This window comes from Petromyzon marinus, chromosome 46, assembly GCF_048934315.1.
Source record: "Petromyzon marinus isolate PM22_M1 ecotype Great Lakes invasive population chromosome 46, UKy_Petmar_22M1.pri1.0, whole genome shotgun sequence".
Lineage (NCBI taxonomy): Eukaryota > Metazoa > Chordata > Hyperoartia > Petromyzontiformes > Petromyzontidae > Petromyzon > Petromyzon marinus.
This window is the reverse complement of record NC_133712.1, coordinates 14,518,118-14,662,296: the sequence shown is the minus strand read 5'-3', so window position 1 is coordinate 14,662,296 and position 144,179 is coordinate 14,518,118. Positions and strand designations below refer to the sequence as shown.

Here is a 144,179-nt window from a genome sequence, read left to right as displayed (position 1 = left end):
GAGATTGTACAGAGTGAGTCTCTAGTGAGACTGTACAGAGTGAGTCTCTAGTGAGACTGTACAGAGTGAGTCTCTAGTGAGGTTGTACAGAGTGAGTCTCTAGTGAGACTGTACAGAGTGAGTCTCTAGTGAGACTGTACAGAGTGAGTCTCTAGTGAGGTTGTACAGAGTGAGTCTCTAGTGAGACTGTACAGAGTGAGTCTCTAGTGAGACTGTACAGAGTGAGTCTCTAGTGAGGTTGTACAGAGTGAGTCTCTAGTGAGGTTGTACAGAGTGAGTCTCTAGTGAGGTTGTACAGAGTGAGTCTCTAGTGAGGTTGTACAGAGTGAGTCTCTAGTGAGACTGTACAGAGTGAGTCTCTAGTGAGGTTGTACAGAGTGAGTCTCTAGTGAGACTGTACAGAGTGAGTCTCTAGTGAGGTTGTACAGAGTGAGTCTCTAGTGAGGTTGTACAGAGTGAGTCTCTAGTGAGACTGTACAGGGTGAGTCTCTAGTGAGACTGTACAGAGTGAGTCTCTAGTGAGGTTGTACAGAGTGAGTATCTAGTGAGACTGTACAGAGTGAGTCTCTAGTGAGACTGTACAGGGTGAGTCTCTAGTGAGACTGTACAGAGTGAGTCTCTAGTGAGGTTGTACAGAGTGAGTATCTAGTGAGACTGTACAGAGTGAGTCTCTAGTGAGACTGTACAGAGTGAGTCTCTAGTGAGCTTGTACAGAGTGAGTCTCTAGTGAGGTTGTACAGAGTGAGTCTCTAGTGAGGTTGTACAGAGTGAGTCTCTAGTGAGGTTGTACAGAGTGGGTCTTTAGTGAGGCTGTACAGAGTGAGTCTCTAGTGAGACTGTACAGAGTGAGTCTCTAGTGAGACTGTACAGAGTGAGTCTCTAGTGAGACTGTACAGAGTGAGTCTCTAGTGAGGTTGTACAGAGTGAGTCTCTAGTGAGACTGTACAGAGTGAGTCTCTAGTGAGGCTGTACAGAGTGAGTCTCTAGTGAGACTGTACAGAGTGAGTCTCTAGTGAGGTTGTACAGAGTGAGTCTCTAGTGAGACTGTACAGAGTGAGTCTCTAGTGAGACTGTACAGAGTGAGTCTCTAGTGAGGTTGTACAGAGTGAGTCTCTAGTGAGATTGTACAGAGTGAGACTCTAGTGAGACTGTACAGAGTGAGTCTCTAGTGAGACTGTACAGAGTGAGTCTCTAGTGAGGTTGTACAGAGTGAGTCTCTAGTGAGACTGTACAGAGTGAGTCTCTAGTGAGACTGTACAGAGTGAGTCTCTAGTGAGGTTGTACAGAGTGAGTCTCTAGTGAGACTGTACAGAGTGAGTCTCTAGTGAGACTGTACAGAGTGAGTCTCTAGTGAGGTTGTACAGAGTGAGTCTCTAGTGAGGTTGTACAGAGTGAGTCTCTAGTGAGGTTGTACAGAGTGAGTCTCTAGTGAGGTTGTACAGAGTGAGTCTCTAGTGAGACTGTACAGAGTGAGTCTCTAGTGAGGTTGTACAGAGTGAGTCTCTAGTGAGACTGTACAGAGTGAGTCTCTAGTGAGGTTGTACAGAGTGAGTCTCTAGTGAGGTTGTACAGAGTGAGTCTCTAGTGAGACTGTACAGGGTGAGTCTCTAGTGAGACTGTACAGAGTGAGTCTCTAGTGAGGTTGTACAGAGTGAGTATCTAGTGAGACTGTACAGAGTGAGTCTCTAGTGAGACTGTACAGGGTGAGTCTCTAGTGAGACTGTACAGAGTGAGTCTCTAGTGAGGTTGTACAGAGTGAGTATCTAGTGAGACTGTACAGAGTGAGTCTCTAGTGAGACTGTACAGAGTGAGTCTCTAGTGAGCTTGTACAGAGTGAGTCTCTAGTGAGGTTGTACAGAGTGAGTCTCTAGTGAGGTTGTACAGAGTGAGTCTCTAGTGAGGTTGTACAGAGTGGGTCTTTAGTGAGGCTGTACAGAGTGAGTCTCTAGTGAGACTGTACAGAGTGAGTCTCTAGTGAGACTGTACAGAGTGAGTCTCTAGTGAGACTGTACAGAGTGAGTCTCTAGTGAGGTTGTACAGAGTGAGTCTCTAGTGAGACTGTACAGAGTGAGTCTCTAGTGAGGTTGTACAGAGTGAGTCTCTAGTGAGGTTGTACAGAGTGAGTCTCTAGTGAGGATGTACAGAGTGAGTCTCTAGTGAGACTGTACAGAGTGGGTCTTTAGTGAGGCTGTACAGAGTGGGTCTTTAGTGAGGCTGTACAGAGTGAGTCTCTAGTGAGGTTGTACAGAGTGGGTCTTTAGTGAGGCTGTACAGAGTGAGTCTCTAGTGAGGTTGTACAGAGTGGGTCTTTAGTGAGGCTGTACAGAGTGAGTCTCTAGTGAGACTGTACAGAGAGAGTCTCTAGTGAGACTGTACAAAGTGAGTCTCTAGTGAGACTGTACAGAGTGAGTCTCTAGTGGGACTGTACAGGGTGAGTCTCTAGTGAGGTTGTACAGAGTGAGTCTCTAGTGAGGTTTTACAGAGTGAGTCTCTAGTGAGTCTGTACAGAGTGAGTCTCTTGTGAGACTGTACAGAGTGAGTCTCTAGTGAGACTGTACAAAGTGAGTCTCTAGTGAGACTGTACAGAGTGAGTCTCTAGTGAGACTGTACAGAGTGAGTCTCTAGTGAGCTTGTACAGAGTGAGTCTCTAGTGAGGTTGTACAGAGTGGGTCTTTAGTGAGGTTGTACAGAGTGAGTCTCTAGTGAGGTTGTACAGAGTGAGTCTCTAGTGAGGTTGTACAGAGTGAGTCTCTAGTGAGGTTGTACAGAGTGAGTCTCTAGTGAGACTGTACAGAGTGAGTCTCTAGTGAGGTTGTACAGAGTGAGTCTCTAGTGAGACTGTACAGAGTGAGTCTCTAGTGAGGTTGTACAGAGTGAGTCTCTAGTGAGGTTGTACAGAGTGAGTCTCTAGTGAGACTGTACAGAGTGAGTCTCTAGTGAGACTGTACAGAGTGAGTCTCTAGTGAGGTTGTACAGAGTGAGTATCTAGTGAGACTGTACAGAGTGAGTCTCTAGTGAGACTGTACAGAGTGAGTCTCTAGTGAGGTTGTACAGAGTGAGTCTCTAGTGAGGTTGTACAGAGTGAGTCTCTAGTGAGGTTGTACAGAGTGAGTCTCTAGTGAGGTTGTACAGAGTGAGTCTCTAGTGAGGTTGTACAGAGTGGGTCTTTAGTGAGGCTGTACAGAGTGAGTCTCTAGTGAGACTGTACAGAGTGAGTCTCTAGTGAGACTGTACAGAGTGAGTCTCTAGTGGGACTGTACAGAGTGAGTCTCTAGTGAGGTTGTACAGAGTGAGTCTCTAGTGAGGTTGTACAGAGTGAGTCTCTAGTGAGACTGTACAGAGTGAGTCTCTAGTGAGGTTGTACAGAGTGAGTCTCTAGTGAGGTTGTACAGAGTGAGTCTCTAGTGAGGTTGTACAGAGTGAGTCTCTAGTGAGGCTGTACAGAGTGAGTCTCTAGTGAGACTGTACAGAGTGGGTCTTTAGTGAGGCTGTACAGAGTGGGTCTTTAGTGAGGCTGTACAGAGTGAGTCTCTAGTGAGGTTGTACAGAGTGGGTCTTTAGTGAGGCTGTACAGAGTGAGTCTCTAGTGAGGTTGCACAGAGTGGGTCTTTAGTGAGGCTGTACAGAGTGAGTCTCTAGTGAGACTGTACAGAGTGAGTCTCTAGTGAGATTGTACAAAGTGAGTCTCTAGTGAGACTGTACAGAGTGAGTCTCTAGTGGGACTGTACAGGGTGAGTCTCTAGTGAGGTTGTACAGAGTGAGTCTCTAGTGAGGTTTTACAGAGTGAGTCTCTAGTGAGTCTGTACAGAGTGAGTCTCTAGTGAGCCTGTACAGAGTGAGTCTCTAGTGAGACTGTACAAAGTGAGTCTCTAGTGAGACTGTACAGAGTGAGTCTCTAATGAGACTGTACAGAGTGAGTCTCTAGTGAGCTTGTACAGAGTGAGTCTCTAGTGAGGTTGTACAGAGTGGGTCTTTAGTGAGGCTGTACAGAGTGAGTCTCTAGTGAGACTGTACAGAGTGAGTCTCTAGTGAGACTGTACAGAGTGAGTCTCTAGTGGGACTGTACAGAGTGAGTCTCTAGTGAGGTTGTACAGAGTGAGTCTCTAGTGAGACTGTACAGAGTGAGTCTCTAGTGAGGTTGTACAGAGTGAGTCTCTAGTGAGGTTGTACAGAGTGAGTCTCTAGTGAGGCTGTACAGAGTGAGTCTCTAGTGAGACTGTACAGAGTGGGTCTTTAGTGAGGCTGTACAGAGTGGGTCTTTAGTGAGGCTGTACAGAGTGAGTCTCTAGTGAGGTTGTACAGAGTGGGTCTTTAGTGAGGCTGTACAGAGTGAGTCTCTAGTGAGGTTGTACAGAGTGGGTCTTTAGTGAGGCTGTACAGAGTGAGTCTCTAGTGAGACTGTACAGAGTGAGTCTCTAGTGAGACTGTACAAAGTGAGTCTCTAGTGAGACTGTACAGAGTGAGTCTCTAGTGGGACTGTACAGGGTGAGTCTCTAGTGAGGTTGTACAGAGTGAGTCTCTAGTGAGGTTTTACAGAGTGAGTCTCTAGTGAGTCTGTACAGAGTGAGTCTCTAGTGAGACTGTACAGAATGAGTCTCTAGTTAGACTGTACAAAGTGAGTCTCTAGTGAGACTGTACAGAGTGAGTCTCTAGTGAGACTGTACAGAGTGAGTCTCTAGTGAGCTTGTACAGAGTGAGTCTCTAGTGAGGTTGTACAGAGTGGGTCTTTAGTGAGGCTGTACAGAGTGAGTCTCTAGTGAGACTGTACAGAGTGAGTCTCTAGTGAGCTTGTACAGAGTGAGTCTCTAGTGAGGTTGTACAGAGTGAGTCTCTAGTGAGGTTGTACAGAGTGAGTCTCTAGTGAGACTGTACAGAGTGAGTCTCTAGTGAGGTTGTACAGAGTGAGTCTCTAGTGAGGTTTTACAGAGTGAGTCTCTAGTGAGGTTGTACAGAGTGAGTCTCTAGTGAGACTGTACAGAGTGAGTCTCTAGTGAGGTTGTACAGAGTGAGTCTCTAGTGAGACTGTACAGAGTGAGTCTCTAGTGAGGTTGTACAGAGTGAGTCTCTAGTGAGACTGTACAGAGTGAGTCTCTAGTGAGACTGTACAGAGTGAGTCTCTAGTGAGACTGTACAGAGTGAGTCTCTAGTGAGGTTGTACAGAGTGAGTTTCTAGTGAGGTTGTACAGAGTAAGTCTCTAGTGAGGTTGTACAGAGTGAGTCTCTAGTGAGGTTGTACAGAGTGAGTCTCTAGTGAAACTGTACAGAGTGAGTCTCTAGTGAGGTTGTACAGAGTGAGTCTCTAGTGAGGTTGTACAGAGTGAGTCTCTAGTGAGGTTGTACAGAGTGAGTCTCTAGTGAGGTTGTACAGAGTAAGTCTCTAGTGAGACTGTACAGAGTGAGTCTCTAGTGAGACTGTACAGAGTGAGTCTCTAGTGAGGTTGTACAGAGTGAGTCTCTAGTGAGTCTGCACAGAGTGAGTCTCTAGTGAGGTTGTACAGAGTGAGTCTCTAGTGAGACTGTACAGAGTGAGTCTCTAGTGAGACTGTACAAAGTGAGTCTCTAGTGAGGTTGTACAGAGTGAGTCTCTAGTGAGACTGTACAGAGTGAGTCTCTAGTGAGGTTGTACAGAGTGAGTCTCTAGTGAGGTTTTACAGAGTGAGTCTCTAGTGAGACTGTACAGAGTGAGTCTCTAGTGAGGTTGTACAGAGTGAATCTCTAGTGAGGTTGTACAGAGTGAGTCTCTAGTGAGGTTGTACAGAGTGAGTCTCTAGTGAGACTGTACAGAGTGTGTCTCTAGTGAGGTTGTACAGAGTGAGTCTCCAGTGAGGTTTTACAGAGTGGGTCTTTAGTGAGGCTGTACAGAGTGAGTCTCTAGTGAGGTTTTACAGAGTGGGTCTTTAGTGAGGCTGTACAGAGTGAGTCTCTAGTGAGGTTTTACAGAGTGATACTCTAGTGAGACTGTACAGAGTGAGTCTCTAGTGAGGTTGTACAGAGTGAGTCTCTAGTGAGGTTGTACAGAGTGAGTCTCTAGTGAGGTTGTACAGAGTGAGTCTCTAGTGAGACTGTACAGAGTGAGTCTCTAGTTAGGTTGTACAGAGTGAGTCTCTAGTGAGGTTGTACAGAGTGAGTCTCTAGTGAGGTTGTACAGAGTGAGTCTCTAGTGAGGTTGTACAGAGTAAGTCTCTAGTGAGACTGTACAGAGTGAGTCTCTAGTGAGACTGTACAGAGTGAGTCTCTAGTGAGGTTGTACAGAGTGAGTCTCTAGTGAGACTGTACAGAGTGAGTCTCTAGTGAGGTTGTACAGAGTGAGTCTCTAGTGAGACTGTACAGAGTGAGTCTCTAGTGAGACTGTACAAAGTGAGTCTCTAGTGAGGTTGTACAGAGTGAGTCTCTAGTGAGACTGTACAGAGTGAGTCTCTAGTGAGCTTATACAGAGTGAGTCTCTAGTGAGGTTTTACAGAGTGAGTCTCTAGTGAGACTGTACAGAGTGAGTTTCTAGTGAGGTTGTACAGAGTGAGTCTCTAGTGAGGTTGTACAGAGTGAGTCTCTAGTGAGGTTGTACAGAGTGAGTCTCTAGTGAGACTGTACAGAGTGAGTCTCTAGTGAGGTTGTACAGAGTGAGTCTCTAGTGAGACTGTACAGAGTGAGTCTCTAGTGAGGTTGTACAGAGTGAGTCTCTAGTGAGGTTGTACAGAGTGAGTCTCTAGTGAGACTGTACAGAGTGAGTCTCTAGTGAGACTGTACAGAGTGAGTCTCTAGTGAGGTTGTACAGAGTGAGTATCTAGTGAGACTGTACAGAGTGAGTCTCTAGTGAGACTGTACAGAGTGAGTCTCTAGTGAGGTTGTACAGAGTGAGTCTCTAGTGAGACTGTACAGAGTGAGTCTCTAGTGAGGTTGTACAGAGTGAGTCTCTAGTGAGGTTGTACAGAGTGAGTCTCTAGTGAGGTTGTACAGAGTGAGTCTCTAGTGAGGTTGTACAGAGTGAGTCTCTAGTGAGGTTGTACAGAGTGAGTCTCTAGTGAGGTTGTACAGAGTGAGTCTCTAGTGAGGTTGTACAGAGTGGGTCTTTAGTGAGGCTGTACAGAGTGAGTCTCTAGTGAGACTGTACAGAGTGAGTCTCTAGTGAGACTGTACAGAGTGAGTCTCTAGTGGGACTGTACAGAGTGAGTCTCTAGTGAGGTTGTACAGAGTGAGTCTCTAGTGAGACTGTACAGAGTGAGTCTCTAGTGAGGTTGTACAGAGTGAGTCTCTAGTGAGGTTGTACAGAGTGAGTCTCTAGTGAGGCTGTACAGAGTGAGTCTCTAGTGAGACTGTACAGAGTGGGTCTTTAGTGAGGCTGTACAGAGTGGGTCTTTAGTGAGGCTGTACAGAGTGAGTCTCTAGTGAGGTTGTACAGAGTGGGTCTTTAGTGAGGCTGTACAGAGTGAGTCTCTAGTGAGGTTGTACAGAGTGGGTCTTTAGTGAGGCTGTACAGAGTGAGTCTCTAGTGAGACTGTACAGAGTGAGTCTCTAGTGAGACTGTACAAAGTGAGTCTCTAGTGAGACTGTACAGAGTGAGTCTCTAGTGGGACTGTACAGGGTGAGTCTCTAGTGAGGTTGTACAGAGTGAGTCTCTAGTGAGGTTTTACAGAGTGAGTCTCTAGTGAGTCTGTACAGAGTGAGTCTCTAGTGAGACTGTACAGAGTGAGTCTCTAGTGAGACTGTACAAAGTGAGTCTCTAGTGAGACTGTACAGAGTGAGTCTCTAGTGAGACTGTACAGAGTGAGTCTCTAGTGAGCTTGTACAGAGTGAGTCTCTAGTGAGGTTGTACAGAGTGGGTCTTTAGTGAGGCTGTACAGAGTGAGTCTCTAGTGAGACTGTACAGAGTGAGTCTCTAGTGAGACTGTACAGAGTGAGTCTCTAGTGGGACTGTACAGAGTGAGTCTCTAGTGAGGTTGTACAGAGTGAGTCTCTAGTGAGGTTGTACAGAGTGAGTCTCTAGTGAGGCTGTACAGAGTGAGTCTCTAGTGAGACTGTACAGAGTGGGTCTTTAGTGAGGCTGTACAGAGTGGGTCTTTAGTGAGGCTGTACAGAGTGAGTCTCTAGTGAGGTTGTACAGAGTGGGTCTTTAGTGAGGCTGTACAGAGTGAGTCTCTAGTGAGGTTGTACAGAGTGGGTCTTTAGTGAGGCTGTACAGAGTGAGTCTCTAGTGAGACTGTACAGAGTGAGTCTCTAGTGAGACTGTACAAAGTGAGTCTCTAGTGAAACTGTACAGAGTGAGTCTCTAGTGGGACTGTACAGAGTGAGTCTCTAGTGAGGTTTTACAGAGTGAGTCTCTAGTGAGTCTGTACAGAGTGAGTCTCTAGTGAGACTGTACAGAGTGAGTCTCTAGTGAGACTGTACAAAGTGAGTCTCTAGTGAGACTGTACAGAGTGAGTCTCTAGTGAGACTGTACAGAGTGAGTCTCTAGTGAGCTTGTACAGAGTGAGTCTCTAGTGAGGTTGTACAGAGTGGGTCTTTAGTGAGGCTGTACAGAGTGAGTCTCTAGTGAGCCTGTACAGAGTGAGTCTCTAGTGAGCTTGTACAGAGTGAGTCTCTAGTGAGGTTGTACAGAGTGAGTCTCTAGTGAGGTTGTACAGAGTGAGCCTCTAGTGAGACTGTACAGAGTGAGTCTCTAGTGAGGTTGTACAGAGTGAGTCTCTAGTGAGGTTTTACAGAGTGAGTCTCTAGTGAGGTTGTACAGAGTGAGTCTCTAGTGAGACTGTACAGAGTGAGTCTCTAGTGAGGTTGTACAGAGTGAGTCTCTAGTGAGACTGTACAGAGTGAGTCTCTAGTGAGGTTGTACAGAGTGAGTCTCTAGTGAGACTGTACAGAGTGAGTCTCTAGTGAGACTGTACAGAGTGAGTCTCTAGTGAGGTTGTACAGAGTGAGTCTCTAGTGAGGTTGTACAGAGTGAGTCTCTAGTGAGGTTGTACAGAGTGAGTCTCTAGTGAGGTTGTACAGAGTGAGTCTCTAGTGAGACTGTACAGAGTGAGTCTCTAGTGAGGTTGTACAGAGTGAGTCTCTAGTGAGGTTGTACAGAGTGAGTCTCTAGTGAGGTTGTACAGAGTGAGTCTCTAGTGAGGTTGTACAGAGTGAGTCTCTAGTGAGGTTGTACAGAGTGAGTCTCTAGTGAGACTGTACAGAGTGAGTCTCTAGTGAGGTTGTACAGAGTGAGTCTCTAGTGAGACTGTACAGAGTGAGTCTCTAGTGAGGTTGTACAGAGTGAGTCTCTAGTGAGACTGTACAGAGTGAGTCTCTAGTGAGACTGTACAGAGTGAGTCTCTAGTGAGGTTGTACAGAGTGAGTCTCTAGTGAGGTTGTACAGAGTGAGTCTCTAGTGAGGTTGTACAGAGTGAGTCTCTAGTGAGGTTGTACAGAGTGAGTCTCTAGTGAGACTGTACAGAGTGAGTCTCTAGTGAGGTTGTACAGAGTGAGTCTCTAGTGAGGTTGTACAGAGTGAGTCTCTAGTGAGGTTGTACAGAGTGAGTCTCTAGTGAGGTTGTACAGAGTAAGTCTCTAGTGAGACTGTACAGAGTGAGTCTCTAGTGAGCCTGTACAGAGTGAGTCTCTAGTGAGGTTGTACAGAGTGAGTCTCTAGTGAGACTGCACAGAGTGAGTCTCTAGTGAGGTTGTACAGAGTGAGTCTCTAGTGAGACTGTACAGAGTGAGTCTCTAGTGAGACTGTACAAAGTGAGTCTCTAGTGAGGTTGTACAGAGTGAGTCTCTAGTGAGACTGTACAGAGTGAGTCTCTAGTGAGGTTGTACAGAGTGAGTCTCCAGTGAGGTTTTACAGAGTGGGTCTTTAGTGAGGCTGTACAGAGTGAGTCTCTAGTGAGGTTTTACAGAGTGGGTCTTTAGTGAGGCTGTACAGAGTGAGTCTCTAGTGAGGTTTTACAGAGTGAGTCTCTAGTGAGACTGTACAGAGTGAGTCTCTAGTGAGGTTGTACAGAGTGAGTCTCTAGTGAGGTTGTACAGAGTGAGTCTCTAGTGAGGTTGTACAGAGTGAGTCTCTAGTGAGACTGTACAGAGTGAGTCTCTAGTGAGGTTGTACAGAGTGAGTCTCTAGTGAGGTTGTACAGAGTGAGTCTCTAGTGAGATTGTACAGAGTGAGTCTCTAGTGAGGTTGTACAGAGTAAGTCTCTAATGAGACTGTACAGAGTGAGTCTCTAGTGAGACTGTACAGAGTGAGTCTCTAGTGAGGTTGTACAGAGTGAGTCTCTAGTGAGACTGTACAGAGTGAGTCTCTAGTGAGGTTGTACAGAGTGAGTCTCTAGTGAGACTGTACAGAGTGAGTCTCTAGTGAGACTGTACAAAGTGAGTCTCTAGTGAGGTTGTACAGAGTGAGTCTCTAGTGAGACTGTACAGAGTGAGTCTCTAGTGAGCTTATACAGAGTGAGTCTCTAGTGAGGTTTTACAGAGTGAGTCTCTAGTGAGACTGTACAGAGTGAGGCTCTAGTGAGGTTGTACAGAGTGAGTCTCTAGTGAGGTTGTACAGAGTGAGTCTCTAGTGAGGTTGTACAGAGTGAGTCTCTAGTGAGACTGTACAGAGTGAGTCTCTAGTGAGGTTGTACAGAGTGAGTCTCTAGTGAGGTTTTACAGAGTGGGTCTTTAGTGAGGCTGTACAGAGTGAGTCTCTAGTGAGGTTTTACAGAGTGGGTCTTTAGTGAGGCTGTACAGAGTGAGTCTCTAGTGAGGTTTTACAGAGTGAGTCTCTAGTGAGACTGTACAGAGTGAGTCTCTAGTGAGGTTGCACAGAGTGAGTCTCTAGTGAGGTTGTACAGAGTGAGTCTCTAGTGAGGTTGTACAGAGTGAGTCTCTAGTGAGACTGTACAGAGTGAGTCTCTAGTGAGGTTGTACAGAGTGAGTCTCTAGTGAGGTTGTACAGAGTGAGTCTCTAGTGAGGTTGTACAGAGTGAGTCTCTAGTGAGGTTGTACAGAGTAAGTCTCTAGTGAGACTGTACAGAGTGAGTCTCTAGTGAGACTGTACAGAGTGAGTCTCTAGTGAGGTTGTACAGAGTGAGTCTCTAGTGAGACGGTACAGAGTGAGTCTCTAGTGAGGTTGTACAGAGTGAGTCTCTAGTGAGACTGTACAGAGTGAGTCTCTAGTGAGGTTGTACAGAGTGAGTCTCTAGTGAGGTTGTACAGAGTGAGTCTCTAGTGAGGTTGTACAGAGTGAGTCTCTAGTGAGGTTGTACAGAGTGAGTCTCTAGTGAGACTGTACAGAGTGAGTCTCTAGTGAGACTGTACAGAGTGAGTCTCTAGTGAGGTTGTACAGAGTGAGTCTCTAGTGAGGTTGTACAGAGTGAGTCTCTAGTGAGGCTCTTAGCCCCCATGGGAGCGAGGCTGAGACCTTCTAGAAGTCCCCCGAATGGACCGTGTCTATTCCACCACGAAGGCATCCGAGGATTTTCTTCCAGTAAGATCGAGATATTCGTTTTTTTGTGAACGCTGTGCCATTCTCGAGGCTGTCTCTGTTCATTATAACCTCAGCGTGCTGATTTTTGGGTTCTGTCCAGAAGACTGTGGTCAGGTGGAGGGGACTTGAAAAGTCTCCTATGGATGGATGCCATTGGCATTTAACCTCAAAAAAAGTCTTGCTCAGAGAGACGTTTTAAGTCATCCCCAACGAACGCTCACTTGTCCAAGGATCCTGCCTGTCTTGTCCTGGGATTGATTGATCCATCCGCTCGCTGGTCCGGCTGTGGTTTCACCGAGGGTGCCTCGTGTGTGGTGGTTGGTGGTGGGTGGTGGTGGGTGGTGGTGTCGATGGTTGGTGGTGATGGGTGGTGGGGTGTGGTGGTGGGTGGTGGTGTGTGGTTTTGGGTGGTGGTGGTGGTGGTAGTTGGGGTGTTGTCTGGCAAAACAACCCCCTATCTCGCGGTGCTGGACGGGCAACTCTGTCGTGGACAATGCTGTGGGGGGAAGGCCAATTCCGATTGACCCCTCCCCTCATGGCGTCTGTGACCACCACAGTGGCTAAACGGGGGCTCTGGACGGGTGCGAGGGGCTGGTAACCCCTACAACTTCAGAATTTTACCACGAAACCACGAATTAAAAATGTAACTAATAAGCTTGTGCCGGAGGCCCCGGGGGGACAGGCGTCTATGACGTCTCCTGGCCAAACCCCAATTGGCGGAGCCAGGAGATTGAATCCCTACTCTCGGGGCTCCTCCAGAAACAACAAAAAGCCACTTCGTGTGGCCACGTGGAATGTTCGAACGCTCACTGCGGAGGAGAGGCTGCCACTCCTCTGTCGGGAGCTGGACCGGTACCACCTGGATCTCTGTGGCATTCAGGAGGTCTGGTGGACCGGTTCTGGCTCCTGCCACCATGAGGGGTGGACAGTCCTCTACTCGGGGCAGCAGACTGCCAAACAACAGGGTGTGGCTCTTCTTTTGAACAAGAGAATGAAGGGGGCATGGGAGCATGGCGGTGAGGTGTGGGAAGCTGTAAGCCCCAGGCTACTTTGGGCACACCTTCCCATCAACCGGAGGCGAAGTGTGGTGGTCGTGGTTACTTATGCCCCCACCGAAGACGAACATCCGTGGAGGGATGCAGGCAAAGCCGATGAGTCAGATACCTTCCATGACCTCCTGTCACAGGTGCTGGCTAAAGTGGCCCCTCGGGATAGAGTCATCTTGTTGGGTAACTTCAATGCCCGAGTTGGTCATGATGCTGGCACCTGGTCTGAAGTGATTGGAGGGCATGGGCCAGATCAGCTCAATAATAACGGTAGGAGGCTGCTAGATTTTTGTGCAGCCCATGGGCTTGTAATTACCAACACGCTGTTCCGGCATCGGCGCATCCACACAACATCATGGATGCATGCCGGGTCCAAGCAAGAACATCTGCTAGACTACATAGTGACAGACCAGTGGATGTGAGCCCATGTCCTTGACACCAGGACCTACCGTGGAGCTGATCTGCCCTCTGACCGTCGACTAGTCATCTGTAAGTTGCGCCTGCGATTCTTCCACTCCGGTGGTGGGTGTACACCCAGGACCCCATTCGAACCTAAAGTGGCCTGGTCTCAGTTATCTGATGAAAGTTGCAAGCGAGAATTTCATCATCGCTTGCGGCTGGGGTTGGCATCGTTCCCCCACTCCTCCTGATGTCGAGGGTAAATGGGTGAGGTTTAGGACTGTGATTTATACAGCTGCAATGGCTGCTTTGGGTACGCGGTCCAGACCTTCCCAGAGACCCTGGCTGACAGAGGTGTTCAGGATAGTTGAGAAAAAGCGACAGGTCCACTGTCATCGGCTACAGAATCCCACGTCAGAGAATGAGGAGGCTTACCGCAGCCTTCGTTCGGAGGTTTGGAGAGCCGTGAGGCGCTGCAAGGATGGGTGGTGGTCGCGGGTTGCTGAGGAGATGGAGTCTGCCTCAGTGGCCCGCGATCACAAATCTCTATTTAACTCCATCAAAAAAGTAACCTGCAGCGCCACACCTATTACCATCATTAGGGGAAAAAACGGTGATCCAATCTCCGACCCCCAGGAACAGGTTTGCAGATTTGCTGAGCATTTCTGTGAGGTCCTGGGGGAGGGGAAATCCCTCAGCCAGGAAAACACCGTGGCACAAAGTGGGGATGACCCTGCTGAGGCTGCGGTGCCTCAAATATTGGAAGAAGTCACCCCCAGTGAGTGGCTGCTGGAGGTGCCATCTGTTGAGGAAGTACTGAAGGCGATCCTGAGTCTGAGACCAGGAAAGGCACCAGGCAGAGATGATCTCGCAAGCGAAATGCTGAGGGAGGGTGGCGTTTGTGCACAGACTGCCCTCTATGACATCATAACATCAGTCTGGACCACTGGATGGGTTCCACAGGATTGGAAGGATGCCCTGGTGGTCCCCCTCTTTAAGAAGGGGGACCGCACAGACTGTAACAACTACAAGGGCATCTCACTCCTCAGTGTGCCGGAAAAGGTCCTGGCAAGGATTATTCAACATCGCCTTGCCAGGCACACTGAGGAGAGGCTTGCGGAGCCCCAATGCGGTTACAGGAAAGGGTGGTCCTGCACAGATGCCATCTTTTCTGTCCGTCTGCTACAGCAGAAGTGTAGGGAATTCCAGCAAGACCTACATCTCTGCTTTATTGACCTGGTCAAGGCCTATGATACCATCAGTAGGCCTGGGCTCTGGGTTGTTCTTCGTGCTTTTGGAGTCCCTGACCCTCTGTTCACGATCATAAAGGACCTTCATGATGGTGAGCGGGCCCGGGTAAAACAACGTGGCCAGGAGTCAGAGCCATTCCCTGTACACCTTGAGGTGCGACAGGGATGTCCTCTGGCTCCAACATTATTTAACATCTATTTTGACCACGTAGTTCGTGAAGCCTTCAATAGCTTTACCGGGGGAATCGCCAATTGGTACAGATATAATGGGAGGCTGATCGATGCCTGGGTGCGGTCAAGGGATGGCTCCCTATTGCTCAACCACGTTATGTATGTCGATGATTTGGTAATAGCTGCTCATTCAGAGGAGGAGTTGGAGACGCTGCTGCTGAGACTGGAGCGTGCCACTAAGAGATGGGGCCTTACCATCAGCCCCACCAAAACTAAGCACCTGCCTGGGTATTTTGTACCATTGGACACTCCACCCCCACAACTCCCAATCGGTGATGGGGCAGTTGTGGAGAGAGTGGAGAGTTTCCCATACCTGGGCAGTGTGCTTATGACCGGCTCCAGTTTAACAGCAGAGGTTTCACGCCGAATCAGTCGAGCGACAATATCTTTTCATCAGTTGCGTAACGCTGTGTGGAAGCTACCTGGTCTGTCGCTCCGCACTAAGCTTCAGGTCTTCTCGGCCACGGTCATTCCCTCCCTTCTCTACACTTGCAAAACGTGGAGCCCCCTAATGGAACATCTTCGCCAGTTAGAAACATTTAGGCTAGCCTGCCTATGATCCATCCTGGGTTTAACCAGGCTGGATTGTGTGAGGAGCTCACAAATCCTTGAAAGATCTGGGCAAGGTCCCATCGGTGAGCTCCTCCGGCAGGCAAGGCTGCGTTGGCTGGGTCATGGAGCCCGCATGCCCAGCCACCGCATGCCGAAACAGCTTTTATTCGGCCGGATCGAGGGGGTTAAACGGGGGCGGCACAGGCTAGACAAGATATGGAGTGATGTGGTACAGGAGGACGTGGAGCTGAGTGGACTTGCCGATGACTGGTGCCAGCGGTGTCAAGATCTGCCTCTGTGGAGGAGGCTCGTGAAGGACGCTACTGGGAAGTTGGAGGCAGTCGCCCTCCAACAACAACGGAGGGGGGAGGAGCGACGCTCACAACAATGAGCGCAGCACCGGGTGGTTAAAGCACAGCAGGTTGGCACAGTAGGGGGCACAGGTGGTGCATCAGCCAGTCATCTCTGTCATCTTAGTCAGTCGACCCGTGGCACTTGGGTCTGCCCCGTGACCTCCTGCCAGCGGGCGTTCGACACTTCACGTGGCCTCAAGGTGCACATGGCCTGGCACAAGCGTTGTGGTGACGTCACCGCCACTTAGTGGCGAATGGCGGTTGTTGTTGTTGGTGTTTATGGGTGGTGGTGGTGATGTGTGGTAGTAGTGGGTGGTGTGTGGTGGTGGTGGGTGGTGGTGTGTGGTTTTGGGTGGTGGTGTTGGTGGGTGGTGGTGATGTGTGGTAGTGGTGGGTGGTGGTTGTGGTGGTTGTGGTGGTGGTGGTACGTGGCCTCTCGCTCAGGAAGTTGTCCATGCTCGTCGCTTTGTTTGACCGTCGTGTTTTGTTTTTTGCTTGCGTCAAGTTCCGTCCCACCCGCTGAGAGTCGTGACCTGTTGTTGTTGTTGTTGGTCACGTGAGGCTAGGTGATTTTACCGGGCACCCATTCCCCAGCCAGGCCGCTTCTGAAAACGGTCTAAAGAGCCTTCCCTGGTAAAATAAATAAAAAATATAGTTCATTTTAATCTTGATTTGAAGCTTTCGTGACTGCAGGGATCCATACCCTTTGGTTCTTTCGGTAAAGTCACGTGGGTATTTTATTTAACTTTATACCTACGTGACTTTACCGAAAGAATCAAAGAGTATAGTCAATTTTGTTTTAGGTGACTCCACTGCCACCTCTCCTTAATAATTATCGACTCTTCTCGTCAAGGAGCGTAAAGCATCACGCAAATCCCGGTCATCCTCGCGGCGGCTTTTAGCTAACCATCGAACAAAGGCTGGTCACTGGATCGCGTGCTTCTGCGGCCGTCTGGAACGCTCTTCCTTCCGATATTAGGAAGACACTGGGTAGATTGAAAACTCACTTCTCTTTAGAACCGCTTTTTGCGTATTGTTTGTTGTCCTTTCTCCCCGCACCTCCCGATTAGCACGTTTGGCTATGCCCGGGCGCGAAAGAAGTTCAACGTACGTACATCCACTCGGGGTTACTGCGCAGCTGCTTTGCTCAGATGTGGACAAAGTGGTTGCGGTCGATTGAGTTACGCGGCTTGGCGAGCGATCGTTACACCTGCCGGTAGCTCAGGGCGTGGGACTCGTCGGTGCTTCTCGGGCAACAATACCAAACAATTAACACAAAATCCATGATGTATTGGTTTTTGTGGGTTAGGTCGCGTAAATATAAATGTGTCGTTAAACCCGCCACCACCCGACACAGCCAATTAGTAAGGCTTGTCACGTAAACAGAACGTGCCAATTCGTTATTAGTACAGCACACCAGAGCAAATCCACAACATTTACAATCTGAGTTGAACGGCACATTTGTATTTACTCGATCTAACCCAAAAAAAAACGACATTATTGACGATATTGGTCACGGAAGCTTACGTGTTAAATTAACACAAAAGTTTGAGATTTTAAAAAAGAACTTTTATTTTAATATAATCAAAAGGAGTATTTTTAACAACTTGAAATGGGTGTTTTTTTGCGTACATACAAACAGTGACGGTCGTGACGGTGATGATAACAATGATAACATAGAGACCGTGATAGTGATGGTGGTGTGCTGATGTCCGTTGACTGTGGTGGCAATGATATTGAGATTGTGATCAATGATTGTCATGATGATGGAAATATGACGGTGGTGGTTCGACGATTATGAAAGTGGCAGTGATGATAATGAAGATGATGGCATGGCTGTTGACGACGGTGACGATGTTTGGTTACGGCAGTGGCAATGATTGTCCAAAATATGAATCTTGTTTCGATTGCAGTGGCAATAACGCGTGACTGTGGCAGTGTTGTCGATCAGGCGGCGTGGCCCTTACGGCTGCGGTGGTGACGGCGTTGCGACGGTGCTCAATGGTTGGCGGTTCCATACGGCTGCGGTGGCAATGGTGACGCAGTGATCGCTGTGACAAGTGCCGATAATAGTTTCAATTGCTACGCGAGAGCTCTTCTCTACAGTATTGGTATATAGATTCCCACGGCTCTCTGTCCATTTACCTATCTGAGCATCAGTCTTTCTCTTTGTCTGTATTGCTATATTTTCCTCTCTCTGTATCGTCTGTCTGTCTGCCCATCTGATCTGTCTGTCGATCCATTAGTCCATTTGTAAATCGGTCCATTCATGCATCTGTCAATCCACCTGCTTGTCCAACAATTTGTCCATATGCCTGTCTGACCATCGATTCATCCGTCCTTCTGTCTGTCCATCAGGCTGTCCACCTGTCCAACCCTGTATGTTTGTTTTTCTTTCCCACTGTACGTAGCCAACCGTGCTAATCGGAGGTGCATGCAATGAACCATCTGACCATCCATCCACGTTGTCTTTGTCAATCGATCTATCCTATTGTCTATCCAGATGTCTACTAGCCAGTAGCTGTGTCCATCCTTCTGTCCATTTCGCCATTGCAGTCTGCCTGTCTCATTGGCTCTCTGTCTCTCCTTCTCAATCTGTCTATCTGTCTATCACTGGTAATCCACATACGTGTCCCTTAATTCATTTCTCTGTGTGTTATTCCATCCACCAGTTTACCCATCTACCCCTCCATCCATCGTCTACCCATCCACCCATCTACCCCTCCACCCGTCCACCCATCCCTCCACCCATCTACCCGTCCACCCGTCCACCCATCCCTCCGCCCATCTACCCGTCCACCCGTCCACCCATCCCTCCGCCCATCTACCCCTCCACCCGTCCACCCATCCCTCCACCAGTCACTACCAGAGTCCGAGTCCCAACCCCAACCTGAAGAACCAAACGGCCGGGTCCTGGTCCATCCCGAAGTCCCCCTCCTCGTATTCCTCCTCCTCCTGCCGCACCTCATCCTCGTACCCGGAGTGCGACTCGTAGTCATCGTAATCCGGCTCAGGTTTCGCCCGGGGTCTTCCAGGCCTCCCCCTCCTCGACGACGACGACGACGACGACGACGGTGGCGTGCGCCCCGGGGGCTTCTGCGGGCGCAGCACCACACTGGAGAGCGAGCGCACGCAGGAGAAGGCGGTGCGAGGCACGGCGCGACGCTCGATGTGGTTCTGGTCGAGCCGCAGCGTGACGAGCGCGGAGTCGTCCGGGTTCGAGTCGACGCAGAACGCCTGGGGGGGCACCGTGCTGGGAGGGAAGGGGCGGGGGGGGGGGGTGGATGAGTGGGTGGGTGGGTCAGTGAGTGGGTAGGTGGGTGGGTAGGTGGGTGGGTTGGTTAGTGAGTGGGTGTGCGCAGGGGCGGAGCCAGGGGGGTGACACGGTAGACAATTGTCACCCCCGAAAAAAAAGAAAAAATCGAAAATCTGAAACATTCTGCGTGTAAGTGTACGACACTCGGTCTGGCGGACTCCGTGCAACTGCGTTGTCAGAGTGTGTCGCCAACCGATGGCGTCTAGTTCAACAGCCTGACTCTCTCTAAATCATTCTTGAAATTAACATTTGTTGAATGTCACCCCGGGCTGGAAATCCTGGCTCCGCCCCTGGGTGTGCGGATATGTGGTTGTGTGGGTGTGCGGATATGTGGTTGTGTGGGTGTGCGGATATGTGGTTGTGTGGGTGTCCGGGCGGATATGTGGTTGTGTGGTTGTGCGGATATGTGGTTGTGTGGGTGTGCGGATATGTGGTTGTGTGGGTGTGCGGATATGTGGTTGTGTGGGTGTGCGGGCGGATATGTGGTTGTGTGGGTGTGCGGATATGTGGTTGTGTGGGTGTGCGGATATGTGGTTGTGTTGGTGTGCGGATATGTGGTTGTGTGGGTGTGCGGATATGTGGTTGTGTGGGTGTGCGGATATGTGGTTGTGTGGGTGTGCGGATATGTGGTTGTGTGGGTGTGCGGATATGTGGTTGTGTGGGTGTGCGGATATGTGGTTGTGTGGGTGTGCGGATATGTGGTTGTGTGGGTGTGCGGATATGTGGTTGTGTGGGTGTGCGGATATGTGGTTGTGTGGGTGTGCGGATATGTGGTTGTGTGGGTGTGCGGGCGGATATGTGGTTGTGTGGGTGTGCGGATATGTGGTTGTGTGGGTGTGCGGATATGTGGTTGTGTTGGTGTGCGGATATGTGGTTGTGTGGGTGTGCGGATATGTGGTTGTGTGGGTGTGCGGATATGTGGTTGTGTGGGTGTGCGGATATGTGGTTGTGTGGGTGTGCGGACATGTGGTTGTGTGGGTGTGCGGACATGTGGTTGTGTGGGTGTGCGGATATGTGGTTGTGTGGGTGTGCGGATATGTGGTTGTGTGGGTGTGCGGATATGTGGTTGTGTGGGTGTGCGGATATGTGGTTGTGTGGGTGTGCGGATATGTGGTTGTGTGGGTGTGCGGGCGGATATGTGGTTGTGTGGTTGTGCGGATATGTGGTTGTGTGGGTGTGCGGATATGTGGTTGTGTGGGTGTGCGGATATGTGGTTGTGTGGGTGTGCAGATATGTGGTTGTGCGGATATGTGGTTGTGTGGGTGTGCGGATATGTGGTTGTGTGCGGACATGTGGTTGTGTGGGTGTGCGGATATGTGGTTGTGTGCGGACATGTGGTTGTGTGGGTGTGCGCATATGTGGTTGTGTGGGTGTGCGGATATGTGGTTGTGTGGGTGTGCGGATATGTGGTTGTGTGGGTGTGCAGATATGTGGTTGTGCGGATATGTGGTTGTGTGGGTGTGCGGATATGTGGTTGTGTGCGGACATGTGGTTGTGTGGGTGTGCGGATATGTGGTTGTGTGCGGACATGTGGTTGTGTGGGTGTGCGCATATGTGGTTGTGTGGGTGTGCGGATATGTGGTTGTGTGGGTGTGCGGATATGTGGTTGTGTGGGTGTGCAGATATGTGGTTGTGTGGGTGTGCGGATATGTGGTTGTGTGAATGTGCGGATACGTGGTTGTGTGGGTGTGTGGATATGTGGTTGTGTGGGTGTGCGGATAGGTGGTTGTGCGGGTGTGCGGATATGTGGTTGTGCGGGTGTGCGGATATGTGGTTGTGTTGGTGTGCGGATATGCGGTTCTGTGGGTGTGCGGATATGTGGTTGTGTGGATGTGCGGATATGTGGTTGTGTGGGTGTGCGGGCGGATATGTGGTTGTGTGGTTGTGCGGATATGTGGTTGTGTGGGTGTGCGGATATGTGGTTGTGTGGGTGTGCGGATATGTGGTTGTGTGGGTGTGCAGATATGTGGTTGTGCGGATATGTGGTTGTGTGGGTGTGCGGATATGTGGTTGTGTGCGGACATGTGGTTGTGTGGGTGTGCGGATATGTGGTTGTGTGCGGACATGTGGTTGTGTGGGTGTGCGCATATGTGGTTGTGTGGGTGTGCGGATATGTTTTTGTGTGGGTGTGCGGATATGTGGTTGTGTGGGTGTGCAGATATGTGGTTGTGTGGGTGTGCGGATATGTGGTTGTGTGAATGTGCGGATACGTGGTTGTGTGGGTGTGTGGATATGTGGTTGTGTGGGTGTGCGGATAGGTGGTTGTGCGGGTGTGCGGATATGTGGTTGTGCGGGTGTGCGGATATGTGGTTGTGTTGGTGTGCGGATATGCGGTTCTGTGGGTGTGCGGATATGTGGTTGTGTGGATGTGCGGATATGTGGTGGTGTGGGTGTGCGGATATGTGGTTGTGTGGGTGTGCGGATATGTGGTTGTGTGGGTGTGCGGATATGTGGTTGTGTGGGTGTGCGGATATGTGGTTGTGTGGGTGTGCGGATATGTGGTTGTGTGGGTGTGCGGATATGTGGTTGTGTGGGTGTGCGGGCGGATATGTGGTTGTGTGGGTGTGCGGATATGTGGTTGTGTGGGTGTGCGGATATGTGGTTGTGTTGGTGTGCGGATATGTGGTTGTGTGGGTGTGCGGATATGTGGTTGTGTGGGTGTGCGGATATGTGGTTGTGTGGGTGTGCGGATATGTGGTTGTGTGGGTGTGCGGATATGTGGTTGTGTGGGTGTGCGGATATGTGGTTGTGTGGGTGTGCGGATATGTGGTTGTGTGGGTGTGCGGGCGGATATGTGGTTGTGTGGGTGTGCGGATATGTGGTTGTGTGGGTGTGCGGATATGTGGTTGTGTTGGTGTGCGGATATGTGGTTGTGTGGGTGTGCGGATATGTGGTTGTGTGGGTGTGCGGATATGTGGTTGTGTGGGTGTGCGGATATGTGGTTGTGTGGGTGTGCGGACATGTGGTTGTGTGGGTGTGCGAATATGTGGTTGTGTGGGTGTGCGGATATGTGGTTGTGTGGGTGTGTGGATATGTGGTTGTGTGGGTGTGCGGATATGTGGTTGTGTGGGTGTGCGGATATGTGGTTGTGTGGGTGTGCGGATATGTGGTTGTGTGGGTGTGCGGATATGTGGTTGTGTGGGTGTGCGGGCGGATATGTGGTTGTGTGGTTGTGCGGATATGTGGTTGTGTGGGTGTGCGGATATGTGGTTGTGTGGGTGTGCGGATATGTGGTTGTGTGGGTGTGCAGATATGTGGTTGTGTGGGTGTGCGGATATGTGGTTGTGTGGGTGTGCGGATATGTGGTTGTGTGCGGACATGTGGTTGTGTGGGTGTGCGCATATGTGGTTGTGTGGGTGTGCGGATATGTGGTTGTGTGGGTGTGCGGATATGTGGTTGTGTGGGTGTGCAGATATGTGGTTGTGTGGGTGTGCGGATATGTGGTTGTGTGAATGTGCGGATATGTGGTTGTGTGGGTGTGTGGATATGTGGTTGTGTGGGTGTGCGGATAGGTGGTTGTGCGGGTGTGCAGATATGTGGTTGTGCGGGTGTGCGGATATGTGGTTGTGTTGGTGTGCGGATATGCGGTTCTGTGGGTGTGCGGATATGTGGTTGTGTGGATGTGCGGATATGTGGTGGTGTGGGTGTGCGGATATGTGGTTGTGTGGGTGTGCGGATATGTGGTTGTGTGGGTGTGCGGATATGTGGTTGTGTGGGTGTGCAGATATGTGGTTGTGTGGGTGTGCGGATATGTGGTTGTGTGGGTGTGCGGATATGTGGTTGTGTGGGTGTGCGGGCGGGCGGATATGTGGTTGTGTGGTTGTGCGGATATGTGGTTGTGTGGGTGTGCGGATATGTGGTTGTGTGGGTGTGCGGATATGTGGTTGTGTGGGTGTGCGGATATGTGGTTGTGTGGGTGTGCGGATATGTGGTTGTGTGCGGACATGTGGTTGTGTGGGTGTGCGGATATGTGGTTGTGTGGGTGTGCGAATATGTGGTTGTGTGGGTGTGCGCATATGTGGTTGTGTGGGTGTGCGGATATGTGGTTGTGTGGGTGTGCGGATATGTGGTTGTGTGGGTGTGCAGATATGTGGTTGTGTGGGTGTGCGGATATGTGGTTGTGTGAATGTGCGGATATGTGGTTGTGTGGGTGTGTGGATATGTGGTTGTTTGGGTGTGCGGATAGGTGGTTGTGCGGGTGTGCGGATATGTGGTTGTGCGGATATGTGGTTGTGTTGGTGTGCGGATATGCGGTTCTGTGGGTGTGCGGATATGTGGTTGTGTGGATGTGCGGATATGTGGTGGTGTGGGTGTGCGGATATGTGGTTGTGTGGGTGTGCGGATATGTGGTTGTGTGGGTGTGCGGATATGTGGTTGTGTGGGTGTGCGGATATGTGGTTGTGTGGGTGTGCGGATATGTGGTTGTGTGGGTGTGCGGGCGGATATGTGGTTGTGTGGATGTGCGGATATGTGGTTGTGTGGGTGTGTGGATATGTGGTTGTGTTGGTGTGCGGATATGTGGTTGTGTGGGTGTGCGGATATGTGGTTGTGTGGGTGTGCGGATATGTGGTTGTGTGGGTGTGCGGATATGTGGTTGTGTGGGTGTGCGGATATGTGGTTGTGTGGGTGTGCGGATATGTGGTTGTGTGGGTGTGCGGATATGTGGTTGTGTGGGTGTGCGGATATGTGGTTGTGTGCGGACATGTGGTTGTGTGGGTGTGCGGATATGTGGTTGTGTGGGTGTGCGAATATGTGGTTGTGTGGGTGTGCGCATATGTGGTTGTGTGGGTGTGCGGATATGTGGTTGTGTGGGTTTGCGGATATGTGGTTGTGTGGGTGTGCGGATATGTGGTTGTGTGGGTGTGCGGATATGTGGTTGTGTGGGTGTGCGGATATGTGGTTGTGTGGGTGTGCGGATATGTGGTTGTGTGGGTGTGCGGATATGTGGTTGTGTGGGTGTGCGGATATGTGGTTGTGTGGGTGTGCGGATATGTGGTTGTGTTGGTGTGCGGATATGTGGTTGTGTGGGTGTGCGGATATGTGGTTGTGTGGGTGTGCGGATATGTGGTTGTGTGGGTGTGCGGATATGTGGTTGTGTGGGTGTGCGGATATGTGGTTGTGTGGATGTGCGGATATGTGGTGTGTGGGTGTGCGGATATGTGGTTATGTCGGTGTGCGGATATGTGGTTGTGTGGGTGTGCGGATATGTGGTTGTGTGGGTGTGCGGATATGTGGTTGTGTGGGTGTGCGGATATGTGGTTGTGTGGCTGTGCGGATATGTGGTTGTTTTGGTGTGCGGATATGTGGTTGTGTGGGTGTGCGGATTTGGTTGTGTGGGTGGGCAATTCTCTACTCGGGGCAGGGAACTGCCAAACAACAGGGAGTGGCTCTGCCTCTGAACGGAGAGCGCGAGACTGAGGTTAGGGGCCGTCCATAAATGACGTCACGCGATTTTGGACGATTTTTGACCCCCCCCCCCCCTCGTCACACGGCGTCACAAAAAGTCAGACCCCCCCCCCTCAAATATGACGTCACAAAGTTCTGCCTCCCCCCTCCCCCCCCCAAAACCATATTTCCATTTTGAAAATCGCTTTAAACTATTGTCATTGTAGTGCGTATTTAATGCGGCGCTGCACTCTGATGCCGTAGGAGTGTTGTTATAACAATTCTATATTTATTTAAAGTTGCGCATTTTGATGTGACGTCACATTTCTCACCCCCCCCCCCCCCTCGTCACACATCGTCACACATCGTCACAAATGTCTGACCCCCCCCCCCAGGTGCGTGACGTCATTTATGGACGGCCCCTTAAGAGATTTATAGATGGAGGGAAGGAGGGGGAAGGAGTAGAGAGTAGGAGGAGGGAGGGAGGGAGAAGGTGGACCGCATGGTGGCACCGGATGTCGTTGTCGTTGAGCAGCAGCGTGCGGAGCACCGCGAGGTCGGCGAGGCCCAGCGGCACAGTGCGCAGGAGGTTGTGGTCCAGGTAGAGCTCCAGGAGGGACGTCTGCATGCCGTGGAACGACACCGGGTCGATCCCGTCGCTCGTGATGCGGTTAAACGACAGGTAGAGGTACTCGAGTCCCGGGCTCATGTGCGCAAACACGTATCTGGGGGGGGGGGGGGGTAAGTGGGAGGGGTGAGTGAGTGGGGGGGTGGGGGGTGAGTGAGTGGGAGGAGTGAGTGAGTGAGTGGGTAGGGTGAGTGAGTGGGGGGGGTGAGTGAGTGGGGGGGTGGGGGGTGAGTGAGTGGGGGGGTGGGGGGTGAGTGAGTGGGAGGGGTGAGTGGGGGGGGTGGGGGGTGAGTGAGTGGGAGGGGTGAGTGGGGGGGAGGGGTGAGTGGGGGGGTGAGTGAGTGAGTGGTGAGTGAGTGAGTGGGAGGGGTGAGTGAGTGGGGGGTGGGGGGTGAGTGAGTGGGGGAGGGGTTAGTGAGTGAGTGGGAGGGGTGAGTGAGTGGGGGGGGGGTGGGGGTGAGTGAGTGGGAGGGGTGAGTGGGAGGGGTGAGTGAGTGGGGGGTGAGTGAATGGGGGGGGTGGGGGTGAGTGAGTGGGAGGGGTGAGTGAGTGGGGGAGGGGTTAGTAAGTGAGTGGGAGGGGTGAGTGGGAGGGGTGAGTGGGGGGGGGGTGAGTGGGAGGGGTGAGTGAGTGGGGGGTGAGTGAGTGAGTGGGGGGGTGGGGGTGAGTGAGTGAGTGAGTGGTGAGTGAGTGAGTGGGAGGGGTGAGTGGGAGGGAAGGGTGAGTGGGGGGGGTGAGTGAGTGGGAGGGGTGAGTGAGTGGGAGGGAGGGGTGAGTGGGGGGGGTGAGTGAGTGGGAGGGGTGAGTGAGTGGGGGGGGGTGAGTGAGTGAGTGGTGAGTGAGTGAGTGGTGAGTGAGTGGGTAAGTAATGTAGTGGGTAGTGAGTGGAGCGAGCGATGCAGTTAAACAACTTCCACGGTACACAAATCGTCACATAGGGTGCATCGAATAACACGCAGAGAGGCTCGCACAGAGACCACCCACAGACTCACACAGATGCAGAGACTCGCCCCGAGACCACCGTATGTATGTCGAACTTCTCTCGCATCCTACGCAGCCGACCTGCCATTCACGATAGCAGAGAAGGTGAAAAACCCAACACGTTTCCGGAATAACTTGGGACGGAGGCCAGAGGGTGGGGGCTCCAACCGAGACGGCGCCCGCCCGCCCGCCGTGGACACGGCAGCGAGAGGCGTCAGCAGCCCGTGCACAAGAAGCCCGGTGGCTCGTCGCATCGCGAGACAGGGGGGGACAGAGAGAGGAGAAAACCTTCATCCAGCAGCGGAGAGATCTTGACCCACGATGATCGACGGCGGCCTGGCGTTTTTCGGCCCCCCGAACGCACGAGACGTCGAGAGGGCCGGCAAAACAAAGCGGGGGGCGGGTGGAGGTTGGCGGGGTTTGGGGGCTCACCCGGGAACGCGCTGCAGCAGGTTGTAGGTGAGCACGAGGTGACGCAGCGACGTGGGCAGGAAAGAGGGCACGTGGACGAATCGGTTGTGAGAGAAGTCGATGGACTCCAGGTTCCTGGGGGAGTGGAGGGGGGGGAGGGGACTAGACTCATCGCCCGATCCGGTAACGTGGCGTCTACGTGGCCACCGACCGGCTCGTTACCTCTGACCGTTGTCCGTCCAGGTCGCGCTCGTTACACGCAAGGCGCTTGCCACTGATGAATACCTCGGTGACCTCGTCAGGGGGCATAAACCATCACACGCACTCCGGTCATCCTCGCAGCAGAGGCAATGATGGTGACCGCATCGCGCGCTTTCGGATGCGTTTTTACGGCCGTCTGGAACGCTCCTCCTTCCGATATTAGGAAGCCACTGGGGAGCTGTACAGCTCTGGTCGGTCCTTCCCAACCTGTCCCCTGCGCGGCCTGCGAGTCTTAGACCAGCAGGGCCCTGCTCAGCCTCGTGTCTCTGACCTGCGAGTCTAAGACCAACAGGGCCCTGCTCAGCCTCGTGTCTCTGACCTGCGAGTCTGAGACCAACAGGGCCCTGCTCAGCCTCGTGTCTCTGACCTGCGAGTCTTAGACCAGCAGGGCCCTGCTCAGCCTCGTGTCTCTGACTTGCGAGTCTGAGACCAACAGGGCCCTGCTCAGCCTCGTGTCTCTGACCTGCGAGTCTGAGACCAGCAGGGCCCTGCTCAGCCTCGTGTCTCTGACCTATGAGTGCAGCCCGGTTTGGGCCTCTCTTCCGAGGACCTGTCAGCTGACGCTCACACCTCTGCTTCCGTGAATGACCACCGGAATCTGCTATGAGGCCTGTGGTCGATCTCAAGAACCTGACCAAATACTTATTTTGCCACTAATGTTGATCTTGTGTTTGTGACTTTCTTCATCACGATGCTCTGTGCCCCCTGGAAATCATTGCACATATCCCGAGTGTAGTTCTTTACAAACCCCCAGTGACTGTTTTCTCTTTGCCTTGACACTTGCCAAGGGATATGGTTATCTCGATAGCGCTGTGGTTCGAGACAAAAGCAACCGGGACCGAATTTCTAAAAAAATTTGTACCGTGGCTTATTTTGAATTTTGGACTCGAAACAAATTCTGGAGGTGAGGTTGAGAATACATCCTCTAGAATACATCCTCTAGAATACATCCTCTAGAAAGCATCCTCTAGAATACATCCTCTAGAATACATCCTCTAGAAAGCATCCTCTAGAATACATCCTCTAGAATACATCCTCTAGAATACATCCTCTAGAATACATTCTCTAGAATACATCCTCTAGAATACATCCTCTAGAAAGCATCCTCTAGAATGCATCCTCTAGAAAGCATCCTCTAGAAAGCATCCTCTAGAATACATCCTCTAGAATACATCCTCTAGAATACATCCTCTAGAATACATCCTCTAGAATGCATCCTCTAGAATGCATCCTCTAGAATACATCCTCTAGAATACATCCTCTAGAATGCATCCTCTAGAATACATCCTCTAGAATACATCCTCTAGAATACATCCTCTAGAATGCATCCTCTAGAATACATCCTCTAGAATGCATCCTCTAGAATACATCCTCTATAATACATCCTCTAGAATACATCCTCTAGAATGCATCCTCTAGAATACATCCTCTAGAATACATCCTCTAGAATGCATCCTCTAGAATACATCCTCTAGAATACATCCTCTAGAAAGAAAAACAACCTTCAAATGGAGTCGTGTCTCGTGTTCATCGGTGGCTGTGTGCGTTGTCTGCACCCGTGGATCCCCCCCCCTCCACTTTTAGAGGATGTTTTGGTTTGGGCATTTCAGAGATTCTCCAAATGACGCCTTTTAAATACTATGAGCCCCAAAACCTGACCTTCACACACTCAAGACACCCAGGAGCTCAGCAGTGTCAGCTGAGTGTCTAGGTCATGGCCATTATGAAGCTCCCCCCCCGCCCCCCCCCGCCCCCATCCCCCGCTCCCCCCCCCACCCGCCCCCCCGCCCCCCGTGATGCTGAGAGCCTGGAGGAACGGGCACCCCCCCCCCCTCACTTGAGGGAGATGAGGGCCCGCGGGTGGATCCGCGTCTCCTGTAGGCGGTTGTTCTGGAGGTGGAGGATGGAGAGGGACGATGATTTGTTGAAGACTCCGTTCGAGATCTCCTCGATCTGGTTGTCGCTCAAGTAGAGCTCCTGCGAAAACAAAGGTAGAGGCCCACGCACCGCGTGTACCGGTGGGTACACGTGGTGTGTGTACCGGTGGGTACACGCACCATTGTGTACCGGTGGGTACACGTGCCGCATGTACCGGTGGGTACACGCACCACGTTTACCGGTGGGTACACGCGGCGCGTGTACCGGTGGGTACATTCGTTCAAGATCTCCTCGATCTGGTTGTCGCTCAAGTAGAGCTCCTGCGAAAACAAAGGTAGAGGCCCACGCACCGCGTGTACCGGTGGGTACACGTGGTGTGTGTACCGGTGGGTACACGCACCATTGTGTACCGGTGGGTACACGTGCCGCATGTACTGGTGGGTACACGCACCACGTTTACCGGTGGGTACACGCGGGCTTGGTTGTGTCGGGCGGTGGGAAGGTCTTACGGCACAAGATGTGACCAGATATATTTACGTGGCCTAACACACAAACATCGAACATGAATCTTAACACCGAGTAAGACTACGTACGTTTCAAGATGGTGATGATGACGGCGGTGCTGGCGATGATTGAGATTATGTTGGCGGTGATGGCGATGATTGTGGTAAAGCCATTGCGAGCACGGGAATTGGCATCTTTTTTACAGGTGGAAGGAATTTATTTCACCCAATTTATTACACTCACCCACTCACTCGCTTATCCACTTACCCACCCACTCACTCACCCACTCACTGACCCACTCACCAACCCACTCACCCACTCATCCACTCACTCGCCCACTCACCAACTAACACCTACCCACTCATTCACTCACCAACTAACTCACCCACACCTACCCAATCATTTACCCGCTCACTTACCCATTCGCCCGCTGTCCCACCCACTGACTCACTCATTCACCCAGTCCTACAGATATTCCAGGACGGCAGCTGCCTCCTCTACAAGATGATGACCCTGGCAGAACCGGGATGGGCGTCCGCCGCGATGGCGACGTTCGCAAAGCGCACCGACCGAACACGAATCCACCCAACCCGGATCGCAACGGCGCGCGCCGACTCGTCTACACCATTTCGGCGAGGCGCTGCCAGCCGATAGGTGGACCGCCGTTGTCGTACGTCGAGCGATGGCGGGAGGCCCGAGGGGATGAGGCGGAACTTGTTGCGGTCGAGGCGCAGGTAGTGGAGCCCCGCGAGCGACGCGAACGCCAGCGGGTCCACCGTGCTCTCGCTCAGTGCGTTTCCCTCCAGCTCCAGCGTCAGAAGGCTCGACAGCGCTGCCAGGCCACACGCACAGGGGGCGGCAGTGCGGCGGCGGTCAGCGCGCTGCGCCACGGGCGTGCGAGGGAGCTTCCCACAACAACAAAAATGTCCTTGATGGATCTGGACACAGTCCCAACGGTGAGCTCCTCTGGCAGGCGAGGCCGGGTTGGCTGCGTCATGCGGCCCGCATGCCCAGCCAACGCGTGCCCAAGCAGCTTCCGTTTGGCCAGATAGAGGGGGCTAAATGGGGCGCGGCACGGGGCTGGAGAAGAGATGGACCGATGCAGTACAAGAGGATGTGGAGCTGACTGGACTTGCAGATGACTGGCACCTGTGATGTCAAGATTGGCCTCTGAGTTAGTGAAATGATAACACATGGGTTCTGTCCCGTGGGCGGCCAGTTATCGACACTTGACCTCAAAGTGCACTTAGCCTGGCACAAGCGCCGTGGTAATGTCACCACCACTCAGGGTAGAGTGGCGGCTGTTGTTGTTGTTGTTGTCTCCTCACAGGCGAAGGTGCTGCGGTCGATGACCTTGAGTTTGTTGTCGTTGATTTTGAGCTCCTCGAGTGATGGCGGCAGTGGGGATGGGATGGTCGTGAGCGCATTGCCATCGAGGAACAGCCGCTTCAGCGTCGTCACGTTCTACCGGGGTTAGAGGTCATAGCACAATCACACAACACATCGATCACGTGACACATCGATCACGTGACACATCGATCACACAACACATTGATCACAGGACACATCGATCACACGACACATCGATCACACGACACATCGATCACGTGACACTTCAATCACACGACACATTGATCACAGGACACATCGATCACACGACACATCGATCACGTGACACATCGATCACGTGACACATTAATCACACGACACATTGATCACAGGACACATCGATCACATGACACATCAATCACACGACGCATTGATCACGTGACACATCAATCACATGACACATTGATCACAGAACACATCGATCACACGCCACATTGTTCACGTGACACATCAATCACACGACACATTGATCACGTGACACATCAATCACACGACACATTGATCACAGGACACATCGATCACACGACACATCACGTGACACATCGATTACGTGACACATTAATCACACGACACATTGATCACAGGACACATCGATCACATGACACATCAATCACACGACGCATTGATCACGTGACACATCAATCACATGACACATTGATCACGTGACACATCAATCACACGACACATTGATCACAGAACACATCGATCACACGCCACATTGATCACGTGACATATCAATCACACGACGCATTGATCACGTGACACATCAATCACACGACACATTGATCACGTGACACATCAATCACACGACACATTGATCACGTGACACATCAATCACACGACACATTGATCACAGGACACATCGATCACACGACACATCACGTGACACATCGATCACGTGACACATTAATCACACGACACATTGATCACAGGACACATCGATCACATGACACATCAATCACACGACGCATTGATCACGTGACACATCAATCACATGACACATTGATCACAGAACACATCGATCACATGCCACATTGATCACGTGACAAATCAATCACACGACGCATTGATCACGTGACACATCAATCACACGACACATTGATCACGTGACACATCAATCACACGACACATTGATCACAGAACACATCGATCACACGCCACATCGATCACGTGACATATCAATCACACGACATTTGATCACGTGACACATCAATCACATGACACATTGATCACAGAACACATCGATCACACACCACATCGAACACACGACACATCGATCACGTGACACATCAATCACACGACGCATTGATCACGTGACACATCAATCACACGACACATCGATCACATGACACATCGATCACGTGACACATCGATCACGTGACACATTGAACACGCAACACATCGATCACACAACACATCGATCACACAACACATAGATCACGTGACATCAATCACACAACATTTGATCACATGACACATCAATCACACGACGCATTGATCACGTGACACATCAATCACATGACACAATGATCACAGAACACATCGATCACATGCCACATTGATCACGTGACAAATCAATCACACGACGCATTGATCACGTGACACATCAATCACACGACACATTGATCACGTGACACATCAATCACACGACACATTGATCACAGAACACATCGATCACACGCCACATCGATCACGTGACATATCAATCACACGACATTTGATCACGTGACACATCAATCACATGACACATTGATCACAGAACACATCGATCACACACCACATCGAACACACGACACATCGATCACGTGACACATCAATCACACGACGCATTGATCACGTGACACATCAATCACACGACACATCGATCACATGACACATCGATCACGTGACACATCGATCACGTGACACATTGAACACGCAACACATCGATCACACAACACATCGATCACACAACACATAGATCACGTGACATCAATCACACAACATTTGATCACATGACACATCGATCACGTGACACATCGATCACACGACACATCGATCACGTGACACATCGATCACATGACACATCGATCACAGAACACATGGATCACACGACACATCGATCACGTGACACATTAATCACGTGACACATCGATCACGTGACACATCGATCACGTGACACATCGATCACATGACACATCGATCACAGAACACATCGATCACACGACACATCGATCACGTGACACATCGATCACGTGACACATCAATCACACGACACATCGATCACAGAACACATCGATCACACGACACATCGATCACGTGACACATCGATCACGTGACACATCGATCACACGACACATCGAACACGCGACACATCGATCACAGAACACATCGATCACGTGACATCAATCACACGACACATTGGTCACGTGACACATCGATCACAGAACACATGGCTCACACGGCACATCGATCACGTGACACATCAATCACACGACACATCGATCGCACGACACATCGATCACGTGACACATCAATCACAGAACACATCGATCGCACGACACATTGATCACGTGACACATCAATCACAGAACACATCGATCGCACGACACATTGATCACGTGACACATCGAACACGCGACACATCGATCACACGACACATTGATCACGTGACACATCAATCACAGAACACATCGATCGCACGACACATCGATCACGTGACACATCAATCACAGAACACATCGATCGCACGACACATCGATCACGTGACACATCAATCACAGAACACATCGATCACACGACACATCGATCACGTAACACATCGATCACAAGACACATCGATCACGTGACACATCGATCACGTGACACATCGATCACACGACACATCGAACACGCGACACATCGATCACACTACACATCGATCACGTGACACATCGAACACAGAACACATCGATCACGTGATATCAATCACACGACACATTGATCACGTGACACATCGATCACAGAACACATGGCTCACACGGCACATCGATCACGTGACACATCGATCACGTGACACATCGATCACACGACACGTCGAACACGCGACACATCGATCACAGAACACATCGATCACGTGACATCAATCACACGACACATTGGTCACGTGACACATCGATCACAGAACACATGGCTCACACGGCACATCGATCACGTGACACATCAATCACACGACACATCGATCGCACGACACATCGATCACGTGACACATCAATCACAGAACACATCGATCGCACGACACATTGATCACGTGACACATCAATCACAGAACACATCGATCGCACGACACATTGATCACGTGACACATCGAACACGCGACACATCGATCACACGACACATTGATCACGTGACACATCAATCACAGAACACATCGATCGCACGACACATCGATCACGTGACACATCAATCACAGAACACATCGATCGCACGACACATCGATCACGTGACACATCAATCACAGAACACATCGATCACACGACACATCGATCACGTAACACATCGATCACAAGACACATCGATCACGTGACACATCGATCACGTGACACATCGATCACACGACACATCGAACACGCGACACATCGATCACACTACACATCGATCACGTGACACATCGAACACAGAACACATCGATCACGTGATATCAATCACACGACACATTGATCACGTGACACATCGATCACAGAACACATGGCTCACACGGCACATCGATCACGTAACACATCAATCACACGACACATCGATCGCATGACACATCGATCACGTGACACATCAATCACAGAACACATCGATCACACGACACATTGATCACACGACACATCGATCACGTGACACATCGATCGCACGACGCATCGATCGCACGACACATCAATCACGTGACGCATCGATCGCACGTCACGTCGACGTGGCAGATCGCCGTGCGGTGCGACACCTCGAAGGTGCCGTCTCTGATGCCGTGGCTCGTGAGTTGGTTCCTGCTCAGGTCGATCCACTCGACGCGTGGGAGCCCGCGGAATGTTCCGGCCTCAATCACCGCAATCGCGTTCCCTGCCCACGGGACGACGGGAACATGTCAGCGCGCGTGGCGTCGGTCGCACGGTTTTCGCGGAGCGGACACCGTGCGGGGTCAGCATGCCGTGAATGCACGTCGAGCAGCTGCCCCTAGCAGCAGCAGCAGCGCCCGGTGCCGCCACGGCGCCCCCGCGGTGCCACGCGGCGCCGCTGCGGTGAGCTGTGCGGTGCCGCTGCGGTGCAGTTACGGTGCTGCGATCTGCCACTACGGTATTGGCACATTGCAGCTCTGGTGCCACTACGGTACGGCTACGGTGCCACTACGGTGCGACTACGGTGCGGCCACGGTGCAGCTATGGTGCCGCGCGGTGACCGCAACAAGTGGCCATGAGTCTGCGGACAGTGGGCGCTGATTGCTTTGTGGACTCCGCAAGCCACGTGAATCTGGCACGGAGCGTGGCTTACTCCTAAAAATTACGCCAGGGGACCTCGAGCGTCCACCCGTGAAGCAGACGACGCGTAGCATCTTCACAGTTTGCACACGCACACGCGCACAGCAGTATTATCAATAATGATCATAATTTACGTTCATAAAGGGCTGCCCAGCCAGCCGGGCCGCGTGGCCGAGCGACTTCCCGCCGCTCGAAACCGAGCGGCTGAGAGCGGCCGTGGGTGCGCCCCACTCCCGTGTACAGCCCCCAGGCCACTGGTGGAAATGGCACAGCTCCTATGGTAGCCGACTTGGCTTCCCCACAGAGCGGCGCCCGCCCCCAGAGGGGTGACTGAGCACGCAACCGCCGCCGCCGCCGCCACCGCCGCCGCCGCAGTCGCCACCTGTGAGGTAGAGCTGCAGCAGGTGCGCGTCGGTCAGGGGCGGCACGTACACCAGCTTGGCCGAGTCGCACGTCAGCGTCGTGTCCTCCGACTTGCACCCCCTCGGCAGCTCCGGCGCGGCCGGCGCGGCCGGCGCCAACGTCGCCCCGTCCCCGGGGGGGTCCTCGCCGGGCGGCACGAAACCCCGCGGCAGCGCGGGGGCCGCCGGCGGCCGCGGACGCGGCCTCGCCGGCGGCCGCGGCGGCGGCCTCGCCGGCGCCGCGGCCGCCGGCGGCGGGGCCGGCGGCGCCGGCGGCGGCCGCTCGCTCGGCGCGTCGTCCGGCACGTCGCCGCGCACCCCCGCTCGCTCGGTCGCTCCGGTGGGACCGGCGGGCGCGGGCGTCGCCGGCGCCGCGGCCGCCCGTGCCGACACCTCCTCCTGCTCCTGCAAGCGCAGCTCCTCCTCCAGGTAGCGCTGCCGCTTCTCCTCTTCCTCCCGGCGCTTCTGCTCCCACCGCCGCGCTCGCTCCGCCGCGTCCGGCTTCGCTGGCGGCGCCGCCGCCGCGGCCGCAGGAGGGAGCGGCGGCGGCGTCCCGTCCGGCGATGCTCCACGCTGGATTTCCGGCGCGGGGCTTTCAAATCGGCCGTCGGGATTCGGCGGGGCAGGTGCCAGCGCCGCCTTCTCCTCCTGCTCCTTCTCTCGCTCCCGCTGCTGATGCTCCCGCTGTTGCTCCTGCTGCTGCTGCTGCTCCTTCTCTCGCTGCTGTTGCTGTTGCTCCCGCTGCTGCTGCTGCTGCTCCCGCTGCTGCTCCCGCTGCTGCTGCTCCTTCTCTCGCTCCCGCTGCTGCTGCTGCTGCTGCTGCTCCTTTTCTCGCTCCCGCTGCTGCTGCTCCCGCTGCTCCTGCTCCCGCTGCTCCTGCTCCTGCTGCTGCTCCTGCTGCTCTTTAATGCCACCGACCTCATCGTCGGGTTTCTTGCGACCTTTCTTGCTTCCCCGAGTGCGCTTCTTCTGATTCTCCGCCTCCGCTGCTTCTCCGGTCTGCGCCGTCCCCTCCTGCGGCTCTGCAATGGCGGGGGGCACGGCCGCGGGTGGTTACTTTGGGGCGCGGTTATCGGCTCTCGCTTTGCGGCGGTGGCCGGTGGTGGCGATGTGCCGGTATGCGCCGGGCACGCCACACCGTGACCCCTCACATCACCACTCGTGCATTGCCACTGTTCAGAACACTTCACAGCACGCCTCTTGGCGTCCTCTGGTCTAACAACGTTTGAGACGAGGCTCAAAAAGAAAGCTGTCTCTGGTGTGGACCAATCAGTTCCAAAGACAATGCATCATATATTATCAGAGTATGTATTTTTTTGTTTGCATTCTGACCACAAGTATGACATGATGACATGATTCCTTGTAAATGGTTTTAGTTTGGTGTTTTAACATCTTAACACAGCTGTTTTGTTGCCAGAAAAAAGGGGAAACCCTATTCTCACTTCATAGTCATGTTGAGTATGGTGAGGGTTAGAGGGTGTGTGGGTGTGCGGGGAGCGGTAGTGCAACGGTTAGCGAGCTGCGCTACGAACCCGGCGACCCGAGTTAAATTCCCGCTCATGGGCAACACCCAGTGGCGATTATCTGAACCGGTCCTGGGCCTCCTCCCCCAGGTCGACTCGGCCTCAAATGAGTACCTGGTGCGGCGTGTAAACATCGCCACTGGGAAGACAAAGGCGGCCGGGCGCGGTGCTGGCCACCCACCCCCTTCGTGCGCCGTGCCGGCCTTCACAGGCGCTGCTCGCTAACAGCGCTTGCCCCGACAGTCTGTTACAGGCTACACGGGGAGACCTTTGTCTTTGTTTTGCTGGCGGCGGTGGCGACCACGTCACGATCACACTCTGCTGCGGCTCGTGGCGTTGGTGTCACCGGCTGTGCGTGTTGCGCGTTGCCGGCGTGCGACCGCTGCCGCTATCGCCGCGGTTACCGGTGTTCTGGCACACGGGGCAGCACGTGGCGGCGGTGCGTGCCGTCCTCTGGCAGTGCGGACGAGGGCAGTCCACCTCGTCGCAGGCGACGGCGCCGCGCTTGCACACGCACGTCACGCACGGCTTGGGGGACCACACGGACCCATCGAACATCTGCATCCCGCTAAACGCGCAGTGGCCCGTGCGGCCTAGCGGAGGGGTAAAGGCGGCGACATCATCGCCATCGTCAGTTTCATCATCGGTGTTATCATCATCATCACTGTCGTCGTCAGTGCCATCATCATCATCAACATCACCGTCATCATCAGTGTCATCATCAGCGTCATCATCAGTGTTATTATCATCAGTGTCATCGTCACCGTTATCATCAATGTCATCATCATCAGTGCCATCAGCAGTGTCATCATCATCAATGTTATCATCAATATCATCAGTGCAATCATCAGTGTTATCATCATCAGTGTTATCATCATTGCTGTCATCATGAATGTCATCATCATGAATGTCATCATCATGAATGTCATCATCAGTGTTATCATCATCAGTGTTATCAATGTCATCATCAATATTATCATCAATATCATCATCATCCGTGTCATCATCATCATCATCAATGTCATCATCATCATCATCAGTGTCATCATCAAAGTACTCCTTTGTGTGTTTGTGTCGCCGCATGGCAGTCATTCGTCTCGTATCACTTTGTCTGGGGAGTAGTGGCGCAGCGGTTAGCGCATTAGAGATGCCATTAGCATGATTTTGCGTTTCTTAAATGACTAGTTGCATTGCATTACATTCGTGCGCTGAACTACAAACCCGGCGTCCCGAGTTCGATTCCCGCTCACGGCCAACACCAGTAACGATTACCTGCTCTGGTCATGGGCCTCCCCTAAGTCGACTCAGCCTCAAAAGAGTACCTGGTGTGCTGTGTAAACATCGCCACTGGGCAGACAAAGGCGGCCAGGTATGGTGCTGGCCACCCACCCCCTCGCAGCACTTAACCCCAATAGTCTGCCCAAGCTACACGAGATATCTTTGTCTTTGTTAATGTGGCAGTCCTCCTCTTTCACCGCCTTCCGTTCCGCTCTTAAAGCTCACCTCTTACCCACTGTCCACCATCTTCCCTCCCCGCGCCCCTCCACTCTGTCCCATCCCTCCCCTTACCCCTTTCATGATCTTTAAGTGTCCCCTATCGCGGTCACTCATTCCTCTTGCACGCCCTGCCACCTAAATCATTCTGTTTTAGCACCGTTTTTTTTTTAAACTATGTCGAGCGCCTTGAGTGAAAGCGCCCTAAATATACACAATAATATAAGACAAGATCGTGCCCAGTCACCGTGTGCCCAAGCAGCTTCTGTTGGGCCGGATTAGAGGGGCTAAACGGGCTGTAGAAGAGATGGACTGGAACGGTACGGGGAGGATGTGGGGTTGGACTTGCCGACGACTGGTACCAGCGGTGTCATGGTCGGCCTCCGTGAAGGAGGCTCATTGAGGACACTACCGGGGAGTGGCAGGCTAGGTGCACTTTGAGGGTACTGGGCAGTTGGAGGCAGTGGCCCTCCAGCAACGATGGAGGGAGCGACGCTCACAACAACGAGAGGAGCACCGGGTGGCTAAAACGCTGAAAGTTGGCGCAGTGGTGAGTACGGTTGGTGCATCTGCCAGTCACCTCAGCCAACCCATGGCACCTGGGTCTGTTCCGTGACCTCCTGCCAGCGGGCCTTCGACACTTCACGTGGGCCTCAAAGTGCACCTGGCCTGGCACAAGCGTCGTGGTGACGACGCCGCCACTTAGCGGCGAACGGCGGTTGCCGTTGTTGCCACCGCGTGGCAGTCGTGAATCGTCGCACCTGGCAGGACGTCGTAGCTGGAGCCGGTGCCGCCCTCGTCAGGGCCCGGAACGACGAGGGCCGAGATGACGCCCGCGTCGCCTCCGTGGCGACCGCGTGGAGCAGCGGAGAGAGCGGAGGGCGACCTGGGACGGGGGAATGAAGCAAACCGACACTGCACGGCGAGAACGGGGAGAAGATTGGCGATGATGATGATGAGTAATTGATTGAATGTATTATGAAGACCACGACTGTTATGACGATCACGGTGGACGCTGATGAGTGGTGATGTTGATGAAGGTGGTGATGGTAACAGAGATGATGAGTCAAGATGGTGACGATGATGGAGCACGGTGCCAACGATGGCAATCATTGATGCTCAATTGTGGTAACGATGGTGATTACAGAAGCGATGATGATGATGATGACGATAGCATTGACGCTCGTGACAATGTTGATGATGCTGCTGATGCTGCCAATGCCCACGGACGGCTCTGACGCCGCTGTCGCGTTAGCGGTGCTGCCTGACCTCTGTTGACCCCAAGGGTTCGGACGCCTCCGAGCGGAACTCTGGGGGGCTGCGCTCGCAGGGAGCGGGCCCCAAGCGACCACCGCCACCACCGTTACCGCCACCGTTACCGCCGCCAGCCGAGTGTCCCACATCGCCACGGGAGTCCGGCACTCCACGTGCTGCCTGCGGTGACCACAACGAAGCCTGCTCCCTTAGACTGCGCTGCGGAACGTCGCAGGATAAGGAATGCACTCGGAAATCTCGCAGACCGCGCTTGTACGTCCACCCTTCGTTTATATTTGTTTCTAGCCACTTGCTTACCGTTTCTCGATCTTGCTCTTACATCGGTTTTTTTTTGTATTGTTTGTTGACGTAACTCGCTGACCCCCTCCCCCTCCTCCTCCTTCCCTCCCGCCCCTACTGGGCGTCTGTGAAAAATAGTTTAATAGCTAATCAGATTCCTCCGCCAGAAAAAATAAAATATTAAGATTCTAATTCTGAATTTAGATTCGTTCGCCCGCGGCGAGAGAGCGAGGACGATTCCAGAGGCGCGTGAAACCGCGGACACGCGGGAAGGCAGCCACAACCGACGCCGACAAATGCCCGAGTTCTGTGGTCCTTTTGGCGTCATCTGGTCGAGCACCAATTGGGTCGAGGCTCAAAAGAAAGCCGTCCCTTGGTGTGGACCAATCAGTTTCAAGGACAATGCCAATATATTATCATAGTGTGTGTTTTTTGTTGCATTTTGGCTGCAGGTATTGTGGTTAATCCAGACATGAATCCTCGTAAAAAGGTTTCAGTTTTGTTGCCAGAAAAAAGGGGAAAAACCCCTATTATTATTACTGAACGAGTTGTTTATACACGCGGGAGGAAACCGGGAGCACCGGGAGGAATTCCCGCGCGCGCAAGCGAGCAGCACCCCCTATCCCGTGCAGACGGAACAGACGGAGATTAGTCCACACTCGCCGTAAGCACCTTCTCCCGGCAAGCCAGGGCTATGGCACCTCGACGCCCACGGGGAAGGGAGTTTCGCGTCGTGTGCGCGATGCGCCAACCCTCGCTGTTGCCTCCACCGTGGTGGGACGCAGCGCTGCCTCGCGCAGCGCTGCCTCGGCTGCCCGCCCGCCCGGTGGCACGTTGCAAAGGCGGGACCACAAGAGGTGGCTGCGGGCCCGCTTGGGGAGGCCGTCATCCAGCAGTGGATTGACCATGGCTGCTGCTGCCGCTGCTGATGATGACGACGGCGGCGGTGGCGGCGGCGGTGGTGGTGAACGGAGCACGAGCAACGGCGGTCGTGAATTTTTGTGACTTTCGGGCAGCGTTCTCAGAGGCTACGGGAACACATTTTTTAAAACTTCTTTTTTTTTTAGCGAGAGAGTACAGTACGGGCAGTGGCCAAAAGTGGGTCGATAAAATCTCGAGAGGTGGTGGTGGTGGGGTGGCTCCTTTTCATGTTGGCAAGAAAAAAAAAGCCCATACTTCACCGCTTGACTTCTCGAAAGTGCCCTCCAACAGCCCTGTAAAAGGTGCCAGTGTGCTCAGAGCAAACACGTGGGGGGGTGGTGGGGGGGGGGCATTCTACCACCCCCGCGCCCACTCGCCCACAGCAATATTCACAGATTTTTTTTTAGGTCTTTCGGTAAAGTCACGCAGATAGGTTCAAAGAAAATAACAAAAAACGACGACGTCTCGATCGCAACGCAAGCTTGTGTTGCGATCGAAACGTCGTCGTTTTTGGTTCTTTTTTGTTTGTTATTTTCTTTGAATCTATCTACGTGACTTTACCGAAAGACCCAAAGAATATGAATTCCTGCGGTCACGAAAGCTTTAAGTCAATATTCACAGACCCGGCCCAAAAGCTGCGATAGACAGAGCCCTCGCTTTGTGACCGGGCCCAACGTATTTTGGCAGCCTCCATCCACCACGCTCACAATTTCCAAGCCCCCACCAGCCGTGGGCTTTTTCTCTCTCTCTGCATTTTTATATTTTCACCACACTGGCACCTCGCAGCAAAGACAACGCCTGGCTTCGATTTACAACACTGGTGCCTCTGTTTGTACGTTCCCTCTCTCCTCTCTCTCTATCTCTCCACCACCGATCTGCATGGGGTTTACTCCGTGTTTTCCAGTTTCCTCTCAAAGCTGACAAGATATATATTTACAAGTTACTCAATTGGGAGTAGGCCTAGCAATATTGACCCCCCCCCCCCTCCAATGCGAAAAAATGTAACTTGGCAGGATCCTCCTGAAAAAAATGAGTCGTGACACTCATCTAGGCTTTCACAGGTGAACAAGCATACAACATTTACAAATATACAAAGCATTGGGAGTGCCTACGTTAAGACCAGAGGTGGATCTACAAACTTCACAGGGAGGGGGGTGGGAGACTAGGGGGGGGGTGGTGGTGGATGGGCACGGTCCCGAATTGTGGACATTTTTAAATAAGGGCCCTACATTTAAAATAGCAGCAACGTATTCTCTCTCTAGTAATTATTAGCACAGTACCAATGTCCTTGGGTCTCAAGGGGGAGGTGGTGGGGTGGGAATCGTGAGGGGGATCGCCCCCCCCCCCACCTTGGATGCAACCTCTTGAACTCGCCCGCTAGCCCGCCCGCGAGATCACCGCACGTGAGAGTCTGGTGGTCATTCCGCTTGGCCGGCTCCAACCTTGGATTCAAACCCAGGAACCCCTCAGTCGTTGCCAGCTCAATTCAGCACTCCACAACATCTGACCTGTACGCCACCCAGCAACCCAGCCACCTCTCTGGACTGTGCCAAGTTTCGCAGTTTGGTTAATTCCAAATGAGTGTACGCGCTTCTAGAACGTGTGCTCAAACATGTGGCTTGACCACGAGACGCGGTCATTAACACACTTTGGCGCGTTAAAGATTATCGTTGAATATTTTGTATTTATTTAAGCGATCTATACAAACGAAGTTAGTTTTTTTACGCAAGTAAAACAATCACACGAAGCGTGCGCTATATTTTATTACGGGGGAGAGGGGGGGGGGGAAATCGTTTTAAGAAAAGTTTGTATACGCAAGAGACATCCTTGTTGGCGTGTCCTTATTGAACACCCTGTGGGTACGTTGGTACAATGGTTACGATCGCATATCGAGACGGTTCGGCGCACACGAGGCCAAGTGATAATTTATTCGCGGTCCTTGTGGAGAATACAGAGTGAGAGGCTCCTTGCCGATGAACATCTTCTGGAAGTTCATCAGCATTGGTTCAAGCAGCCTCCTGATGGGGCAATGAACGTGGCAACCGGCCCAGAATTTGCTTGCGTTGGACCATTGCAGCTGGAATTATGGCCTCCTTCCAAGGCTCTATGGCTGATGGGATGTGGACAAAATATGTTTTATTTTTAATGTGGAGGGGTAGATGTGGAAAGGAGGCAAATCGTCCGTTTAATGAACACTGCCACCTGAGTTTGATTTCCGAACCACGGTTAACATTAAATTATCTCAGCGTCTCGCATCGTACCTAACACACATCTCTCAGCACTTGCTCTGCATTCTCAACGGACTGTCTTCACGGCAGCTTCACAGCCCCTGAACGCATCTCTCTTGACTCACCCCCCTCCCCCCCAAAAAAACCACCAAGCTCACAACACCGATGGCCCACCAAACTCGCAACGTCTCGTCGCTCCACGCGCATCCCAGTACACGCAGCACGTCGTCCTTACCTTTGTTGGACAGCAGCCTTCCCTTCCTTTCGTGGCCTCGAATCTTAGTTCGAAGATGTGTACACGCCTCGATGTTTGGTAAGTGCGCGTGCTGGCGGTGTTGGGAGGGAGGGGGGAGGATTCAGCGTCGTGCTTGGCAAGATGCTGTCGGTGAGATCGTGAACTGAGTTCACAGTGTCTGGATTTCTCTCTACATCAACATGCCCTTCCCTGCCACATGGCCCAATACACGCACGCAGGCTGCCAGACGACTTAGCATGCACCCAGATTTCCCTCCCTCCCCAAAACTTTGCCACGCGTTTTTTTATTTTTCCCTCCATAGGACTTTAATTTCCGCAGTGGGAACACCGCATCGAGTTTACCTCTCGCAATGACCAACTTCTATTGGCACGACGCCTGTTCCAAATGTGTTTCTCTTTGGGTGTATCTAGTGACATGCAGACTCTTAGTGAGGTTCGTTTGCTGACCTCATTTTCACATCAAGGAATTTCGTCTCTTGCCCATATCTGCACCCCCCCCCCCACTTAAGCAGGAAACGTACAGTATTTTAAACATCCCATCAGCCACATGACCCTCTGGGAGCGCAACGTTTCAGCAGCATTGGTTGAACGCACAGAGCAGACTCTGGGCCGGTTTCAACATTCAGTGTCTCGTCAGCAGTCTGGCTTTCTTGAACCAGTGCTGGTGAACCCGGTAAACATGCAACGTTGTCCATGCGGTTAGAACCGTTGAACCAACGTTACTGCAACGTTCCATGTTCACTGGGGAACTGCCAGTTGCTCGTGGACAAGGACTAGACTCTTGAGTTGTTTTGCTTACGTTGAACAAATGCGACTAAATTACGTATTCCCAGAAGGCCGTGCGCCCGGCTGGTGGGATGTGTACAACGCAAAAAAAATACGTTGTCCGTTTATGTGGAGAGGCTGATGTGGGAAGGAGGGCGGATTTGTCATCCTGATGCATTTTGCTGCTTAAATCCTCCACAAGGGGGAGAGGGGGGGCGAGTACAAATCGAGGCGTGTATGTCTGTTCTCCCACACACGCTGGGAGAGAGAGGCTGCCGAGGATGGGAGCGAGTTGTGAGGACCGGGGAAGTGATGCGGATTGTTGCAGGAAATGATGTGGTCGCTTCAAATCTACAGAGGGCAACAGCACCCAGCCCCACACTCGCCCCGCTCCCCAATCCCAAAGTCCGCTTTTCACAAAAAGCGCCCACAAACACAACCTGGAATTTGTTAGCAAATAAGCCTGGAATTTGTTAAAACGTGCGCACAGCCACGCGGAATGCGAGCCCCACACGGCATGCACGCACACACGTGGCAGGCGCCTTTTATGTTTTTTGAGGCCGTTCGCAAACTGGACTCGTAAATCCAGAGGTGCGCCCGTTCGGTGCGTCACGGTGGCAAGAATGTTAACTCCCTCGCCTGGTGTGCAGGAGGTTTTAGGTTCGATCCCAACCCTGGCGACGCCGCGTTTGCGAGTATTTTTTGGCCTGCTATGAATGTCCGCACGAAAAGCCACCACTTCGTTGAGCTATCATTTGTGATGGCCTGGTCGCTACTGAAAAAAAGAGACAGACGTCTCAGTTGACCTTACCTGGTAACATAAAGATAATCTTGATCTTCTTTGATTCTTTCGGTAAAGTCACGTAGAATGAGAATAAAATAATAAAATAAGACCATAAAATTCTCACGACGTTTCGGCCACGTCGTGAGAATTTTATTGTCTTATTTTATTATTTTATTCTCACTCTACGTGACTTTACCGAAAGAACCAAAGAAGATGAATCCTTGTAGTCGCGAAAGCTTTAAATCGATCATCTTGATTTGAAGCTTTCGTGTCTGCAGGAATCCGTACTCCTTGGTTCTTTCGGTAAAGTCATCACGTAGGTAGAAAACATAATGGATCACGACGTTTCGATCGCAAAACAAACAATCGTCATCAGGTGGGACAACCACAGCATACTTCGACAGTTTTCTCTTGCTGTGGTTGTCCCACCTGACGACGATCGCTTGTGTTGCCATCGAAACGCCGTCATCTATTATTTTTCTACCTACGTGACTTTACCAACATGGAGATAGTTAATACAGATTCAATCTCTCACGGCGCGCAAGTCGAAAGAATGATGCACGTGGTCTTAATCACCCTCCCCAACATCCCTCCCATCCTCGCTGTTGAGCCGGCAGTCTGACGGCGTGCGCAACGGTCGATCGGTCGATGGCGTGGTGGTGGTGGTGATGGTGGTGGGCTAAAGTGTGGGTAAACCCAACCCCTTCCAAGACACACGCTGGATTAAGGCCTTCGTCCAGCAGCAAGATGATCATGATGGATGGATGATGAAGTTGATCACATCAGTCGCACGGCCTTCTGAGAGTGGATAGACTCAACAGCAATCGCTTGAACGCAGGCAAAACTCTCTGGGGGCCGGCGATTGCACTACCAGGTCACGTGGTGGCTGATGGGATGTGTAAAAAAAATATATATAAAGATTATATACGTGGAATGGAGGCGAATTGTGAGCTTATTTATTTTGCTATACTGAGATTATACTCAACGACGCGACTGAGCATCGTTCTGCTGCAGAGTATTGTTTGTTGTGAGTATTATTTGCCGTGAGTATTGTTGTGAGTATTGCTTGTTGTGAGTATTGTTTGTCGTGGGTATTGTTCGTCGTGAGTATTGTTTATTGTGAGTATTCTTTGTTGTGAGTATTATTGTGAGTATTTGTTGTATTGTTCGTTGTGAACATTGTTCGCTGTGAGTATTCTTTGTTGTGAGCATTGTTCGTTGTGAGCATTGTTCGTTGTAAGTATTGTTCGTTGTGAGCATTGTTCGTTGTGAGTATTGTTTATTGTGACTATTGTTCGTATTGTTCGTTGTGAGTAGTGTTCACTGTGAGTATTGTTCTGCTCTGCGTTACACAATTCCCCGTCGACCCAGGGCCCGTGTCCAGCAGCGAGGCTCCACGCCGGCGAGCACGTGGCCGCCTCAGCAGCAGCACGTGGTCACCTCAGCAGCAGCACGTGGCCGCCTCAGCAGCAGCACGTGGCCGCCGCAGCAGCAGCACGTGGTCACCTCAGCAGCAGCACGTGACCGCCTCAGCAGCAGCACGTGGCCGCCTCAGCAGCAGCACGTGGCCGCCTCAGCAGCAGCACGTGACCGCCTCAGCAGCAGCACGTGGCTGCAGCAGCCCGGCCGCCCGGTCGAGTTGGGGAGTCGCTCCCGCTGAGCCCTCCGCTCGCACACCGCGTGCTCTTCGGCACGGCGTCCGACGTTTCGCGCTCCGCGAGCCTTTTCGGGGGATTCAATCGACGGAAGACGCTCCCAGAGAGCCACGTGGCGCGACATCTCGGGGACGCCGTCGATGACCATTTCTTACTCCGCACGTCGCGTTCGCGTGACCCTTTCCGGCCACTAGGGGCCGCTACATCCACGACGATGTTCACCACGTGGCTCGAGCAGCTCCCGAGTCAGGGATGCTGCGCCCGGGGTGCATTGTCCTGACGTCCACCCAAGTTATAAACAAGCACCACACATCGGTGCAGTGGCACCCAGAGATCACTCTCGCAGTAACCCCTCCCTCCTCCCCTCAACACCTCCCCGCAGCATCATCTCAAACGACGTTGCATCACAGTTTCTGGTTCGTCAATTACAGTCGACAAGATTTCGTTTTGAAGCTTTCACAACTGCAGGGATTCATATTCTCGGTTCTTTCGGTAAAGTCACCACGTAGAAGGGAAATAATAAAAAAAATTCTCATGACGTTTCGATTGCAACACGAGCAATCATCATCAGGTGTGAAAACCACAGCAAGAAAAAGTGTCGAGATCATCATTCTTGCTGTGGTTTTCACACCTGATGATGATTGCTCGTGTTGCAATCGAAACGTCGTGATAATTTAATTGTTTTATTTTTAGTATTTTATTATATCCCTTCTACGTGACTTTACCGAAAGAACCAAGAATATCGTTGTTAATTACCTGCCCAGTTAAATATTATCCTGATTTATACGTGCAAAAAATAATTTTTGTTGAAAAGTGTCATTCAATTTGAGTGGGTTTTGAGGTCAGAAAATATTTTTCTCCGAGGAAGGCATCTCGGGTTATATAGTAGGACCTTTATATGGGGAAAATTGTTTTCGATATACGTAAAGAATGTTCACTCCACGTTCAGGTATTTCAATAACGCAAACCCGAAACGTAATATGGAGGAGGTGGCACGCCCGTACATCATTAAAATAAACTTACAAAATCCTACACTCCGTACAATAAGCCAATCAGACCCAGAACTAACCCGAAATCCAACCCGACCCCCCCCTTAAGGGGCATCCAATTTAAACGTCTGCATGTCACTTACATTACGAATCAGAAACGAGCTGTTTGTATATATACATCTCACAACATTGTCCCAGATGTCCGTGAATCACAACCCAAAACGCATGAGCCACAGGCATCCCGATCCTGCCGAGACATCGAGGAGTTCCACACAGCTATCACTAAATATTTCACGCGTCACTCCCGTCAACAGGGAGAGAAAGTCCCCTCCTCGGTATTGAAACCCCAGGGGCATCTACAAACGCAGAAGGCCCTGCTTTGACGCCTCTATTTTTAGAACCTGTGCGTTCTCCCCGTGGCCACTTGGGGGTTTTTGTGCTGAGTTCCTCCAGATTTTGCCCTGCACGTGTTGGGATGCACGCGCCGTGCGCGTTTATTTGACCGCTGCTATAAATTCCCACGTGCGATGATGATGATCTCGCCACCGCGACGAGTTCTCGTGTGTGGCCAGGTCGTCTCTGGAAGAATAGGCTAATAACTGTGGCCTTTACTTGGTATGAAAAAAAAGTTTTAGCTTCATATCAGTTAGCCTCTCGATCATCTTGAAATCGATGCTTAAAGGTAAGGAGGGATACTTTTAACAGAACATTGGACCCAGCAGCAGTTCCCTCTTTTCCTACCCTCTTGCGTGTTTATTTTGATATTCTTTGGGTCTTTCGGTAAAGTCCCCGGAGATAGGTTTAAAGAAAATAACAAACAAAAAACTACGACGTTTCGGTCACAACGCAAGCGGTCGTCATCAGGTCATCATCATGCAGCCAATCCCATACAATGTCAACAATGATCTCCGTATATAAAGACCCGCACGACCTGTCATGCCGGAACACACATGCTTATTGTTGGAATGTACCACACATCGAAAATGTGAACAAAAATAAAATCTGAAAGATAAAAAAAAAGATATATAATTTAACACGTAGGCTTTCGCGACCAATATCCATAATAGGGTTTTTTTTGGTGAGATAGCTCAAAAACTCACCCAAAAATTTACCCAAAACTTCTATCATGGAGAAAAGATAGTGGTGGAGATGATGATGATGAGACTGTAAGAATGGACGGAACCCCTGGTTCAGTTGAACGGCCTTTGAAAATCCATCAGCAGCAGGCGACCCACTGCTGGATGAAGTCCACAAAACGTTGCGACCATGTAATGCAAAAATAATCCGCATCCTTGTGGAGAAATTAAGTAAGAAATAAATAATTGCCCTTCCGCATAAGAAATAGACGTGTCTCTGACACCTCCCATCAGCCACGCGGCCTTGTGGGAGTTCATCATTTCAGAGCAAACTCTGCACCAGTTTCGACATTCGGTGCCTCATCAGCGGAATCGGTTTAAATCTTTGTTCTGCCGACTTGGTGGCAGATGCCGGGGGCTTCGATTTGCGACACCGGCACAAATGAATAATGTGACGGGCAGAATCTCGAATGCATTGGTTTTTTTTAACATCCTCTTGCGAAATATGTCACAGACTCTTTAGCGAAGACATCTCTGAGCCGTGAGGTCAAGACATCTTAAACCCACTGAAGCTCCCCATCCACGTGGCACACCCCACATATCAAGACAGCTGCACGACCCTATACCCCCAGACAGCTGTTGCTATGCTGCACACCTATACCCCCAGAGAGCTGTTGCTATGCTGCACGACCCTATACCCCCCAGACAGCTGTTGCTATGCTGCACACCTATACCCCCAGACAGCTGTTGCTATGCTGCACGACCCTATACCCCCAGACAGCTGTTGCTATGCTGCACACCTATACCCCCAGACAGCTGTTGCTATGCTGCACACCTATACCCCCAGACAGCTGTTGCTATGCTGCACACCTATACCCCCCAGACAGCTGTTGCTATGCTGCACGACCCTATACCCCCAGACAGCTGTTGCTATGCTGCACACCTATACCCCCAGACAGCTGTTGCTATGCTGCATACCTATACACCCAGACAGCTGTTGCTATGCTGCACACCTATACCCCCAGACAGCTGTTGCTATGCTGCACGACTCTATACCCCCAGACAGCTGTTGCTATGCTGCACGACCCTATACCCCCAGACAGCTGTTGCTATGCTGCACACCTATACCCCCAGACAGGTGTTGCTATGCTGCACACCCCCCCAGACAGCTGTTGCTATGCTGCACGACCCTATACCCCCACACAGCTGTTGCTATGCTGCACACCTATACCCCCAGACAGCTGTTGCTATGCTGCACACCTATACCCCCAGACAGCTGTTGCTATGCTGCACACCTATACCCCCAGACAGCTGTTGCTATGCTGCACGACCCTATACCCCCAGACAGCTGTTGCTATGCTGCACCCCTATACCCCGAGACAGCTGTTGCTATGCTGCACACCTATACCCCGAGACAGCTGTTGCTATGCTGCACACCTATACCCCCAGACAGCTGTTGCTATGCTGCACGACCCTATACCCCCAGACAGCTGTTGCTATGCTTCGCCCCTATACCCCCAGACAGCTGTTGCTATGCTGCACACCTATACCCCCAGACAGCTGTTGCTATGCTGCACACCTATACCCCCAGACAGCCGTTGCTATGCTGCACCCCTATACCCCCACACAGCTGTTGCTATGCTGCACACCTATACCCCCAGACAGCTGTTGCTCTGCTGCACACCTATACCCCCCAGACAGCTGTTGCTCTGCTGCACACCTATACCCCCAGACAGCTGTTGCTATGCTGCACACCTATACCCCCCAGACAGCTGTTGCTATGCTGCACGACCCTATACCCCCAGACAGCTGTTGCTATGCTGCACACCTATACCCCCAGACAGCTGTTGCTATGCTGCACACCTATACACCCAGACAGCTGTTGCTATGCTGCACACCTATACCCCCAGACAGCTGTTGCTATGCTGCACGACTCTATACCCCCAGACAGCTGTTGCTATGCTGCACGACCCTATACCCCCAGACAGCTGTTGCTATGCTGCACACCTATACCCCCAGACAGGTGTTGCTATGCTGCACACCCCCCCAGACAGCTGTTGCTATGCTGCACGACCCTATACCTCCACACAGCTGTTGCTATGCTGCACACCTATACCCCCAGACAGCTGTTGCTATGCTGTACACCTATACCCCCAGACAGCTGTTGCTATGCTGCACACCTATACCCCCAGACAGCTGTTGCTATGCTGCACGACCCTATACCCCCAGACAGCTGTTGCTATGCTGCACCCCTATACCCCGAGACAGCTGTTGCTATGCTGCACACCTATACCCCGAGACAGCTGTTGCTATGCTGCACCCCTATACCCCCAGACAGCTGTTGCTATGCTGCACGACCCTATACCCCCAGACAGCTGTTGCTATGCTTCGCCCCTATACCCCCAGACAGCTGTTGCTATGCTGCACACCTATACCCCCAGACAGCTGTTGCTATGCTGCACACCTATACCCCCAGACAGCCGTTGCTATGCTGCACCCCTATACCCCCACACAGCTGTTGCTATGCTGCACACCTATACCCCCAGACAGCTGTTGCTCTGCTGCACACCTATACCCCCCAGACAGCTGTTGCTCTGCTGCACACCTATACCCCCAGACAGCTGTTGCTCTGCTGCACACCTATACCCCCAGACAGCTGTTGCTCTGCTGCACACCTATACCCCCCAGACAGCTGTTGCTATGCTGCACGACCCTATACCCCCAGACAGCTGTTCCTATGCTGCACAACTATACCCCCAGACATCTGTTGCTATGCTGCACACCTATACCCCCCAGACAGCTGTTGCTATGCTGCACGACCCTATACCCCCAGACAGCTGTTGCTATGCTGCACACCTATACCCCCAGACATCTGTTGCTATGCTGCACACCTATACCCCCAGACAGCTGTTGCTATGCTGTTTACAGGTGTGACAGATTGGCTATGGAGCATACCATTCTGTAAAATGGAGGTGGGGGTTGAGGAAAAATATTCGCTTACATTTATCTCTAAACTTTCCTCAGCTTTACACCCACTTCACACGAGTTTGTATATCAGCAATTACAAGGGAATATTTTTTGTATATTTCTTAAAAGCATTTGGACTCTTTGTTGATATGCTGGTGATGTTCCACAGCGCATCCTGTTTTGCAATGGTATGGTCCATCATGCCTGTGGGCTGGTTGCTATGCTGAAGTTAGGCCCCGGCAACTGTATTCCCATTGGCTGGCGGCGTGGGACCAATCAGTGGCCACGGTGAAGGTTGGTGTACTCTTGTCAGAAATCCTTTTGTGTTGAATTAAGCAACAATTGTGGATAAATTGTGTTTATAACCACAGTTCCACAGTAATGTGAGGGAAATCTTTTTTTTCAATAATTTTCCACAATGTCCCACCACAAATAAAACTTTTAAAAAATCGTGTGGCAATTATAACTGTAATTGAGTACAGTATTGGAATATAATGATTTCTTACCACTGACCATTGTTGCGAAGTATGATGGTAAGATCACTTCTGTGACTGACAGAACATTGGGAAGGCCTTCAGTGGATTGATAAAGGGCTGTGCATCACGTTAACAATGATGACAATGAAGATGTTCATGATAGAACTACAACTGCATTAATAATGAAAATGTGATGACCACAAAAAGCCTAAACATTGCATGTAAAACAAAATGTATATAACATTTCAGCAACATTACCGATCCTGCATCACGAACACAAAACGTTATAAAGTGCACAAAGGAAGCACGGAAGAGATAAACGCTTGAAAGTTTGGAGAGCAGACGCCACAAGTCTGACGAGACGCGTCAGTGGCCCGGGGCAGGACAACGTCGAGATGGCTGATGGACGAGACGAGCGGCCGACGGAATGACAGCCAAAGGAGGGAAAGCCTCGCACGGGAAGACGACGAGAATCGGCTGGCGAGGTGGCAGCACTTGACCGACGGCCACTTGACCGACGGCGTGGTCGAAGCCTGGATCGACAACGACTCGCCGGTGACAATGACGGATTGACCCGCCAGTTCTGTTGTGACGAGCGCGCAGAATGAACGAAGAGGCCCCTTCATCCCACTCCGAGGGGATGACGACACGGACACGTGATGACACGGACACGTGATGACACGCTGCGTTCCCACGTTGTGTATGTCCCCCCCACCCCTCCACCCCCTCCTGATGGCCAGAGTTGGCCATTGTGAACTTCAGATGTGGTGTTGGTGACTTATTTGCCTCTCCCGCACACCCGAGCACAATTCCCAGGGCGAACGGCGAGCCTCGTGGGCCTCGAGAGCTGGCACGCGAAAGGCCCCGTGCGTAGGTAAAATTAACGCCCCGCATTTAAATGAGCGCCTCGGTTTTGGCTTCAAACATCCGAAAAATTGTGTTAGGCCTGGCTCAACGAAAATAAATATGGGTTCGTTGTATTGGCGACGTAAAACCTACGTGTTTAAAACCAGCCGTAGAACTAGGGGCAGCCGAGTCCAACAGTGAAGGGAATTACACGGTTTAACCTCTTACGTAACAATTCAAGCTGACCACAACATTCCTCCAACCCACATCTGCCTCTCCTCGATCAATTAATTAAAATATTTGCTTACGCATCCCATTAGTTGCACCTGCCTTCTGGGATTTGCATACTCAAGCAGCATTTCGTTCCACAAAAGGAAACCCTGGACAGGTTTCCACTTTCATTGTCTCATCATCGGTCCTGCTAAATCTTTCTTGCGTTTTGTGGCAGATGGTGACATTTCAATTTAGGCTCTCGCACTGACCAACCCACTCGGCACTCGGATTGCCACTAGTCCGGGGAATTGGAATGTCCGTGGCAGGATCTTTCTTTGTACCGAGATCTCATGGAATTGTGTTGAACTTTATTGCACTCTACTGCACAGTTGTGATGAACGTAGGATGAATTGAGACATATGTTTGGGCTGGTCTACAGTGGGAGAAGCTGGTGACCCCGCCACAATTCACCCGCTCACCCAATAATCACACAGCCGTAGCAGACACGCACAAACCACGCATTCCCACACCCGGCACATTGTCTCTCAGCAGCTGGCCTGAGAATCGTCTTTTCAAGCGATAGCGTCTGCCCAGGGGCTTCGGGGCGGGGAAGATGGGGGCGATTAGGGTGGGACGCAAAAGGGATTTCGGAACGCAGGGAAGCGTAGCGAACGAGAGGTTGGGTGAGAAGGGTGAGCGAGCGAGCGAATGAATGAGCGGATGAACGGAGCAGTTGGACGGACGGGGGAGCAGGTCAGCGATCGGTTGGGTGAGCTGGTTAGCACTTGGCAAGAGTGAGCGAGTTGGTGAATGAGTGACAGTCACAGATCCAACAGAGGTGGGGCGATTCCCTCTCCCCACACCCCCACATAAAACATGTACATTTTTTTTTATTATTCATCTATGGCCCAATTTTTCCTCGATCCACCTCTGTTGAGTAAGTGGATTATCAAGCAGGCGAGGGGGCCAAATGGGTGAGTGGTCGCGCGAGTGGGCGACCTCACCACGGAATTTCCCTTCTTCACGCCGAATAATCGCGGCTCTCAGCGGAATCGAGATGCAGATGCTGGCTATGATGCCCTTGAGTCCAGACTGAGACCCCTGCCAGACCCGCTCTCTGCTGGCATCAATGTAATCCCAGCAGCACGGAAGGATCGTTACTTGTGGGGTTAATACAGGCGTCTTGCGAACACCATCGGCGTCACCAGCCATGGTCAATCCACTGCTGGCCTTCCCAAGCCACAACCACTTTTCACGATCCTGCTATGTAACAATCCGCCTGGCTAGGCAGAGGTCACGTGGGGACATATGGATGAGTGAGTGGGTGGATGAGTTACTGAGTGACTTTGCAAATAAATTAGTTCACGAAATGAGTGAGTGGTCGGATTGGCATCTCTCCCACAAACCCAAACTAAGACATTTCTAAGTCAGCCGAGGTCTGTAAGAACTATGCAGTATACCGTACTGTAATATAAGTTCAACATAATCACGTTACCAGATTTCGGTACGAATGAATTCCTTACGCCCGGAAACAGATGTCAATTCCTGGTAGTCTGGGTCAAAACCGTACAGGTTACGACCCTACTCCCCGTTCTTGTACACAAACAGATTTCATTACTCCATCTCTTCGTCGGTACCCTCCTATGGGACGTGTTCCGTTCCTTAGCTGCTGTTCCGTCATTATATATTTAAAAATAACCAGTCGGTTGTAACAATGGCTCTAAATTTTCACTGCCAGTCATTCAAATGGTGAGACAACCCTGAGTTCGATTCCTGGCCACGGCTAACATCAGTTGCGAGTGATATCTGCGCTGGCGTTGGGCCCCCTTCCTCATTCATCAACCCACAATGCCCAGCGTGGTGAAGTATGGTCAAATAACTCACACGACCTGCACGGCGTGGGGGAAGCCTTCATCCAGCAGTTTATTGGCTAAGGGCTGTCCATCATTATTATACGGCACAGTATTGCTATCCAGTAGTAGTTAATGCAAGAATATGTGTGTACTACTGACTACTGATAGACTTGTACCACTGGCACGAGTGACTGGGTTAGCGTTGGGCTTGGGTGAAACTGGGTTAAGATTCAGGTCACGGATTAAATTTGTTCTTCAGTGTTTTAGGTTTAAGAGCTTGGGGTTTACAGATTGTGAGTTATGTGGGATGCAGTGTTGCTACCTGTCCCCGTTTTCCCAGGGTCATGCTTTTGTTGCGAAGTCGACTACCATCCACAAGTCTGTAAGACGAGGGTGAGTGCGTGAATTAAGAGGTGGATGAGTGGGGTAGTGAGTGAGTGAGTGGATGCGTGAATGGATGAATGAGTGTGTGTGTGGAGGCGTGGATGTATGAGTGAGTGGATGAGTGAGTGGGCCTCTCCCCTAGGTCGACTCAGCCTCAAATGAGTACCCGGTGCGGTGTGTAAACATCGTCGCTGGGGAGACAAAGGCGGTCTGGCGTGGTGCTGGCCATCCACCTCCTCGTGTACCGTTCCAGCCTTCATAGGTGCTTGCTAACAGCACTTGCCCCTACAGTCTGTTAAGCCTATACGGGGGATTTTTGTTTGTTTTGTGTGTTGATGAGTGGGTGGGGTAGCGAGTGAGTGGGTGAGTGAGTGAGTGGATGAGTGATTGGATGAGTGTGTGTGGATGAGTGGATGTGTGAGTGGGTGAGTGGGTGTGTTGATGAGTGTGTGTGTGGATTAGATCGGGGAGCGGTGGTGTAGCGGTCAGCGCTCTGCGCTTCGAAACCCGACGGCCCGATTTCGATTCCCGCTCAAGGCCAACATCAGTGACGATTATCTGAACCGGCTCTGGGCCTCCCCTAGGTCGACTCAGCTTCAAATGAGTACCTGGTGCGGTGTGTAAACATCGCCACTGGGGAGACAAAGGCGGTCGGGCGTGGTGCTGGCCACCCACCCCCTCGTGTGCCGTTCCGGCCTTCATAGGCGCTCGCTAACAGCACTTGCCCCAACATTCTGTTCAAGGCTATACGGGGGATCTCTGTCTTTGTGGATGAGGTCCCAGTGGTTGTATCCAGGAGAGGGCGTTCAGGGCCCCGCACCCCACGATGGACGGCCCTGAAGCTACCTCACATTCATCAAAACAATGGGAGGGCCCGGTGGTCACTGTGACCAGATCTAAACGAATTTGTCTTGGGAAAGAATGTCTGTTTTATCGGTAGAGACAACCGATCTTACATTAAGACATTTTTTTTGTATTTTGTTCAATTTGTGATCTGAAAGAGCGAGCTGAATCAATGACAATGTCAACGATTGAGCGAGGCGGCGAGTGATCTTGTTGGGCAGCGTTGTCCACGTTTTGGCTCTGGGGAATCCCACTCACCCACCCACTCACCCACCCACCCACCCACTCACCCACCCACTCACCCACCCACTCACCCACCCACTCACCCACCCACTCACCTACTCACCCACCCACTCACCTACTCACCCACTCACCTACTCACTCACCCACTCACTCTCTCACCCACTCACTCTCTCACCCATCCACTCACCCACCCACTCAAACACTCACCCACCCACTCATCCACCCACCCACTCACCCACCCACTCACATACTCACTCACTCACCCACCCACTCACCTACTCACTCACTTACCCACTCATCCACCCACCCACTCATCCACCCACTCACTCAACCACTCACCCACCCACTCACCTACTCATTCACTCACCCACTCACCCACTCACTCACTCACCCACTTTCTCACCCACTCACTCTCTCACCCATCCACTCACCCACCCACCTACTCACTCACCCACCTACTCACTCACCCACCCACTCATCCACCCACCCACTCACCCACCCACCCACTCACTCACTCACCCACCCACTCACCTACTCACTCACCCACCCACTCATCCACCCACCCACCCACCCACTCACCCACCCACTCACCTACTCACCCACCCACTCATCCACCCACCCACCCACTCACCCACCCACTCATCCACCCACCCACTCATCCAACCACCTACCCACTCATCCACCCACCCACTCACCCACCCACTCACCCACCCACTCACCTACTCACTCACTCACCCACTCACCCACTCTCTCACCCATCCACACACCCACCCACTCACCCACCAACTCACCCACCCACTCACCCACCCACTCTCTCACCCATCCACTCACCCACCCACCCACTCACCTACTCACTCACCCATCCACCCACTCACTCACTCATCCACCCACTCACTCATCCACCCACCCACTCACCCACCCACCCCGTGATCACCGAGGTCGCAATGCGGGGTGCTCGACATCTTCCAGTGGTCTTATGGCAAGGCGGCTCTCCCCCCCACCCCCTTTGCTTTGTCGCGATTCGAGTCACAGATTGTTCGAACGTCCACGGGGAAGCTGTCTCCGTGGCGATCTTCAGCGCCAGTGGTTCTAAAACGTGATAATTTTATTTTATTATGGTTCATTTTTATTGTTTTATTATTTCCCTTCTACGTGACTTTACCGAAAGAACCAAGAAGATGAATCCATGCAGTCACGAAAGCTTTAAATACAAATTTAAAATCAGCACGTTGTTAGTAATCTGCCAATATAAAATAACTACGAAGAATCCACATGGTAAGCTCGAACGATCTAAAAAGATATTTCTAAACTCGTTGATCGTAAACAATCTTGCTTTCCAAGAGTAGCCAGCGAGCACGAACAAATGACATCACGCGTGCGGAGCATCCGTTGATTTAATTTCATTCGATTGCAGTCGCCAATTATTCTTTGGCTATTTCGGGAAAGTCACGTAGGTAGACTTTACCGAAAGAACCGAAGAGTATGGATTCATGCAGTCACGAAAGCTTCAAATCAAGATTAGTCACCAGTTAGTTAGGATAACCTCACAAAGTGGACGGCGATTTGTTAAAATGTTGACGTTCATTCTTCGTACGTTTATTTCTCAGAAACCCACGTTGGGTCAGGCAAGAGGACGGGGGTTACCTCGGTCGAAACAACATTCAACAAGGCGGGTACGGCAGTGGCCAAACGGGGTCAAGGATCACCGCTCCACAACCCTGGAGACGCCCTGCACGAGATGTCCCATCTCAGGGTGAACGGATTCGCCGCTCGAGACCGAGGCTCCGATGGTCGCAGCTCTCTCCCCTGCTCCGAAATCTCCTCACATCCACCGACTGCCTTCACACGCTTTCTTTTAACTCACTCTGTCTGTCGTTGTTGTTGTTGTCGTTGTTGTTGTATCCTCAAATCTTGTAACTCAATGTTAACCCACTTCCCAATGTGGTATCGACTGCAAACTTGGTATACTTATGTCATACTGATGACAATACTATATTCTATCATAAAAACAAAGAAATAAACAATCTTTTTTATATGTTATGTTTTGGCTTGGGTCTAATTGTCCACTGTCAACTGACGTTGGCTGTAATTGACCACGGTCCCCTTACGTTGTGGCAAGCTTCGGGGCCACTTCCTGGAGTCGTGGAGTTCTTCCATTACGGTACATTTCATTAAAGCGTGTTTTAAAAAAAGTTATTAAAAAAATATTACTTATTGTACTTCAGGCACAACATCAGCGGTCAGCGTAAACGTGCTGACAACTCGCCTGTAACATCGCCTAAATTCTGCTGTGCCGTATCAAACACATTCCTGCGGAGGGGGCTGGTAGGAATTTTTTCCTGCCAGTAATGCCCACTAGAAGCGCATTTGTTATATATCCGGGTGTCCGGATACACGTGGACAGACATCCACAGACATACACAATTAATCCCCTGCCTCTTGTGAATTAATCCCGGGTTGGGCTTCCAGTCCATATAAGGGCACCATGGGGTGACCAGCCCCTCCCCAACCAGCCCAACCCCACCCAACCCCATCCCTCCCACCCCCCACCCAGCCCCACCCTCCTCACCCAGCCCCTCCCCACCCTCCCGACCCTCCCCTCTCCACCCAGCCCCACCCGTCCCACGTGGACAGACATCCACAGACATACACAATTAATCCCTCACCTCCTGTGAATTAATCCCGGTTGGGCTTCCAGTCCACTACGTTTCCTACTACCAGTATAAACAGTCAGAGAAGACTCTGACAATCGTGTATTCTTTTTCTTTTTGTACCCACAATTGGGAACGCAATTGAATCAAATTCATTACTTCACAATTAAATTTTGACTTAAAACTTCCGCGACTGCAGGAATTCACAGTCTTTGGTTCTTTCGGTAAAGTCACGTAGATAGTAGAAAAAATAACAACGATAAAAAAACCACGACGTTTCGATTGCAACACACGCGGTTGTCATCACCGTGTCGCGATGGAAACGTTGTGGTTTTTATTTAAATTTTTTCTATCTTCGTGACTTTACCGAAAGAACCAAAGACTATACTTCACAATTGTAACAATCGGTATCGTTTTGTTTACACTCCGAAACTCATTCATCCCATAACTTCCCATGGAACTCTCACAACTGAGTCGCTCCCTTTCCTCCCCGGTCTTCACTGCCTTCCAGCTACTCTCCTTAATCCATAAATTGCCCCAACTTTACCCACGTCTGTCGCTACACGCACAACAAAACGTAAGTCTTTGGTTAGTTTTACACTCCTCTCCATCAGCCACACGGCCTTCCGGAAGTGAGTTTATTTTCAGCGGCGTTGGTGCAATGCAAGCGACAACTCTGGACCGGTTTTGACATTTGGTGTCTCAGCAGCAGAGGCAGGCTTGCTTTGAGCTGGTGAGCTGCAAGATGATTATATCCCAGATTTGAAGTTTTCGTGACTGCAGGGATCCATACTCATACAGGTATAAAATATAAAATAAATAAAATCACGACGTTTCGATTGCAACACAAGCGATCATCATCAGGTGTGAAAACCCCAGCAAGAAAGATGATTACAGGCGAGGGCCTTGCTGTTAGATACAGGTCTTATTTTGATTGAAAACACACATAAAGCGCAAGTATATGGATAAACACTCTTCAGAGTTCAGTAGTTTGTGCATCTATGTATCCACGCCTACAACAGCAGACGAATATTTTTAGATTTCACGAACCCAAAATGAACAAAGTAGCTTTTGTTAACGTCAAGCGAGACGCTCTGACCGCGTGTGCCGGTCCAACAGAGTCCTCTCTGTGCACAGAGCCCTCTCTGTGCGGAACGGTGGTCGCGATCGACCCCCTCGCAGCTCCCCGTGAGACTCGGAACACTGGGGGCTCTATTGATATTTACCGGTGGGAAACACGTGGAATGATTTTGTTTACTAATATGGGAGCCCTATAGGTTTGCCGTCGTGGGTGACAGCGCCACCAAAGGCGAATTATGCATCCGGAGAGACGGCAGCTCTGTGTGACTGTGTATCACGCATCCGTCAAACTATGAACTCTTTTTCAGAGGCGAACTCGCCAGAACGTGATGGCTCATCACAATGGCCGATATCGTCGCCGCACGAGCGAATTTATAGTCGGAGCCAAAATTATTTAATCAAACGAGGCAGAGGCTGAGGCTACTGGGCCTCACAATTACGAATTGACCTCGGTTCGAGGATATTCTGCAATGGGGGACGACAAAGACCCAGGTAATCAGTGGCTGAAATGCCACATTCTTAGCTTATGAAAGACACTGTCATTATACGCAGCTAATAGGAATACTGCAGACGGTCATGAGTCATGTAAATCCGCATGGCGTTTCCACCCCTCTGCACATCCCAAGGGGATTTTTTTTCCAAGGGAAATTTGAACAATGAAAAAGAGGTCTTGAGAAAGCTCAAATGTCACCAAAAGTTTACTCGAAGGCTATGGTTGTACTGGGAACTAGAATCAAACTTGCGTCATTCATTACAAGAGTAACGATTCTCAGCCCTCTGTTAATCCACTGCTGGATGACCCCCCCCCCACCCCCCCATGGTGTGTTGGTCACATGGGTTGTTTGGTGTTTGCGAAAACAATATGGTTAAGCCATGTTTCTTGTGGACGTGCGGAGTTGGCCTGATAACTTTGAATTTAAATTGTCTTATGGTTGTTATTGTTGACTGGGATTTTTGCACACAGCGTTGTGATACGGTGTTTGTTTGTTTTTCTGGAAGATTTGCTGGCTTATCCCAGGATGCTTCTGTTGCGCGTCGTCGCTTTAAGATGTTTCTCTGTTCATATTTTGTTTGTTGCGGTTGCATCCGACTCAAGAGCCGCGTGGCTCACAGGGCTACACCTAATAAATGAAGCTTGAACCATGAATCACGATGCAATTTCAACGGTCACAACATCAACAGTCACACCGCCCTCGCCGGCGTGAGTGGTCGGAGCAAGACGCCGGGGGGGTGGGGGGGGGCTGGGATGAGAGGCGAGATCTCGGACGTGGAAACTTTAAAGCGAGAGCCTGGCAATCGTTGCTCCTTGAGGAAGACAATAAAAACAAGATCATGTATGAAGCTCACTCGCAGGGGACCCCCATTACTGCTATGCACATGGTCACGTTTATCATCTGCACAGCGATTTTACTTAGTTTTTCATACATTTTTTTAAAATATATATTTGAAAATAGAGTTGCTGCTATTTACATTGTTGTTGTTGTTGTTAATTTGCAAGAGCTGTGAAAGAGCGACACGGGAACAAATCATCTCGCTGCCATGTACCTCATGTGTGCGTGGGTATGTGATCAATAAAGTCGACTTGAATTGAATAAATAGATCTGGACATCGCGTTTACGTTATTTTAGTTTTGTTTGATGTCGTTACATTACTTCGCGCCCCCTCTTCCCCTTCTTCCCCGTTAATCTGCTGCTCTCAATCGCTGTCCCTACTGTGGTAAACTATGACAAACTTTCTTGGTTATTTTATTTTACCAGGTAAGACCCACTGAGCTAAAACTTTGTTTTTTTATTTCAGAAGCGACCTGGCACACAAATGATAGCTCAACGAAGATGGCTTGTTGTGTGGAAATGTCTACCAGTTGCCAAATACTCTTAACGCATGTTTCTAAATGTGGAGATAAATCCACGCGAACCATGCGGAGAACATGCAAACTCCATATGTGCAAACCCATCACCCTACTACCCTGCCTGGTGGAAGGGTGATGAACCCAACATGTTCTTAATTGATCTTCGTTTGGAGGAGTTCTCTTCTAGTTTCGTTATACTGTGTTACGTTTGTTTTTGGGGGGGGGGGTTTGTTTACGAGTAACATTTTTTTAAAACAGTCACATCGCCCACAACGCGTTCGTCCAGAACACACCGGCACGAGACCACGTGTTGTACAATGGGCATTGTCCAGCACATGGCCTATTGTATATATTGTTCCTTGTGTGGTCTGGCCACAGCGTCATTCACGAACGCGTCGAGGTTTATTTTTATTTTCCATTTGCAAGAGTGAACTGCGTCGCCAACATCATGAAAACGATCACGTTTAAAAAAAGAAAAGTACACCTCATTAAGCCACACGTGGTGCTATTATTGACACGGAAAGTGTTGAGGTTTTGCATTGGCCATGCTTGTGAGCCTCTCTGCCAACTCAGTAGAGGCATCAGCAACCTCACGATTGGGTTCTTGAGCGAGACGACACCAAAATGGGCTCGACGTTGCTGATGGACCCGGCAGCTTGCGGTCATATCACAAGGCAAAGGCGCGGCCCTGCAATTGCGTGATCGTGCCACTCCTGGTGAAAGGGGCCTCCACTGGAGGGCGTTCTCGAGATGCGGCATTTAGGTGTGAGCTAGACGTCTTGGAAGTTGGTGGGAGTACCCACACTTTACCTCATCATACGCGACCTGCCGATCGAGCAGACCGTGGTGGTGGTGGTGGTTGTGGTGGCGGTGAATCCATTCACACTGCTGCCGTGTGCACAGAGGCGCCCGGGGTGGATTTGAGAAACTCGACCTCATTGTTTCAATTGCCGCGCCGGGGAATAGAATTTAACCGGCGACCTCTGGACCGCAAGTCCAGCAGTGCGCTGCTGACCACTACACCGCTGTGGTAGCATCCGTTTAGACAAACAAATGAGGTTTTTTTTGTTTTTACAAATATTTAATTCAAAGTAATTTCCTGTAAATGTCGGATTTTATTCTTTAAAAACAGCAACAATGAAAACCTCCGAGCGCAGGAAATCCTCGGGGAAGCCTCCAGGCTGTCTGGCCAATCCCACGCATGGCAATTCCCACAGTGTGACAACACCCCCTTGGGCAGCTATGTCACGGAGTCTTCCACACGCACTCACGCACCCCCACCAAATAAAACCGAGAATGTCGAGTCACTGGCGCCCACCTCCTCTTCGCAGCCCTGCTCAGCTGGTAATGGAAATTCCACATTCCTATTCCAGGGGGGGTAGGACAACCGCTGACTTAAAACATTCGTGACTGCAGGAATTCATATTCTTGGTTCTTTCCGTAAAGTCACGTAGATAGAAAATAAAAGTTTAATAAAATAAAATTTTGATTAAATTAAATTTTATATTAAATTAAAATGAATTTTATTTCATTTTTATTTTCCATCTACGTGACTTTACCGAAATAACCAAGAATAGGACAACGGCTGTTGGCCACAACAAAGTGGTCCTTGTTGTATCCACCCCAGTGGGATGATGGGGCCGAGTCGATCCCCAAACCGGCATTGAACCTTCCCGATTGCGATCCACATCATCATCATCACCATCGTCGTCGTCATGACCAACATTCACGATGATCGAGCTCGGTTCGGCGGGTTCACAGCGCAGTGCGTTCATCACTTCGCCAGCTCCTCCTCCTCCTCTCATTTCAAGATAAGGCTCCAAAGCTTGATGCGGATTCTCTGCAGAGTTTGTGTGTGTGTGTGGTTTTTTTTTGGCCGCGCACTGGATGGAAGAATTGTCGGGGGCAGCCGCCTCCAAACCTCACACCCACCGGAGCCCCCACTCACTCCCAGTGCGGAGTGATGACTGGCTGAGACCGGCACAGACAAAACCCAACAACAGCGGAGAGAGAGAGGGGGGGGGTAGAGGAGGCACCACCAGAGAACAACACAAAACTACAAAAAAACTCCCCCAAAAGCCCCTTTGTATAAAAATAGGTTTAACCCTTTCTGGCAATAAAACAGTTGTGTTAAGATGTTGAAACACCCAACTGAAACCTTGTTTTTGCAAGGTAATGTCTGCATTCACCACAGATACTTGTGGTGAACTTGCAAACACAACAAAAACATGCTCTGGTAGTATATGATGATGCATTGTCTTTGAAACTGATTGGTCCACACCAGAGACAGCTTTCTTGAGAGCCTAGTCTCACTAACAGTGTTAGACCAGAGGACAACGCCAAAAGGCGAACAGCACAAAGACAATGCCACTATCAGGAGGTGAGCAGCTGACATCATTGGACCTCCATAGCCAGTATCAAAATATAAGAAAAGGTTTAACCCCTTCTGGTAAAAAAAATAAAGTTGTGTTAAGATGTTAAAACACCAAACTGAAACCTTTACACAAGGAGTCGTGTCTGCATTAACCACAGATACTTGTGGTGAACTTGCAAGTAGCCGCTTTGTGTTGGCAGGGCGCCTCCCTGCCCAGAGGCCCGCGTGTGCGGTGGTTTCAGGGACAAAAACAGAGATTGGGAACGGAGCGGAGCGTCCGCTTATGGATCATTTTAATTTTTAAAAAATCATAACGAAACCTCGTGATCAGTGTGCGTTGTGCACTGCATCGTTTGTTTGTTTTTTTACACGCTTTTATTTAACTCGCTCTGTCTGTCTGTTGTTGTATCCTCAAATCTTGTAACTCAATTTGTACCCACTTTCCAAGGTGGTATCGACTGCAAACTTGGTATACTTATGTCATACTGATGACAATACTGTATTCTATCATTAACAAACATTTCTTTAAACATTATTTTGTGTATGTTATGTTTCGGCTTGGGTATAATTGTCCACGCTCAACTCACGTTGGCTGTAATTGGCCACGGCCCCTTACTTTGTGGCAAGCTTCGGGGCCACTTCCTGGAGTCGTGGAGTTCTTCCATTACTAGTACATTTAATTAAAGCGTGTTTTTAAAATATTACTTATTGCGTGTCGTCGAATTTGGACCCATATCTTCACGGGAGTAATATTTGGCAGTTCGCCAACAATTACTGTCAGCGAGCCTGACTGCTGATGACATATTCAACGTTGAAACCGGTTTAGAGTTTTTGGTTGTGTTGAACGAACGCTGACGTCTACACGTGCCATCGTTCACACGTGCCACCAGCCACACGGTCACACGTGCCCAGGCCACACAGTTACACGCGCCACCAGCCACACGGTCACACGTGCCCAGGCCACACAGTTACACGTGCCATCGTTCACACGTGCCATCAGCCACACGTCTACACGTGCCATCAGCCACACGTCTACACGTGCCATCAGCCACACGGTTACACGTGCCACCAGCCACACGGTCACACGTGCCACCAGCCACACGGTCACACGTGCCCAGGCCACACGGTTACACGTGCCATCAGCCATACGTCTACACGTGCCATCAGCCATACGTCTACACGTGCCATCAGCCACACGGTTACACGTGCCATCGTTCACACGTCTACACGTGCCATCGTTCACACGTCTACACGTGCCATCATGTGCCATCAGCCACACGGTTACACGTGCCACCGGCCACACGGTTGACCACACCACCCCCTTGTGTGCCGGCCTTAAGAGGTGCTCGCTGACATCACTTGCCCAAATAGCATGAGCACTTTAGTTTCAATTCGTGTTTTTTAAAGGATACATGGGGCGGATTTTGGTCTCTGTTTTGTATTCTAAGGGAACGAGAGGAGTGGTGGGTGGAGGTGGTGAAGATGTTGATGGTGGAGATGATGGTGGTGGTAATGGGTGTTATGATGGTGGTGACGGTGTTGATGGTGGTGGCAATGGGTGTTATGATGGTGGTGACGACGATGATGGTGGTGGTAATGGTGTTATGATGGTGTTGACGGTGGTGGTGATGATGGGTGTTGATGGTGATGTTGACAGTGGGGGTGACGGTGGTGGCGATGTTGACAGTGGGGGTGACGGCGTTGATGGTCATGGTGTTGATGGTGGTGGTGACGGTGGTGATGATGGTGACGGTGACAGTGTTGATGGTGGTAATTGTGGTGGTGATGGTGTTTGCGATAACGATGGAGATTGGTGTAGTGACGAGACGTGCAGGCCCTTTGACCATACTGGGTGGAGGAGGAAAGAGGATGCAGCACCGGTCTCCTATACCCCCCGCCACTGATGTTAGCCGTGGCACGGGAATCGTGACTGGGTCACCGGCGGAGTTTTAAGTGGAATTCGGCTTGCCGAACAAATGCTGCCGGTTGTATTGGTAATTAAATCGCTTTCGTGCCGAGGTGCTATCAGCACAAAGACAAAGATCCCCCGTATAGCCTTAACAGCAAGTGGTGATGTTTACACACCGCACCGGGTACTCGTTTGAGGCTGAGTCGACCTAGGGGAGGCCCAGGACCGGTTCAGATAATCGTCACTGGTGTTGGCCGTGAGCGGGAATCGAACTTGGTTCGCCGGGTTCATAGCGCAGCGCGCTAACCGCTACACTACCGCTCCCCACACACAAACACAACCAACACGCACTCACACAAACACACAACCAACACGCACTCACACACACACAACCAACACGGCCCACACGCTCAGTTACACCACCAGCAGCGCAGGAGGGTTCTGGCTAATCGATAAAAAATAAAATTTGCATTTTAAAAAATGTGTCCCTCCATCGGCCTAGACTTACGTCAACGATCGGCATTGGTTTAGTTCGAAAAACTGGACCGGTTTTAACACCGTGGGGCCGCATCAGCCGAGTCTGTACGGACGTGGAACTTCTTTCGCACCGTGCGTAGCCCACCGTGCTAATCCGAAGTGCAGGCATGCATGCAACACACTGCCGGGTCACTGGATGTTATTGGCACGAGCACTCTCTCTGGCTAACATGCACCTTAAAGGTCAGGAAGCAACATGCAAGCGTATTTCTTTTTTTGACAATAACCAACTGACAGCGAATTAAATAAAAGTTGTCACGTGGGCAAATATGGCAATTGCTTAGCTTTTGGAACCAACCAGATTCTTGAAAAGCCACACCTCTGACAATTTTGCTCCGACGTTTCGCTCGAGATTACAACAAACATCACCGGGAGTTAACAAAAGCTGTTCTCGCGAGACTGCAAGCACAATTTTACGTTGGGATTGTATGGGACACTGCTGTGGAGAAATGTTAACTCCCTCGCCTGGTGTGCAGGTGGGTACAATCCCGACCCCGACGCCTGTATATTTGGAGTTTGCCGCGTTCTCCCCGTAGACACGTCGATTTTTCTCCAGGTCCTTCGTTTTCCCCTCCACATTTTAGAAACAGGAATATTTGGCTGCTGCAAATGTCCACATGAGCCACTTTGTTGAGACATCACGTGGCCAGGTCGCTTCTGAAAGCGAGCTATATAGCTCAGGGGGCCTTGCCTCGTAAAACAAAGTTTAGTTTAAATAGTTAAAGTTTAAAACTACGTTAATAAATAGCTCGTGCACAGGTGTTGGGTGGATTTTGACATCGCAGGGAGGTAGCAGTGGATTGGGGAAGCTTTCATCCAGCAGTGGATTGACCACGGCCGACGACGGTGATCTGGGCTCCGTAAGTTACCGCATCCGTTGACGCGTGATGCGAGGGTATTCATCGCGCTCCTCCACGCGGCTGAACGCACCGCGAGGCAGTGAAGGAACCCGAACCAGCAGCAGCAGCACGCGCAAGGTTTTAAGTGTCACAATTTTATTACAGTATAAAGCGCAAAGTGTTCTCATGTTTTTCTTTTTAAAATAGAAATCTCATCAAAAGTCAAACTTAATTCATCTATACAACACTTACTCTCGCTTGTACGTTACGCTTAAGAGCTTGTGACCGAATACAAATTCAACAGGAACTTTTTTCGCTCTGCTAAAACCTACCCCCCCGCCGCGTTAGGCAGTCTTCGTGTTGTTACAATTTTTTTAAGGCTCGAGAGCTTCTCTTGTTTGCCGAGTGCCAACGCTCAAATTCTGCCAATCGTTCCTCCTGGCTAAAAGGTGCATCCCTGCAATGTCTTCGCTCGCCGAAACAGACGCCTTGGAAGAGGTGGGAGAGCCCACACTTTACCCCACCTGCCGATGGACCGCCGCCAACCGATGTATACCGCCGGGCGGACAGCGGCGGTGGGGGAAAAGGCGATTTGAGAAACTTTGCCCACATTGCTTCGACTGCCACGCCAGGAGATGAAACCGGGAGGCCGCCCCCCCCCCCCCAGCCACCCACCCCCCGCCGGAAGACGGAACCGTCTCACCGTGAACGGCAGCGTCTCCTTTTCATGTCACTTCTTTAAAATAAATGCACGTATCATTTTCTCGTCTCGTTAAACAGCTTTCTCGGTGATTATTTGTGACGCGGTGCCACGACAGACACTTGACAGAGAAAACACCAAAAGTAGCTGCCAAAACAACAATAATAATGATGATGCAAATCTTTTTCACCGACTCTCTTTCAACAACGAAAACAAACGTCTGCCCCGGGGACTCTGCCAACATTTGGAAACAGCGAATGTAACGGCGACGACGTGTACTCGCAGACTCGAGAGTTTCTGATCAATCTACGAAGATCGACGACAGGGCCTAAAGTTTGTGCCGAAATAGAAACGGTGACACCGAACTGACGAATGTCGCCGGTGGTGAGAGCCCATGACCTGCGGCCAGACCCGCGAGACTTTCCCGACTGCAGACGTCGGCTCGCGTGCCGGGGGGCTGCCGGGTTGCGTGGTTACTTTGCACGACCGCGAGTGGCAGCGGTGGCGATCGTCCGGCGGTGGACCGACCACGGCCGATGCCGACGATGATGACATTCAACGAGAGTTAACGATGCTCAAAACGTCGTGAGGGAGACCTGGGAGCGAGGTGACTGTAGATCTTACGAATTGCATTGTGGGGGTGGATTTTTGACATCCGAGTCGACGGGGGGGCGGCCGTAACGTGGCACTCGCCGAGGTGCTACGGAAGAAACGAGGCGGCCGAGCAATGCTCGTCGTCAGGACTTGGCGCGCCATAAACAATCGTCGCGGAAATTCACACTGCGGCACAAACTTTCATTCTGCCCTCACGGAACCCTCGTCGACCAGAGTTCCCTCAACAACAAACAACAACAAAACACTAAACGTGTAAAATTGTCAGAAATCTCCCCGTCCCTTTCAAATGTACTTTTATGACAAATCCTTTATTTCCCAACCCCGACCCCCCCCCCCCCCCCCCCAACAAAAGACAAATGCCTCTAGGCTACCGGCTCGCACGAGCCGTCTACCAAAAACAAACAAATCTACAGTGCGGTGCGGCGCGCGCGCGGCGCGGCCGGCGAGCAACGGCGGTGGTAGCGGCGGCGGCGGCTAGCTGTAAACCGCCATGACGTTCACAAAGTGCTCCGCCCCGCGCAGGTGCACCGGCCTCTGCTGGTGCGACGCGGACCCCGCCGACGCCGCCGCCGCCGCCGCCGCCGCCACCTCCTCCTTGCACTTGGTGGGCGGGTGACCGCCGCGGGCCGCCTGCCGCGTAGAAGCCGCCACTCCCGCTCCGGAGCTGCCGCCGACACCGCCGCCGCCCGCGCCGGCCGCCCGCGTCGAGCCGGCCGATTTTGCCGACGCCGCGCACCGAGCCTGCGTGCCGGGCACGCCCTTCGCCCCGCGAGCCTTCGTCGGGCCCTTGTACGGCGGCGCCGACGTCCCTTCCGACGGGGCGCCGGCGGTCGTGGCGGCGCGGCCGTCGTAGAGGACGCAGATGGAGCCGTCCTCGCCGATGCGGTAGGAGACCTCGTAGGGGTCGACCCAGAGCGTGAGCTCCCGCGGCAGCAGCCGGAAGAGGCTGGGGGCGCTCAGGCCGATGGAGAGCGCCGCGCGGCTCACCAGCGGGTCCATCTTGTGGTTGATGCGGATGCAGCGGTAGGCCGAGCCCTTGCACGGCCGCTCGGGGAACCAGTGCTGCTGGTAGTGCTCTGAAAGGGGAGGGTGCACACATCGCCACGGACGCTTGGACAGGGATCGCACAAGTCCACGGAGCCCCTCCGGTTGTGTGTCTCGTTGTGGTCCTGTCGGTCTACGTGGCTATAACTGTGCAGGACACTGCCTGTATCAACCATTATCCTGCAGAGCGCCGTTCGGGAAAAGGTCACCTTAAGGCGTTTTACAGAAGTTAATTCATGAAAAAGAAACTGCAAATAGATGTATTTGTTTGTCTATCTTAATGCATGGCTGTCCCAGATTTTAAGATTCAAAATAAATATCTGAACATGTGGACGAGATACAAAATATCGGACAATCTGAAGCAGCCCATTAGTTTTGTATTATTCTGAAGGTGTGTGACACCACAGGAGATGACATTACGTACTGTCATTTCCACGCTGTTCACGGACATGGATAAACCTGAAACTCATCCCCATTCTAGAGATGTGTGTAAAAGTCAGATAGGTGAACATTGATAGAACATAATAGTAATAATTACACCGTGATCAAAATCGGTCACGCATGTGGAAAAACGCTCAAGTGTGCTGGACAAGTGGGCGAATGTACGCTGGCCAGTTGAACAACACAGGCTCATCCAAGCTTCCAAGTTAATTCTGTTGCGACCGTGCGGTGAGAACTCAAAAGAGGCCAGGATGCGAAGTGTCACTTTGAAAGAAGTGACTCTGGTCAACCAAGATGACAAAAAGCAAAACAAAAAATAAAGATAAAAAATTAATCAACCAGAAAATCAGAAATAACACATTCCTGCGGAGGGAGCTGGTAGGAATGTTGGGTTGCTCGGTCAATGGCCAAGGTCAATGACACCACGTGGTGTATTCCGCAAATATGCCCGACTGTGAGGGCGGGCACAAGCCGACGTGAGTAGGTTAAACGTTGAGTTTTATAAGGGCACCACGGGGTGACCAGCCCCTCCCCACCCAACCCCACCCTCCCCACCCAACCCCACCCTCCCCACCCAGCCCCACCCTCCCCACCCAGCCCCACCCTCCCCACCCAGCCCCACCCTCCCCACCCAGCCCCACCCTCCCCACCCAGCCCCACCCTCCCCACCCAGCCCCACCCTCCCCACCCAGCCCCACCCTCCCCACCCAGCCCCACCCTCCCCACCCAGCCCCACCCTCCCCACCCAGCCCCACCCTCCCCACCCAGCCCCACCCTCCCCACCCAGCCCCACCCTCCCCACCCAGCCCCACCCTCCCCACCCAGCCCCACCCTCCCCACCCAGCCCCACCCTCCCCACCCAGCCCCACCCTCCCCACCCAGCCCCACCCTCCCCACCCAGCCCCACCCTCCCCACCCAGCCCCACCCTCCCCACCCAGCCCCACCCTCCCCACCCAGCCCCACCCTCCCCACCCAGCCCCACCCTCCCCACCCAGCCCCACCCTCCCCACCCAGCCCCACCCTCCCCACCCAGCCCCACCCTCCCCACCCAGCCCCACCCTCCCCACCCAGCCCCACCCTCCCCACCCAGCCCCACCCTCCCCACCCAGCCCCACCCTCCCCACCCAGCCCCACCCTCCCCACCCAGCCCCACCCTCCCCACCCAGCCCCACCCTCCCCACCCAGCCCCACCCTCCCCACCCAGCCCCACCCTCCCCACCCAGCCCCACCCTCCCCACCCAGCCCCACCCTCCCCACCCAGCCCCACCCTCCCCACCCAGCCCCACCCTCCCCACCCAGCCCCACCCTCCCCACCCAGCCCCACCCTCCCCACCCAGCCCCACCCTCCCCACCCAGCCCCACCCTCCCCACCCAGCCCCACCCTCCCCACCCAGCCCCACCCTCCCCACCCAGCCCCACCCTCCCCACCCAGCCCCACCCTCCCCACCCAGCCCCACCCTCCCCACCCAGCCCCACCCTCCCCACCCAGCCCCACCCTCCCCACCCAGCCCCACCCTCCCCACCCAGCCCCACCCTCCCCACCCAGCCCCACCCTCCCCACCCAGCCCCACCCTCCCCACCCAGCCCCACCCTCCCCACCCAGCCCCACCCTCCCCACCCAGCCCCACCCTCCCCACCCAGCCCCACCCTCCCCACCCAGCCCCACCCTCCCCACCCAGCCCCACCCTCCCCACCCAGCCCCACCCTCCCCACCCAGCCCCACCCTCCCCACCCAGCCCCACCCTCCCCACCCAGCCCCACCCTCCCCACCCAGCCCCACCCTCCCCACCCAGCCCCACCCTCCCCACCCAGCCCCACCCTCCCCACCCAGCCCCACCCTCCCCACCCAGCCCCACCCTCCCCACCCAGCCCCACCCTCCCCACCCAGCCCCACCCTCCCCACCCAGCCCCACCCTCCCCACCCAGCCCCACCCTCCCCACCCAGCCCCACCCTCCCCACCCAGCCCCACCCTCCCCACCCAGCCCCACCCTCCCCACCCAGCCCCACCCTCCCCACCCAGCCCCACCCTCCCCACCCAGCCCCACCCTCCCCACCCAGCCCCACCCTCCCCACCCAGCCCCACCCTCCCCACCCAGCCCCACCCTCCCCACCCAGCCCCACCCTCCCCACCCAGCCCCACCCTCCCCACCCAGCCCCACCCTCCCCACCCAGCCCCACCCTCCCCACCCAGCCCCACCCTCCCCACCCAGCCCCACCCTCCCCACCCAGCCCCACCCTCCCCACCCAGCCCCACCCTCCCCACCCAGCCCCACCCAGCCCCACCCAGCCCCACCCTCCCCACCCAGCCCCTTCCCACCCTCCCCCCCCAGCCCCTTCCCACCCTCCCCACCCAGCTCTTCCCCAGCCCCTCCCCACCCTCCCCACCCAGCCCCACCCCACCCCTCCCATTTTATCCGGGTGACCGGATACACGTGGACAGACATCCACAGACATACACAATTAATCCCCTGCCTCCTGTGAATTAATCCCGGTTGGGCTTCCAGTCCACTACGTTTCCTACCAGTAAAAAAAACTATCACAGGAGCAATCTACAACACTGCAAACATAAATCAATGCTATGTAAAAGCTAAATGTAAAAATTCCCTGCAGCGCAAGTCGGCTTGGCCAGATTATTTTTAGACCGGTCACAGAAGGTTAAGTTACAGAAACATTAAACATTCAACAGATATAGGGTGATTCCAGTGCTAACATGTAAACAGACAAAGATATGTGTCAAACAACCGCAGTCGTGACCAAGTTGGGCCTGGGAACATCAAATGGCGGTTGCGCCGTTCCATCCACATGCACTGGACTGGGTGTGGGCGGGTAATCGGTCAGGGCGGATATAACACAGTTGGATATGCGACGTTCTTCTGTACTGCCAAATGTTGTCTTCCGTGGAATTTTTGGGCCAAAAGTTGTTCACCAACGCCCGGGCAGAACGCCAAGCCGCCACCGCCAAGCCGCCACCACCGCCGCCACCACCACCGCAGCTGCCATGGTGCATGCAGGCTGTTTTGGCACCGTGTCAATCTCACCTGACATCTGCTCATTATTATTATTATTACTCTTGCACGTTTTTACAACGGAAAGCCCCGCTAAGTCTCTGTCTCTCTTTCTAGGAGGGTCCTGCCGAGGTTTCATGTCAGGGGGCGATGATTGCTGCTGTGTTTTGCAGAGATGTGGGTTCGATCCCGACCCTGATGCCTGCGTATTACGAGTTTGCATGTTCTCCCCGTGGTCGTGTGGACTTTTCTTCACATGTAGAATCAAACATGCGTTTTAGACGATTTGGCTGCTATAAATTTCCACGTGATAAGCCAATTCGTTGAGCTATCATTTGTGATGGCCAGGTCGCTTCTGAAAAAGAGCTATGTAGCTCATTGAGCCTTACCTGGTAAAATAAAATAAAAAGTTTACAAAGGATTCTGTAACCAATTGAGACAGCCGTTTTAATTGCATGAACAACACAACTCACATTCTCCACAACGATACTAATGATTATGCCGTGTTGCACAGCTTTGTATCACCAACTAGGACCCATATCAAACAGAGGGTCCTCGCCGATAAACATCTGTTCACCAGCATTAGTTCAAGCGGGCCTGACTACTGATGAGACACTGAATGTCAAAGCCGATTGAGAATTTGCACGTGTTGAACCTGTGCGTCTGAAATGATGCACCCCTATGTTATTAATTACTTATTCATTACAATATTTCACCTGCAGCCTCCCTTGAGATGGAACACCCCATATGCACGTGCCGATGGACACGTGCGTAACACACAGGCAACGGCACCACGTGAACACGCATTGCAAACCTCTACGACGCTGATGTGAATAATTATCACTCATGAAAGCGAGAGAGCACGGTGAGGTGTAGTGTCACGCTGCCTATTCAATACCACCGAGATTCATGAGGTCAGAAACCCGGTGAACCAGTTCACTTTATTCCTTCATCAGGGTCAAGTTGACGTTGTGTAAACCAGGTAACAACACGAGAGGCCAGGACGAGTCGTCACCTGCCTCTAGGTGTACCTAACCACCTGCCCGGTTTTCACACACAGACAGTCTGCATCTGCATACGGGCGGCAGGGATTGAATTTGGCCTGGATCTGTTAACGGTATTGCTGTGTTGAAACTCTACGAGAGTGATTAGGCCTCGGCGGACTTGGGAAATATGTCCGGGTTTGGTCTGTCATCTTACATATAGAGAGGACTGCAGAGCTTTGGAAAATGTTGGCGCCGGCACACCGCCACGCTGCTGCCTCTCGGCTCGTCTGTGGGCTGTTCGGCGGTTGCGCGATGCAAGTTCGCACGAACGAGGACGCTGCCGTTTTATAAAAAATAATACAAATAAAAACCGCGCCACGCGGCGGCATTAACAAGATGGCGACCCAGGGTGGGTCACCAGCGTGACCTCAAGCAATCAACTAAAAGCAGCGTGCACCAATGGAGTGAGCATAAATCGCGTCAGAAGCAACTGCGTTACAGCGAGAAATAAAATAAAAATACCGGCCACGAGCATAAATCAGGGCTGAAGAAAATACATTTCCTGTAACACGTGTTGGACTAATTGCCCTTAGAACTTAGAGCGTTCAAAGTGCGACGAGTTTATGGACGTAGAATGTGTGTACACGTGTCAGTGCGTGTTTTGCTATGTGTCCATCAGCACCCCTAACAAGGGGTCACATCGAGGGAATTCCCGGTGAGATATTGCAAAAAACAAAACGGGTTACAGGCGCGTGGGGCATGAAGGGAAAATCGACCAGGAGAGCCAAAGAGCCGTCCCACTGAGCTGCACCAGGTGTTCTGCACGACGCACCTGGGTGACCCCACTCATCACGCTGACATTTACTGCTTGCTTACAGTGAGCGTGGAGGCTGTGCGTGCCTGTAATGATCCAGCACTGTGGAGGCAAGGGTTGGTGCACCAAGCAGAGTTGCGTGAAAACTCCCAAACTCGCCGAGCTCTGGGGTTGTGGCCGAGAGATGGGCGGCACAAGGAGCCGACTCGTCAATCCCTGCGTGTGGATCAATGTTATCCGCTCACATGCGTGGAGGGTTTTCCCTGGCTTCTGCGGTGTAAAGACTCGACTCGAAGCAGGCGGCCAAATATGGTTACGCGGGACGCTACTGAAAAAAGTATTTGAGATGCATATTCTTAGCTCTTTCGGTAAAGTCACGTTGAAGGGAAATAATAAAATAATAATAATATATATTAAACAATACAAATTCTCACGACGTTTCGACCATAACACAAACGGTCGTCATCAAGTGTGTCCGTTTGCATACATTTATTTATTTTTAAACGGTGTATTTATTTATTTATAAGAGATGCCGCGACTCTGGGGTAATACCAATCGCATTTACACTGACCTCTGCTGCTGTAACTTCTTCTAATGCGAAACGAATTCTTTTCAAAACTAGCTTAGCTCTTATCTCAGAAAAAATCAGACTTATACGCACCGAACTAGATCACTTAGACAAGACACTCTACAAATCACACTTATCATTGACGGCAACAATGTCCACATCGGATTGGGAACATGTAGACAATATGACTGCCTCTTCAGCTGCTACTATTTCGACCAAATGTAAGGACAACCTGATTTCCAAATTTAACCTCCTCTTCAACAAAAGACCGGACCCACACACCAAAAAGTTAGACGTTAACAAAGTCGAAATTAATCGCAGTAACAGTTCTATTTCCGATGGTCTAAAATCCGTTTTAGCTAAAGGTCTAAACTTTGCAGTCACACCTAAACACATACCAGTTAATGATATAATTGCCCAAGTAGACGTTGCTCTCAGGGGCCTGGGTCACATCGCTGCAGACGTAGCAAGATCTGAAATCGCTGCAACCCTCAAAAACGCTAAGATGCCAGCTAGCAACCTCAGCAAAGATGAGCGTTTTGAATTATATAAATTAAAAAAAGAGGGATAATATTGTAGTCCTCTCAGCTGACAAGGGCAATGCTACTGTCATCATGGATAAAATAGAATACAACAACAAAATTAAAGAATTACTCGACGATGGTAGTTATACAAAAATAAATAGAAATCCCACCAACAGCCTCGTCACACAAACCAACAAAATAATTTCTGATTCAACCGCATTAATTGATCAATCTAAACAGTTTTCGTTGAAACCTTCTGCTGCCAGGCCACCAAGATTATACGGCTTACCAAAAATACATAAAGTAGATACACCCCTTCGTCCCATCGTCTCTACTATCAACTCCCCCACCTACAAACTGGCTCGTTTTTTGTCTGAAATCCTGCGTCCTTTCACTGGAAAAACCACCTCTGCGGTACAAAATTCTACTCACCCGGTATCGACAATTAAGGATATTTCCCTGTCCCCAGACGACCTGCTTGTCAGTTTTGATGTAGTTTCCTTATTCACCAATGTTCCTGTACCTGACACCATCGCAATCATTGAAGACTTGGTTCATCAAGGACTAAACACTGAGGTACCCCCCCTGGTGAGACACTGTTTAACCAATACATACTTCACTTGGAATGGAACTTTCTACAAACAAACTGAGGGCACCCCAATGGGCTCCCCCCTATCTCCGGTTATAGCTAACATTTTCATGGAGAAATTTGAGACTGACGCCATCCAGACTGCCACTCTGCGCCAAACCTTATGGAAGAGGTACGTGGATGACACTTTTGTCATCTGGCCACATGGCCGGCCTGCTCTAGACCAATTCTTCGACCACATCAATTCCATACACCCAGCCATCAGATTTACCATGGAAGTCGAAAAAGATGGCAAGCTACCTTTTTTGGATGTCCTAATTAAAAAGAGACCTGATGGTTCAATGAGCCACTCTGTCTACAGGAAAGCTACCCATACGGATGCTTATCTGAAACCGGATTCCCACCACCATCCATCACAGAAGAACTCTCTCATCAAGACTCTGTATCATAGAGCCCAATGCATATCCGACCAGGAACACATAGGCAGTGAACTCAAGCACGTACACCAAGCTCTTAAGGCTAATGGTTACTCCGACTATACAATCCGCAAAGCTATCACTCAAACCATGAAGAAGGACCCTCTTGAGGAGCCTTTCAAAACCATCACTTTACCCTACATTGCAGGGATCACAAAAAAAATCTCCAAAATCTTGAATAAACACAAGATCCAGGTCCGTTTCAACACAATACATAAAATCCGTGATCTGATTCCGTCTGTAAAAGATGTGATTCCGGACATACAGTACCCTGGTGTCTACAAACTAAGTTGCCTCTGTGGTAGTAGTTACATTGGAGAAACCAAATGCCATGTCTTGGACCGCATTCGTGAACACAAAGCAAACCTTAAACACGGTAGGACCAACACCTCGGCCGTGGCAGATCATTGTTATAATTCAGTAGGCTCACATGACATTGACTTTTCCAAGACAGAGGTTCTTTGTAAGCCATCTGGCTACCATGAGAGATTCGTTCATGAGGCTATCCACATATACAAGCACAGAGACAATTTCAACCGAGAAGATGGATTCTGGCTTAGCAATCATTGGAAAGATTTGATAAATCATTTCAGGTCTTAATTGATTGTTCACGCTTACGGTGGCTTTCAGACAGCATGCATTCATTTTTCGTCTCCCCCCTCCTCTTTTCAGAACATAGATGGACTAGTCCTTCTAAACTGCCAAATCGCTGCGCGTGGCGCCGACGTTTTTTTAAAATTGTAAATAAATAAATAAACCTTTCAAAAAAATTTATGCAAACCGACACACCTGATGACGACCGTTTGTGTTATGGTCGAAACGTCGTGAGAATTTGTATTGTTATATATATTTTATTATTTTATTGTTTCCCTTCAACGTGACTTTACCGAAAGAGCTAAGAATATGAATTACTGCAGTCACGAAAGCTTTAAATCAAAATTCATTTGAGATGCGGCGAGGCCTTCGTGGATAAATAAACTACGGTCGAGTCTCACGAGGGATGAGGGCCCGTGGCGGAGGTGAACGACGGAGCTACAACCGGAGGAGTGAACGCGCCTGAGGGCACCTCAAACACGGAGATGGAGTGATTAAATTAGTTCACGCATAAGTACTACTCGACGGATTGCTGCATCGTGGGACTGTAAGATATAGCGAGCCCTGCAGCAGTGGATAGGCCTTGCCTGATGATGATATTCGTGGTATCAGTCAATGTCTCAAATGTCTGACTCATGCTATGATGCCAAAATCTGGGTTTTTATTCTGCAGGACCACTGGATTGTGGTGGACACGAACAAGTGGTGTTGTCCACCCTTCCTCCCACTCGCCCATCTATCATCCTTTCCTTGTCCACCCTCCTAGGCATTCTTCTCCAGTCCCATCCCTCTACACAATCGGTATCACCAACCCCACCTGCACAGCCCATACCACCTGTACTATAACACTGCCTGCAACACCAACACTACCAATACAACCCACACCACTCACACCGCCCACACTACCCACACCCCCAGAGCGTACGTACCTGCCAGCAGCGACTCCAGTGATGTAATGAAGGTCGCAACCTGTGAGTGGGAGCAGCCAGCTGACCTGAGCAAACCCGCGATGAACTCCACCGCACTGCCAATCTCGGACTTCATCTGCACACGCGGGCACGTACACAACACGCTTGTCAACACACAGACACGTATACTCATGTCGATCACAGGCACGTATACGCACTCATGTCGAACACAGGCACGTATACGCACTCATGTCGAACACAGGCACGTATACGCACTCATGTGAACACGCACTCGTGTAGTGAAGAGGTTAGCACATTGCACGACAAACCCGGCGACCTGAGATTCATTCCCATTCATGTTGCTACCGAGTAGCTATTAAGGCCACCACAGCGCACAAGAGGTGGTGTGGCCAGAACCGCGCCCGGCCGCTTTTGTCTCCCCAGCGGCGATGTTTATACACTACAGCCCGAGTCGACCTAGGGGAGTCCCAGAACCGGCTCAGATAATCGTCACTGGTGTTGGCCGTGAGTGGGAATCGAACTCGGGTCGCCGGGTTCGCAGCGCAGCCTGCTGTACTGCTACAATGTGCACGCGCACGCCGATACACAAAGACACATTCATACACAAATACGCCACTGTACCGACACACAAAGACCCCTACCAGCTGCCAGTGCCCGCAGCCATAGGTCAAGTGCTGTTGGGGAGGGGGTGAAGCCGGGGGGGGCAGGGCTGTGTCTCTCTCTTCTGAGATGGGTGGGTGGTGGGCCTAAGCGTGGGTACCTTCACGTCCCCTCCTCCTCCTCCCCACACACCCCCCTCCCTTTTCTTTGTGCGAGTGCAGTCACATATTTGCAAAGATATAATAAAGACAGCTGACTAGGGGCACTTAAAGAGGTGCATTGCAGAACTATTGTCCTGCACTATAGACCGGTGGTGGTGATAACACCACCATACAACACCACACACCACAATAAATACACAACACCACCACATTCCACAACATTACACCAGAGCACCACCACCACACATTACTACACACCATAACACAACCCCAGAACACCACCACACACAATCACACCACAACTCCACAATAAATACAGCATAACACCACTACATACCTCAACATTACACCATAGCACCACCACGCAACACCAACACACACAATTACACCAACGCACCCCATAAAACCACAACACGCAATGACACCATCACACATCACAACCCCAATACGTACGACACCACCACAAAACATAACACGACCACACCACGCAACACAACATAATTCAATGACATACAATAACACCACTGTACACCATTACACCACTATAAAACCATAACACGGCAATTTGCTTAAGCAAACCTAGACTCTGCTGATTAGACATTGAATGTCGAACCGGTTCAGTTTGCTCGTGTTTAACAAATGCTGAAATGATGCCCTTCCAAAATGCCGTGATTGATGGGATGTGTAAAAAATATATATTCTTACGTGGAGGGGCAGATATGTGAAGGAGACGGAGTTTGCTGATTTATGGTCTTCCTCAAATGCTCCACGAAGCGACTGATTATTTTGTGTTATGCATTTCATAGACCAAGTCGCTGCTATAGACCATGACATGACAATCGACTGTCACATCTGCAGATCATGTCAATGCTATAGACCATGACACTGTAATAGACCTTAACACTACTAGAGACCATGACACTGCTGTAGACCATGTGACTACTGTAGACCATAACACTACTAGAGACCATGACACTGTTATAGACCTTAATAACACTACTAGAGACCATGTCACTGTTATAGACCTTAACACTACTAGAGACCATGACACTGTAATAGACCTTAACACTACTAGAGACCATGACACTGTTATAGAACTTAACACTACTAGAGACCATGACACTGCTGTAGACCTTAACACTACCAGAGACCATGACACTATTATAGACCATGTCACTGTTATAGACCTTAACACTACTAGAGACCATGACACTGTTATATACCTTAACACTACTAGAGACCATGACACTGTTATAGACCATAACACTGCTATAGACCATGTCACTGTTATAGACCTTAACACTACTAGAGACCATGACACTGTTATAGACCATAACACTACTAGAGACCATGTCACTGTTATAGACCTTAACACTACTAGAGACCATGTCACTGTTATAGACCTTAACACTACTAGAGACCATGTCACTGTTATAGACCTTAACACTACTAGAGACCATGTCACTGTTATAGACCTTAACACTACTAGAGACCATGACACTGTTATAGACCATAACACTGCTATAGACCATGTCACTGTTATAGACCTTAACACTACTAGAGACCATGACACTGTTATAGACCATAACACTACTAGAGACCATGTCACTGTTATAGACCTTAACACTACTAGAGACCATGTCACTGTTATAGACCTTAACACTACTAGAGACCATGTCACTGTTATAGACCTTAACACTACTAGAGACCATATCACTGTTATAGACCTTAACACTACTATAGACCATGACACTGCTATAGACCTTAACACTACTAGAGACCATGACACTTATAGACCTTAACACTACTAGAGATCATGACACTGTTATAGACCATAACACTACTAGAGACCATATCACTGTTATAGACCATAACACTGCTATAGACCATGTCACTGTTATAGACCTTAACACTACTAGAGACCATGACACTGATATAGACCATAACACTACTAGAGACCATGACACTGCTATAGACCTTAACACTGCTATAGACCATGTCACTGTTATAGACCTTAACACTACTAGAGATCATGACACTGTTATAGACCATAACACTACTAGAGACCATATCACTGTTATAGACCTTAACACTACTAGAGACCATGATACTGTTATAGACCTTAACACTGCTATAGACCATGTCACTGTTATAGACCATAACACTACTAGAGACCATGACACTGTTATAGACCTTAACACTACTAGAGACCATGTCACTGTTATAGACCATGACACTGTTATAGACCATAACACTACTACAGACCATGTCACTGTTATAGACCTTAACACTAATAGAGACCATGACACTGGTATAGACCATAACACTACTAGAGACCATGTCACTGTTATAGACCATAACACTACTAGAGACCATGTCACTGTTATAGACCATAACACTGCTATAGACCATAACACTGTTATAGACCTTAACACTGCTATAGACCATATCACTGTTATAGACCTTAACACTACTAGAGACCATGTCACTGTTATAGACCTTAACACTACTAGAGACCATGACACTGTTATAGACCTTAACACTGCTATAGACCATGTCACTGTTATAGACCTTAACACTACTAGAGACCATGTCACTGTTATAGACCTTAACACTACTAGAGACCATGTCACTGTTATAGACCTTAACACTACTAGAGACCATGACACTGTTATAGACCTTAACACTACTAGAGACCATGACACTGTTATAGACCTTAACACTGCTATAGACCATGTCACTGTTATAGACCTTAACACTACTAGAGACCATGACACTGTTATAGACCTTAACACTACTAGAGACCATGACACTACTATAGACCTTAACACTGCTATAGACCATGTCACTGTTATAGACCTTAACACTACTAGAGACCATGTCACTGTTATAGACCTTAACACTACTAGAGACCATGACACTGTTATAGACCATGACACTGTTATAGACCATAACACTACTAGAGACCATGACACTGTTATAGACCTTAACACTACTAGAGACCATGTCACTGTTATAGACCATGACACTGTTACAGACCATAACACTACTAGAGACCATGTCACTGTTATAGACCATAACACTACTAGAGACCATGTCACTGTTATAGACCATAACACTACTAGAGACCATGTCACTGTTATAGACCTTAACACTACTAGAGACCATGACACTGTTATAGACCATAACACTACTAGAGACCATGTCACTGTTATAGACCATAACACTACTAGAGACCATGACACTGTTATAGACCTTAACACTACTAGAGACCATGACACTGTTATAGACCTTAACACTACTAGAGACCATGTCACTGTTATAGACCTTAACACTGCTATAGACCATGTCACTGTTATAGACCTTAACACTACTAGAGACCATGACACTGTTATAGACCATAACACTACTAGAGACCATGTCACTGTTATAGACCTTAACACTGCTATAGACCATGTCACTGTTATAGACCTTAACACTGCTATAGACCATGACACTGTTATAGACCATAACACTACTAGAGACCATGACACTGTTATAGACCTTAACACTGCTATAGACCATGTCACTGTTATAGACCTTAACACTACTAGAGATCATGACACTGTTATAGACCATAACACTACTAGAGACCATATCACTGTTATAGACCTTAACACTACTAGAGACCATGATACTGTTATAGACCTTAACACTGCTATAGACCATGTCACTGTTATAGACCATAACACTACTAGAGACCATGACACTGTTATAGACCTTAACACTACTAGAGACCATGTCACTGTTATAGACCATGACACTGTTATAGACCATAACACTACTACAGACCATGTCACTGTTATAGACCTTAACACTAATAGAGACCATGACACTGGTATAGACCATAACACTACTAGAGACCATGTCACTGTTATAGACCATAACACTACTAGAGACCATGTCACTGTTATAGACCATAACACTGCTATAGACCATAACACTGTTATAGACCTTAACACTGCTATAGACCATATCACTGTTATAGACCTTAACACTACTAGAGACCATGTCACTGTTATAGACCTTAACACTACTAGAGACCATGACACTGTTATAGACCTTAACACTGCTATAGACCATGTCACTGTTATAGACCTTAACACTACTAGAGACCATGTCACTGTTATAGACCTTAACACTACTAGAGACCATGTCACTGTTATAGACCTTAACACTACTAGAGACCATGACACTGTTATAGACCTTAACACTACTAGAGACCATGACACTGTTATAGACCTTAACACTGCTATAGACCATGTCACTGTTATAGACCTTAACACTACTAGAGACCATGACACTGTTATAGACCTTAACACTACTAGAGACCATGACACTGCTATAGACCTTAACACTGCTATAGACCATGTCACTGTTATAGACCTTAACACTACTAGAGACCATGTCACTGTTATAGACCTTAACACTACTAGAGACCATGACACTGTTATAGACCATGACACTGTTATAGACCATAACACTACTAGAGACCATGACACTGTTATAGACCTTAACACTACTAGAGACCATGTCACTGTTATAGACCATGACACTGTTACAGACCATAACACTACTAGAGACCATGTCACTGTTATAGACCATAACACTACTAGAGACCATGTCACTGTTATAGACCATAACACTACTAGAGACCATGTCACTGTTATAGACCTTAACACTACTAGAGACCATGACACTGTTATAGACCATAACACTACTAGAGACCATGTCACTGTTATAGACCATAACACTACTAGAGACCATGACACTGTTATAGACCTTAACACTACTAGAGACCATGACACTGTTATAGACCTTAACACTACTAGAGACCATGTCACTGTTATAGACCTTAACACTGCTATAGACCATGTCACTGTTATAGACCTTAACACTACTAGAGACCATGACACTGTTATAGACCATAACACTACTAGAGACCATGTCACTGTTATAGACCTTAACACTGCTATAGACCATGTCACTGTTATAGACCTTAACACTGCTATAGACCATGACACTGTTATAGACCATAACACTACTAGAGACCATGACACTGTTATAGACCATAACACTACTAGAGACCATGTCACTGTTATAGACCATAACACTGCTAGAGACCATGTCACTGTTATAGACCTTAACACTGCTATAGACAATGTCACTGTTATAGACCATAACACTGCTATAGACCATGTCACTGTTATAGACCATAACACTGCTATAGCCCATAACACTACTAGAGACCATGACACTGTTATAGACCTTAACACTGCTATAGACCATGTCACTGTTATAGACCATAACACTACTAGAGATCATGACACTGTTATAGACCTTAACACTGCTATAGACCATGACACTGTTATAGACCATAACACTACTAGAGACCATGTCACTGTTATAGACCTTAACACTACTAGAGACCATGACACTGTTATAGACCTTAACACTACTAGAGACCATGACACTGTTATAGACCTTAACACTGTTATAGACCATGTCACTGGTATAGACCATATCACTGTTATAGACCATGTCACTGGTATAGACCTTAACACTGTTATAGACCATAACACTACAGACCATGTCACTGTTATAGACCATAACACTGCTATAGACCATGTCACTGTTATAGACCATAACACTGCTATAGACCATAACACTACTAGAGACCATGACACTGTTATAGACCTTAACACTGCTATAGACCATGTCACTGTTATAGACCATAACACTACTAGAGACCATATCACTGTTATAGACCTTAACACTACTAGAGACCATGTCACTGTTATAGACCATAACACTACTAGAGACCATGTCACTGTTATAGACCTTAACACTACTAGAGACCATGACACTGTTATAGACCATAACACTACTAGAAACCATGTCACTGTTATAGACCATAACACTACTAGAGACCATGACACTGTTATAGACCTTAACACTACTAGAGACCATGACACTGTTATAGACCTTAACACTACTAGAGACCATGTCACTGTTATAGACCTTAACACTGCTATAGACCATGTCACTGTTATAGACCTTAACACTACTAGAGACCATGACACTGTTATAGACCATAATACTACTAGAGACCATGACACTGTTATAGACCATAACACTACTAGAGACCATGACACTGTTATAGACCTTAACACTACTAGAGACCATGACACTGTTATAGACCTTAACACTACTAGAGACCATGTCACTGTTATAGACCTTAACACTGCTATAGACCATGTCACTGTTATAGACCTTAACACTGCTATAGACCATAACACTACTAGAGACCATGACACTGTTATAGACCTTAACACTGCTATAGACCATGTCACTGTTATAGACCATAACACTACTAGAGACCATATCACTGTTATAGACCTTAACACTACTAGAGACCATGTCACTGTTATAGACCATAACACTACTAGAGACCATGTCACTGTTATAGACCTTAACACTACTAGAGACCATGACACTGTTATAGACCATAACACTACTAGAAACCATGTCACTGTTATAGACCATAACACTACTAGAGACCATGACACTGTTATAGACCTTAACACTACTAGAGACCATGACACTGTTATAGACCTTAACACTACTAGAGACCATGTCACTGTTATAGACCTTAACACTGCTATAGACCATGTCACTGTTATAGACCTTAACACTACTAGAGACCATGACACTGTTATAGACCATAATACTACTAGAGACCATGACACTGTTATAGACCATAACACTACTAGAGACCATGACACTGTTATAGACCTTAACACTACTAGAGACCATGACACTGTTATAGACCTTAACACTACTAGAGACCATGTCACTGTTATAGACCTTAACACTGCTATAGACCATGTCACTGTTATAGACCTTAACACTGCTATAGACCATGACACTGTTATAGACCATAACACTACTAGAGACCATGACACTGTTATAGACCATAACACTACTATAGACCATAACACTACTAGAGACCATGACACTGTTATAGACCTTAACAATACTAGAGACCATGTCACTGTTATAGACCTTAACACTACTAGAGACCATGACACTGTTATAGACCATAACACTACTAGAGACCATGACAGTGTTATAGACCTTAACACTGCTATAGACCATGTCACTGTTATAGACCATAACACTACTAGAGATCATGACACTGTTATAGACCTTAACACTGCTATAGACCATGACACTGTTATAGACCATAACACTACTAGAGACCATGTCACTGTTATAGACCTTAACACTACTAGAGACCATGACACTGTTATAGACCTTAACACTACTAGAGACCATGACACTGTTATAGACCTTAACACTGTTATAGACCATGTCACTGGTATAGACCATATCACTGTTATAGACCATGTCACTGGTATAGACCTTAACACTGTTATAGACCATAACACTACAGACCATGTCACTGTTATAGACCATAACACTGCTATAGACCATGTCACTGTTATAGACCATAACACTGCTATAGACCATAACACTACTAGAGACCATGACACTGTTATAGACCTTAACACTGCTATAGACCATGTCACTGTTATAGACCATAACACTACTAGAGACCATATCACTGTTATAGACCTTAACACTACTAGAGACCATGTCACTGTTATAGACCATAACACTACTAGAGACCATGTCACTGTTATAGACCTTAACACTACTAGAGACCATGACACTGTTATAGACCATAACACTACTAGAAACCATGTCACTGTTATAGACCATAACACTACTAGAGACCATGACACTGTTATAGACCTTAACACTACTAGAGACCATGACACTGTTATAGACCTTAACACTACTAGAGACCATGTCACTGTTATAGACCTTAACACTGCTATAGACCATGTCACTGTTATAGACCTTAACACTACTAGAGACCATGACACTGTTATAGACCATAATACTACTAGAGACCATGACACTGTTATAGACCATAACACTACTAGAGACCATGACACTGTTATAGACCTTAACACTACTAGAGACCATGACACTGTTATAGACCTTAACACTGCTATAGACCATATCACTGTTATAGACCTTAACACTACTAGAGACCATGTCACTGTTATAGACCTTAACACTACTAGAGACCATGACACTGTTATAGACCTTAACACTGCTATAGACCATGTCACTGTTATAGACCTTAACACTACTAGAGACCATGTCACTGTTATAGACCTTAACACTACTAGAGACCATGTCACTGTTATAGACCTTAACACTACTAGAGACCATGACACTGTTATAGACCTTAACACTACTAGAGACCATGACACTGTTATAGACCTTAACACTGCTATAGACCATGTCACTGTTATAGACCTTAACACTACTAGAGACCATGACACTGTTATAGACCTTAACACTACTAGAGACCATGACACTGCTATAGACCTTAACACTGCTATAGACCATGTCACTGTTATAGACCTTAACACTACTAGAGACCATGTCACTGTTATAGACCTTAACACTACTAGAGACCATGACACTGTTATAGACCATGACACTGTTATAGACCATAACACTACTAGAGACCATGACACTGTTATAGACCTTAACACTACTAGAGACCATGTCACTGTTATAGACCATGACACTGTTATAGACCATAACACTACTAGAGACCATGACACTGTTATAGACCTTAACACTACTAGAGACCATGTCACTGTTATAGACCATGACACTGTTACAGACCATAACACTACTAGAGACCATGTCACTGTTATAGACCATAACACTACTAGAGACCATGTCACTGTTATAGACCATAACACTACTAGAGACCATGTCACTGTTATAGACCTTAACACTACTAGAGACCATGACACTGTTATAGACCATAACACTACTAGAGACCATGTCACTGTTATAGACCATAACACTACTAGAGACCATGACACTGTTATAGACCTTAACACTACTAGAGACCATGACACTGTTATAGACCTTAACACTACTAGAGACCATGTCACTGTTATAGACCTTAACACTGCTATAGACCATGTCACTGTTATAGACCTTAACACTACTAGAGACCATGACACTGTTATAGACCATAACACTACTAGAGACCATGTCACTGTTATAGACCTTAACACTGCTATAGACCATGTCACTGTTATAGACCTTAACACTGCTATAGACCATGACACTGTTATAGACCATAACACTACTAGAGACCATGACACTGTTATAGACCATAACACTACTAGAGACCATGTCACTGTTATAGACCATAACACTGCTAGAGACCATGTCACTGTTATAGACCTTAACACTGCTATAGACCATGTCACTGTTATAGACCTTAACACTGCTATAGACCATGACACTGTTATAGACCATAACACTACTAGAGACCATGACACTGTTATAGACCATAACACTACTAGAGACCATGTCACTGTTATAGACCATAACACTGCTAGAGACCATGTCACTGTTATAGACCTTAACACTGCTATAGACCATGTCACTGTTATAGACCATAACACTGCTATAGACCATGTCACTGTTATAGACCATAACACTGCTATAGCCCATAACACTACTAGAGACCATGACACTGTTATAGACCTTAACACTGCTATAGACCATGTCACTGTTATAGACCATAACACTACTAGAGATCATGACACTGTTATAGACCTTAACACTGCTATAGACCATGACACTGTTATAGACCATAACACTACTAGAGACCATGTCACTGTTATAGACCTTAACACTACTAGAGACCATGACACTGTTATAGACCTTAACACTACTAGAGACCATGACACTGTTATAGACCTTAACACTGTTATAGACCATGTCACTGGTATAGACCATATCACTGTTATAGACCATGTCACTGGTATAGACCTTAACACTGTTATAGACCATAACACTACAGACCATGTCACTGTTATAGACCATAACACTGCTATAGACCATGTCACTGTTATAGACCATAACACTGCTATAGACCATAACACTACTAGAGACCATGACACTGTTATAGACCTTAACACTGCTATAGACCATGTCACTGTTATAGACCATAACACTACTAGAGACCATATCACTGTTATAGACCTTAACACTACTAGAGACCATGTCACTGTTATAGACCATAACACTACTAGAGACCATGTCACTGTTATAGACCTTAACACTACTAGAGACCATGACACTGTTATAGACCATAACACTACTAGAAACCATGTCACTGTTATAGACCATAACACTACTAGAGACCATGACACTGTTATAGACCTTAACACTACTGGAGACCATGACACTGTTATAGACCTTAACACTACTAGAGACCATGTCACTGTTATAGACCTTAACACTGCTATAGACCATGTCACTGTTATAGACCTTAACACTACTAGAGACCATGACACTGTTATAGACCATAATACTACTAGAGACCATGACACTGTTATAGACCATAACACTACTAGAGACCATGACACTGTTATAGACCTTAACACTACTAGAGACCATGACACTGTTATAGACCTTAACACTACTAGAGACCATGTCACTGTTATAGACCTTAACACTGCTATAGACCATGTCACTGTTATAGACCTTAACACTGCTATAGACCATAACACTACTAGAGACCATGACACTGTTATAGACCTTAACACTGCTATAGACCATGTCACTGTTATAGACCATAACACTACTAGAGACCATATCACTGTTATAGACCTTAACACTACTAGAGACCATGTCACTGTTATAGACCATAACACTACTAGAGACCATGTCACTGTTATAGACCTTAACACTACTAGAGACCATGACACTGTTATAGACCATAACACTACTAGAAACCATGTCACTGTTATAGACCATAACACTACTAGAGACCATGACACTGTTATAGACCTTAACACTACTAGAGACCATGACACTGTTATAGACCTTAACACTACTAGAGACCATGTCACTGTTATAGACCTTAACACTGCTATAGACCATGTCACTGTTATAGACCTTAACACTACTAGAGACCATGACACTGGTATAGACCATATCACTGTTATAGACCATGTCACTGGTATAGACCTTAACACTGTTATAGACCATAACACTACAGACCATGTCACTGTTATAGACCATAACACTGCTATAGACCATGACACTGTTATAGACCATAATACTACTAGAGACCATGACACTGTTATAGACCATAACACTACTAGAGACCATGACACTGTTATAGACCTTAACACTACTAGAGACCATGACACTGTTATAGACCTTAACACTACTAGAGACCATGTCACTGTTATAGACCTTAACACTGCTATAGACCATGTCACTGTTATAGACCTTAACACTGCTATAGACCATAACACTACTAGAGACCATGACACTGTTATAGACCTTAACACTGCTATAGACCATGTCACTGTTATAGACCATAACACTACTAGAGACCATATCACTGTTATAGACCTTAACACTACTAGAGACCATGTCACTGTTATAGACCATAACACTACTAGAGACCATGTCACTGTTATAGACCTTAACACTACTAGAGACCATGACACTGTTATAGACCATAACACTACTAGAAACCATGTCACTGTTATAGACCATAACACTACTAGAGACCATGACACTGTTATAGACCTTAACACTACTAGAGACCATGACACTGTTATAGACCTTAACACTACTAGAGACCATGTCACTGTTATAGACCTTAACACTGCTATAGACCATGTCACTGTTATAGACCTTAACACTACTAGAGACCATGACACTGTTATAGACCATAATACTACTAGAGACCATGACACTGTTATAGACCATAACACTACTAGAGACCATGACACTGTTATAGACCTTAACACTACTAGAGACCATGACACTGTTATAGACCTTAACACTACTAGAGACCATGTCACTGTTATAGACCTTAACACTGCTATAGACCATGTCACTGTTATAGACCTTAACACTGCTATAGACCATGACACTGTTATAGACCATAACACTACTAGAGACCATGACACTGTTATAGACCATAACACTACTATAGACCATAACACTACTAGAGACCATGACACTGTTATAGACCTTAACAATACTAGAGACTATGTCACTGTTATAGACCTTAACACTACTAGAGACCATGACACTGTTATAGACCATAACACTACTAGAGACCATGACACTGTTATAGACCTTAACACTGCTATAGACCATGTCACTGTTATAGACCATAACACTACTAGAGATCATGACACTGTTATAGACCTTAACACTGCTATAGACCATGACACTGTTATAGACCATAACACTACTAGAGACCATGTCACTGTTATAGACCTTAACACTACTAGAGACCATGACACTGTTATAGACCTTAACACTACTAGAGACCATGACACTGTTATAGACCTTAACACTGTTATAGACCATGTCACTGGTATAGACCATATCACTGTTATAGACCATGTCACTGGTATAGACCTTAACACTGTTATAGACCATAACACTACAGACCATGTCACTGTTATAGACCATAACACTGCTATAGACCATGTCACTGTTATAGACCATAACACTGCTATAGACCATAACACTACTAGAGACCATGACACTGTTATAGACCTTAACACTGCTATAGACCATGTCACTGTTATAGACCATAACACTACTAGAGACCATATCACTGTTATAGACCTTAACACTACTAGAGACCATGTCACTGTTATAGACCATAACACTACTAGAGACCATGTCACTGTTATAGACCTTAACACTACTAGAGACCATGACATTGTTATAGACCATAACACTACTAGAAACCATGTCACTGTTATAGACCATAACACTACTAGAGACCATGACACTGTTATAGACCTTAACACTACTAGAGACCATGACACTGTTATAGACCTTAACACTACTAGAGACCATGTCACTGTTATAGACCTTAACACTGCTATAGACCATGTCACTGTTATAGACCTTAACACTACTAGAGACCATGACACTGTTATAGACCATAATACTACTAGAGACCATGACACTGTTATAGATCATAACACTACTAGAGACCATGACACTGTTATAGACCTTAACACTACTAGAGACCATGACACTGTTATAGACCTTAACACTACTAGAGACCATGTCACTGTTATAGACCTTAACACTGCTATAGACCATGTCACTGTTATAGACCTTAACACTGCTATAGACCATGACACTGTTATAGACCATAACACTACTAGAGACCATGACACTGTTATAGACCATAACACTACTATAGACCATAACACTACTAGAGACCATGACACTGTTATAGACCTTAACAATACTAGAGACCATGTCACTGTTATAGACCTTAACACTACTAGAGACCATGACACTGTTATAGACCATAACACTACTAGAGACCATGTCACTCTTATAGACCTTAACACTGCTATAGACCATGACACTGTTATAGACCTTAACACTGCTATAGACCATGACACTGTTATAGACCTTAACACTGCTATAGACCATGACACTGTTATAGACCTTAACACTACTAGAGACCATGACACTGCTATAGACCATGACACTGTTATAGACCATAACACTACTATAGACCATAACACTACTAGAGACCATGTCACTGTTATAGACCATAACACTGCTAGAGACCATGTCACTGTTATAGACCTTAACACTGCTATAGACCATGTCACTGTTATAGACCATAACACTGCTATAGACCATGTCACTGTTATAGACCATAACACTGCTATAGACCATAACACTACTAGAGACCATGACACTGTTATAGACCTTAACACTGCTATAGACCATGTCACTGTTATAGACCTTAACACTACTAGAGACCATGTCACTGTTATAGACCATAACACTGCTAGAGACCATGTCACTGTTATAGACCTTAACACTGCTATAGACCATGTCACTGTTATAGACCATAACACTGCTATAGACCATGTCACTGTTATAGACCATAACACTGCTATAGACCATAACACTACTAGAGACCATGACACTGTTATAGACCTTAACACTGCTATAGACCATGTCACTGTTATAGACCATAACACTACTAGAGATCATGACACTGTTATAGACCTTAACACTGCTATAGACCATGACACTGTTATAGACCATAACACTACTAGAGACCATATCACTGTTATAGACCTTAACACTACTAGAGACCATGTCACTGTTATAGACCATAACACTACTAGAGACCATGTCACTGTTACAGACCTTAACACTGCTATAGACCATGTCACTGTTATAGACCATAACACTACTAGAGATCATGACACTGTTATAGACCTTAACACTACTAGAGACCATGACACTGTAATAGACCTTAACACTACTAGAGACCATGACACTATTATAGACCATGTCACTGTTATAGACCTTAACACTACTAGAAACCATGACACTACTGTAGACCTTAACACTACTAGAGACCATGTCACTGGTATAGACCATAACACTGCTATAGACCATAACACTACTAGAGACCATGACACTGTTATAGACCTTAACACTGCTATAGACCATGTCACTGTTATAGACCATAACACTACTAGAGATCATGACACTGTTATAGACCTTAACACTGCTATAGACCATGTCACTGTTATAGACCTTAACACTACTAGAGACCATGTCACTGTTATAGACCTTAACACTACTAGAGACCATGTCACTGTTATAGACCTTAACACTACTAGAGACCATGACACTGTTATAGACCTTAACACTGTTATAGACCATGTCACTGGTATAGACCATATCACTGTTATAGACCATGTCACTGGTATAGACCTTAACACTGTTATAGACCATAACACTACAGACCATGTCACTGTTATAGACCATAACACTACTAAAGACCATGTCACTGTTATAGACCTTAACACTACTAGAGACCATGACACTGTTATAGACCTTAACACTGCTATAGACCATAACACTGTTATAGACCTTAACACTACTAGAGACCATGTCACTGTTATAGACCTTAACACTACTAGAGACCATGTCACTGTTATAGACCTTAACACTGCTATAGACCATGTCCCTGCTAGAGGCCATGTCACTGCTTCAGACCATGACATTGTGCAATTCGGCTACCTAGAAATTTCCTCAAACTATAAAATAAATTACGTAAACTTAGCAGCACATATTATGTTTGTGTACGGACTCCAGAGATAAGGTAAGACTCAAGGCAAAACTCTCTTTAAAACGAGTCAGACTCACTTTCTGGCTTCCTGGGTAAAATGACTCACCGACATTATGATTAGAACAAGAGTTGAGATGGGTGACGACAAAGCCTTTGCAGCACCAACTTATTGGAACAACCTTGCTTCCCTCCATTAACATTGTAAATATTCCTTTAAAAAAAATATCCTGAAGCAGATTTGGTGCTGCGTACAGACATTTTCAAAGCGTGATTAGTAACTCCGATCCTTAACCCATGTCAACATCATCATCACGATCCACGCATGGGCATACAACCCCGTAGGTGTCCACTGCACATTTCGTAATTTGCTTCCACGTTCCTCTTGTTTTTGTGCCAATACGCTCAAAGAAGTGCGCCACCATCTTTTCTTGGCACCGATCTCTTTGCGACGTCGTCGTCAGGCCATTTTCTACGCTAAGGTCTTCCTCGCTTTCCGCTTCCTTCCATTTTTGCGCGTCCCGAGAGCTACATTTTAACGTGCAATTTCATTGAGGGGCGGTATTGTTGTTGTTGTTGTCTTGGTGTAGTCTTAAGACTTGTTGTTTTGCTGCCTTGCCCTCGCTTGCATTTTTAGTGTTGAAAAATCGGCAAGAATGTACCGATGCACTTTGTATTTACTGTACTGCTCTTCCTCTTCCACGCGTTTGCCCGACTCATGTGGAGTGTTCCCCACTGTCCTTGCCAACCTTACCCACGTGGCCCTGTCCTGGGCCATCTCTCTTTCCGCTCCTCGGGCCACCATGTCCGACCGCACCACATCGCCACCGCCCACCTCTTCTTCTGCCTTCTTCTTGATCTCTTTCCTTCCACTTGCATCACTTGCACCTTCTGACCCACATAATTGTATTTAATGTACTGTATATACTTTAGTTATCATTTTTTTTGCTTTTCGTGACTTGCTCACATTTTTTTCTAGTTTTTGCACTCATATCAAGTTGTTTCGATTGTTTGATGTTGTAACTTGCTAACCCGTCCCATACTGGACATGTCAAAAAGAGCTTCATGGCAAATCGGGATTCCCCCTCCCGTTTCAATATTCTGATGTGCATTGTATACCAATACCATTATTATCCGCAAATGCGGACACAACATACACACACACACGTAACTTGCTTGTATAGCTGTTTGCCAAAACTACTTTCAGACGGTAAAAACATTGGTTTGTCGGGCAATATTTTACGTTACATTCGTTGCATTTCTTTCGCACCGTACGTAAGCCAACCGTGCCAATCGGATGTATGCAGTGGCGTCGTTCGGGGTATTGTGAACCCCATCTGTGCGGACATTTGAGTGCTTTTTTTCACCCCCTTGGATGCTTGACGAGACTTTCTTAAACCACATGGAGCCATTTGCAGCAGGACCCTCCTCAAAAGCTGGCTTGAAAGAGAGCCAGTGAAGAATTTGCCATTGTACAGCCCCTGTTGTGCATGCACCGCTGGATAAAGGCAACACAAACCCCTCCACCCCCACTGTATCAGGCGTGGGAGTTTTGTTGACCATACTTCACCACGCTGGTCGGTGCAGGGTGAAGGCAGTGGGGGGGGGGGGGGTGCAAGCAGCAGGGCCCCCTGGTTCGAACGCGTCACTCCCCACTAATGTGAGCCGAAAAGGTTGCATTGGGTTCATCATCACGCCGTGAACGCAGACGGGAGCACTAATCACTGCGCCACCGCTCCACCCACACTACTCTTGAGAAATATATAATGAAAATAAACTCCGCGCTCCATTTTGTTTACAATCGCAAAGGCGCCCCATCGCCTTTGTCCGCGCGTGCGCGCGTTCCCGCGGCGGGGCCAAGTCCATCCGTGCCCCCGCATAATTGACGGGGAGGGTGGCGACGAACCAGCCATCAGCCACAGCCCCCCACCCGACAATCACAACCACCGCTTGAGTGGCCACGTAACTAACTGGTGGTGGTGGAACGTTGCTCGCAGTCGTATTACATACGGTGGGCATTTTGTCGAGCTTTAGGCAAGTGATGGTGATGTTGATGGGTATGGGTTTGGTTGGTGATGTTTGCTCCTGGTGGGGGGGGGGGGGGTGGATGTTGGCGATGGTGAGGATGGTGCTCATCGTATTATCTTTGTTTATGGCGCGGTGGTGGTTATAGGAGTTTAAATCAGTGCACAATGGCCAATAAAACACAATAGACACACACGCGACACAACGATCAACAAACACAACGTTAACACGATAGACACGATAACAGACGTCACACAATAAACGAAGGTAAATAGCTCGTGCAGAAACACAATGCAACACAAAAACAACCCCATATATATAACACACCAAACACAACACAATAACCAAGGGCACATTGCAACACAAAAACAACCCCACATATAACACATCAAACACAATAATCAATGGATATACAAACATAAAAAACAATACACAATAACCATCACACGACCACAAAGACAAAGATGCCCTGTGTAGCCTACACGGAATGTTAGGACAGGTGTTGTCAGCTAGCACCTACTGTATTATATACACAACCTACACCACACACAATAGCCAACATTGACAATAGTGCGCACACAAACCACGCACATATACAACTGACGCCACACAATAGCACAACAACCACAATAACCAACACACTAACAACAACCAACGCCACACAAATAATAACAGGCACGACACAACACACGTCAAGCACCACCAAAATAACACCACCGCCACAATAACACACACAGCCACAACACACAGCCACAACACACAACCACAACGCACAGCCACAACACACAACCACAACACACAGCCACAACACACAGCCACAACACAACCACAACACACAGCCACAACACAACCACAACACAGCCACAACACACAGCCACAACACAACCACAACACACAGCCACAACCACAAAAACACCACACACAGCCATAACACACAACACACAACCACAACACACAACCACAAAAACACCACACACAGCTACAACACACAGCCACAACACACAACCACAAAAACACCACACAATCAAAATATTGTAAATGTAGTAAATTTACTCTCCGCTGGGCTGAAGTAGTAAACTAATTGTCGCGTTTTGTTTACGTGACAAACCTTACTGGCTGTGTTGGGTGGTGGAGGGTTAACGACAATATTTATACTTAACTTACTCATGACCCAAAATAACCCACGTACACGGACACAATAGGACAAGACACAACAAAAACCGCACAATAGCACAGCAACACACAACAGCACATTAACATACAATGACCAACACCATACTTTGACATCACACACACCACAACAACCGCACAATAGCACAGCAACACACAACAGCACATTAACATACAATGACCGACACCATACTTTTACATCACACACAACACCCCAACAACAAAAACCGCACAATAGCACAGCAACACACAACAGCACATTAACATACAATGACCGACATCACACTTTGACATCACATAACACCGCAACAACAACAACAAAACGCACCGCACAACCGCAACAACACCTGCAACAACAACCACTTTAGCACGACGGCCACAGGTATTAATTGCCCGTCCACACAAAAGACCAACACCACCCCCCTCAGCACCACTCACTCTCATGGAGGACTTTCTTTGGTCACCAGCCTCGGCGCCCGCGTCTCGATTCTCCGCGATAAACACCAAGCCCCGGACGAGGAAGGACGACAACAACTGCTACTAATCACCCGCAACCGAACTGACATATAAAAAAATATATCAATGTAATTACCGCTACAGGAATTACATCGACACGAACACACAGGAACAACAACAAACAACAAAAAAATCCCTCAGAAAGAGATTTTTTTGTTGTTGTTCTAAAACAGTTCAATTATTTTACCCACCGAAAAACAAATTTCGCGAAACAAAAAAACAAATGTACGATGAGAGGGTTGGTTATACAAGAAATGGGGATTTATAGCGATGGCGAAAGCGGTGAGGAATGAAAGAGCGCCTGGGAGCGAGCTTCGAGCCCTCCTCCTCTCCCACTGACAACAACAACAACCCGGGGGGAGGGGAGGGGTGACGTGACGTCAATCGGTGTGAGGGGGGGGGGCGTGATGTTTACCACGGGAAAAACTGGGCCGCGTGACGTCACCGCACGAGTAGGCCCGCGTGACGTTTCTGCCGAGAATAAGGGGGTCGCGTGACGTCATCCTGCGGGAGTAAGAACGTATGACGTTGTCTCCACGAGTAATAAGGGAGGGGGGGGGGCGTGAGGTCATCCCGTAGGAGTAAGACCAAGGACGTTTACCCCCCAGAAGAAAGCCTGCGTGACGTCATCCAGCGGGAGTAAGACCGTATGACGTTTTTCTTCCCGAGAATAAGGGGCCGCGTCGCGTCATCCCGCGGGAGTAAGTCCGTATGATGTTACCATGGGAAGAAAGGCCGCGTGATATCATTTACGCAGTGAGAGCGCGCGTCAAGTCAGCCTGTGGAGACGGTCTCCTGTGTGACGTCATCCGGAGAGTAAAGCGCTTGTGACGTCACGCAGTGGAGACGGTGGTCGCGTGAGGTCATCCCATGTGGAGGCGGTGGCAAGCGTGACGTCGCCTCTGGGAAGGCCCGGCCAATCGTAGGGCGGGATGACCACAACACGCGGTGACGCGCGCCGGAGTTGAGCACGTGACTTCCGCCTATGCACCCTCCCCCCCCTCAACTTGCCACCCTCCCGCCCGGCACAGATCCGATTCGATTCCTTTAGGCTTTAAATGTTGATTTAAAGCTTTCGTGACTGCAGGGATTCATATTCTTGATTCTATTTGTTTCTGTTATGAGTATGTCGACTATAGCTCTGATCGATTCTTTCGAAGCGATTACAGTAATCGCATCGACTTAATGCTGCTGCTGCGTTGACAAGCGGAGCACAAATCACACAAAACTCAACAAACGTCCCGGGCAATGGCCCTTCATAGAGCACGAAGAAGGGGCATTGCGCGAAACGTCGCATTTTGTTTCCTTTTAAGGCCACACAGTGTTATTGGCGAAATTGTTGAGCGTCTTATTTTGATTCGATTGCAGTACATTGATGACACGCCATAACGTCTGTGAAAAAGCGCTTTGTAGCTCATAGGATTTCTCTAGTATAAATAAATATTCTGATTGAATGTTCAGCAGGGGCATCAACAACTCAGCTTGTCATGGCAGCAGGCTTATTCTGAGTGAACTGCAGTTCAGTTTTACATCATTAGACCTCCTTTGCCAGTATCAAAATATGATAGGGTTTTCGCCTTTTTCCTGGCAACAAAACTGAAACCTTTTTACAAGGAATCATGTTTACATTATGACCACAATACTTGTGGTCGAAATGCAAACAAAAAACACTGATAATATATGCATTGTCCTTGAAACTGCTTGGTCCACACCAGAGACGGCTTTCTTTTGAGCCTCGTCTCAATTGGTGCTAGGGCAATGCATATATATTATCAGTGTGTGTGTTTTTGTTTGCATTTTGACCACAAGTGTTGTGGTTAATGCACACATGATTCCTTGTAAAAAAGTTTCAGTTTTTTTGCCAGAAAAAAAGGGGAAAACCCCTATTATTATTGCAGTTCAGTTCTTTGAATTCACATCTTAGATAAATCCAGAAACGCATAAACACGAGAAACGAAACGTGGTGAGAATATCATTGTGTTATTTTATTTTATCAATTTATTATTTTATTCTCATTCTACGTGACTTTACCGAAAGAACCAAAGAAGACGAGATGACAATAACGTGAAATACATTTGCAAATCTTGCTTTGAAGCTTTCGTGACTGCAGGAATCCATACTCTCCGGTTCTTTCGGTAAAGTCACGTAAACTTTCACGTAAACTTTACCGAAAGCACCGTGGAAATGTAATGTCGCATAATTGAACATATCGTGGGAAAAAAGTGCGACAGCGCCGCCTGCCGTTTCACCAGGGGTTCGAGTCCTGGCTAACATCAGTGGCGAGTGATTACAGTGATCGCGAGTGATACCTGAACCTTACTCTTTGGTTCTATTGGGTAAAGTCACGTAGGTAAAAAATAAAATAACAAAAATCACGACGTTTCGGCCACAACACAAGTGGCCTTCATCAGGTGAAGGGACGAGACTGTCTGGAAGACAGCGCTTGAGTGAAAAAGCCACGCTCAGATCACGACCTTTAAGCTGTGTGAGAAGAAACAAAGCGCCTTGACAAAGGAATTAGCATATAATTTAGCATTGAAATGGCTGAGTGATTAGCTTGTGACTGGTCACAGAAATGGCTATGTTAAAGTTAAAGCATACACATCCTGCGGCCAACCCAACTTTAACCAAACCGCGCTGATCAAACAATCCCCACGGTAGTCAGGACCAGATTCTCATGTCACAGAGTTGCTGATCGCCAGCTGCAGGCAGCCTCTCTTCCACGTCTTTGCCTACCTCGAGCAGAATAATCGCTGGCTCATCTGTCCAATTCAACAACCACATCAAGTTCCCTCTGTCTGGGTCACCCTCGACTCCAGCTTATCCTTCGACACCCACAGCAACCACAACCATTGTGATCTTGCGGCAACCACCTCAGGGTGTGTGGCCAAATCTGTCCTTGTCGTGATCTTCAACAAGTAAAATGTGATGGGATCTTTTTTTTTTCTTCCAGTATCAATTTGATGAAAAAAATATAGAACAGGCTTTAGCCTTTCCGGTAAGAACACAGGTCCATAATAGAGGTTATTTGGTTAGATCACGTAAATATATAAATGTGTCGTTAAACCCGCCGCCACCCGGCACAGCCAATTAGTAAGGCTTGTCACGTAAACAGAACGTGGCCAATTCGTTACTAGTACAGCACACCGGTTGTGTGTTGGAGATTAAGTCCACAACATTTACAATTCGAGTACGACGTTTGGCCAGTAATTACAGCTAGCATCATCAGGCGACAGCCAGCAGAAGCCCCATTATGGATAATATTAGTCGCGAAAGGTTACGTGTTAAAGAATACAGGTGTTGTGAGATAAGATGTTCAAACACCAAATAGACACCTACAACAAGGCATCAAGTCTGCATTAACCACATACGCGCGTGGTAAAACGTGCAAATGTGGGCCTTACCTGGTAAAATAAAAACTCGGTTACAGTCTCGTCCGCCAATACTGAATTTATGTTTTTTTGTGTCTTTCGTTTGTGTTTTCGCTGCGCTCACACATCACGGCAATTGACTAAACTAGCCCACCCGTGTAACAAATCAAGTCAACTCAAACTCAATCTTCTCATACGGCCGCGATGTGTCCAGATTAACTTTTCTTCATTGTCAATCAGTGCGTCGACCGCCTGTGATTTTGGTTCTCTGAGCCATGTGCTCCTCTCTCTCTCAGTGTAATTGCAAAGAATCATCATCATCAGCATTGCATACCTGTCAACCGATACGGCTTATCCCGTATTCTTTAACAGGGAAATTGAGTTTTCAGGTCCATACGGCGTATTACAGCCGTTTGAATATGGGCAAACAATTTTTTTTATTTGTTTGTGATGGGACTTTGTAGGATGAACGTTGAGCTTTATAAGGGCACGGGGGTGACCAATAAGGTCTGAATTGGTCTGTAACAAGGTAGGGCACTGATAAGGAGGTGACAGGTTTGTAGTGGTGAGTGTAGTGATGAGTGTACTAATGGTGAGTGTAGTGGTGGTGATTGTCTATTTGTGTTTCTTCCTTGTGATGGGACTTTGTAGGATGAACGTTGAGATTTATAAGGGCACGGGGGTGACCAATGAGGTCTGAATTGGTCTGTAACAAGGTAGGGCACTGATAAGGAGGTGACAAGTTTGAAGTGGTGAGTGTAGTGATGAGTGTGCTAGTGGTGAGTGTACTAGTGGTGAGTGTAGCAGTGGTGAGTGTAGCAGTGGTGAGTGTACTAGTGGTGAGTGTAGCAGTGGTGAGTGTACTAGTGGTGAGTGTAGCAGTGGTGAGTGTAGCGGTGGTGAGTGTAGCGGTGGTGAGTGTAGTGGTGGTGATTGTCTCTTTGTGTTTCTTCCTTGTGATGGGACTTTGTAGGATGAACGTTGAGATGTACAAGGGGCACGGGGTGACCAATAAGGTCTAAATTGGTCTGTAATCAGGTAGGGCACTGATAAGGGGTTGACGGGTGTGTGAAGGCCTTGACCAATCCAGGGCTGGAACAAAGCTTCCCGCCCAAGCCGTTGCCACAATGTCAACGTCATTATCTTCACGTTCATCATCATCACATCGGTACTGGAAGTTGCATTGGAAATGAAATCATAATTTGCATTCGTGAGGCGCATTTCAACGTATTACTTAATAATAGGGGTTTGCCCCTTTTTTCTGGCAACAAAACTGAAACCTTTTTCACAAGGATTCATGTCTGCATTAACCACAATACCTGCAGTCAAAATGCAAACAAAAACACACTATGATAATATATGCATTGTCCTTGAGACTGGTTGGTCCACACCAAGGGACGGCTTTCTTTTGAGCCTCGACCCAATTGGTGCTCGACCAGATGACACCAAAAGGCCACAACTTGCATAGCGCCGTTGGTTGCTGGCCGCTTGCTTGGCGTTTTATTATTGTAATTTTTTTTAAAAAAGGTAGCAAAATAAATACGCTGACAGTCCACCTCATTCACAATATCTGGCCCCTCAGCGCGCAATATCATAAGTCTTTGTGCACATACCACCAGCCACACGGCTGACTGCAGTTGTTCTAGCGCAGCAAGCTTCGGTTCAACACAAGCAGCAGCGGCAACGACGACACAAACTCTGCTCTGGTTTCGACATTCAGTGTCTCATCAGCCGGTGAATCCGAGTGGCCAGCGAGAGCCGCCAAGTCGCTGCTGTCACCGCAAATTGCACCTGCCCACCCCCTATCCACCGTTCCCGTGCATTAATTTCCGCAAAACGGTCCCCGCCGTCCAGCTCGGGACCCAACAATCACCGCGAACCCGCAGTAATTACACAACTGATAATGAACCCAGCATCACAATCATCGTTTTGATCGCAACCGCAACCACCACCACCACCGCCACGTGGTGTACACTCTGGGTCGCAGGCTCCGAGGATCTGCCGCACGAACGTGCAGGGGGTGGTGGTGGGGGGTCGATGTGCGGCGCGCGGTCATTCCTTTATTTGCGTGCAGGGCTTGAGTTGAGTTAATTGGGAAATCCGACCATTAACGAAACGGGTTACGTCCATTACAATGTTGAGGGGAGAGGCGGCGCATGGACATTCACACAGTTCGTCTATGCAACCGGCATCTCTCGGCGTCAATGTTGTTATAGCATCCATGACAGAGGGGGTTTTTGAGGGCTTAGATCGCGTAAATATGTGTCGTTAAAACCCGCCACCACCCGACACAGCCAACTCGTGAGGGTTGTCACGTAAACAGAACGTGGCCAATTCGTCACTAGTACAGCGCACCTGTGTGTTGGGAGAGCCAAGCCACAACAATTAAAAATCTGAGTAATTGTTATAGCAAGTGTCACTCGCTGCAAGGCCCGCGGGCCCTGAGTGGCCTTTAGTGCGGCCACCGAACACTCAACAAAAAAACACAAAGAGTGAAGACAACACCACCACCCCCATCATCATCACCCCCCCCCATCATCACCACCACCACCCCATCACCACCACCCCCCCATCATCACCACCCCCATCACCACCACCACCTCCATCATCACCACCACCCCCCCATCATCACCACCACCACCCCCATCACCTCCATCATCACCACCACCCCCCCATCATCACCACCACTCCATCATCACCACCCCCATCATCACCACCACCACCCCATCATCATCACCACCCCCATCACCACCACCCCATCATCATCACCACCCCCATCACCACCACCACCCCATCATCATCACCACATCACCATCACCACCCCCATCACCACCACCCCCATCACCACCCCATCATCATCACCACCCCCATCATCACCACCCCCATCATCACCATCATCATCACCACCCCATCACCATCATCGTATCGCTGTCACAAGCACCACTCTCCTCCCCCAAAATGGGTTTCAAACGCGTCTGGCGGCCCTCGTAAACACTGACGGGTGTCTCGTCGGCGGCGAAAGCGTCACCGGTGAGGGGGGACAACGGCGTTACGCCGTCGACTCAACCTCTGCGGCCGGTGGCGATTAAATAACAAACTTTGGTGAATTCACGATCCCAAAACAATGAGTCGAGTGCCAGGGCGGCCGGCGCCGCCGCTGTTTGACACCCGAAGTCCGTTAGGCGGCCCTCGTACATTTCCCACATCGCTTGGGCTCGCAGCCGCCAGCCTACTGGCCGGCTCGCGTCACGTGACGGGCGCGCCGGCCAATGGCGAGGCGAGGATCGCGTATCCGCGCTAGGGAATCCGAGCCACCCCCTCCTCCCTGGAAGCTCGCTCCGTGGGTCTCCCCCCCCCCACCCGCCCGCCCCCCACACCCGCCCGGCCGCGTCCCGCCGAGAGCCGCGAGGTTTTTCCTTTGAGGCGAAATTTCGTCGCTGACAAAGAGTCAATCTCCGATGTGTGAAACTAGCGCGCGCACTACGAGCTTAGCGGGATCGATAAGACGCGCGTCGCGGCGTGTGTAAGGAAAGGGGGGGCCGTTAACCGACGCGTCAAAATTTTGTTTTGCGAAATTCTCGATTCAACCCTCAATCGCCGCGGCCTACACCGAAGCACCGCAGCCTCGCTCCCAGGTCAACTCTCAAAATCGCGCGAGCGAATACAAGCGGCAGGGCTGCGAAGCGATCACTCGACGATCCCGGCTGTCGCCGAGGGCGTTTTTAACCAAGGAAAGTCGTCGCGGCGTCGGCCGCCGTCTTCGTTCACCTGCGAGGTTCGGCCTAGTCCGGGCCGGGGCAGCCTCGGCTTCGCCTGGCGGCTCTGCCCGCTTGGGTGGTGCTCGGGCCGGCTGGGGAGGCGGAACCGACCGGAGGCGCCATCGCTTCAATCCCGTCGGTCTCCCTCGTAGTGAGTACAAGGGAGTTCGCGTTTGTATGGGTGACTTGAGTGGAAGGCTTGGAGGTGGATTTCGGTGTGCGGTGAGTGAGTACCGGCGTTTGTTTGGCTCGGGCAGGTGTATTGGAAGTTGCGGCTGCTGTCACGCGAGTACTGCGCTAGTGTTGTTAGACACAAGGCTTGGCTGGTAGTTGTTGGTGTGGTACGTTAAAAGTGGATGGACGTAGTGGTAGTAGCAGTACGAAACGGTAGATGTTCTGAGTTAGCTGCGTGGGGTATCGACACAGTACGTCTGTGTTGTGCTACTCTATGAGTAAAGTACGTTATTGTTCCAGGCCTCTACCAACACGCAGCAACCAGCGTATGTGTTGCATGCACTCTATAGATGTGCGTCGTGTTTAACGTACGTATCTGCGTAACGCGTGTGTGTGTACAGTATTTGTATGCATGTTCGTTGGTATTTGTGTGCTTATATGCGTATGTGTGTCGTGTGTGTATGGCGGCTCAGCTTTTAATGAGCATTTTGTGCGGTGTGTGAACATCGGCACGAGGGAAACAAAAGCGGCCGGGCGTGGTTCCGGCCACACCAACATCATTGCGCTCTTTCCCGGTCTTAATACAGTACACGCTGACAGCACGTGCCCCAACACCCCTGGTGAGGCTAAATGGGGCTCTCTGTCTTCAGATGAACCGTGTTTGTTCTTTGCGCATTGTTTCAATGTTTGAGTGTTCATGTCAGCATATTGTGTTTGTGATAATTTGTTATTTCATGTCGTATGCTCTTTGTTTTTGCATGAGGATATCCACTGTACAATCTTCAACAATGTTCGCACGGCGATTGTAACTCTTGATTCGGGTTATAGCCTTACTATGTCTGTTGTTCAGCACAGCTCCTATTCACTAGAATATTAGTTAATTCTCTTGCCATGGTCAACGCCACCATCATCTTAACTCTGGGGTCATATCTCAGGGGTTGGTACAGTGAGCACTTCCCGGTCAGGCTGTACTGATTTCTGATTGGAAAGCAGCAGCACTGGTTCCATCAAACACTATAGACGCGTGCTTGCCATAGGCCTGCAACCAAATCACCCGGAATGTCAGATCTCTGCTTAGATCTCGTAAGCTAAGCAGGGCCTGGACGGTGCTTGGTTTGGGTGACCACCATGCATACATCAGGTCATTCATTGTGAGCTGCTGCGGAGCGTCGTGTGTTGGGCGACAGATGGCAGTGCAGCACAATCCATTGTATCTTTCTGCCGTTCTTTCTATGTTACCGAGAGGCAAGCTTTGGAGTGCCCTCCACGAGTCCCGCGACCATTGGGACGAGAAGACCTAAGAGTAGTAGGTGGGATACAATTAGGGCGGCGCTATTGATCTCTGTGTGAGTATGTGGGCTCACTGTGTGTCTGCTGGTCTCTACGGGAAACTATGGGTTTCTGTACGATTATGTAGGTCTCTGTGTGAGTCTATGAGCAGATGGTGAGAGACTGCGAGGGCAGAACTTCCGAGGCCGTGTGTCGGCTGTGCAGCAGCTGCGGAACTAGTGGAGAGTAGAGATCATTGTTGGCGAGGAGCTGCGGTGGGTGGTGGCATCGATGGCTTCGGCCACGTTGACGGCTTGATCTTCCAGTGCTCACATGTTCATGCTTCCCCACCTTTCGCACTCCATGCTGGTCAAGTACCAATGTTAAGGATATGCATGTATAGTAGCGCTGCTTAAGTGCCCCGGCATCTGAAAGCTCATTGCTTCTCATCTCAACCATTCGATGGTTTGTTTATTTTACCCGAGGGGACTACCTGTCAGGAACAAGATAATACAAGCCTGCAAGTAGGCACTTCTGTCAGTAGGGGGAATAATGTTCTTGGTTATTCAGATGAAGTCCTTTGTTATAAACTTACAACATTTTACTCCGTGACGCCAGCTCACAGGTCCGACTCTTTGAACAATGTCGCCGAATCTTTATCGTCCACTGTGATGCACGTGTCACCTATTTTTGGTTTAATGCACCTGCATTATTAACCAGGGCAGCTAGGGGATTGAACTGCAAAACTCGGCCATGGTTGAATAATATGAAGCCTTTTCTCAAGTTGAAAGCGGATTGTGCTTTTTTATGTCCATTAACTGCCGTGCTCTACAGGTGTTTACATATCCACCTATACCTCAGTCCCCAGAGAGGCAGATGTGACCAGTTCTACTGTACTTGTTTTAGCATTGGTATTGCGGGACAGTGTTGCAACTATGAATTTTAAATCGTGACGGCCTCGGTCTGGTTTAGTTGGCGAATCGGCCCAAATGTGTCGCGGTTTAGCTATCGCGGTCTGTTGTGTAACATTCACAGAGGAGCTGAGCAAAGAGTTTTTTCGAGAATTGTCACAGCATGAGGAGGGCGGGTGGCTCAGAGGTCCGTGAAACTGAGCCAGCAATACTGAGATCCTGAGTCTGAATCCAGGTTTCAGCCGCCTGTGATTTAACCAGGTTCTCGAACCTCCTGAGTTAATGGTCTCAGCCCGGTCTCCAATAGCAACACCCACACACGCAAAAAAAACCCATCACGTTAAATTTGGTTTTGCATTTTATTTGGATAAATTCCAGGTCTGAGAATTACAAATGTCAGCCATGAGACGAATATTATTCTCATTTGCAGGATAGGTAGGAAAGTGCTGCTCCTACACAGGGTTAGAGGTCACTTGAAGAAGGGATCTCAGAGGTAGCTCTGTGATATCTGCTTCCGAGGGCCATTCTCCAACACAATGGGTTGCGCACTGCTTTGCGAGATATCTGAATGGATTCTTCGGCTCGCGATGTAACACTGAGAGCACAGTCGGGAGAAAAATAGCAAAAGAAGTTGGTGATAAAAAATATAGTTCACATTGTCTGAGTCACGCACTTGTCTGTGAATGATGCGCATCTCTGTAAATCCAGGCTGTAGAGATTATCTTCTGTTTGTGGTCTCGAGATTATCTCTGACCTGCAGACTCCACAAAGAGACATTCCGTACTAAAGGCCTTATCCGGGTGTTTTAATCGTATTGCTCGCAATGCCACTTTGGAATATCAACTGACGGGCAGGTCCTCATGTTTGGTAAGCCATATTTTCACAATCATCCATGTATTATACGTGTTGGTCATTTGGAAGGTAATTAAATCCGAAGTTTATAGAAAATATTACTCATTTATGGAACGGGTCAATGGTTTGACAATTACGTACCAATACCGTCCCAGTGTGGGTGAAAGTGTCGATTTGTCTGCGTGCCCATGTTCAGCATCCGTTCCCAGGTTTAACTCCAGTTTGGTGCAACCATTTGATCACTGAGGCCGCTCGACAAAACCGAAATTCCTAAGTTTCAAATTGGACTGCGTTCATGAGAGCGTCATCATGACCCCCTTTACAGATGGATGGATGGAATGAATGCATAAATGCTTTAAAAATAAAAGAATACATTTAGAGGAGCATGTATAGGGTGTATGTGGGGGTGGATGTTTTTGTGTGTTTTGGGGAGCAGTTGTTTAGCGAACCCGACGACCTGAGTTTGATTCCCCCTCGTGGCCAATACCAGTGACGGTTATCTGAACCAGTCCTGGGCCTCCCTTAGGCCGACTTGGCCTCAAATGAGTACCTGGTGTGGTGTGTAAACATCACCACTGGGAGACAAAGGCGGCTGGGCATGGTGCTGACCACTGACCCCCTTGTGCTCTGTGCCGTCCTTCATAGGTGCTCGGGAATAGCACTTGCCTCGAAAGTCTGTTAAGGCTAACAGTGACGAATATCTGAAGCGTTGTTGGGCCTCCCCTAGGTCGACTCAGTCTTAAAATGAGTACATGCTGCGATATTAAACATCAACCCTGGAGAGACAAAGGCGGTCTGGTGTGGTGCTGACCGCCTACCGCCGCGTGTGCTGTGCCCACCTTCATAGGCGCTCGCTAACAGCACGTGTCCCAACAGTCTGTGGAGGTTACATGAGAGGATCTTTGTGCTTCGTGTGCGAGCAGCGGGCGGTGGACGTGCTGGAGTGGACGGTGACGCGGATGGACGGGGGCGTGGGGGAGCTGGTCACCATCAACGGCCACCACGCTGCCATGGGAGGCACCGGCGACGACGACGATGGGGACGGCGGCGCCCAAGCCCAGGGGCACGCGCTCGACCCCTACGGCACCCAGGTGTGTGTTGTGTTATCGTGTGGTGGGTGCTCGTCGTGTACCGGGCAGTGCCAGGAAAGGAGCACAGCGTGGCTCCTGTGCAGTTGGTGGCAGCCGCTCACCAGCAACGACGAAGGACGGAAAAGCGACGCTCAAAACACTGAGCGGAGCGCCAATTTGGCTAGAATGCAGCGAGGCGGCGCAGTGGGAAGCACAGGTGGCGCATCTGCTGGTGATCTCGGTCAAGGCATGGCACCTGGGTCTGTCCCGTGACCTACTGCCCCCAGCGAGTCTTCCACAATTCATGTGACGGCATCAAAGTGCACCTAGCCTGGCACAAGCGCTGCGTTGAGGTCACCATCACTTGGTGCCAAATGGCGGCTGTTGTTACCATGGACAAGTGGAGAGTTTTTGGGGAGTGGTTAGCACGCTGCGGTACAAACTCAGCGACCCGAATTCGATTTCCGCTCACAGCCAATACCAGTGAGATATTATGCGGCCATGCTTGGTGCTGGCCACACCACTCCCCACACCCCCAATTAGCATGGTTGGCTACGTAAGGTGCGAAAGAAACACAACATACAAATGTACGTGTGCCGTTCCGGCCTTCATCGATGCTCGCTAAGAGTGCTTACCCCAACGGTCTGTTGAGGCTATTTGGAGGATCTTTGTGTTACCATGGAAACCAAGTGTTTCTCATAGTTTGTAATAATATATGGTAATCCAGCAGCAATTACTTAACCAGCGTGACTCTGCTGAAACCCAGAAGGATTAAACCTGTCCAGAGTTTACTTTTACTTATAAATGGTTTGAAGAAAATGTAGGTCAATTTAACACAGATCTCAATGTCAATATGGGCCTTGAACCAGTGCTGGTGAACTGCCATTTGTTTATAGGCAAGGCCCCTCTCAGGTATGCGCCCGAGTGCAACGGAACACTATAATACAGAAAGGATTTTATTCAAAGTCACCATTTCCTTGAGCCCCGTGATGGCCTGTGCCAAATCGTCGGCAGGACGGTGCATTGGAACACTCATGCCTCAAAGCAAGAAAAACGTGGGTTTGAATCCTGCCCCGGGCGCCAAGTTCCGTGGTTTCCTCCCATAAAAACAAAGCAATGTAATCAGTATTGACCAAAACATGCCGGTGCTGAAAAATTACCTGCAAATCACATTGGGGTCACACACAGCAGCAACATCGCCCCTTACTGCGAACGTCCACTCCCGAAACTTATGTATGTTGAACTTCTTCCGCACCGTACGTAGCCAACTGTGCTAATCGGAGGTGCGGGGCAAGGACAACAAACTAAATACAAAAAGCAGTTTTAAAGAAATGAGTTTTCATTCGATATTTAAAAGTGCATCACTTCGATGGCTTCCTTTTATTGGAAGGAAGAGCGTTCCAGACGGCCGCAGAAGTGAATGCTAAAGCACGCGATGCATTGACCGTCTTTGTTGGATGGCCAGCCAAACAGTGTTGTGAGACTCTGCGAGGCTTTCCTGGGTGACCTAGCTTAGTAATTAATAAACTATAACACACCGCAGCCGTGCGGGAGGGCGAGTCGTGGCCGCCGCTCTCCGGCCTGACGTGACGATCGCGGCCGCGTGCGCCGCCCTCTCCCAGGGGATGCTGGAGGGCGACGACTCCTCGCCGTCGTCGGGCGATGACGACAACGCCTACGACGACTCGGACATCCTCAACGCCACGGTGGCCGACGAGGTGACGGCCCACCTTGCCGCAGCCGGTGAGAGACAGAGAGGGAGAGAACAAAAAATCCTGCCGCTCAATCGAGCTCTGAGGCATTGGTGCACATGTCCTTTATACGGTCCTGCAGAGCCGGTGTTGGGAATTCCACATTTCTGTGGCAGGGGCGAGTCTCCATAGGACAAGCGCTGTTGTTTCTTTCCCCACAAAGTGGTACTCATTTTATCGGGATTCATCAGGATTTGAACTCGTGATTTTCCGGTTGCGAGCCACTCGCTCCACCGCCGAGCCAACTCACGGATTCCCGTGGCACAGCCTGCAAATTACATTCCAGCTGGTAAGACAAACTAAATTTAATACAATGTGAATGAAATGCAACAAGCGCACAAAGAAGCATGGAGGGATGCATGCTGGGAATTTCGCCCAGAAGCAAAAAGACGGACACGCGGATTGGAGGACGTACATACGTAGTAGATATATTGACTTCAAGAAAACCTAAGTGGGCTTGGCAGGTCACGTCACATCAAAGGGATGTTTACCGGTAGTCGTGATGCAGTGGCAGTCGTAAGAGGGAGCGCGCCCGAGAGGACGACCACCGTGCAGGAGGAGCGATGAGATCGGCACGCGTGCAGGTGCTGTCTGGATTTAACAATAGGTTTCACCCTTTCTGGCAATAAAACAGTTGTGTTAAGATGTTAAAACACGAAACATATTCTTTTTTCAAGGAATCCTGTCTGCATTAACCACACGTACTTGTGGTGAACATGCAAACAAAAAAACATGCTCTGATATAATATATGCATTGTCTTTGAAACTGATTGGTCCACACCAGAGACAGCTTTCTTTTGAGCCTAGTCTCAAAGTGTAGCCTAGTCTCAAAGTGTAGTCTCAAAGTCTCAGACAATGCATATATTATCAGAGCATGTTTTTTGTTTGCATGGTCACCACAAGTACGTGTGGTTAATGCAGACAGGATTCCTTGAAAAAGGATTCTGTTTTGTGTTTTAACATCTTAACACAACTGTGTTATTGCCAGAAAGGGTAAACCCTATTGTTATATTTTGATACTGGCAAGAAAGGTCCCGTATTGCTGTGTGGATTGTTACGTCGCAGGATCGTGAACGATGGCAACGGGCTGGGAATGCCTCCGTCCAGCAGTGAAAAGATCACGCATAGTGAAGAGTGTAAAGGCAAAATAATGAGCGCGGTGACTCGCTGGACACGAGGACCGGGCTAACCCCGGTCGGGCGGCTGAAACCCGGATTCACACCGAGGATCTCGGCGGTGCCGGCTCCGCTTCTCCGGCTCCCGAGCCACTTGGCCTCCTCGCTTGGGTGGCGTCGTAAATCTAAAGGAGGGCGGCTAACGAGCGGCGCTTCCTTTCTCCGGCAGGACCCGTGGGGATGGCGGCGGCGGCCGCCGTGGCGACGGGGAAGAAGAGGAAGCGACCGCACATCTTCGAATCGAACCCCTCGATCCGTAAACGACAACAGACGCGGCTACTCCGGTGAGACGGGGTGGGGGGCGGCTTCATCTCCGCACCATCTCACTCGACTACCACCTCGTCGCACTTCGGACCCTCCTCATCATCTCACTTAACTCTCATATGTGTGCGCTTGTGCGTACGTATTGATATTTTTTGGTGTTTCCACCGTGGTGCTTGGTGGAAAAAATTGGTAGATAAAAGTGCCGGGATTAATGTACACCTATGTGGCTATGGGTGATTTGTGTTTGTGGTGCGTGTTATAATTAATGTAGAGTGCTGTACAGTACAGGAGGTACAGTCGTGTGTAGGTGTAGTGGAGTGTGGTGTAAAATGCAACAAGTTGGCACAGTAACGAGCACATTTGGTGCATCTGCCAGTCATCTGCGTCGGTCCACACACAACTCTGGGGACCTGTGATCTACTGTCGGCAAGCTTTCGACACTTCACGTGGCCTCAAGGTGCACCTAGCCTGGCACAAGCGCCGCCGTGACATCATCGCCACATGGTAGCAAACGGCGGTTGTCGTCGTAGGGGGATCTGCGTGTTTATTGTGTGTGGCTATGGAGGGATCTGTGTTTGTGGTGTGTGTATGTGGCTATGGAGGGGAGATCTGTGTTTATGGTGTGTGTGTGTGCCTATGGAGGGATCTTTGTTCATGGTGTGTGTGTGGCGATGGAGGGATCTGTGTTTGTGGTGTGTGTAGGTGGCTATGTGGGGGATCTTTGTTTATGGTGTGTGTATGTGGCTATGTGGGGGATCTGTGTTTATGGTGTGTGTGTGGCTATGGAGGGATCTGTGTTTGTGGTGTGTGTATATATGGCTATGGGGGGGATCTGTGTTTGTGATCTGTGTATGTGGCTATGGAGGGGAGATCTGTGTTTATGGTGTGTGTGTGTGCCTATGGAGGGATCTTTGTTCATGGAGTGTGTGTGGCGATGGAGGGATCTGTGTTTGTGGTGTGTGTATGTGGCTATGTGGGGGATCTGTGTTTATGGTGTGTGTGGCTATGGTCTGTTGCTCCGCACGAAACTTCAGGTCTTCTCGGCCACAGTCATTCCCTCCCTTCTCTTCGCTTGCGAAACGTGGACCCCCCCCTCATGGAACATCTTCGCCAGTTAGAAACATTTAGGCTGGCCTGCCTACGATCCATGCTGGGTTTAACCAGGCTGGATTGTGTGAGGAGCTCACAAATCCTTGAAAGATTTGGACAAAGTCCCATCGGTGAGCTCCAACGGCAGGCAAGGCTGCGTTGGCTGGGTCATGTAGCCCGCATGCCCAGCCACCGCATGCCTAAACAGCTTTTGTTCGGCCGGATGAAGCGGGCTAAACAGGCACGGCACGAGCTAGAGAAGAGATGGAGTGATGTGGTACAAGAGGATGTGGAGCTGAGTGGACTTGCCAATGACTGGTACCAGTGGTGTCAAGATCGGCCTCTGTGGAGGAGGCTCGTGAAAGACGCTAATGCGCAGTTGGAAGCAGTCGCCCTCTAACAACAACGGAGATCGGAGGAGTGACGCTCACAACGGGTGGAGCGCTGGGTGGCTAAAGCACAGCCAGTTGGCACAGTAGGGGGCACAGGTGGTGCATCAGCCGGTCATCTCAACCAGTCGACCTGTGGCACCTGGGTCTACCCCGTGACCTCCTGCCAGCGGGCTTTCGACACTTCACGTGGCCTCAACGTGCACATAGCCTGGCACAAGCGTCGTGGTGAATGGCAGTTATTGTTGTTATGGAGAGATCTGTGTTTGTGTTGTGTGTATGTGACTATGGGGGGGATCTGTGTTCATGGTGTGTGTGTGTGGCTATGTAGGGATCTGTGATTGTGGTGTGTATGTGACCTTGGTGTGTTGTGTGTGCGCGCAGAAAGCTTCGGAGCGTGATTGACGAGTACACGACGCGTGTGGGGCAGCAGGCCGTGGTCCTCTGCCTCTCGCCCTCAAAACCCAACCCCATCTTCAAAGTCTTTGGAGCCGCGCCACTCGAGAACGTGGTGAGTTCCGCACTTGGACGCATTGCGTGCCAGCACAACACCGGCCGACCAAGTGTCTGGCTGATCGACCAACACAACCGACGGGCCGTCTGGCTGCCCGACTGTGCATCGGTGTCTAGATTCATACTCTTTGGTTCTATTCGGTAAAGTCACGTAAAAGTATAAAACAACAAAAATAAAATAAAATTAAAAAATTCACGACGTTTCGGCCACAACACATGTGGCCTTCATCAGGTGAAGGGACCAGACTGTCTCGAGGACAGCGCTGGAGTGAACACAGCCAAGCTCAGACCGCGACCTTTAAGCTGTGTGAGAGGAAACAGAGCGCCTTGACAAAGGAATTTACGTGACTTTACCGAATAGAACCAAAGAGTATGGATCCTTGCAGTCACGAAAGCTTCAAATCTAGAGGTGTCTAGATTGTAAAATCTAGCTGCAGGCTTCTGGGCACAGTGAGTGTAAAACCACTCGTGCTGTCGGAGAATGCTCGCGGTGGTCACGAGCTCACACAGACATGGGCTCACCCATAGACTCACACAGGGTCCCATAGATTAAGACTCACATGGGCCCTAAGTTCCCACAGAGATCCATAGACTTACAACCCAATTATTCTTCCGCTAGTCTTCTATGCTGCCTGGCATGCGGTTGAGTCTTGTTACCGTGTTCCCCAATGGCATTTCACGTGCATTTCTGTGAGTGTTGAGGTCGTTGTCTCGGCGGCGGGTGTCTGCCTGTCTGACCATTTGACCGACTGTCCGACTGATAGACAGACAGATCGGCCGAGCGACCGGCTAACAGAGTGTGTGACGTTTGTCAGGTGCGCAAGTACAAGAACGTGATGCTGAGCGACCTGGAGCTGGCGCTGACGGAGCACGCGCCCACGCAGAGCGACCTCCACCCCGAGCTGCCGCCCCTCACTATCGACGGCATCCCCGTGTCCGTCGACAAGATGACGCAGGTCAGTTGGAAGTGTGGGGGGTGGCCAGGTGGCAGGGTGCGACACTAACATTGGCGCAATCACACCGACCGAACAGCTGAGCGTCTTGACCAAATCAGTGAGGAAACCAGGAACTGGGGGAGGGGTGGTGGACAGGTGTGCGAGTGCAAAAACACTCGGGGGCAGCACTTGGATGAATCGCATGATGTAATAATGTGACGGCGTGTTCGTGCTCACAAAGGTCGTGTCACCAGATGCCGTCGGGAAATGCCTCGGAAGGGATTTAATATGTGACGTCATTTCCGGAGACGTACTTTCCGTTCAATCCAAAACCAACACAAAATCGGGATCGTACAACATTTTTTCTCTATCCCAATTTTTGTATTTTTAAGATTAATATAAAAATCGGGAACGCATCCCTTGGTGACGCTCAACGTGGCACGGTGCATGCGGGAAGTGCAGCACCCGGCGGCGTGTGGGTCAGAGGTCACTTGAAGGTCCCCGTCTCGTTTGTTCCGTCTCGTTTGTACCACTAGTTCAGGCCGATGTGTGTTGTGGACAAGGCGGGGAGCATCGCATGTGCAATGTGTTGGGCACATGGCCTGGGTGCAGGCTTATGGATGGGAGTCGTGCCTTCCTGCTGTTTTTGAGCAGCTCGCCTCTGCGTGTGGTGAAATCACCCGCGCCGCCACGTGTGTCGTTAGTCATTGTTAAACGATAACCGGTCACCGTTTTCAAAATCGGTTACCAGTTCCAGCGGGATTTTGATTTAAGCTTGCACCATTGCTTCATCTGCCGCGTGGGGAGGTGGAATCAAGCCTGCGAGCTCTCGATTGCAAGTCCAGCGCACTGCTGGCCATGATCCCACCGTGGCAGCTCCCCCCTTCTCTCAGTCACCGAAACACATCGTGTTTATTGCTCTAGATGTTTCTGTCTGTACAGCACGGGTCACCAGGGTTTTACCAGTTTTCTCTTGCGGTCACCGGTTATGACAAGGACCCTGGTTGTTGCATCTACTCATCCGCTAACGTTCACTTGTGCCGTCGGGCAGGCCCAGCTGCGGGCCTTCATCCCCGAGATGCTGAAGTTCTCGACGAGCCGCGGGAAGCCGGGCTGGGGCAAGGAGACGTGCAGGCCCATGTGGTGGCCGCCCGAGGTGCCGTGGGCCAACGTGCGGTCGGACGTGCGCTCGGAGGACCAGAAGCAGAGGGTGCGGAATTGTCACTGTTGCTGTTCACTCGCCCGCGCGTTCATAATTTTCGGCAAATTACTCAAGCGATGGACATGCTACCGTTCGGCCATAGCGCCACCCAAATGGGGGCTGCTAGGCCTTGGCACCGACTCGCTGAGGGCCATTAATATATATGTTGAACTTAATAGGTTCAACTTCTTTCACACGGTGCATAGCCAGCCGTGCTAATCTTTGGTGCGGGGGAAGGACAACAAACTAAACACAAACGGCAGTTCTAAAGAAATAAGTTTTCCAATCTAGATTATTTAAAGCGCGTAGCTCCAGTGGCTTCCGAATACCGGAAGGAAAACCGTTGCAGGCGACCGCAGAAGCACATGATTAAGCCATGGTACTGCCTCATTGAGGGTGATGACTTGGCTGAGCGGTAGCGCCTCTTGTTGCAGAGGGATAATAGTTCGAATGCAGCGGCAGCCCTGATTAATTCTGTGGTGTGTACTAAACGTGTTAATCGGAGGTTCGGGAGAAGGTCAGCAAAAAACACAAAAAGCACTTCTTAAGAAATTAGTTTTTAATCTAGATTTAAAGCACACAGCGTGTGCGGACATTAAAGATCCCATGACATTCGCAAGGGTAGGCCATTGTGTACCGGCGTCACGGTCCAAATTTTCCAAATGACAAAATTGCCCGCAAATCACTCGATGGGGATTACACGCACACAGCAGCAATCATCGCCCCCCCCCCCCCACTCCTACTGCAGGACCCTCCCGAAAAAGAGTCGCAAGACTCGGTGAGGCTTTCCTGGGTCAACGAGCGAAATAACAATATTAACGATGACTGGTGCCCGTCCCCCACCAATGGCGCGCAGGTGTCGTGGACGCACGCCCTGCGCACCGTGGTGAAGAACTGCTACAAGCACCACGGGCGCGAGGACCTGCTCTACGCCTTCGACGAGTCGGCGCTGGCCACGCTGACAACGCCGCACGGCGCCGGGGCCGCCTCGCACACGCTCACCGCGCAGCTCGTGCACCCGCAGGCCATGGTGCAGGCCATCAGCCCCGACGGCGTCGTCTCGCTCATCCAGGTATGCCGTAGCGGTCACCCCCGGGAGCCCCATGTGGTTCGGGGGGGTCGGCACCACCCGACGTTGCAAATGCTACCAGGGTGCCGGCCGCGCCTGTTGCCATCACCGCGGGTGGTTTTCGCCACGGCAGCATTGGCAACTATTGCCATCGTGGGCGGTAGAGCCGAGACATTTTTGGGCGACGGTCTGCTTCGCCCCTGCACAGCGCAAGACAAAGGCGGCCAGCGGATTTACAGGGGCCCTTGACTGCCTCTGCTGCAGACTTGTAGTCAATCGGCCAGAGCAGAATTCGATACCACTCGTGGTGGCAGATATTTAGTGATACCAGTTTGTTTTCGTGGCTGATAGAGGCGGGTTGTGTGGGAACGTGATTACTACTCGATGTTTCTGCGGCATTCACTTTGATTAGATATTTAAGAGAATATTTAAGGATGTTGGTACAACTCATGTGTTGCCGACAAAGTGGCACCAACAAGTAGATTGTTTGGTCCGGACCCATTGACTATAAAAGCACATTTCGTCACATCCCATCTCAGCCGATTCCGTGCGCCGCTTCTGTCTCGCCAAGGGGAGCTCCTCAACGGCAGCCGCCCCTGTGCAGCACTCGGCGTTATTCTAATCACGGTCGCTGAGCACAGGCTCAAAAATGTCAATTTGTCAGCAACAAATAGCACTATTGAAGGAGTAATAGTTTGTCTGTTTTTTTGCCATTGCGTCTCTCTGTGTCTCTGTGTGTGCCTGCACCTCTGGTTCTCTGTGTCTGTCTCTTTATGCATGTCTCTCTGTGCCATCACATGTCTCTGCACGTTGGCCTCTCTGTGCATTTGTCTAATTGCGCCTGTCTCTCCGTGTGTCTCGGGTCTCTCTGTGTGCCATCATATGTCTCATCGTCTCTGTGACCGTACAGGTGGACGCTGGCACGGCTGCTGCCCTGGCGGAGAGTGGGGAGCTGCCCCAGACGGTGACGGTCACCCAAGTCTCCTACCCTCCCAACTGCTCCGACGGGGAGGTGAGCTCCCAGTGGCATCTCCATCCTGGGCACTGATCAGCAGCAGCAGATTGTAACTACAGGCAGACCTCGCCCAACGCGGGGGTTGCGTTGCCGGAAAATTTCGCGTTGGGGCGAAACATGCATTCATTGAAGCCGTGATGGGCAAAGGTTTTCCTCTACATTTTTATTATTTAAGAGTTTTTTTGGTAGAGCCACCCAGATTTACGTCAGGGCATCTTGGCAGTGCCTCACGCGCAAATAAGTGACTTGCTCATCTCAACGCAGGTGCAGCCCCAGTGGCAGCTGTCTCTCTGCGGCACAAGTTGTCTCGACAACTGTCCTGCAAGCGGGCACCGCCACTCTGATTGTTGCGTGTTTTCCAATCGCGAAATTCGCGGTATGATTTTTCGAATGACGTCACGCGTTTCGTCAACGTGCACCGTGAAGCAGACGGCGCGAAGTTTTATTTACATTTTAGCGCACTGCAGTAATAACCATGGCGGCCTGCCGGACGAGAACCGCGAGCCTCTGCAACAAGCGGCGATTGCGCCACTGCTGGGCCACATCAGCAACTGTCGCTTTTAACTAAAATAATGACGCAATATTTTGTGTGTGTTTGGCTTGTCCTCCTTCCCCCGCAACCTCCGATTGAGCACGGTTGGCTACGTACGATGCGAAAGATGTTCACCATACATTCACATACGTGCTGTGTGCGCAGTTTCTGTAGATTCGGAGAGAAACGATGAAACAGCGGGAAAGGCAGCCAGAGCCGTCGCCAACAACCTCTTGCGGTCCAATATTGGGATGTTTTATCAACTCCATGAAATAATGTTTATACATGTGAGAGGAAACCGCGGCGGGTAGGCAACAACCCCAATCCCCGTCCGGTTGGAAATTAACTCACTTGCTGTACTACCATACCCCGCGCGCGCCAGCAGGTGGCGACCTTGCAGCGCAGAGGGTTTGGCGAGTTTCTCAAAGTCGTGTGATCCGCACAAACCCCGGCTGTTGCCGTCACAGTACGGAGCTACAGGCCCTGTGCAGCAGAGCCACCGGCGCTCGGGCAGAAATCATTGAGGCTTGCAGTGAGGGGTGCCGTGCCTCCGCGCCTGTGCAGTCTCCACGCTCGCTTGCACTGCTCCTCCGCAAAGCGAGAATCCCCAGGGCAGGGCACGTCGCGGCCATGAGGGTTTGTGGTGGAGACGAATGACACAGTGGTCGGCAACGGAGGGAAAAGCGCCTGGGAATGCGTCCCAGCGCGAGGAAGGGGCGATGGGATCAGCCCGTGGGTTAGGAGAGGGGCATAACGGTTGGCGAGATGCTAACGGCCTCGCCGAGTGCGCTAGAGGTCGTGGGTTGGATCCTGACGCACTGTACAGGGTGCTTCAAACAAATGTTAATACTTATATGGGGCTATCGTTTGTTCTGGAAAAAGAACGGATGATACACGGTGACATGATAACAAATGTACGTTAATTGCATCAAAAAGTCAAAGAGTCTCCCACGTGTTCTCCATCGTTGTCAACGCGTGCCTGGAATCTTCTCCAGGTGGTCTCCAGGGCCCGGAGGCAGCAGCACATTTCTTGTGGTCTTGTTGCAAATTCTCAAAAGTGTTAACGTCGTTTTTGAATCGCCCTGTATATTTCGAGTTTGCCTGTTTCTCTCTGTGGTCGTGTGGACTTTGTTTCCAGGTCCTCCGGATTTTCCCTCCACATTTAGAAATATGCGTTTCAAAGTATTTGGCTGCTATAAGTTTCCACATCATAAGGCACTTTTTGTTGAGCGTTCATTTGTGGCCAGGTCACTTCTGAAAAAAGAGCTCAGTGGGCCTTACCTGGTAAAATGAAAATATAAGAATAGAAATATGAGATGGATTGTGACACCACAATACCAGGAGAGATGGTGACGGCTTTGTGTGTTGGTTGAAGGTGGGTGGGTAGGCGGGCTGGCGGACAGAGGCCTTCATCCAGCAGTAGATAGATCACGGCGGACACTGACGACGCCGATGGTGTGTGCCGCGACCAGGTGGGGCGCGACTGGACGACGCTTCACAACGCCGAGATGACGCTTCACGCCTCGCAGGACGCGTCGCATGCCGTGGCCACCCTCGCCGAGGTGGCGGCCGCCTCGCAGCGCGGCGACGGCGGCCGCCACCCCACCACCGTCACCATGGCAATTAACAGGTGCGCGTCCGGGTGTGTGTCTGGTGCCCGTGTGTGGGCCGTGTATTGGCGGAGTTTTGCCGGGCGGTTTGCGAGCGTGCTCTTGTTTGCTGACACGGGGTGGTTGTAGTGGTTGCAGTGCTTGTTGTGCTTGTGACACTACAGTGACGACGGGGCGGTTGTAGTGGTTGTTGTGACGGTGTGTTCTGTCTGATTGTTGTGGCCGCGGCGATGCAGTGACGGCGTGGTGCACGCCGTCACGACGCTCTCGGAGGCGTCGCTGCAGGACGGGCAGCTCGTGCTGTCGGGAGACGGGACCACGCTCACCACCGTGCACCACCACAACGGTGAGAGCCACGCTCACCGCACCCACCGCGCCCGCCGCACGCCACGATAACCCCCCACGCCGCTCATTGCGCTCGCGAAGCGTGCCGCGCTCACCGTGCCTCTCCGTGCCCTGTCCCCGTTTCCCCTGTGGTCCCCTGCGTCTCCCTGCGTCTCCACACCCCCCCCCCCCCCCCGTGCATCCTGTGTCTCACTGCGTTCCCCCCCACCCGCCGCGTGTCCCCGTAGGCATCCCGATCCCCGTGAGCGTGTACCCGACGATGTTGGGCGGCCACGCCGTCACCGTGACGCCCGTCTCCACGGCGCACGGCGACGTCGCCATGGAAACCTTCACCGTGACGCCCGTCACCTCGGTGCTGTCGTCCAGCGGCGAGTCTATCACCATGGAAACCAGCTCATCGACCAAGATCTCCATGGTTACGCCCAGCATGGAGATCGTGAGTCTGAGGCCGACTTAGCTCTACGTGGAGACGCGTGGGATTCGTCCAAGCGAAATGGGAAAGGAAACCGTGAAGGTGAAAGGGAAATGGAATTTTGAATCGAATGGACTCAGTCGCTCGACTTCCCGGCACAAGAGACTCTACCAGATCATGTGTGTGCGTACGCGCGTGTGCGTACGTGTATGTGTGTGTGCACGCAGCCTCAGTCTGTTCATCCGCACAAAGCCAAGAAGTTTTTCCTCGCCGCCACGCTTCCAAATTTGACAACAAAAAAAAGTCTACAAAAATAAAAAGCTGAGACTTCCGAGTGAATTGCGCGCGGCACGAAAAACATTTTGTCCGGAGAGATTTTCCGCCCAAAGCAAACGGTGAACATGAGTTTTGCGAAATGGAACATGGACTCCGAACGGACGTTGATTTTGGCATTCATATGTTTGTTTATTTCCGCGCAATATGCAAGGGGGGGCGGTGAAGCAGAGCACGGCGGAGAGCCGATCATCCAGCGGCCGCCACACGCTCCGACTCTGGACTCAGAACTCATCATAATTAATTATTACGTTAGGGTGGGGGGTGGGGGATGCTCCCCCCCCCCCACCGCACACGTGACCCCCCCCACCTCCATATTTAATGAAGTTCCAGAGCAAAAAAATCTGGGGGCGAGGAGGCAGGGACTTTCTCTCCTGCACCTGCGGTGTAACCCATAAGGTCCAGCGAGATCGCATTGGACATTGCCGATTTGACGATCTCGCTTGGCGCCTCCGAGCGTTTGACACAAACGTACGTGGGCGGGGAGATGGGCTCCCCTCAGACCCCCGCGACACACGCAACCCAGGACCCCCCCCCCCCCCCACGCAAGTAGGACCGCTTGCGTGGGGGGGGGGGTGGGAGGCGGCCGGCGGGGGATGGAGTGACGTGGGCGGCCACGCTCGCCCTGGCGCCCGTCCGTAGCCCGCGGCCGGCGCCGCGTGTCGCTGTAAATGTTTTGCTCGATCGATGCGTTGTGTACAGTCCCTTCTCCCCGTTATGCGGTCTCTCTCTCTCTGTGTAACATAGTCCGGTGACGTACGTCTTTTGTAGGTTTATTTTATTATTGTTGTTAATATTGATGATGATAATAAGAATTTTGTTATTGTTTACTTTGCGTTTTTCGTGTCATTTTTAAACTAGCAAATCACGTGAATTATACATGTTTATAAAAAAAAAACCTGTCCCCCTGTCTTTTGCAAACCATTGTATGCCCAACTTAAAATAGAAGCGTTTTTTTTCTTTTACATCGTTGAGGCGTCACCTCACCGCACCTGTCAGCTCTGCCTTTTCCGTCGTCGCCACCACCATCGTCATCATCCACGTGCTATCCACTGCTGGGTGAAGGCCCGCCTCCGTCACCATTCCTCACGCGCTTGCGATGCTGTGATCCATCTCCTGCGCGCGAGCCGATCTCGTGGCTCCCATCTCCGCGCTGGTCGGTCTCTCGGGCCGTGGCAACACCCCCCTTCTTGGGTTGCCGTTCCGTCGCCAGCCTTGTCCGTCGACCGCCGCACCCTTACTCGTAATGCGCTCCATTGCGGCCCACTTTGCTTCGTAACGGCGCAAGCCAATTCTCCTCCTACCCATATCTGTCCCTTCGTGTAAAAAAAATATATTAAGTATTTATGACGTGTCGCATTGGCCGCACGGCCTTCTGGGAGTGCGTGAATTTGAGCAGCGTTGGTTGAGTTGAACTAGGACCTTGCCGATAAAACATCTGGCGGATCACCAGCATTGGTTCAAGCCAAGCCTGACTGCTGCTGAGACCCTCCCGACGACAACGGTTTTGCTCGTGTTGAACCGCTGCTGCCGAAATTATGGACTCCCAGAAGGCTGTGTTGGCTGATGGGGATGTGTAATAACAAACAAACGTGGAGCGACAGGTATGGGAAGGAGAATTGGAGGCTTATTTATTTTGTTATTTATATTCTCCACAACTTAACGCTAATTATTATTTTGCACTTTCCTTCACATTCGCTATGATGTCTCTCATTTGCATTCTCCAAATTTTTGAAACCCCCTCCCCTTTCATCCCTGCTACTTTTACCGACCGTTACATTAAAGTTCCCCGGTACGATGTGGTGTGGGTTGCCCTTATTTATGCGAGCTTTCACTTCTTCTCGCATTGCGTTTACCTCTTCATCAGCGACGCTCGTCGTCGGAGCGTTTGCCTGAATTATCTTAAAACTTCAGAACCTGGGTGTCATCCGAGCGGGAACACTTGATTCCCAGAGACTAACACTCTTGCTCTATTACTCGCTCTCGACTCTCCCTCTGCAACAGATGTGGCACTCTCCCCCCATTCATCGAGCCGGTACAGAGACCCGCAGAGATCCACAGAGCCCCACGGACTCGCACAGAAGCCCACAGACTCCCTCGGACTGCCCTATAGACTCGCACAGAAGCCCACAGGCTCACACTGCGACCCATACACAGAAGCTCATGCACCCACAACCTGACACCCATCGATTCGCACAGAAGGCCTACATGACACTCGCACAGAGCCCCCCATAGACTCGCACGGAAGGCCATAACGCCCACAACTGAGACCCATCCATGTGCCCTCAGGCTCCCCGCCATCTGCTCGTCGGCTCTTCCCTTCCCCCTCGGCGGCCGGATTCGTGGAGACCGCTCCGATGTCGCCCACCCAGCGCCGCCGTGACTCGCCCGACCGCACCCGCGGCCCTCGCCCGCCACGTGCCCGTTTAAATAATTATTGCCGTGGCAGTTCTGGGTCGCATGTGCAGGGGGACTCCTCTACTTACAAACGAGTTAGGCTCCAGAGGTCTGTTCGTGTGCGCGTTCGTAATTCCGAACACGTATGGCATGTACACTGAACACGGGAAATGGCTTTCAAAGTTGTATAACCTGTAGATGTAGATGCCACTGTTTTTTGATGTTCTGCAGATGTAGAAGATGCCACCACCGCCATCTATTGCGCGGGATGGTTGAATTTACGACTCTCAGTCCGAACGGGCGACTGTTTGTTCGTTACTCTGACAGTTCCTAAGTCGATTGATCGTAATTAGAGGAGTCCCTGTGTTGGAACTTCTTTCGCGCCGTACGTAGCCAGCCGTGCTAAACGGAGGCGAGGATTCTTAACCCGTAGCGTGATACACGGGACGACACCGGCATTCCATTTGGTCAATGTTTATTTCACATCAATAGAAAACGCGCAAGGAGAACGAACGCCGAGACCTGGCTTACTGGCTCGCTCGCTCGCTTGGGCGGCTGGCTGTGTATTTGCGTTTTCCCCGCAGTTCTATTCACGGATTGTCGCAGAGAGAACGCAAACGTTACCTCGTTTAAAGAGCGAAATCATTTATGGCGGAATTAGTTAGGGGTTTCTTTTTATTGTTTGTTGCAAATGACATTAGACGGAAATGGATCTCGTGTTTCTTACGGCTGACAACACTTGCAGCAACTTGCAATGTTTGGATCAATTCTTTCCTACGCTTGCCCATGGCAGCGGCAGTAGCAGCATGGTTCGGGAGCTCGATGCCAGTATCGAGATCTGCTCGCCACGACGAGAGGGCTTCAGGGGAGAGAGAGCTCGTGGCCTCAATCGCCTTCATTTTAAATACATTTTTACGTGAGCTCACCTCCTTTACCAACACCGCCGCGCTTACAACAGAGCAACTGGTAGTTAGCCGACGTTCCGGGCACGGGCCCTCCTTAAGAGCAAAGAGAAAGCATAAATATAGCCGGGCGGCGATGGCTATTAGCACACGTGGCCGCCTGCAATCCGGCGCTGTGGAGGCGACAAGGGTTGGTGGATCACGCACAGATGGTGTTAAACTCCCTTCCCGTGGGGGTCGAGGAGGAGCCGTTCCCTGGCTCTGGCAGGAAAAGGGTCTTCTCCACCTGCTACGTCTCTACGGGATAGAGTGTTTTGCCCTCGCACGCCTGAGTGTTTTTTTCCCTTCTCTCCGGGTGCTCCGGTTTCCTTTGACGTGTAAGACGACTCATTAATTGGCTCATCTTTATATGGAGAGGACCGCGAAAATCCGGGGAGGAATTTGGTTCCGGCTCACCACCCATTTGCTGTCTTCGCGCCTGTCCGGGGTTCCTCCTCACACGCCTCGAGTCACTCTCTGCAAGAACGAGCGAATACCGTGCGGGTTCCAAGTTTGAATTATTATTATCATCATCATTGAAGTTTGACTCGTACCCGATCGAGTTAGCACCAAACGTCTTCTCTTCCCTAGGGATGAAAGCAGGTCCTGGCGAAATCCCTCTTAAAATTTGGGATTTAATATGAACCGTAACTTTAGTCAAATATTTCACGTGGAAAATGGGCCTCTGTGTGAGCCTGTGGGTATATGGGTCTCTGTGGGTATATGGGTCTGTGCGAGTCTATGGGTCTCTGTGGGTATATGGGTCTGTGTGGGTCTGTGCGAGTCTATGGGTCTCTGTGGGTATATGGGTCTGTGAGTCTCTATGTGTATATGGGTCTGTGTGTGAGTCTATGGGTCTCTGCGGGTATATGGGTCTGTGAGTCTATGGGTCTCTATGTGAGTGTGGGTCTCTGTGGGTATATGGGTCTGTGGGTATATCTGTGTGTATGGGTCTCTGTGTGAGTCTATGGGTCTCTGTGCGAGTGTGGGTGTCTGTGGGTAATTGGGTATCTGTGTGAGTTTATGGGTCTGTGTGAGTCTATGGGTCTGTGCGAGTATGTGGGTCTCTGTGTGAGTATGTGGGTCTCCGTGTGGGTCTGTGCGAGTCTATTGATCTCTGGTTTATGCATGTACTCTATGTTAAACTTCTTTCGCACCGTGCGGTTTAATCACGGGCAGCGGCTGAAATCCGGATTAGAACTCCGGGTCCTCGGCGGTGCCGCTCAGCGTCTCTGTCCTCAAGAGCCATCCGGCCTCCTCGCCCCTCGCCGGATTTAAACCCGCTTAGTTGAGGCCACGAGCGGATTAACGTAGTTTGGGTTGGATGAGCGCACACAGTGAACGCAGATGCACCGAGCGCAGCGCTCATGGACGCATTTGCGTGCGAGAACGCGCGAATGTCACGCCACAGAATGAGCAGGCGACATCGTCTCCGTCATCCCATGTCCGACCCTGCCACGGAACAAGTCCAAGTTTGTTTAACGCATCCCACCCGGCCACGCACGGCCCCGTGTGTGGAAGTGCACAATATCAGCGGCGTTGTTTCAACACGAGCAAAACACCCGACCAAAGGCTGAATGTCGAAACCGGTCCAGAGATTTTGCTGCTGAAATACAGGGCGCTTCAAAAAAAGAAATGTTTAACACTTCTGAGAAATTTGCAACACTAGCACGAGAAATGCGCCTCCCCCGGGGCTATGCAGATCACCTGGAGAAGATTCCAGGCACGCGTTGACAATTATGGCGAGCAAAGTGGGAGACTTTCTAAACTATTAACATGACATTTGTTATCATGTTCCATTTAAAAACGATAGTCCCGTATAAGTGTTAACATTTTTTTTAAATACCCTGTAAATTGTACATATCCGGAAAGCTGTGTGGCCGATGAGATGCGTAAAATATATATACTTTTTTAAAGTGCAGAGATAGGTATGGAAAAGTTGAACGTGTGTGCACGCGCGCCTCGCTAAGAACCCGGCGACACGAGTTCGATTCCCGCTCACGACCAACACCCAGTGACGATTATCTGAACCGGTGCTGGGCCTCCCCTAGGTCGACTCAGCCTCAAATGAGTACCTGGTGCAGTGTGTTAAACATCGCCACTGGGGAGACAAAGGCGGCCTCGGAGTGGTGCCGACCACCCCCCCCCCCCCACCACGCGTGCCGTGCCAGCCTAAATAGGTTCCTCGCTCACAGCAACTTGCCCCAACATTCTGTTTAAGGCGACACACACGGATGGTGGTGGTGGGTTATTTGTTGTGTGCGAGTGTTGCCATTACTCGCTGGGCAAGCCGCGTGACACGGCAACGTGAGACGGGAGCGCTGTACACAAACAGCTGTGCGTGTCGCCTGCTGTCTTTGCCGATACAGCTGGCCAGGTGAGGCACGTGCCGGCGGCGAACCGGTGGGGAGCGGTGGCGCAGCGGTTAGCGCTGCGCCGCGGATGCGGTCGAGCCGAGTTCCGATTCCCGCTCACGGCTTACCGACGGCCGGTGGCGAATTATCTGAAGCGGCCTTGGGCCGTCCCACTAGGTCGACTCGGCCTCGACGGAGCTCCTGGCGCGGTGTGCAAACATCGTCACTGGGGAGACAAAGGCGGCCTCGGAGTGGTGCTGGCCACCCAACCCTACGCGTGCCGTGCCCGGCCTTCATAGGTGCCTCTCGCTATCGGCAACTTGCCCCAACAGTCTCTTAGGGCTACACGTGGGATCTTTGTCTTTTGTGTGGAGCGGTGGTGCAGCGGAACCCGACGACACGAGTTCGATTGCCCGCTCACGACCACCAGCGACGAATATCAGAAGCGATCCCCCCCCCCTATAAAAAACGCAACCCTGCTGCCGTGTGAGCAGCATTGGGGATACAAAGACGACCGGGCGTGGTTTATATTCACCCTGGCCAACCACGCCTCGGTTTTAGCCGTGCCCGGCCTCGCGAAGCAGCACTTTGCCCCCCTAGGGGCTGCTGTCGGTGTCTGCACGCGAGCGTCTTTGTCTCTCTCCGCGGAGCGGGTTGAGTTCGCGGAGGAAGAGGAGCGCGTGAAGGAGGCCGCTCGAGGCAGTGGCCTCGCGTGCGCGTCCCTCTGATATCCGATCTGTGTGCGAGTGTGTGAACACCATTGTCTCTGCGTGTGTGTGTACACTGTTACGTGTGTGTACACCATTCTGTGTACACTATTCTGTGTGTACACCATTGTGTGTGTACACCATTCTCTGTGTGTACACTTACGTGTGTGTGAACACCATTGTCTCTATGTGTGTGTACACTGTTACGTGTGTGTGTGTGTACACTGTTACGTGTGTGTACACCATTGTGTGTGTGTACACCATTCTCTGTGTGTGTACAATGTTAAGTGTGTGTGTACACCATTCTCTGTGTGTACACTTACGTGTGTGTATGTGTGTACACCGTTGTGTGTGTACACTGTTGTGTGTGTGCGTGTACAATATTCTCTGTGTGTGTGTACACTTACGTGTGTGAGCGTAGGCACACCATGCTCTGTGTGAGTGTACACTGTAAAGTATGTGTGTACACCATTTCTCTGTCTGTGTGTGTACACTTACGTGTGTGTACACTATTCTCTATATGTTTGTACACTATTCTGTGTGTGCACTATTATGTGTGTACGCTATTATGTTTGTTAGTATGTACACCATTCTGTGTGTACACTATTCTACGTGTGTACACTATTCTACGTGTGTACACTATTCTACGTGTGTACACTATTATGTGTGTGTACACTATTCTACGTGTGTACACTATTCTACGTGTGTACACTATTATGTTTGTTAGTATGTACACTATTCTTTGTGTGTACACCATTCTGTGTGTACACCATTCTGTGTGTACACCTATTTTATGTGTGTACACTATTATGTGTGTACACTATTCTACGTGTGTACACTATTCTACGTGTGTACACTATTCTACGTGTGTACACTATTCTACGTGTGTACACTATTCTGTGTGTGTACACTATTCTACGTGTGTACACTATTCTGTGTGTACACTATTCTGTGTGTACACTATTCTGTGTGTACACTATTCTGTGTGTACACTATTCTGTGTGTACACTATTCTGTGTGTGTACACTATTCTGTGTGTACACTATTCTACGTGTGTACACTATTATGTGTGTAAACTATTCTGTGTGTAAACTATTCTGTGTGTACACTATTCTGTGTGTACACTATTATGTGTGTGTACACTATTCTGTGTGTACACTATTCTGTGTGTGTACACTATTATGTGTGTGTACGCTATTCTACGTGTGTACACTATTATGTGTGTGTACACTATTCTGTGTGTGTACACTATTCTACGTGTGTACACTATTCTGTGTGTACACTATTCTGTGTGTACATTATTCTACGTGTGTACACTATTCTGTGTGTGTACACTATTCTACGTGTGTACACTATTCTGTGTGTACACTATTCTGTGTGTACACTATTCTGTGTGTGTGTACACTATTCTACGTGTGTACACTATTCTGTGTGTACACTATTCTGTGTGTACACTATTCTGTGTGTGTACACTATTCTACGTGTGTACACTATTCTGTGTGTACACTATTCTGTGTGTACACTATTCTGTGTGTGTACACTATTCTGTGTGTGTACACTATTCTGTGTGTACACTATTCTGTGTATGTACACTATTCTACGTGTGTGTACACTATTCTGTGACTATAAGACGCTCCGGACCGTCTGATGAAGACCGCTTGTGTTGCGATCGAAATGCCGTGGGTTTTTTGCTTTTATTATTTTCAATTTATTATTTTTTCATTTCATTTTATTATCTGTTATTTTAATTTAATTTTTTATCTACGTGACTTGACCGAAAGAACCAATAATATGTTTAATTTCACCAGGTAAGGCCCACTGAGCGATACAGCTCTTGTTCATAAGCGACCTGGCGACCACAAATGACAACTCAAAGTTGCTCATCATCACGTGGACAATCATAGCGGAAGCCACGGACTCGAACGCACCTTGATTCTAAACACTAAAAATCACTCGTCACACCCCTCCCTCGTCCACACCCCTCCCTCGTCACACCCCCTCCCTCGTCACACCCCCTCCCTCGTCACACCCCCCTCCTCGTCACACCCCTCCCTCGTCACACCCCTCCTCGTCACACCCCCTCCCTCGTCACACACCCTCCCCCCACCCCCTCCTCCCTCTCCCGTCCCCCCTCCCCCACCTCCCTCCCCTCCCTCCCCCCTTCCCCCTCCCACCTCCTCCCCTCCCACCTCCACCTCCTCCCTCCCACCTCCACCTCCTCCCTCCCACCTCCACCTCCTCCCTCCCACCTCCACCTCCTCCCTCCCACCTCCACCTCCTCCCTCCCACCTCCACCTCCTCCCTCCCACCTCCACCTCCACCCTCCCCACCCCACCTCCTCCCTCCCACCCCCACCTCCTCCCTCCCACCTCCACCTCCTCCCTCCCACCTCCACCCCCTCCCTCCCGCCTCCACCCCCTCCTTCCCCCCCTCCTCCCCCCTCCTCTTCCTCCCCCTCTTCCTCCCCTCCCTCCTCCCCCTCCTCCTCCTCCCCCCTCCTCCTCCTCCTCCCCCTCCTCCTCCCCCCCATCTTCCCCACTATCCCGAGGTTGACGTGAATGTGCAGGTGGTGGTAGTGGTGGCCACCGCCGCCGCCGCCGCCGCCTGTGACCCTGGCGGGCCTCGCGTGGCGAGAGCGCAGCGCGCGGAGTCCGAGTCAAGGTGAGAGGCGCTCTCGGGTTCCCAGAGCTCAGTTTAAATATTCATTAGTGGAGTGGAGTGGGGAGGGGGGAGCGCGGGTGGGGTGGATGGAGTGAGATGGGATCGGTTTCGGAGCCCCGCGGGCATTTTGAGCTGCGAGTCACACTCCATGCAGCAGCGCAGGGAGTAGGATGGGGTGGTTGCGAATAGCCACGTGGTGGGAGCAGCGGTGTGGTGATGGGTGGGACGCGTGGTGTGGAGGGTGGAGGAGGAGGGCAGGTGACCGTGTCGGGCATGGGAGTGGCACCCATGGGTTTCGGTGATCCAGGGGAAGAGAAGAGCGAAAGCAGACAGGACGGTGGCGCTGACGACGCTGATGATGCCGAAGGCCATGCTTCATGCTGAGACGGAGTCGCTGGCTTGGTTCTTGTAAAGATTTTGGGATTACGAGGAATGATGGAGGAGGATTGAGGGAAGAGAGGGAGGGATAGATTGGGGCGAGGGGGGGTATGGAGAATCAGGGAGGGAGAGTGGAGGGCGAGGGGTCGTCTGGGTCGGAGAGTGAACACGGAGGCTGTTGGAGTCGATGGTGCTGCGCTGGGAGCCGGAGCGAGTCTCCCAACCAGCCCCTCTTACCCCGTGGGGGCGCGGCTCCCTGCTCACGAGGGGAGGGAGCCAGGGCAGTGAGTAGGGGATCACTGCTCACTAGGGAGGGAGCCAGGGCAGTGAGTAGGGGGTCGCTGCTGACGAGGGGAGGGAGCCAGGGCAGTGAGTAGGGGGTCGCTGATCACGAGGGAGCCAGGGCAGTGAGTAGGGGATCGCTGATCACGAGGGAGGGAGCCAGGGCAGTGAGTAGGGGATCACTGCTCACTAGGGAGGGAGCCAGGGCAGTGAGTAGGGGGTCGCTGCTGACGAGGGGAGGGAGCCAGGGCAGTGAGTAGGGGATCACTGCTCACGAGGGAGGGAGCCAGGGCAGTGAGTAGGGGATCACTGATCACTAGGGGAGGGAGTCAGGGCAGTGAGTAGGGGGTCGCTGCTGACGGGGGGAGGGAGCCAGGGCAGTGAGTAGGGGGTCGCTGCTGACGGGGGGAGGGAGCCAGGGCAGTGAGTAGGGGGTCGCTGCTAACGGGGGAGGGAGCCAGGGCCAGTGAGTAGGGGGTCGCTGCTGACGGGGGGAGGGAGCCAGGGCAGTGAGTAGGGGGTCGTGTGGTGTGGTGTGTGCAACGCTTCCTCCTCCTTGAGGCGAGCCACGAGGGCCGTGTCCCCACGTGGCTCTGTGTGGCGCGCGCCTGTGGGGGAGGGGGGGGACACTGGGGAGACAAAGGCGGTCGGGCGTGGTATTGACCACCCCCTTGGTGCGCCGTGTCGGTCTGTAGTGTGGTGGATGTGATTGTGACGGTGGTTGTGGTGGTGGTGCTGGTTGTGACGGTGCTGGTTGCTGTGGTGCTGGTTTTGTGGTAGTGGTGGTGCTGGTCGTTCTGGTGGTGGTGATGGTTGTTGTGGCGGTGGTTGTGACCGTTGTGGTGGTTGCTGTGGTGGTGGTCGTTGTGGTCATATTTGTGGCTCTTGTCTTGGTGGTGGTGGTGGTTGTTGTGGTTGCTGTGGTGGTGGTTATGGTGGTGGTTGTTGTGGTTGCTGTGGTGGTTGTTGTTGTGGTTGCTGTGGTGGTGGTTGTTGTTGTGGTTGCTGTGGTTGTTGTTGTGGTTGCTGTGGTGGTGGTTGTTGTTGTGGTTGCTGTTGGTTGTGGTGGTGGTTGTTGTGGTTGCTGTGGTGGTGGTGGTTGTTGTTGTGGTTGCTGTGGTTGTGGTGGTGGTTGTTGTGGGTGCTGTGGTGGTGGTGGTTGTTGTTGTGGTTGCTGTGGTGGTGGTGTCCACCGCTCTCGCTGCTGGGGGGCGACTCCCCGCGTGGCACCGCGCACATTTGCTGGGATCCGAACTCACAGAAGCAAATATGTGCAAGTGCCAAACGTGGAGGAACCCGGGGCACGTGTGTGGGGTGTGTGAGATGTGTGGGGTGCGTGAGATGTGTGGTGTGTGTGGTGTGTGCGGTGTGTGGTGTATGTGGTGTGTACGGTGTATGTGTGTGGTGTGTGTGCTTTGTGTGGTGTGTGTGGTGTGTGTGGGGTGTATGTGTGTAGTGTGTGGTGTGTGTGTGGGGTGTATGTGTGTAGTGTGTGTGCTTTGTGTGGTGTGTGTGTGGGGTTCGTGAGATGTGTGGTGTGTACGGTGCGTGTGTGGGGTGTGTGTGTGAGATGTGTGGTGTGTACGGTGCATGTGTGTGGTGTGTATGTGTGGTGTGTATGTGTGGTGTGTGTGTGTGGTGTATGTGTGTGGTGTGTGTGTGGTGTATGTGTGGTGTATGTGTGTGGTGGTGTGTGTGGTGGTGTGTGTGTGTGGTGTATGTGTGGTGTGTGTGGTGTATGTGTGGTGTGTATATGTGTGGTGTGTATATGTGTGGGGTGTGTATGTGTGGGGTGTGTATGTGTGGGGTGTGTATGTGTGGGGTGTGTATGTGTGGGGTGTGTATGCATGTGGGGGGTGTGTGTATGTGGGGTGTGTGTGTATGTGGGGTGTGTATGTGGGGTATGTGTGTGGTGTGTATGTGGGGTATGTGTGTGGTGTGTATGTGGTGTGTGTATGTGTGTGGTGTGTATGTGTGGTGTGTATGTGTGTGGTGTGTGTGTGGTGTGTATGTGTGTGGGGTGTATGTGTGTGGTGTGTGTGTGTGGGGTGTATGTGTGTGGTGTGTGTGTGTGTGGGGGTGTATGTGTGTGGTGTGTATGTGTGTGGTGCGTATGTGTGTGGTGTGTGTGGTGTTTGTGTGGTGTTTGTGTGGTGTGTGTGTATGGTGTATGTGGTGTGTGTGTGTGGTGTGTGTGTGTGTGTGTGGTGTGTGTGTGGTGTGGTGTGTGTGGTGTGGTGTATGTGTGTGGTGTATGTGTGGTGTATGTATGGTGTGTGTGGTGTGTGTGTGGTGTGTGTGTGGTGTGTGTGTGGTGTGTGTGTGGTGTGTGTGTGGTGTGTGTGTGTATGTGTGGTGTGTGTGTGGTGTGTGTGTGGTGTATGTGTCGTGTGTGTGGTGTATGTGTGTGGTGTGTGTGTGGTGTGTGTGTGGTGTATGTGTTGTGTATGTGTGGTGTGTGTGTGGTGTATGTGTGGTGTATGTGTGGTCTATGTGTGGTGTGTGTGTGGTGTCATGATCCAAGGCAAAATCCCACAATCCTTTATCAGCCCTGCGTGCCTCTCCATTGACCTTGTGTGTCAGTTGAGGTCAGGCAAGGTCACGGAAGGTCAGGCAAGGTCACGGGTGGTCAGGTTAGCGGGTGACGTTTCCCTGCTCTGTTTATGGCCTCTAGTAATTCACTGAGGTCAGCGGGAACAGTGAATTCTACCAGTGCCATAGACAGGGCAGGCAGCGTGTGAGCGAGCGAGCGAGCGTCTGCCTGCACGTGTGGGTTGGTGTGCTTGCGGCTCTCCCCTACGTCGACTCGGCCTCCTTAAAGTGGCGTGAATATCGCCACTCGGGAGACAAAGGCGGCTTCGCGTGGCGCTGCCGTAGGTGCTGCTCTTTGTCAGGAGGATGTTGGACTTCTCGCGGGTTGCTCTCAAACATCCGTCGCGGGTGGCAGCCGCGTCACACGGGACGAAGCGTCACACGGGACGCGTCACACGCGGGACACGGCGTCACACGGGACGAAGCGTCACACGGGACGAAGCGTCACACGGGACGAAGCGTCACACGTGTCCCGCGTCACACGCGGGACACGGCGTCACACGCGGGACGAAGCGTCACACGGGACGAAGCGTCACACGGGACGAAGCGTCACACGGGACGAAGCGTCACACGCGTCCCGCGTCACACGCGGGACACGGCGTCACACACGGGACGAAGCGTCTCACACGGGACGAAGCGTCACACGGGACGAAGCGTCACACGCGGGACGAAGCGTCACACGCGGGACGAAGCGTCACACGGGACGAAGCGTCACACGCGGGACCAAGCGTCACACGGGACGAAGCGTCACACGCGGGACGAAGCGTCACACGCGGGACGAAGCGTCACACGCGGGACGAAGCGTCACACACGGGCATCGACAAGAGAAGAGCCAGGCCGTCTGGTTCTGCACTGGAAACCACACAGGCACAAAGACACCCAGACACACACAGAGTGATAGACACACCCAGACACAGAGTGATAGACACAGACACACACAGAGTGATAGACACACACACACACAGAGTGATAGACACACACAGACACAGAGTGATAGACACACACACAGAGTGATAGACACACACACACAGAGTGATAGACACACACACAGAGTGATAGACACACCCAGACACAGAGTGATAGACACACCCAGACGAGTGATAGACACACACAGAGTGATAGACACACCCAGACACAGAGTGATAGACACACAGACACACACAGAGTGATAGACACACCCAGACACAGAGTGATAGACACACACACAGAGTGATAGACACACACAGACACAGAGTGATAGACAGACACAGAGTGATAGACAGACACAGAGTGATAGACAGACACAGAGTGATAGACAGACACAGAGTGATAGACAGACACAGAGTGATAGACAGACACAGAGTGATAGACACACACACAGTGATAGACACACACACAGTGATAGACACACACACAGTGATAGACACATACAGAGTGATAGACACACACAGAGTGATAGACACACACAGAGTGATAGACACACACACAGTGATGGACACACACAGTGATGGACACACACAGTGATAGACACACACACAGTGATAGACACACACAGAGTGATAGACACACACAGACACAGAGTGATAGACACACACAGACACAGAGTGATAGACACACACAGACACAGAGTGATAGACACACACAGACACAGAGTGATAGACACACACAGACACAGAGTGATAGACACACACACAGTGATGGACACACACACACAGCTTGATAGACACACACAGTGATAGACACACACACACACAGTTTGATAGACACACACACACAGAGTGATAGACACACACACACACAGTGATAGACACACACAGTGATAGACACACACACACAGTGATAGACACACACAGTGATAGACACACACACACAGTGATAGACACACACACACAGAGTGATAGACACACACACACAGAGTGATAGACACACACACACAGAGTGATAGACACACACACAGACACAAAGACAGAGACATAAACACAAAGACACACAGACTTACCCCGCTCCTCATTCTCCTTGCCACCTCTTCCGAGACGTCTGCCTAGCGTGGAGGAGGAGGCCACTTTCCTTCTCCAGGGCTGCCTTCTACCAGCAGCGTATTGCAGGGCATTGCAGGGCGGCGCCTTTAGCCCGCGGAGTCTAGGAGAGCGGGGTAGAGATTTTGGGGGATGTGAGCCCAATATTTGGAATTTCAAAAATCCGTTCGCTACAATAGAGGCTCAGTGTCGGCATTGCACAACACGTGCTTCATGTACCCGCGTGTGTTGCTGTGCAAAAGACAAAGATCGCAAGTGCTGTTAGCCCAGCAGCACCTATGAAGGCCGGCACCACGCCCGGCCGCCTTCGTCTCCCCCCGGCAGCTGCATTTTCACACCGCACCCGGGTACAGTGCTCGTTTTAGGGCCGAGTCGACCTAGGGGAGGTCCACGACCGGTCGAGATGTCCGTCGCTGCTATTGCCCTGCGTGCACGTTGCACTTCTTTCGCGCCGTACGTAGCCAGCGGCGCTCCCATCGGAGGTGTGCAAACATCGCCGGCCGCGAGCGGGAATCGAACTGGGGACGCCGTTTGTTTTTGTTCAGCGTAGCGCGGCGCAGCGCTCACCGCTGCGCCACCGCTCCCCCTGCACGCGGCACTCTGGCACGTGTGCGGGAGGCGGCAAGACTCTGCGCAGCGATGGGTCGCCAACGCCGCACCTGCTGATCCAGTGGTCAGAATCGGAATCAGAAAGGGGTTTTATTCGCCATGAAAGTTCACACCGACACGGAATTTACTTTGGCAGGATGGTGCATACATTCAACATATAGGAATCTAAAATCTTAAATGAGTTTTTAACAAGTCTTACTGTAATAACAAGGGTTAAAAGTCTAACTATCACCAAGGGGCTGAAGTATATAAAATTGAATAAATATCGAATATAAAATGGCTTTAAGATATAATTTAAAAATAAAAAATACAAATAGGTTAACATAGTTAATATCGGCAAGGTGGTCGCCGGTTCTCTCCCACTCTCTCTCTCCTCTCTGCGTGCGATCGAGCTCGCGGATGAACGTAGCGCGTCCGATTCGAACTCTCGCGGCCGCCCTGGTCAATACCGGGGGAGGTGTCTCGACCATCACACGCCACGCCGCCGTCCATCGCGTGGCGTCACTCTAAAGAGCAAGGCTCCATCGGAGGGCCCACGCCACGGCCCCAAGATGTGACGAAGCGTCGATGATTGACCACCCCCCACCCCCCCCCCCCCGGGATAATGACTCCGGCCACGAGTGGGGGCGGCAGCGTCGCCCGCGCCCCCACGAACCACGGCGGCGCCTCCGATTAGTAGCGGTTTGCTACGCACGCTACACGGAAGAAGTCCAACGTGTGCACACATACACCACACACACACAGACCCCACACACACACACCCCACACACACACACCGTATACACACATACACCACACACACACACACACACCCCACACACACACCACACAAACACAGACCCCACACACACACACCCCACACACACACCCCACACCGTATACACACATACACCACACACACACACACCCCACACACACACACCCCACACACACACCGTATACACACATACACCACACACACACCACACACACACACACCCCACACACACACCGTATACACACATACACCACACACACACACACACACCCCACACACACACACCGTATACACACATACACCACACACACACACACCCACACACACCACACACCGCGCACACACACCATACACCACACACCCACCGTACACACACCGTACACACACCACGCACACCCCACACACACCACGCACACCCCACACACACCCACCGTACACACACCCCACACACCCCACACACCCCGTACACACACCACACACACACCGTACACACACACCACACACACGTGGCTAGATACCGGATCGTATTTGATGGCGACGAAGGTGATTAGTTGGTGTTGTGTTTGACGACGATTCTCGATTCACCGGACGCCACCATCGCGGTCGATTCTAAGCATCACGGTCGATTCCAGGGGATGTCTCGTCTGCCTGGCCTGGCGCGCAGGAGGAAATTGGGGGTCCGATCCCGGGACCCTGACGATGCCCGTTCAGTATTCGGCGCTCGCGTGATCTCTCGCTCTGCCCGTGGTGGCCCGCGTGAGTCGTTCTCCGGGAACCTCGGGATTGTCGCCCTCCTCCTCCTCCACATTGAGAAGAATGAACACGCGTTTAGCTTATTTGGCTGCTGCTATGAATTCCCACGTCCGACGACGACGATGATGACGATGATGATGGCAGCAGCTTTTCAGCCGAGGTATCATCACGCGTGGCCAGGCACCATTGGAGTACAGCTACTAGCTCGGAGGGCATTGCCTGGTGAATAGCAAAAAAAATAACGGAGTTCTTGAAGAGTGGATCATGGGACCTCCCTCGCCAGTATCAAAATATAATAAAGGGTAACATCTATTCTGGCAATAAAACAGTTGTGTTAAGATGTTAAAACACCAAACTGAAACCTTTTTTGCAAGGAATCGTGTCCGCATTAACCACAGATACTTGTGGTGAGCTTGCAAACACAACAGAAAAAAACAGGCTCTGATAGTCTATGAACCTTATGGCAGTACCACCGGGTAAATAGAACCCCGGCTCTCGCATAATGTCCCCGTGATGCAGTTCATCTTGAGTCTGTTGACGATCGGTGACGCGGCAAATCGACTCATCTCGACGAGCTGTACTCACGATGCACCACCACCACGGTGTGTACCGCGAGCGTTCAGGGTTTCAGCGCAATCGTGCTCGCTGCGTTTCGACATCTCGGAGTGCGGCACCGATTTCGGATTGATTGGTTACCCCAAGTCGCGGAGTGAAGTAACACCCCTGGGAAAAAATCGCGTCCCAAAAATTAAATATTTAATTGCCTCGGCCCATTTTGTATTATTTGGCACCCCGGGGTACCGTCATAAGGATCAGTTGATGCATTGTCTTTGAAACTGATTGGTCCGCACCAGAGACAGCTTTCTTTAGTGCCTCGTCTCAAACAGTGTTAGGCCAGAGGACGCCAGAACGCGAACGGCGCAAGGACAATGCCACTATGAGGACATTGAGAGCTCGGGGTGAGCAGAGTGATGGCACGAGACGATAATGATGATGGTGGTGGTGCCGATTCAGAATGACCTTCCGACAGATTCTACCCTCTTAGTCGATCTGGCACCAAATGCTCGAGTCTGGAAACCTTGACCGTCTCCCCCCGCCCCCCGACTCCCCACTCAGCCGAGGAAGTGAATCCAACTCTGCCCCCCCCTCCCTAGGGAGGGGGTAATTGACTCAGGTTCCGCTAAAGATCGATTAAAAGCAGAGATCTGAACATCGCCCCCCCTCCCCTCCACTTCTATTACCCCCCGCCCCACACCAATAAATCCCGACCCTGGCAAGACGCACACACACACACACGTTTACATAATGACACACTATACACCACAGACACGCGCACGGCTAAAGATCCCCCGTGTAGCTTACGCGGACTGTTGGGCCAAGTGTTGTTGTCGAGCGAGCACTCAAGAAGGCCGGCACGGCCACGCGGGTGTCCGCGTGGCTGGGTGGTCAGCAGCACCACGCCAAGGCCGCCTTTGTGCCCCCAAGCTGATGTTCACAAACCAGCACCGCCTACGCCAGTGGCCCAGGACCGGTTCAGTTAATCGCCGTACGTGTTATCCGCGGCCCGGAATTGAACTTAAGTCGGGGGGGGGGGGGGGGCAGGCTCATGGGGCGGTGCGCTAACCGCTGGGCATGTACGCACGGGCATAAAGTCGTACACGCTCACAGGGAAACGTTTTGACACTTAGTGTCTCGTCAGCAGAGTCAGGCTCGCTTGAGGGCAATGCTGGTGAGCTGCCGACGTTCAGAGCCAAGGACCCTGCGCCGTTAGGTGCCTAATTCTGCTGATGAAACACTCAAGCGTCGAAACCGGTCCAAAGTGTGGTGCTTGTGTTGAACCAATGCTGCTGAATACATACAACCCCAATCCTCCTCCTCCTTCTCCCCAGAAGTCCGTGTGGCTGATGGCATGTGTAAAATAAAACACTTGTGTTGTTTACGCGGAGGGGCAGATTTTTGGAAGGAAGCGAATTGTCAGATTAGATACTTTGTAGATGTATATTCTCCACAACCAGTCTGATGCATAATCCAGTGTTGCATCCTAATCACGAACAGCGCAGACGGATTTATCTAGCGGTGGAATTTCAGGGTATGTACGGTACATTATTGTTGCCTTTGTCTGCCCGATTGCTGATGTCTTAACATCGCACGTAATACTCGTTCAGGCCCAGTGCCGGATTATCCCAGTTGCAAAAGCAGCTACATATGCTAGGAGCCCCGCACTTTCAAGAGCCCCGCGCTAAATGCTTTCAAGCTATCAATTCCGGTTCAATGATTCTGCACTTGCTCTATTACTATAGTACTATACCGCCTTCAATTTTTATCAACGACTGGGTGTTTAAAGTTGGCGATTTGTCGTATTATCTGGCTGTACAGCAAATGGAAAAATGCAATAATTTTACTATGCAAGTAAACAAATCGTGTTTCAATATTTGTGTTTTTGACATGTGCTACAGGCCCCGCACAAGCTTAATCCGACACTGTTAAGGCTGAGTCGTTCTAGGGGAGGCCCAGGAGCAGGTTCAGATAATCGCCACTAATGTCGACCGCGAGTGCTAAATCGAACTCAGGTCCGCTGGGTTCGTCGCGCGGTGCGCTAACCACTGCGCCTCCGCTCCACAACCCACAGCAACGTGGAATTCCCACCCCTGGCGTTGTACCGCGCTGACAGCGGATGCTGCTGCTGATGATGATGCTGATGATAGAGACAAAAAGATCCCCCGTATAGCCTGCAACAGTGCTGTTAGCGAGCACCTATGAAGGCCAGAACGGCACACGAGGGGGTGGGTGGCCAGCACCACGCCCGACCGCCTTTGTCTCCCCAGTGGCGATGTTTACACACCGCACCAGGTACTCATTTGAGGCTGAGTCGACGTAGGGGAGGCCCAGGACCGGTTCAGATAATCGTCACTGGTGTTGGCCGTGGACAGGAATCGAACCCGGGTCGCCAGGTTCGTAGCGCAGCGCGCTGACCGCTACACTACCGCTCCGATGATAGAGACACACAGGCATACACACCACAGTCTCATCTCCGCAGCCGCGGCTCTTTGGCTGCTAGGCCATCGAACAAAGGTCACCGCATCGCGTGGCACTTTCAAATGCGCTTCCGCGACCGTCTGGAACGCTCTTCCTTCCGATATTAGGACGGCACCGGCAACCGTGCACTGTAAAAATCATCCGGATTGAAAAGGAATTACTTTAGAAGTGCTTTTCGTGTTTAGCTTGTTGTCCTTCCCCCGCATCTCCGATTAGCACTGTCGGCTACGCACGGTGCGATAGAAATACGTACGTGCAATCTCCCCGTGATCCACCGACCCCGCGCCCCCTCCCCACCCCCGGGCAAATGGAGTGATGGTTGCGGATTCATAATGGCTACTGCTGCCCGGTGTAAATATGGAACTTGGCAGAGCGGGGAAATGTGAGACCCATAACTCCATTCCGTGAATTAGGGTCATGGAGGCGGCAAGCTCGGGTGGTATCGTGAGATTGTCTTAATGGTGCGTGTGTGTGTAGCTGTGTGTGTGTGTGTGTAGCTTTGTGTGTGTGTAGCTGTGTGCGTGTAGCTGTGTGCGTGTAGCTGTGTGTGTGTAGCTGTGTGTGTGTAGCTGTGTGTGTGTAGCTGTGCGTGCACGTAGCTGTGCGTGCGCGTAGCTGTGTGTGTGTCTGTGTGCGTGTGTGTGTAGCTGTGTGTGTGCGTAGCTGTGTGTGTGTGTCTCTGTGTGCGTGTGTCTCTGTGTGCGTGTGTCTCTGTGTGCGTGTGTGTCTCTGTGTGCGTAGCTGTGTGTGTCTCTGTGTGCGTGTGTGTTTGTGTGTGTGTGTGCGTAGCTGTGTGTGTGTGTGTCTCTGTGTGCGTGTGTGTGTATGCGCATGTGTGTGTGTGCGTGTGTCTCTCTGTGTGTGTTTCTGTGTGCGTGTGTGTGTAGCTGTGTGTTTCTCTGTGTGTGTGTGCGCGTAGCTGTGTGTGTGTGCATGTGTGTGTGCGTGTGTGCGTAGCTGTGTGTGTCTCTGTGTGCGTGTGTGCGTAGGGAGCGGTAGTGTAGCGGTTAGCGCGCTGCTCTACGAACCTGGCCACCCGAGTTCGATTCCCGTTCACGGCCAACACCGGTGACGATCATCTGAACCAATCCCGGGCCTCCCCTACGTCGACTCAGCCTCAAAATGAGTACCTGGTGCGGTGCGTAAAAACATCGCCACAGGGGAGACAAAGGCGGTCGGTCGTGGTGCTGGCCACTCACCCCCTCGTGTGCAGTTCTGTTCTTCATAGGTGCTCGCTAACAGCACTTGTCCCAACACTCTGTTAAGGCTATACAAAAACAAAAAAACAAAGAACCCCCATATAGCCTTAACAGACTGTAGGGGCAAATGCTGTTAGCGAGCGGGGATGTTATCTCTTGACTTTAAAGCTTTCGTGACTGCAGGAATACATCTTATATGGGTCTTTCGGTAAAGCCAGGTAGATAGAAAAAAATAAAAAAATATATATTACGAACACAAGTGTTGCGATCCAAACGTCGTGATATTTTATTATTAATTTTCTATCTACGTGGCTTTACCGAAAGACCCATAGAATAAAGAGATGTTAACTACCTCGCCTGGTTTGCAGGAGGTCGTGGGTTCGATCACGACCCTTACGCCTGCTGCTGCTGTATATTTGGAGTTTGCGTGTCTCTCTCTCATCATCACGATGGCTAGGAGATGTTAACTACCTCGCCTGGTGTGCAGGAGGTCGTGGGTTCGATCACGACCCTTACGCCTGCTGCTGCTGTATATTTGGAGTTTGCGTGTCTCTCTTCCCGTGGTCACGTGGGTTTTTCTCCGGCTCCTCCGGTGTTTCCCTCCACATTTAGAATCAACATCACCCCGCGGTTCGAGTATTTGACTGCTCTAAATGTCCACGTGATAAGCCACTTCGTTGAGCTATCGTGTGTGGTGAGGTCGCTTCTGAAAAATAGCTCAGTTGGGCCTTTCCCTGGTAAAATAAAAAAAATAGTTGATAGTTTTTTTATGGTGTGACTGCGCGTGTCTCTGTGTGTGTCTCTGTGTGCGTGTGTGGGGAGCGGTAGTGTAGCGGTTAGCACGCTGCGCTATGAACCCGGCGATCCGGGTTCAATTCCCGCTCAAGGCCAACACCAGTGACGATTATCTGAACCGGTCTTGGGCCTCCCCTAGGTCAACTAAGCCTGAAATGAGTACCTGGTGCGGTGTGTAAACATCGCCACTGGGGAGACAAAGGCGGTCGGGCGTGATGCTGGCCACCCACCCCCGCGTGTACCGTTCTGGCCTTCATAGGCGCTCGCTAACAGCACTTGCCCCTACAGTCTGTTAAGGCTATACGGGGGATCTTTGTTTGTTTTGTGTGTGGCTGCGCTTGTCTCTGTGTGCGTGTGTGGTTGTGTGTGTCTGTGTGTGTCTGTGTG

At 50.5% G+C, this 144,179-nt stretch overlaps 3 protein-coding genes across 5 annotated transcripts; 1 reads left to right on the top strand and 2 right to left on the bottom strand.

The window, feature by feature from the left end:
• Nucleotides 1-16,815: 16,815 nt before the first annotated feature.
• On the bottom strand, nucleotides 16,816-43,125 carry LOC116952258 (uncharacterized). Its single transcript, XM_076074237.1, has 12 exons — nucleotides 42,856-43,125; nucleotides 39,187-39,351; nucleotides 38,679-38,803; nucleotides 36,828-37,016; nucleotides 34,882-35,922; nucleotides 33,968-34,083; nucleotides 29,961-30,096; nucleotides 29,307-29,464; nucleotides 28,088-28,227; nucleotides 26,011-26,124; nucleotides 24,482-24,694; nucleotides 16,816-18,521 (listed from the first exon to the last, which is right to left on the bottom strand). The coding sequence occupies exons 2-12, from the start codon at nucleotides 39,318-39,320 to the stop codon at nucleotides 18,131-18,133; spliced, it is 2,757 nt and encodes a 918-aa protein (XP_075930352.1). The 5' UTR covers nucleotides 39,321-39,351; nucleotides 42,856-43,125; the 3' UTR covers nucleotides 16,816-18,130.
• Nucleotides 43,126-67,346: 24,221 nt separating this feature from the next.
• LOC116952350 (protein BTG1-like) lies at nucleotides 67,347-98,665 on the bottom strand. 2 transcript variants are annotated; one of them, XM_076074236.1, is made up of 4 exons: nucleotides 98,470-98,660; nucleotides 98,201-98,321; nucleotides 78,494-78,608; nucleotides 67,347-69,598 (listed from the first exon to the last, which is right to left on the bottom strand). In XM_076074236.1, the coding sequence occupies exons 2-4, from the start codon at nucleotides 98,204-98,206 to the stop codon at nucleotides 68,997-68,999; spliced, it is 723 nt and encodes a 240-aa protein (XP_075930351.1). In that variant the 5' UTR covers nucleotides 98,207-98,321; nucleotides 98,470-98,660; the 3' UTR covers nucleotides 67,347-68,996. The 2 variants fall into 2 exon arrangements, with proteins under 2 accessions (XP_075930351.1, XP_032827517.2); XM_032971626.2 differs by lacking the exon at nucleotides 98,201-98,321 and having other exon boundaries at nucleotides 98,470-98,665.
• Nucleotides 98,666-104,990: 6,325 nt separating this feature from the next.
• Nucleotides 104,991-124,114, top strand: LOC116952325 (nuclear respiratory factor 1). Of its 2 annotated transcripts, none has more exons than XM_032971571.2 (12): nucleotides 104,991-105,558; nucleotides 109,537-109,704; nucleotides 111,306-111,426; nucleotides 112,779-112,893; nucleotides 114,736-114,862; nucleotides 115,680-115,820; nucleotides 116,851-117,009; nucleotides 117,857-118,072; nucleotides 118,980-119,081; nucleotides 121,089-121,246; nucleotides 121,463-121,572; nucleotides 121,799-124,114. In XM_032971571.2, the coding sequence occupies exons 2-12, from the start codon at nucleotides 109,573-109,575 to the stop codon at nucleotides 122,026-122,028; spliced, it is 1,611 nt and encodes a 536-aa protein (XP_032827462.1). In that variant the 5' UTR covers nucleotides 104,991-105,558; nucleotides 109,537-109,572; the 3' UTR covers nucleotides 122,029-124,114. The 2 variants fall into 2 exon arrangements, with proteins under 2 accessions (XP_032827462.1, XP_075930350.1); XM_076074235.1 differs by lacking the exon at nucleotides 104,991-105,558 and adding an exon at nucleotides 105,569-107,125.
• Nucleotides 124,115-144,179: the final 20,065 nt, after the last annotated feature.

Coding starts and splice junctions, on each gene's coding strand:
- LOC116952350 (XM_076074236.1), bottom strand. Junction 69,599..78,493: donor ACTGGAGTCGCTGCTGGCAG/GTACGTACGCTC, acceptor CTCCCCTTTCAG/AGCACTACCAGCAGCACTGG.
- LOC116952258 (XM_076074237.1), bottom strand. CDS start 39,320: ATGTGGGACACTCGGCTGGCGGCGGTAACGGTGGCGGTAACGGTGGTG. Junction 37,017..38,678: donor CAGCTACGACGTCCTGCCAG/GTGCGACGATTC, acceptor CCCCTCCGCTAG/GCCGCACGGGCCACTGCGCG. Junction 34,084..34,881: donor GCTGCAGCTCTACCTCACAG/GTGGCGACTGCG, acceptor TCCCGTGGGCAG/GGAACGCGATTGCGGTGATT.
- LOC116952325 (XM_032971571.2), top strand. CDS start 109,573: ATGGACGGGGGCGTGGGGGAGCTGGTCACCATCAACGGCCACCACGCT. Junction 112,894..114,735: donor CAACAGACGCGGCTACTCCG/GTGAGACGGGGT, acceptor GTGTGCGCGCAG/AAAGCTTCGGAGCGTGATTG. Junction 117,010..117,856: donor CGGAGGACCAGAAGCAGAGG/GTGCGGAATTGT, acceptor AATGGCGCGCAG/GTGTCGTGGACGCACGCCCT.